We start from the raw sequence: 121,896 nt of genomic DNA, 5'->3' as shown, positions 1-121,896 counted from the left end.
CACAAAAAGCCTTGTGAAAGTAAGGAGTGTGTTTTCAGATCTTTGCACATACCTCCCTGTGGAATATCAGTAGATCGAGTTTTTAATTGGGAAGCTCCTGCCACCTTGTGGCAACTCCTATATATATATATATATATATGTATATATATATTTTAGTGACATGTTACGTGATTAAAAACAAAAGTCACAGGAAAGAACATTCACTTTTCTTAGATCAAAAAAAGAAAAATATAAGGCCTAATACTTTTGTAGGCCAATTGTATAGCTAAACAAACAGAAAGCAGGGAGACCAGACCCGATATTTTGTTTGGTTTGCTTCAGTATTTGGGTGTTATCACTTGTAATACAGTAATTTTGTAATACAGTAATTTCTCATACAGTAATTTTTTTAAATGAGTGTAATTCTGCTCTTTGTAGATCAGCTTACTGCAACTTTTTTTCTGGCAGCCGCTTGCTGCATCTTTCCTTCCAGCACATTGCAGAAATCACTTCTGTGGAAGTACAGTATTTAGCCAGGAGAACCCATGACGATTTTGGTATTTGTGTCACAAGCTGTTGACAGAGGTCGCTGGCAGATACCAGTGTCGTCCTCGTTTGTGTTGTCCCTGTAAGGTGTCTGCCCTCCCTGGGGCTGTAGGAAACTTTCAGCTGCAGCTTTGTGTCCCCTGACTGCGAAGCTCTTGTGACATATTAAGGTGCTTCGTGACAACTCTTCTCTTCTCAGAACTGGGGAAGATAAAACCAGCCTCTGTGGTGAGAAACATTCATCTTCGTCCTCCTTTTTGTTCCTTTTGCACTTGGTAATTAGTGTCGGTGAGAGCAGTTCTGTACGTTTGTATCCCAAGAGGATTTGTCATCAGCTGAACTGCTTGGACTGAGGCCGGTTGAAGTAGGGTCACAAAACCGTGGCAGCTTCGGCCATCCACCAAACCAAGACCAAGTAACAGGCAAAGAGCTTTTTTTATCCACCTGGCTCATAATCTGCTTGGATTCCCCAAGTTTAGGTTAATATTTCTTGTGAAGTCTTATCTGAGAAATATGTTGCAACCATAGTGAATTAAATGGATTAAAGCAACCAACCTCCCACCTTCACCCCCTTCCAAATGTGAATCCACTCCATTTTAGGACCTGAACGTAATACTGAGATCAGTAGAAGAAACAGCTGGAATTTAATTCGCGATAGTTAAGAGTGCCAGTATTGCTATTCTTATGCAAACAGAAATCTTGATACCTTGGGATTTCCTCATCCTAACATGTCATAACAGTTTCTAATTAAAACACTGGTGCCTGGGCTCAAAAGATGCCAACTGGCAGTCTGGGAGATTGCAATCTTTACTTGGAAGGTGCAGTTCAGATACTAACTAAGCAGCATTTGTAATACTGTGTTAACCTGACTTCTCCCTAAGCCATTTCACTGCTGTGAGGTTTTAAAGCCGATCCGCACACAGAAATGTATTCATGCCAAAGGCTGGAGTGCCTGTATGCAGGGAAGATGATGCCGTGAGCTGGTGGAGTACAAGGATTTTGCGGAGAAATCAAATTTCAGTTAAAAATAGCTGCTATAGTAGGCACCTGCGTTTGCAAAGCTCTACTTCCCAGGTGATAGTAACACTGCAGTTAAACCTGTGCTGGTAGCAAAAGCACTAGAACTCTGGGCACCTTAGTGTCAACTACCTGGCTGCAGTCAGTGAAGCTGCTCTGGCACTGCACCGAGTTTTTCTAGTGCGCAAAGTGGTCTCAACACATAATGTCATCTCTCTGTGTCCCGACACAGCTGTGTGACTAAGAGCTGCGGTTAGTTTATACCTTCTCAGCTCGCTCCGAAATACGTCTGAAGGATATAACATGATATAAACAGAGGGACAGCTATTACGGCGGCAGCTGTGTAAATACGTTCTGGACAATAAAGATCGCTCTCAGGATATTTACTAAAAAACAGTCCTGCCAGATGGAGTCTGCAGGAAAGATGTACATCACAAATGCCAAATTTTTGTGGATTATTAAATGCAAACAGCCTTTAAGGCTCATCCAGGGCTACTGGAGTAAAAGAGTAGAGGAAACCTGACTGTGAGCCAGAGGAAGAAGTTGGCCTCTAGCAGCATTAAAAATCAGTTATGTTTTGAATCTTCAAAGAGGTGAGCTGTTAAAAGTCAGAGCAGGAGCTCAGTGGCTCAGCAAAAATTGTTTTTGAACAAACACCTGTTGTGCTTAGTTTTCCTGGAGGCATGTGGAAACACAGTGTTTTAGGCAGAAGTCAGTTCAGAGATAAAATTTAACTTTGCAGGGAGATAAAATTGAGAAAACAAAGAAGTTATTGTGTGGGTTTGTTTGTTTGTTTGTTTTGTGAGCAATGATGGCTATGTGGTTTCACTTACTTTAGAAGAGGATGAGAATTTGCAAAGTTGAGAGTTGGCAAGGAAACATGAGCTAGAACTAGACCGGAGGTGGGAAAATGAATTTAAACCTGTTATTTGCCACCATAAACTAAAGTGGGGAGACAGTTTCCTGTCATAGACACAAAAATGGACCTGGCCTGGCCTGGAATAAGCTTATATATATTGAATAAGCTTATATATATTAAATGTGTATCGTTTCAGGTGCTTCAGTCCACTCAAGTTGATGGTAAGTGTTTATAAGTGAAGTTCATGGATTTAGGGATGTGCAGCAGAATTCCCAGGGATGTGGGGGTTTTGGCTGAAGTTCTCCAAACACTGACAACTCATGGACTGACAGCAAACAAATGTTCTAATTAAGCTGTGACTTGTGCAATGGCTCTGTGGGTATTTTGATTGTGTGAGACTTGTTTGTCTCTCCGCAGAGGAATCCCAAGCAGAAGCATGATGCCCTTTTGCAAGAGAGCTACTGCCCGACTGTACTTTGCCAAAACCTTGAAGGACAATGAAAATGATGATCAGCAACCCTTATTTCTCATGCAGCTCCAGGATGGTGTTTTTGCGTGTATTTCTTTACCTATTTCAAAGTGCTGACTCCACAAAGGCAGGAGGAAACCACTCAAGAGGGTGACCTTTAGCTTTTGAGCATGTCAAAGGCACTGTACATCCTGTTCAAAATCTAGCAAGTTTAGTAACAAGAGGTAGATCTTTATTGGGTTAGATATAGTCAAGGAGGCAACATTAGCTCTGTAGGAAGATGCTTACCTCTACGGCTTGTCTTCTGCAAGTTCAGATCTAAAAGACTCTTCTTAGAGCAGATCAGCAAAAGGACGAGGGCGACAGTCAGAGGTTGCAGCAAGGCAGATTCTAGTTGGATATATGGGGGGGAAAAAAAAGCTCACGATGTGAGTGAGCAAGTGCTGGAACAGGAGCCCGGAGAGCCTGTGTAATCCCTTTTCTTGGAGACATGGTAACCTCCACTGGGCAAGGGCCTGAGCAACCTGATCTGACTTTGCAGTTAGCTCCCCATGGACCAGGGTGGCCAGATTAGAGGAAATCCCTCCAGAAATCCCTTCCAAACTCAATTAGTCAGTGATGATGAGCACCTGTTTCTAAAACAATATAAGCAGAGTGATGGTCTGGTGTTAGTGAACGGTTGGGCGCTGGACTGCACAGGCAGCCTGCCACAAGAGGGAGCGGATGCTGGACGCGCAGCACTGCACGCCCCGGGCGCATGGGCCCCCAGGCGGGCAGCCACAGACGGAAAGCTCTCGCAGACCTTATCCCCGCGCAAGGGGCAACCACCGCCTTGCTGCCAAGTGTGCAGCCCGCGACGTCTGAGCTGAGGAAACGCAGACCATTCCTTCAGCGCTGCTCTGATGCCAGGCGGATCCGGTGCCAGGCTCGAGCCATTGCATCCAACACAGTGGAACGTGGATTTTGTCTCTGCTGCATTTTCCTAACAAGGTAACCTGCTCCAAAGAGCCTTAAGGTAAACAAGAAAAAGCTGCAAGTCTTGTGTCAACTTTCACTTCTCAACTCTGCTCAGTCAGCATGAAAAAACCTGTCTGGGTTTCCTATTTTATGTTCAGTGCTGTTGAAAAGGGGGTGCCTAGAATACCACGTACCTTGCCGTTTCTGAGTGACAGGGTACTTGAGTGTCTTTCTTACCTAACCAGTTTTAAAGGTAAATGAGTTTTCTTGTTGTAGTATAAAGAATATTTTGCATATTTCCTAACAGCAGGAAACCTAGAAGGTAATTTTATTCTCTGTATTTGGGTCTTAGTGACTTTGCATTAATGTTAAGTAGGAAATTCTTGTAGCTACCAAGAACAGCATTTCTGTACAAATACACAGAGCTTAGATAATGTGTAGATGAGGATCTGTTCTGGCAGCAGTTGCTTGATGTTGCTGAGCATGTAGACATGCTTCCTGCTTAAAATCTTCCTGAATATCACTATGCACTTAATATTGATTTGGGAGAGAAAAAAAAAAAAAAGAGAGAAAATATTTGGATCAAAATTTACAACTTGCAACAGCTTTATGCAGCACTGGAACAGAGTCTCTGGGTGAACTAGATTTGCTGCTTTCTCATTAAGCATTTTGAACTGATGCAAGGTTTTTGGAATGGTAGCTATACTACACTGTACAGCAGAGTACATAATAATTTATGAGATCTCAGTGCTCCCTTCAGGAGTCATTTTGTCAGGGTCTGGCAGAGTGCATCTAGACAGAGGTTGCAGCTCTGGGCTGTGAGCCTGGCAAAGGCTGCGCTCCCACCTTGGAAGCATTTCAAGAGCGGTTGTGTTTTCAGCAGTCAGTGTTGCTCAAAATCTTTCATTCAGGTGCCGTGATCAGAAGAAATTAGAAAGAAGTGCTTTCTGTCTCTTCGCTTTGAAAAAAGGTGAGCAGCAGGAAAACCCAAAACTCGGAGTATGTTTGAAAACGCTCTCCTCTTAAAGCTGTGCGCTGCCACCTCTCCCATGAGTTTGTACTCGCGTGCGCCGCTCAGTGCAGTCGTGCGGGAGCGGCAGGCGGCCTCGCCGTGGCACGAGTATCCCTGTGGGCTGCCCCATGCTGAAGCAAGGTTTGTTGTCTCCTATGAGAGCATTATGTCCACATGCCACATTTGTTACGGTAAACTCAACCATTAATGCTCATCCTCTTGGCATTTATCACTGTTTTGTAGCATCATTTTTGAAGGCAGCCTCTGAACAATTCCAGAATATCAGCACTAAGTGGGCAAAACCCCGCCAAAAAGGATGAGCCTGTTGGGAGCAGGGGCTGGAGGGGACGTGGCTTGCACAGACCCTGGCACAGAGAGGGGCACCGGGACAGGGGTGCAGGTTGAACGGGGGGCAGCAGCGCAGGCTGGGGACCGTGGCAGGGCAGTTTGGAGGGGGAACGCCAGGATGCCTGTGTGCAGTGCAGCGGGGTGCGTACGGCCAGGGCGGCTCACGGAGGGGAAGCTGCTCGAGTCTGCACGTGCTGTTCAGAGGCTTCTGGTTTGCCTTCCAGGAAAGCGGCCCTGTGAGGCTTGAGGAAGAGGAGATCTGCGTGTTATCGAAGGAGCCAGCTGAGCCCTCGGGTTACACACTCCCAGCTAGCTGCTCTGCCAAGGTCAGCACTTCTAAGCTGGAGGTGGTTTGGCCTGATAATGTGTGGTCTGACACAGTGCTATTGAAGTAGTTGTCAGGCTCTTTTGGTCTGTTTTGTGTTTAGGAAATTATGCCGTAAAGTGTATCTGTCTTGAAGTTACAAGAATTTCAGAGACTTAAGATTTCTGAGAAAATAGTTCTCATCAGTGGTCATTAGGTTATAAGACACATAGCATTAGTGAGAGCTCCCATTTAATTCATAATTACTGGATTCAGTAGTCTGAATTTGTCAAAAAGCCTTAAAAAGCTGCAGACAGAAAAAAACAACAGTGAAGGAAAGAATGGGAACCTGACTGGAAAGAAATTCAGTAACTGTTGGTTTTTTTTAAGGGAAGTTTTGAGCAATCTTTCTCGACTGGCAATATGATGTTATGTTACATATAAAAAATTTGCTGTCTACGTGCATGGTGGACAGCATGTGAAACATCCAAGGATGCACAGGGCAAAACCTAAGACTGAATTTACAAATAAAGAAGTACTATTACTGTCCTTAAAGGGTTCCTCTTTCCCAGGAACTTTGCGACGAGCTATCACGCTTGTTGCTTTTTCTTTTTCCCTTGAGATCCTGAAACACCTTCCATCCTTGACTGTATTTACTCTCCTTTATTCCTTCCTCAAGCAATGGGCTTACCAGCACCCTGGTTTCTCATTGCTCTGTGGCACTTGGGGTCACCCCCCTGTTTCACCCCCGTGCGCAGCGGAGCTGCAGCTGGGGCGCGCTGGGAGCGTCCCCGTCCCCGTTAGCATTACCAGGGAGGGCACTGAGCAGCAGCAGCAGCACATCGGGGAAGGGATCGCACGCTGGAAATTCCCAGTTGTAATACTCGTATCGGGACAGCACTAAGGAGGTCTCTAAGCAGGGTAGCAGGTAAGCATAACATGATTTGGAGTGGTAGTGGTGGAAGGAATTTCAAACAAAAAAATTGAGGGAAAGACTTTGACAAGGTGAATTTCAAAGAGATCAGCATATTAAAAAAATATTAAAAAATTCTTGGTATGCTGCATGTGTCTTTGCTCCTAATCTTTTTATTTAAAAGCTGGCATCCTAATTTAGGCAGTAAGGAGAACTAACATTTTTGCTAGAAATCGGCAAGGAAATCAGAGTGCTGACTTCACAGTTCACGGCATGCGGACAAAGCTGAGCCTACAGGATGTCCTGGGATTTAAGCAAGGCTGTAAGATGTGTAATGGAAAGCAAGGCAAACTGCAGAGTAAAGGTTCACCTTCATGCCAGATAAAGCAAACATCTCTTTCTGGGCTCCAGAGAGGAAGTTTTCACCTGGGGTCCTGCTCAGCCTGAGCTGTCCATGCTGTTGCAGCTCAGCTGCTACCTCGCTCTAAGGCAGCTGCCTCGGAGCTGCCCTAGTGCTACCTCCAGGAGCTCCCAGCGTGACTGGATTGTGCAGGGGAAGAACCTTGCTCGTTTTTCAGGAGGTGTTTCTCTCCTGAGCTCTGAACTCTATTTTATTGCACTTTATGTATTTGATCGAGCACAGTAATTCAATGTGCTTGGGTATTAATGTCAAGGCTGTCATGAGGTATTTTAGTAAAGAATGAGATGGAAAATAAGGATCAAAAGGGATGAAAGGAATGTTGTTCCTAACTGGGATTTGATGCATTTAAATAGCCGCAGCTGTTTACTGAATTTTTTGCACTGAGGTCTGACCCGCCTGCTGGGAAGGAAAAGAGAAGCCTGGCAGCTTGTCTGTATTTCCAAAGATGGTAAATGACAGAAGCATGCTGAAAAGCTTTCCTTTCTTTCTGTGGAACTTTCCACTGAAAGGTGTCTGTCTAAAAAGAGCCGCCCCCCTTCCTCCAGCCCCTCCTCGCTGCATCCTTATGTGGCAGATCTGGTCTTCCAGCTTCACTGCAGCTCCCTTCTCCGTGACGTAGGAACCCTCAAAATGCAACGCACACTCTCTCCATGCTCGTGTTTTATTGATAGTAACTTCCTGGCTGTTCACGAAGAGCCTGAAGAATGTAAACCAATGGCTGAAGCAAAACAGCGTGAGTAGCAAAGCTGCATTTCTGCAGTCCGAGTCTCCAAAGACTCGCTCTGCGCCCAGCCCAGATCTCCAGGGGCTTAATTTAGTACTTGTTGGCCTGTGAGCCGGTGGCTTTTCTAGGCCTGGTGCCCCCAGACCGCTGGGCCTGCGCTGTGGGCAGAGGAGTGCCTGGACTGGAAGTGAGTCCCGTTCTGAGCGGGAGGTGCGAAGGCTGGTCTGGAAAGAAGCATTTCCGCTCTGAGAAGCGGAAAGCGGAGGAAACAGCAGTGCGTTGCGCACCTCCCTGACCTCTTTCCCTGTGTGTTGCAAGCCTGTGATGTTGTGTGTAGCTGGAGCAGGGCTGCAAGTCGGAAGAGAGTTTTCTCTTTGTGCTCGTGGTCCCCTGTAACGTTACCCCCGTTTCTCCGGGACGTTTGCAGAGCTTTGGCTGCAGAGCCTGCCGCGGAGTGGGAGAGACGTTTTACTTGATACCCCCACTGCACTGTACTATCCAACTTTCTGCACCAGCTTAATTAAAATAAATCAATTGTAAGCAAACCATTGCAGTTTTAAATGCATAGAGGACTTTGATACGATTCTGCTTATCTTCTATTTTTGGAGAGTACCCTGTTGCATGAATGGATTTTATTGAATGCAAGTAAGAGAAGAAAACCAAATGCAAGGTCAAAGTAGTGCAGCAGGGCTCATGGTTTGAACCTGGATTTCAGTGTATCTAGATGTAATGTGTGGCCTGATGAAGTCTCTATATCTTTGTATCTGGATGAAAATTGAGGCAGCGCATAATCTATAACTATTCAGTTTCTCTGAGTAGAAGTAAGAACAGAGGTCAGCTTGTTCAGAAGTGGCACATCTCAGCTGCTTCCAAGGACAATTCAAATAGTTTTGCTGCTAAAGGCCACATTAAAAAAAAAAAGATAGAAAATGACTGTCCTATTATTTTCTTCCATATATACAAATATAAAGCTATGGCAATGAATAAAAGCAGAAAAATCTTCCTTGCAACCAGTTAATGTGGGAAGAACACAGGAGGATCACTTGATTATCGTGCAGGCATCAGAGGAAAAAATTATTTCCTCCACCAGGTATGGTACGAATCCTAGATAAACCAAACTGTTGCCACAGAGTAAATAAACTCTGGCGAGGGCACGTTGCTTGAGAATGTCATCCTGGACTTGCAAGGCCTTTCCCTTATTCCAGCCCCAGTAGCTGGGGCTGAAGGAAACTGTTCCCGTGAGAAAACCCAGATGCGTAGACTTAGGCTGTAAACTGATTCCTGTACTGTCCTGAGGGCCTAGCCAAAAAATGCCTTTATTTTGTACATATGAGAAAAAACTCGATGGAGTCGATCCTCTTTGTGGTGTTTGTTAATGAACGGGAAGATGCACCGTTACGCATCCTCACAGGGACGAGGCACTTCCGCAGAGCTTTCCTGTACGTGGCGTTAGGCCTCTTCCCCTCGCGGGTACCCTCTGTGCCGCTCCTTAGGTTATGGGCACCTCGTTGAAAATATTAAGGGGCGAGGGGTGCTTCCTCTTTAGTTAGCGCCACGGTTCCCCCGTATCGTGTTTACACTGGATCTTCGCTTGTGCCTGCGTGCTGCCCTGTTTATTCGGCTGTCCTCGGGACCGCTTCAGAGCTGACTTTAACCCCGCTTCTCCATCTACGCTTTCTTTTGCGTAAGGTTGTATATTGCCGCTGTTCGGAAGTGCTTCCCGCCAGGCGGTCCCGCAAGGTAACGCTGTCCCAGGTCTTGGGAAACGGGAGAGGCTGGAGCCAACTTTTCAAAAGAGGAACCTTAGGAATTTTTGTCAAAGTAAAAGGATTTGTTAGAACAGCAGTTTGCACCTTTGTAAAGCCAAGATGCAGGGTCATTGTTGATTTCATTTTTACTTGTAAGCCTTTATTTTCTCTCTAAATCAAAATAATACATGTGAAAAATGCATTTTTATTTTAAAAGTCTTAATTACACAGCTTGCTTTAACTTATACTAGCTTATTATTAAAATAAAATTCCTTTAAAAACATATTTACATTCCATCAGACACAGACAGGGCAAATAAGCCAGTTAACTTTTCCTTTGATTTATGCTCTGCATCTTGTAGGCAACCGGAAAACAGTGCGATACCTAGGCTGGAAATACACGTTTATTAAGAACATGGCTTTCACTGTGCTGCTTTTTGGTGTCCTGGTTCCAGACCTACTCTTATTTCAGTTTAGATTTTTATAATCAAAATGGTCTAGTACGAGGAGGGAAAGGGGTTTTGAGCAGGATGCCGTCAGCAGGTAATCTGCTCAGCGTGACTTGAAATCACTTCCAATGCTGCCGTTTTATGTGGATCTCCCTTGAGATATCTGTGCCTTTATTCAAGAATATGCTGCTTTGGAAAGGAATCCGTTTCCTGGGAATGTGTTCCTGCCTCCTGCTGTTTTGGAAGACTCGCATAAAGGCAAGGGAAACATGTAGGCGAGCTGGATCTCTGTTGCTTTGTAATTTTGTTGCATCTTGGATAGTTGCTATTTTATTTTAACCTCTGGAGGCAAGGAATTAATGAAAACAACTTCCTATATTAATAAAAACACACAACCTTTTGTGCTGCCAGAAGAAAGTTTATGAACATAAACTTCATTGTCTCAGAGTGGAAAGCAAAGGAAATGTCGGCGTTATTTTTCTTTTTTTATAATCTTTTGGAAAAAAAATGAGCATTGACTGTGCACTATTAAAATTCCAGACCTTATCCTCTGGACTTCTTCCATTATGATAAAAAGGGTTTCACAGGGTCCCTGCCTCTAAATTTGGGTGTCACTAGAAGGACCAAGGAGATGCCTGCTCCTCGGCTTTGTAGGTCACTCTGCCAGGAGCTGTGAGTGTGGAATATATATTTTCAGCTCTTGGCGGAATTTGTTTCCTTTACACAGAACAGGAAGTATTTCTAAAGTGTTTGTAGCAATGCTTTGTGACTGACACCCAAAAGACACACAGACTTGCACAAGTTTGAGTACTATATCGAAAAAAAAAAAAAGGTTGAAAGAGTACTGGGTGCTTTAATTACTCCTTAAGTTATTGTCATACCCATTTTTGTCATGGAAATAAAGTGACACTTTCAAATTTGGCACATCTTGCCCTTACTATCACGTGGAAAAAATGTTAAATCTTTGTACTCTGCAATACTCTGAGGTGCCGTGTGTTTTGGCAATACAGGGTTTACTCGGGAGGAGAAGCTGATTTTTAGAATTTCTCAAAACCAGTTTCACTGTTCAGTGCAGTGGAAGGTTTCCCAAATAGCGGGAACAAATCAACTGATGTGGCTCTGATGGAGAGCGCTTCCCGGTCGCAGTGATCTGGCCGCAGAGCTGCTTCGGGGAGGTGGGAGCACAGGGTCTGCCAGACCGGCTCTGCTGGCTGTGGGGGTGGGATGGTTTCCTCCGTGGGCAGCTGCAGCGTTTACCAGGTGGCTAAAGGTGCAAAAACTTGCAGTTTGGGGTTCAACAATAACCAGAAGTCTTAAAGACCACCCCCCCCCCAACTCTTGGAGAATGCAGCTGTCTTACTGTTTCCCCTGCTACCTTCCCCTTCTGTTCATTATTCTCTTTTTCTTTAGAATTTCACTCCAGGCTGACCAGAAAGAGAGGTGTTTTTACTCTGCCTAAACTAGTAAGTCCACCACCTCTGCAGATGGGAAATGTTGCTGTTTCATTGTCATCAGTGAATAATTGTAGCATCTCTTTGCTTTAGCAACGTGCATGCAGAAATGAAGAGAAATCCGACACAGCTGTTCCTGTGGCTGTTGGTGTTCCTCTCCGATGTTGTGCCATTCAGCAATGAGAAATCACTGAGAGAGCGAGCTATTGAGCTGATGCAAGATACGCGTGTCATCGACGGGTATGTAAAATGTCTTGTGTTCAAATAAACCCTCTCAGGGAACCTTGATAAGTGAGGAGGAGATAGTAAAATGTGTTTGCATGAGTAGAGAGGTAAGGAGTATGCAGCACGTAGCAATCAGTTATTGTTGCAGTGATTTATGTCTCTAGGAATTTCAGCTCAGAGGGTGCTTACTATAGGGTCAGGTTATTCTAAATGAACTTGCAATTTTCTGATTGGATTCCACCACCTACGTATTTTTTTCCTTTACACAACATCCTTGTCCCCTTCCCATAATTTAACGGCATCTTTCATTAGCCACGACTCCTGCGCACAGCTGGGAGTAAGGCACCATAACTTGAAGGGGCACCCATACAACTCGAAGGAGCAATGGTTGTGCTGAGTGTATTCTGACCTGGCACACGATGCCGTACCACAAGTACTTGCTTCTAAGGAGTGTGGCTGCTGATTTCAGCTCTGCTGTTCCTTCAGAAAGGATGGGGAGGAAAATAGGTATAGAAACACATCAGCTGCAAAACTGGGAAAGGAAAAAAATGTTTTTGCTGCCCTAATTAGTGAGTGCTTTAAGGAATAAAACTTGTTTGGGAAAGGAGGGAGTCTTTTAAGCATATGTTACTGCAAGTATTACTGGCAATTACCGGCTTAAGGGACTAAGCTAAGAAAGGGAAGGTTGAGAAATTAAGTTTGGGTTAGAAGGGGAAGAACTTGCCTATCACAAGCCCTTTTTGATTGCTATTCTAGCCACAATGACTTTGTGCTGCGGCTGAGAATGTTTTACCAAAATAGACTCAGTAAAGTCAACTTAAGGGAACTCAACAGGACCCACACAAACCTTAAGAAACTTCAGGCGGGCTATGTGGGAGCTCAGGTACGTACCGCTGCCACCACGAGACTGTCTGAGAAGGCGTTTTTGCACTTGCCCCCTCCCTCCTCAGTCACAGAAGTACTCTGGGCTTTGGGTTTTGGCTCTTTATGTTGAGAGAGAAAAAACAAAACGAAACTGAAGAGCAGCAGACACTTTTCATAACGTTTGTGTTTGAAACGTCTGTGCTTTAGAATCCAGGTACTCTTAACCAAAACAGTGGCATTTGTTTTGTGACAAATGAATTAAAGTACGCTTACACCTATTTTGCTGGGTGTACTGTGGAGTAGTTGAGTGCATCAAAAGGCCTTAATCATGCTTAGGGTGGAGGCTCTTGCCTTGAAGTTGTAACTCTTCCTTTTGGGGGGAAAAATTGTAGTGGCAACTCCCTTGCAAAGTGTAGGAAATGAAATGCTTTTCATTGCTGTGGTCTGTGCTTGTGAGCTTGTTATTAGCAATTGGATGTTTCCAAGTTGGAGCCCAGGTTACCTAGTTCACTTGTCAATGTCTCTTGCAGTTTTGGTCAGTGTATGTTCTTTGCAGCGCTCAGAACAAGGATGCTGTACGCCTGACCTTAGAGCAAATTGATGTTGTCAAGAGGATGTGTAACAGCTACAAAGAACTTGAACTTGTGACGACTTCCCAAGGTGATGCTCTTTTTTCATAATAGAAAATTTTTTAAAAATGAAATTGCAGGAGGTATGTGCAAAAGACAGAGAACTGCAAGCAGGCAAGTTATCCCGGTCTTAACAGTAACTGTTTATTCACTGAAGCACAATAACCGACTCTGTGCGCAGTCCCAGCAGTCAGAAGATAATTTGCCATATGAGCGTGCTCTGAGATGAAGTACATGTTGCATAAAGATGTTAGTATTATTGCTTGTGATTTTCAATAACGATTGTTGCTCAGTAGAGCTGGTTTCTTACCTATCTTGAAATTACTTTGCAGTTATCTTTCTCTGACGTTTCCAGGCATCTTGGACAGTAGGAAGATTGCGTGCTTGATTGGAGTCGAAGGTGGCCACTCCATCGACAGCAGTCTGGCAACACTGCGGATGTATTATGACCTGGGCGTTCGCTACTTGACTTTAACACATTCCTGTAATACGCCGTGGTAACCAGTGTGCATGTGTTTGTGTAACTGTCTAGTGCAAAGCGGTGCCACTTCCAAAATGGGGCAAAAATGGATTCAGAGGGAGGGGTCTCCTGTGGCAGACTTCGTCTGAACCACCTCGATAACCATAGGTTTTCTCGGTAACCCAGCTTGCTGCGGGGCAAGGGGGAGACTTACTGTGACAATTTGGGAACTTTAAAATTTTGTTAACAAGAGAAATATGGGGAAATTGCCATCCCCTTTTCTTTACTAGAAGAGCTGCCTAGGGCAAAGCAGGCAGAAAAAGGACTAAAAACGCGTATGATGTAGATTAGAGGGTAAATGAGAGATGTGAGAGCTCAGCAGTCAGCAGCCAAGACTGTCCTCTCTGGCCAGCTCAAAAAGCACGTGTCCCCTGTGCAGCTACCAGAGGGGCGCTCGGTTCCCGTGGCCCAGCGACAGCACCTGCTCCTTCCTGCTTGGCAGACTTCCCCCTTGTACTGCCGGGGGGAAAAGGGAAGCGTGTGCAGAGAGCGCTGATTTCTGGCTGACAGGAGATTGTGATTCAGTGTATCTGTGTCTTCTGACAAAGGTTTGTTTAATGGGAAGATTTCTGATGAGCTTCTCTTTGCTTGTGATGTGTTGCTTCATAAATGTGCAGCAGTCCTGAACCTGAAGGAATAACTTCTAGAAGACAGTTAGGAACATAAAGTGCACTGCGCAAATAAGATGCGTATTACGTAGCTCGTTATCTCTAAATCTGCCTATGTGACATCAAGGTGATCATTTCTGTTGTGTGTGGCATAAGAAATGTCAGCTGCTGATATTGCAGTCTCCAGAATGATGTGATGTTTCTCCTACCTCGCTCCCCTTTTTAAGGTCTGAATCGTCGTCTAAAGGAATGCATAGCTTTTATCCTAATGTTGCTGGTCTGACTGCATTTGGCCAAGTAAGAACTTCTTTTGAATGACAATCAAAGCAATCTCTTATGCAACTAACAACTTCTGGCCTTATCTTTTCAAAAAGCAACTTGTCATTAAAAATTAATTACAGGAAATTTTTGCTACTTAGGAGAGGGTGAGAGCTCAAGCAAGCCAAATTCCTCGTGATGTTCCTAAGGGTAATGGAAGCATTAGATTTAATTACATCAATTGTTCTAATACAGATCAGATGTATGAATTCATCTGTGGGAGTATGGGGATTTGAATAAAAATCTGAAGGATTAGGTTTGGAGTACTTATATCCTGATAAAATGCAGATGGACGGAGCTTTCTAAATCTTGAGCATGTGGTGGTGTGCTACTCAATTGTGAGTGAAGAAGCTACTATTAAATTAATAGGCAAATAGACACCCATACAGGCATAGCATGTTTACAACTAGCTGACAGCTGCAGAATCTATTTATCTGGTTTCATACATCAGCTAAACGGTTTCCTTTAAAGAAACGTAATACTGATACTGTTGCTCGTAAATCTGTTCTAGGAAGTGGTAAAGGAGATGAATCGCCTGGGTATGCTGATAGATTTATCTCATACTTCACATTCCACAGCAAAAGCTGCACTACGTATCTCAAAAGCACCAGTAATTTTCAGCCATTCTTCGGCTTTTGCTGTTTGTAACCACGCAAGAAATGTTCCTGATGATATCCTCCAGCAACTGGTGAGTGATGTCTGAGGGTGGTGGTTTTTTTTTTTTTTTTTTTTAAGGCAACTTTTGCCTGGCCTGTGATGTTATATTCACCTGTGGATGATGGATAGATGGAGCTGGCGCACAATCCACATAAGATGCTTGTGCAGAAAGCCTGAGTGGCCATTCATTGCCTCTCCCTTTCTCTCTTTCAGAAAAGGAACAAGGGAATTATCATGGTGACTTTCAATGCAGATGTACTGGCCTGTGGCAGAAAAGTTGTTAATGTTTCTACCCTGGCAGGTTTGAAGTTAATATACTGCAGTTCTTATGGGTGGATTCTATGAATTTCTTGGCATCTGAGTCATGTTTCAGATTGAGGAAATTATGCTGCTTGCTTATTCCCTATCCCACCTTACCCCAGCTCTGGGTCTTTCTGGAGCTTACATTCATTAAACCATAACAAGAGGTACAAGATATTAATACGTAGCTGGAGGAACTGATGCTCCCGAAGGGAGTCAAGAATCATTAACCCCAGAGTAGTTGTTACTTTCTGGAAAATGCCCTAAACCTTTGTAGTTAAGAGTGGAAAACCTTGGTATATAATGGGTAACATAAAATCTATTTGTGTATGTGGGATATTTGCTGGGAATTAATGTACTGTGATGCTCATGTCTCTTTCCTCATTAACATCTCACCAGTGTAGCTGTTACTTTGAAGACTGTTACCTGGGGTACATAGCAACAATTAACCTCCAGTTAAGCACCAGTAAATATCAAGAATACATCAACTGCATTATTACCTTTTAACTTGTTTTATCAGGATGTCTTTAGACTGTTTTTTGAATTTGATTATGAATCCATGATTAAGAACATTAGCCTAGCACCAATGTGTCTGAACAGAATTATTTTATTACTGTATGCCTAGATGATGTTTTGGTTTCTTTGATCTTTTCTTTTAGATCATTTTGACCACATAAAGAAAATCGCAGGTCCGGAATCGATAGGAATTGGTAGTGACTACGATGGAGTGGAACAGTAAGTAAAACCATATGTGCACTAATATTTGCTTCTTAAATTATGAGGGTTTTGATTCCTTTTGGGGAAAAAGAAGGCAGACTGAAAGAGCTGTAGCACGCTATCCTGTGATGACAACTAAAACAAGTTTTATAAAAGACAGCTCGAGCATTTCTTGTTAGAACTGTATGCAGGTGTGCTCCAAGTGTGGAAACTAGTCCTGATGTCCTGCGAGCTCTGCAAGTGTGTGCTTTAGGCAGGGCTTTGTGCATATGAAAAGGGTGACGGAGAGTGCCTTCTTCCAGAAGTCAATGATGAATGATAGAAAAGCTGCCTCAGCCCTTAGAAGGTAAATGTGTTAGCTCAGTGGTGCTCCAAAGGTCAGTCTTCCACTGGTTCTTTGCAGTGGGGAAGCCTGAAGTGCTTTGGGCCCGCGAGAGCGCTCCTGCTCCTTGGGCTTGGGCTGCTGCCTTTGGCACCCGCTCGAGGGAAGCAGAGCACGGCTGACTGCCCGGTCTCTGCGATGTGACCTCCCGCTTGCTCACTCCTTGGGGATGCGGTGAGATGGGCTAATGATATGTTGCAGCACAGGAAACAAATGCAGGTTGGGTGGCATGTGCCAGCATAACTCTAAAAAAATTTTTTTTCTTTCTGTTGAATCTTCAGCTCCTCCATCTATTTGCTGAGGTCAGACACATTCGGGTATGAAAGTCACGCTCAGATTCACATCTGTAAAGTAGGATGACCACGAAATAATTTTCTCCCATGAGTTTAGCTAATCTTAGCTCTGAAATTATAATCTCCAAATAAACCATAGTTTATAACAGAAGGAGACGTTTTATTCTGTGCATTTTCACAAAGAGCACCAGTTTAATTGATGGTGGAGTTGTTAAGGTCATAACTAAACCCTAGAAAATAATCGCACAGATTGCTTGAGATATGATTATGACAGCAGACTCCCCAGAAGAAAAGAATAACAGAAAACATAAGTGGTTTTGAAACAAAGCCGAGGACTCAAGGAAATACAACTTAAAACAGTTAAATGCAGGTTTGGCAGCTCCTTACTTCCAGTTTCCCTTTATTCTGAAAAGAATTAGCACAAGGCATGCAATCAGTTTTGCTTATTGTAATTTCTTCAGTGGAGGTTTCTGAGTAGTTTTCATTGCCTAAACTACTGCATTCAAAGCAACGTTATTGCTCTAATTTTATTTTGTTTGGAAAAAAGACTCTAACCAACAGAATACAAAAAATTGCCTGCAATTCTTTACTGCATTGTGCTTCTGTAGGTTCCCTTTTGTTCGCAGCTACATGGGTGGAATGCACTAACTCCGTCTGTAATACAGTTGTTTCTTCTTACTTTAAAGGCCAGATGTAAGGGAGACTTATTGCCTACATGAGTTTTTTGCTTTTGCTTTTTTTTTCTTTAATATCCTTCATGCTGTTTTCCTGCCTGCACATAAGTGCTGCTTCATTCCAGAATATACAGTTTAGTACTTCTAACAACATCCTCCATGTAGAAAAAAACTCACATTGTGTCTCAGTCCTGCTTCTGATTATGTCAGTTGGAGTTGTCTTTTTTTTTTTTTTTTGATTTCTCAGATAAAAAATTGAGTCCCTAGTGACCTCATTCCTAAAGTGAATTTGTGTGAAACAATCATTAAAAGAAAAAATCTTTCTCTACATTTTTCAGTGATTTGTGTTGAATGTTCTTGTGTGACTCTTGTCAACAGCTTCCCTGAGGGACTGGAAGATGTTTCCAAATACCCCTCTTTGATTGGGGAACTTCTTAGAAGAGGATGGAATGAAACCGAACTGAAAGGGGTCTTAAGGGAAAACTTCCTCCGTGTCTTCAGGGAAGTGGAAAAGGTAAGATTAAAAACTAAACTGAAACCTGATTCCTGCTAAGGGGGAGAGAGGAACTGTCAGTGCCTTGCCATTTTGCTCAATGAGAGAGTTACGAGGGAATGTAAGCACTTAATGTAATAATTCCAAATACTGCAACCAAGATTGCAAAAGAGCGTTATCAGAATAAAGTAAAGTGAGAGAGAGTGGACAGAGCTCTGCGGGGCTTTTTTTTCCCTCTGTGGTAATCTGCTAAGTACACGTTTTTGGCTTCTAAATGGAATCACTTGACGGCGTGGAGAGGTGCGGACAGACCCGCGTCACAAGAGCGGCTCCGGCTTTGCGTGCTGGCGCGGTAAGGAATGCTGACTCCTGCAAGTCAGTTGAATTACTGTCATGGGACCGGGCTGGGGTCCAAAGGCATGACTAGATCACAATGAGCTGTAGACCTGAATGACAGAAGCTCGTGCAGGGAGGAGGGCAGGAAGGAGACTGTATGAGAGCGAGGACTCCCTAGATGATAACTTTTTCCAAAAGCCCAGCTTGAAACTTGCCAGCTGCTTACCTCCTTCTGTTTCTCTTTACAGGGATAAGTAAGTAGATATTATACTTGGAGCTTTATAGACAATACATATTTCACAGTGATCTTTTTTTTTCCATTTGCCTTTTCGGGGTATGTTAGATGAACAGAAATCAGGGAATTTTCTTCTGTTCCAGTTATTCTGCCTTATGCTGATTTGTATGTGCAGCAGACTGACATTATGAGAGGCTGAAAATTATCACACTCATCCATCTATGAGATCTAGCAGTTTTCTTCCTTCTAAATTAGACACGGTTTCAGGCTCTGTCTTAAGACTGAGCTGACTTCAGGGAAGAATGCTCTTGAGTTTATTTAAGGCTTTCCAGTTAATGCATCACATGTACCAGGAGCCAAGATAAAGAACAGCCAGACCTGTGACTCTTGGTATAATGTATGTGTAATGAATTCTGGGAAATGGTTTGTAGAAATGTAAACATCAGGATAATGATGCTGCTTTCCTCACATTCAAATGTGTTTCTGCAATACAGTTTGAGCTGGTTCATTTGAAGTAGCGCTGAATTTGCTAGCTGCATGAAACTTCTTGCTGTTGTGCTAGTCTGATTTTTCAGGGCCATCCTTTTGAATTGTTCTAGGTGCGGGACAGTGGACTAATGGATGTAGGCGAGAGAGAAATCCCCCAAGAAGAAGTGCAAAATTCCTGTCGCCTAGACCTAAATAATTATCGACTTCAGACAGTCGCGTCCTTTGGATTTCCTTCTGTGGTGCAATCTTTCAGTCTAACACTTGTAATCATAACATATGTAATATTGTATTATGAATCATAAGATCTCTCGAGTCAAGAGAGAGATAAATGGAGTAACCTGCAATGCAACTAGTTATCTTATTGGGGTGTTGTTAATGTAAGGCTATGCTAAAATTTTGATATAATTTCTATAAATTCATCTGCATACCTGAAAGTTAATGTAGATTTTAAATGTTATGGCAAAAGCATTTGGAATTTGAAGTGACAGGTTCTATGTCATCTTGGCAAAACCAGAACCAACAGATGAAAATTATTCACATCTAATGAATAAATCCTCTAATACGTGACACATGTTTTTGGTACCCATCTTGTGGTACTTGATATAAACACTGGGGTTCAGAAATACCTATCAGCAGTTCCACATGGGAACTAGAGGATGGGATTCAGACAGCTATGCTAGGATGCTTTCAGTAATATTTCTGGTTAAATGCATACAACTTTCATCAGTTAGTGGCTTGGTGAAGAAGACCTCTGTAGATGTAGAAGAGCTTTTTTTTTTTTTTTTTAAAGATGAGAAACTGGGTGGTATGGATAGGTGAATTCAGATGTCATGCCTACCACTAGCATTAGGGATCCATCCTGCAGTATTAAACTCTTACGTTCGAGCCCTGACCAGGACGTAAGGGCAACTAAGGTACCGGAGAGTAACTGAAGGGAGGAGGTCGGTGTCATGTATTCAGGTAGGGGTGAGCAGGCAGAGCTGTAGATGCTCTTCTGTAATTTGGGGGATGCTGTTTGTTGCATGTCCATAAAGTTGAGAAACAGGAGTGAGGCAGACCAAAACAGAAATTATAGCTATTCAGAGGGTGAGATCTTGGTCTGATATTTTTACTGCAGTCAGAACAGCAAAAGAGTGTTTAAATTAAATTTTATTAAAATGTTCTTCAGCTTTTTGGAAATCTTCACATTTTAAGCAATGTTCCTGAAATAGACTTATCAATAGCAGTTTTTATTAATATTACAGCCAGCTAAGATCAGAGCATTGCCAAAGTATTAAAAAGCCTGATATTAATTTTTTTTATTATTTATCTTCTGCTGCTTCAGCCTTTGGAACATGCTTCTTTCAAATTCACAATGTATGTGAGGCTAGAAGCTACTTTTTAATAGAAAAGCATATATTGTGACAGGCCTATTTTTAGTAGGCTCATGTGACTTAAAACTGAAATTTTAATTAAAATAACATGAGATTCATGCTGAAACTGCAAGATGGCATCACTAAATCTTTGTGGAGTTATTTCCCGGTGGTTGCTGGTAAATGCCTTCTTTTTTGTTATATAATAATATTTGCTTTTTTTGGTGATTTACTGATGTGATATCTGCACAATTTAGCTAGTATAGTATCAAGCAAAGTCTTGTAATTGGGCTATGGACAGTATTTGTAAACACACCAAGTATTTACCAACTGAAAGTCAATGCTCAACATGAATAGATTGGGAATAGCAAGTCAGCTGTTCTCCAGAGTCACTTAAGGCTGTTCCTGCCATCTGTTGTTGCCTATGTACAATTAGGGTTGCTGGATGAAGACCATGCTCCTTTTATTGCTTCAAAATGAAGCTTCATTTAACTCTCCTGATAAGGTGGTCTCTTTGATAAGAATATTCAGAATATTCTTGAATCACTTACTGAAGTCTTTAGAAATCATGTTGAATAATCTAGTGCATACAAGCCATATTTTTAAGTACAGTTCCTCAAAAAATATTGAGCCTGGTTATGTATATACAGGTTGGAATTACTGCACTGACTTAGATGTCTTGCCTTCCTTGATACTGCTTAACTAGCATCAGAACTTGTTTTTAAGGCACATAATACTGGAATGATGATGAATTCAACAGGACAAATACGTACTTCTCATCAGTACTTTTGCTAATAACTTTGTAAGCTGTTGGGAAACTGCCCTCCATCATCTCTCTGCACAGAACCAGTACTGCAATAGTAAGTTCATTGCACACTTGAAATGCAAGATGTTTGTTTAGTCTGTGCAGCTTTTTTCCTTCTGCCATGTTGTCACTTCCCTGCCCCCTAATTTCTACCTTTTGTCCAAACAGCAGCAAGGATTCAAAATATATTCCTCTTCTTGAAGATACGGGTAATAATTTTTATGACTTTGATTTCACCATTCTATAGATACTTGAAGCTTATTTCCTTGTTTTAGTTATAGTATATGGCACTTATTTGTTTGACTGCTTTCTGTAAAGAGTAACTTGTATCCTTGTGGCAAAACATACACATGAAACTTAAATAAAAAATTCTTTAAACTCAGCTAGATATTGGTGTAATCTGGCAAAACATGATAATGTTCAGAACTGCAGAAAACCCCCAAAATAACATGCAACTCTGCTGCCTGAGGAAGACCAGCGTCTTCCCCTGTGAGGCCGTGGAGTGTGCTCCACGCTGGAATGCAGCTTTGCCATGGGAGGCAGGAAAAAGTCAGGTAGCTTTTACCCTGGAGTCTCCTGGATATGAGCAGTGGGCCTCATCTTCACTTGGCTGCAGCCCAACCTGTAGAGAAGTCTGAGCACACGCACCTATGGAAAGGCAACACAGATCACTCAAGTCACTGTAGCGAGAACGTGCTGATGGTGCTTCCCACAGCACACCACTCAGCCAAGCAGGTCAAGTCATAGAGAAGAGGGTTTATGGGGATCTAGATAGGTTGTCTACCCCAAGGTAGGCGAGCCTCTGCTTCACAGCGTTTCTGACAGATCTGTGAAGGTCTAGAAGGTCACTTTTTCTACTACTAGCTACAACGTTTGTTCAGAAAACTTCAAATAAGCTTGCGTGAGACCAACAGCAAGGTGCAATATCATCAAGCAAAATATGGAATCTTGTGCATCTTGCAAAGACTGTGCACGTGGTATCTAGCCTATATGCAGTTAGTTTTTCTTAAGTGCTCAAAATTGCACAGCTCTAACTTGAAACATGGTAGAAAGGCATCTTATTAGAAGTGCATTTCAAAAGTAAAATGATGTTGGACATGGCTGTGACTGCTGTCAGAAAAACTGCAGTGGCCTTTTGGTCTGAGTGCTAGTGTCACAGTCCTACTGACAGCACCTTGTAGTAGTAGTCACAACACTGCATTTTCCAACAGCTCAAGCAGAAAATGGTTGCATTCCAATTTTTATCCCCCAACGGAGAGGATGATTCAGCCAGGGATTTAATGCCTTTGCCATGCACCAATTAATAAGAGCAATTTGCATTGGTAATTTGAAAGGGATGCTAGCTAAACTGACAGATTCTATTACAGCTGGTGGTATCAGTGAAGTATCAGATATAATTAAGATAGCATCTTTGTAAAGGGCTTTGTTAGTTGCCAAATGGAAAAACGCAACTCATTATTTACTCTGTCTAAATAATGAGCTGTGGTAATGTGCGTTCTGAAAATAGTTATTACTGTTTCTGTAAAGTGCAAATTGATGTACCCTGAAGTATTTTAGGCTGGTTTTGTAAATAAGAGCCAAACTTCAAGGTTTCTTTAAAAATCCAAAGCTCATGCTTTCACATGCATGATATGCACAGCAAAAAAAACTACAGACAAAATACTGATGCAAACTATTGATTTGACTCTAAAGGACTGACGCCAGAGCCCTTCCCCCCCAGTGCTATCCCTTTTCAAAATAGTGGGCTGCAATGTCTACAAAAAGAGAGAACTGCGATTCTCAGTTGTCTCATTTGGTAAGTGGTGGTGCTAGAAACCATTCCTAAAAAGCCTACTGCTGTTTTTAGGTATACAACTCATCTGTTATGTAAAGTTTGAGTAGTTCTAGTTCATGCATCTAAATTCTGCTGTGTGTGACTTGTTTGGGCTCTGGAAGGGCAGTTGCATGTTTTACCTGGGATATGGAGTACTGAAGTGTGTTGGTATTTAACATTTGCATTCCTTCTTGTCTGCCATTGAGCTACTCAAGTAATATACCATTATATTTCTGTGTTTCAAGGTCAGCAAACATCATATATGAAGTCTAGCCACCTGTATAAGTCTATTCATTTCTGTTCAATTTAAAACATAGCTTTAGTAGGCATCTGCACTGTGGGATCAGCTTTGAAAAGCTGTGTATCATTTCATCTCTGTCCTCTTCTGGAGTAGGGTGCAGTGCCATAGCAGCTTATGCCAGCAGAAACTCTGGCTGCTCCTTGGCTGCATGTCATCTTCCCCAACCCTTGTGACAGCACTGGTGTTTGTGTAACTGGTTCAGGGAGCTGGTCTGGCTGAAAACTGAAAAGCATTCCTCCCTCAAGTAACTGGTTTTCTGCTATTGGCTCGGTGTCCGGGTTCACCATGCCGTGCAAATGCATGTTGGTGGAGGAGAGGAGCAGGAAAGCACAGCAAGACTGTGGCAACTGAGACTGTGCTTTCCTCCATTCCCTATGAAAAGCAGTAGCTCCTCTGTTGATCCTTCTCTGGATTCACATGTATGGAGATGATCAATTTGCTTCAAATTCTGAAAATGAAATGTCTAAATGACTGCACATGAATTACAAGAGAGGATTTTCTCACCAATAGTGGCTTTTATTTGCACTTAAGACTTGTTGGATTCAGTTCACAGACCCGGAGCAGTGTGCTAGCTGATCTTTGACTTCTGTTCAGAACAAGCTGTGATGCTGGATAACCCACCCTGAGAATTTTGGAAGGCTTGAGTCAATGCTTCAAGAAACAGATGTTTTTCTCTGGTCTTGATTAGTATCTTGATCTCTTACCTACAAACCTAACATTTACATAAAACAGCTCCAGATGGTGGGTGTTTAGTGCTCCTACTAACTTTCAGGTTTTGTTGGTGGTGTGTTTTTTTTTTCTTTTTTCTTTTTGAAACCAGAGAAAGGTAAAAGCTTTTTCATATATATTTATGATGTTGCTAAGATCATTGGGTACGTTTTACCAGAGAAAACCCCAAATCTGTAGAAATGGGAACCGTTCTTGTCCCAGTTCTGTATTTAATGAATGCCCAGGATCACCAGTGACTGAGCTGGAATTTCTCAATCACTTGGCCTTGTATTACTCGATAAGCTGTTCAGACTGTTTCACTTCCTACCAACTCTTTCCCCATCTTCTACACTGTTTGAGAAACTACTACAAGTTGTGAAGGTTTTTTTTCCATGCAAAGAAAAATAAACAACTGACCCCTTTCCATGCGCTATTTCCCTAAAGCTATGACCTCAGAGCAAATACTAGCCTTGGTTCAGCTACTTCTATCATGAAACAGTCTGTAACTGGGGAAGCCAACAAATTGTTAAAAATGCAAAGCAAACAAAGTGCAGCATTTAGCTTACATCACAGAAATGAAATGCTGCTGCTTCTAATTGAGGCTCGAGCCTTAACTATCAAAACTTAAGTGAGAGGGCACTTGGATTTTACTCTATTTCTGTTGTTTCTCTCCAAATGGCTTTGTAAACTTCACTGGAAAGATTTTCCCTCCTACTTAACGGGTAGATGTTTTTCTTTGGAAGTCCTTTCTCAGAAGCTGGTCTCACTATTTCCATAAAGCATTTATTCATCTGTGGAATCTATGGTTCTGCAATGAAGAAAAAACATGGAACCCAGGGAGCAAGAATTCAAGTTCCTCTGGGGGTTTTGCCAAGAAACAAAAAGATGAAAAGAGCCCAGATCAAAACTGCAGGTAATACAAGTTTTGTCAGACAAACCAAATGAAGGTCCCTTTAGTCTGGAATACAAGCATTTGCAAAAGAGTTTAATACAGCTTTGAAAAGTCCATTTGGATTAATTTTCCAGAGTATCCTCCTGCAGATAAGCTCTGAACATCTAAAGAACCTATTTATGCCTATGCTCAGTTTCTTCTGAGTCCTTTGTTAAAAATTGAATGGATCATGACAAATCTATCAATGCTAAAATTTAAAATAAACTGAAAATTGATCATTAAAAGAAAAAAAAAAGAAACCCAACGAGTAGTATTTTCCCAGCATCTTAATTTTACTTTGAAAATTGCTGCAATATTTAGCAAGTTTAGTGGAGAAAACTTTGATCCAGTTTTTACCTGAGTTTACAGTGTGAATTAAAAGGAAAAAAACAACAAAAACAAAACCCTAAAGACTTGGTAATTTTTCCAGGCCTAAAGATGAAATTAATCTGTCTTTTGTAAAATATGACTATTTCACATATCAAATTCAGCTATGACTGTTTTTACAAGTTAACTGAGGGGGAGGAAGTTAATTGAAGTAAATAAATCCAGAAGATGAGTGGCACCATAGTGTCCTCTTGTGGTCTTTCAATGTCTAAGATCTGATATGTTTTCTAGGAGAACAAGAGCAAAACTTTCAGTGGCAGTTAACATACCAGCTCTTGTACAAATACAATGTGAGCTTTCTTTGCCTTAATTTCCTCATTAATGGCATATGGAGGACTGCATATTGCATCTCACATAAGCTCTGATTACTCTGTCCCTGGTTCTTTACACATGGACGTAGATATTGCGGTCCTCTCAGAAGCACCTCCTTCAGTAACTGTGACTTGCTAAGTGAAAATGATGTGAATCTTCATTAGTGAGAAACCTTTGCAGCCTGGTCTCCAGTCTCTGGCCTGCTTTGTTCATAATGCTGGTAGGATCCTTGGATGTGGGGAGGCAGGAATGTGCTGAAGAGGGAAGTTCACTGTGGTGAAATCCTGGCTGTGAACCTGCAGGAATTCTGCCAAGCCGCATGTCCAGGGAAGTTGTGATTTGGCAGTGGCATCTTTCGTTTTGTTAGTTTTTCTGATGGTTGCCTCTGGGCTATTTGTCACCCAGGTTCCATCTGAGCGGAAAACATCTTTTAAAACAACAGTAGTTATGGATCCACTGTCCTGCTTATCCCAGTTCTTCTCTGCACGTGCAATGGGGGCCTCTGGCTCCCCTGCGATAACCCTTTGATTTTTCAGTGCAAACACTATGGTATCCCGTGTAGGGTACTTCAAGTTTGTAGCAGAGCGGAAGTATTTGTGAGATTTAAATATCTGTATTTATATATATATTTTTAAATGTTGGCTTTAAAACTCGCAAGTATTTAATCCTTTCAGGTATCAGGCCTTCATGCCTAACTGCATGGGAGATGCCTGAGCAAGATTTCAGTTTCCCGGACTCTTCTGCCTGCCTTGAAAGCAGCTGCACTCCCGGCCTGCGGTGGAGCCCAGAACTGGCTCGCAGGGACACCCGCATGCAGCTGGGCCCCCAGCAGTGAGGGTGGCTGCACGCTCACCAGTAGCACCTTTGTTGCCAAGTTCTCCGCCCTGGGTTTGCGTGCGCTGTCTCCAAAGGTGACACCACAGCTGCCCGTGAGCCTAGGCTACGTGACCGTGCTGATGCAGCGCTCGGGGTGCAGACGAGGGTGCAGGGCGCTGCAGTTCTCGGGCTGCGAGGTGCTGCAGGCACCAGCCTCCAGGCAGTGTTGCGGCAGCCCTTACCCTGCAGGCAGGGGCAGCACAGATGGATTTTGTGTAGGCACCTGGTAATTACACCCTGGCCCCTCACCGCCACTCAAGGTCCCAGTCCAGGCCAGTAAGGACATGCCCAGGCACAGCAGGGCAGAGGAGCCACCCCTGAGCTGAAAATGCAGCTGAAATTTTGCATTCATGACCCTGCCTGCTCTTACATCTGCCCCTGATAGAAGCAGAGGGTTCCAAAAAGCCATGAAATTACCCCATGTGCTCTGCTGTTACAAGGGACCTTCCTCCGCAAACAGCTCAGGAACGGATTACTGCTCAAAGGTCAATGGAGACTTCTTACCATTTTCCAAGTTCCTGGGTTCATAACCATTTCAATAGTTTATAAAGCTTTTCTGCTACATTAGATATATGCTTCCTATAAATCTGAAAACTTCTCCTCTAACCCACTACCCCATTTCTGTTCTAATTGGAATATATTTTTTTCTGGGCCGCTACCCTGCTACTGACTTGGTCATCTAGGATGTCTAAGAAATACTTTTCATGTAATGTAGTTGAGAAATTTCCCATTTCTTCAAGCGATTTCAATCATAGTTTCATAGTTTGTCCCACTGATAAAGAAAGAGAAGCATTACGCTGGTCTGTATTATCAGAGAGATACAATATGACTATTATCTAAAGCACCTGAATGGAGGTATTCCACTCAAGGAATGGCATGTATTTTGGATAAACACAGTTATGGATGTTCTCTCTCAGGCTTCTAGACCTGTGCATCCTGTGCACGTAGCTCTAAGCATGCCACGTGCTCTGCCTGGGGACATAGCAGTAGAGTTGGTAATGACAGCAGGAACTGGGCAGGTTAGTGCACCGAGAAGGCATTTCAAAGCTTTATTTAGAGGAAGTTCATTTAAATTTTCTACAAAGTTTTCTATGGTATCATGTTATTGTAAAGCAATCCAAGCAATGTTAGTGCCATACAATTTTATAGATGAATTTTAAATTTTTTTATCATCTGAATTGTAATTTTATGACACATTTGTTTTCTAAAGATTATATTTTTTGCACATGATTTTCTTAGCTAGAAAATATAAATGATTTCATTTAAACTTAGGCTTCTTCCCATTAAATTCAGGAGGAAGGGAAGATAAGAAAAGCTGTACTCAAAGACAGTTTCAGATGCTGGGTCTTCTTACCCCTAGACAAATGACAAATCATTTTAATTGAAAAGAAGATGAAACAGTTACTTTTTGCTGTTGGATTAAATTTAACATCAGATATTGCAAGACCATAGGCTAAGTTAGCCATAAACAATACTCTAGAGCTCATTTAGAAGGGCCTTCCAATGCACGTACTATACCCCTTGGGAGGGCTGATGCAGGCTGTTGCCTTTGCTATACTCTTAAAAGCAATTACTAATGCTGATGTTAATTTAATGTTCGCTTCCTCCTAGGAAGATAATACAAGGAGCGCACAAGGATCTGTGAATTCCTGTCTGTCAGGGACTGGATAAGACGCCTCGCCTCGTAAGTCAACTCCGGTGGGGTGTGCAACCACTATCTCATGCTGGGCTGTAAAAGCCAAGCTGTTTTTTTTATTGTTCGAGTGTTGTCACCTGTAATAAAAAGTGTTCAAGGCAAACTTGACCTCGCTTGCCTGTCCTGAGGATTTACACTAGGCCCTTCAGCAGTTTACGGACTACCATTTCAGAAGGCTCTGAGTTTCTCATATAACCTGCTTTGCTTTGAATTGAATGGCATAGGTGTTAACCGCCGAAGCATACCGTTCGGCTGGAAGCTTAAGCCTGCTTAAATTGGTTCACAAATATGTAGTGGCTTACTATATAGGAACTGGACCGGGTCTTTGCTTTGCAGATAACAAACATAATTTAAAAAGCAGTTCCTGATGGTGTACCAGAGAGGAAATGATCGTATATTTGCTGATCTTCAGGCTGTTGACTTCACCGATATTGTTAATGTATACTAAATTAACAAAACTCAGGCCTTTCCTCATCTAATAAGGCTTGATTCTGCTAGGCCGGCCTTAATGTCTCTCCTAGTGAAACTATTAGCCTTTCTTTCTGAGAAGAGCAATTTTCCTCTCTCTTTGGAAAAAAAGGAAAATAATATATTCTCTGTGCTCTTTCTTTTGTTTTCATTGACCAGTCTGTACCCATGTGAAACTGTAATCCCAAATTCCACTTAGCTTTGTAGCAAACAGGTAATTTCCATCCCCGTTATTTAATGAGAGATAACAGACAATGTTGTCTGATGTAAATGGCTTCTAGATCATCTGGTCTCATTCCTGTCTTCTGTCAGACAACTCTTAAGCTTTTGATGGTCACTCATATCATTTGTAAGTAATAATCAGTATTCATATTCAGGAAAAAAAAAAAGTCAAACATCATCCAGGTTGAAATTTCAGTTCTCTTACGACACAGATGCTAAACAACGAAGTTGATATGGGCAGGTAACTTCTTACCTCCAAATGTGGACTGGCCGCAAACTAGTAAAAGCCATTGTCTTTAGATAAAACAAGTATTTTTGCTTCAATAAACTTGAATAGTTTCCTAGAGCCAAATTCCCTCCTTGGACTTTTAGATAAAGTTCCCATTCTAAATAGGGGAGTTGCTGGTATATGTGCATGACTCGATTCTTTCTTTTTCTTTTCTTTTTTTTTTTTTCTCACAGGGTAGAATTTCAGAGCCATTGAATTCAAGATACTAAACCACCTTGCGGTGGCCTAGATGCATTTTTTGGTGTCTAAAGAAAGACAGCTCCTTGCCAGACCTGCTTTCAAAAGCTAGATGAGAAAGAAGTGCTTAGTTTAATTCTTCCTCCAAAATATGCATGACTCCAAAATATTAACTCTTGAAATGTAGTAGTTATAATCCCTGTCCCTTTTTTCTATGACACCTACTTAGATCAGATACTTTCACTCAAAATTTTATAAAGTGGAAAACAAGAAGACAAAAGGTTAAGTGTGAACTAACTTGCTTAGTAGCAATTTCTCATCCTGCCCTTCTTCTATAGAAAATTCTGCTTTGTCCCCTACCAATTAATATTTAAATTTCCTGTTTTCTTGGTGGCCGCTGTCCTGCTGATTATATCAGACTTACTAGGAACACAAACAAGACGTAATTAAACCTCAGAGGGTCAAAAAGAAAATGCTACTTTTTGGTCAACTGTTCCCCTTTCCTCTAGAGCAACTAATATTGCAGGAGACAAGACTGTGGTCTAAGTGGAGCACTAGCATGTTGTCAATCTGCCAAGATCAATGCTTCTAAAATTATCAGAAATACTTTCTAAATTCTCAGAATTGGGCTAACACACCCACAGAAATTGCTGGTAAAACTCTACAGACCTCAGTGGGATCATATTTATGGAAGTGCTAATTTTAGGGCTACTGGGAAAAAAATCACACCCCTGGTCTTCAAGATACTGTAAGTTTTGAAGAGAGGAAAGTACATGTTTCTCCCCTAAAAATGGTGAGCCTGTAATTGAGATACCCACAGCCAAATGAAGAAACACGGTTGTCTTCCTTAATGGAGCTAAGAGACATAAGTATAATGTAGATTATATAAAAACACAGAAGTCTTAGAAGTCCTTCCACCTGTCTGGTCAATATTAAGGGGTGTAATTGTTCTGGCTTTCCCCAGAGGTGGTCTATCAGCAAGTCTGTGTTAAGTGAACTGAGGGACCTGTATCCCCCTTGGCTGCAGTCACTCCACAGCATGGATCCTTGTTGTGTACTTCAAAATCCAACTAATTAAAAGTGGACTTATTACTCAGTTCTTGTGAACAAAGAGTTCTCCTTCCTGGCTGTCTCTCTGTTGCTCATTGCACATTTCTCTATCTCAGTGACCTGAAGACTGCTTTGTCAAAAAGCAGAACAAATTCAGAAAGCTAAGAATAAGGTTTTTCTGGGCACAGGAAATGTCGAAATAGAATTTTATCCTCCTCCTCTGCTCTGAGGTTTATATTCTCCCATAGACTTCTGGGGGATTTCAATACTGTCTAATAGCAGTGTTAGAAAATTACGTTACTCCTGTAGAAAACTTACATCAGCACTGGATCTAGTACTGTACACAGATTTCTTGAGTAAGGCGTATTTTTAGTCAAAAAATCTACAAATAAGTTGGAGCTGTTACTCCATAGTAAAAGACACAACCTGTTGTCTTAAGCTTTTTCTCTGATGATTACTTAATATACTAAAAAGATCCTTTTACTTTCAAGGTTAGCTTTCAGACAGGGACAGTAAGTAGTGTTATTGACTATTAATTCATCTTTAAACTCCATGTGAAGGCGACCATATACAAAACGAAGGCTTAGATACCCAGCTGGCCCAGGATTTTTCAGATGCGAAGGCGAAACTGGATTTTTCTCCCCGGGGCTAGGAGGTTAAGAGGCAGTCACGCTCTGGGCTTGTGGCTCCGGCCGCCGCCGAGGCGGCTGCTGGGCCTGGCGCAGCCTCCGCTACGGGCCGCGGCCGGCAGCCACGGCCACCCCAGCTCGCGGCCTGCCCGCCCTGGCAGCCTGCTTCGCCTGGGCTAGAAATACCCTTGGCTCTAGCTAAATTTCAGGTTTCCGAGTGCTACGTTTTCGGCCCTGCTGCTTCCGCGCGTTTCGCACAGCCGCGTTTCCTGTTTTGCTTGGACGGCTCGGCCTGCCATGTTATTTCGGGGAGTTTCAGGCGGCCGGAGAAGAGAAGCAGCACGGGGTGAGGAGCCACCACAAACACAGGAAACGGGGCCAGCTGTGGTATCTGAAGTTAACGTTAATTCGTTTAAAAATAAACCCGCTCTGGGGCTGGCAGTGTGTCTTGAATCAGTTTGTTGCTGGTCACCGGAACCACGGTTCGCTCTTGTGGGGGAGCCACCAGCGGTGCTCGCCGACACCCCCCCGTTTGGCTTCCAAAGCTTCACAGGACCCTCCGCTATTGTGTTTTCCCCGCGTCTCAGCACCGGAGCCCTCCCTCCTGCCGCTAAAGCCTCGCACCCCCCGAGCAGGCCGCCCGGCGCCCCGGGCAGCGGGCCGCAGGAAATGGCGGCGGGCGGCGGCGGGCGCTGAGGGGGCGCGCGAGGGCGAGGCGGGGCGGCGCCCTCAGGGCCGCGCCGGGGGCGCCGCAGAGCCGCTGCTCAGCGGCGGAGGGAAATTTCCGCCCCGAGGCAGGACAACAGCGTCGGCGAGGGAGGGCGGCGGGGGGCCGCCCCGCCCCGCCCCACCCCACCGCGCCGCCGGCATGAGCGAGGCGGGAAGGCTCCCGCCGCCGCCGCCCCGCGCCGCCCCGCAGCCTCCGGCCCCTGCCGCGCGCCCCCGCCGCTGAGCGCCCCCCGCGCGGCCCTCGCTGCGGGGCGGCCCGGCGCCGTCCCGCCCGCCCGCCCGGCGGCCCCCGCCGCCGCTTCCTCGCTGCGCCGCCGCGGCGCTCGGAGGGGAATGGGTGGAGTTGAGGAGCGCGGTTTCCTGAGAGGAAGTGACCACACGGGGCAGGAATGCGCCGCCGGCTCCGCGCCGCATCCCGCCTGCCTCGCCGCGGTGCCGCGGGCCGCCCTCGCCGCGCCGCCAGCCATGCCGCACTTCACCGTGGTGCCGGTGGAGGACAAGCCCCGCGCCGACTACGACAGCGTGGAGGGGCTCAGCTGGGTGGACTACCGCGAGCCGGCCGCGCCGCCCGCCGCCGCCGACCCCTACGACTCCGTCAGCTCCGACGGTGAGCGAGCGCCGGGGGGCGGCTGCGGCAGCGCCCGCCGCGGCCACGGCGACGGCGACGGCCGCGGGGCGGCGGGCGAGCGGGCGGCGGGGCCGTTGTGTCGCCCGGGGCTCCCGCCGAGGCGCAGGCACCGAGCGGCCCCGGGCTCCCGGCCGGCACCGGCGTCGCCGCCCCGCGCGGGGCGCCGCTTCTCGAGGCGGAAGAGGCCGCGCGGCGGCGTCCGGGCGCCTGAGCTGCCCCTCGGCCCGGAGAGGCCGGTAACGGGGAATTCGGTGAAAGGAGCCAGCGCTCGGGCGGCCGCTCACTTCTTCCTGCTTATGTAACCCTGAAAACCGCCTCTGCCCAGCCAAACCGCCGCCCGGGCCCGGGGCGCGGCGCCGCGGCGCGTACCCGCGCGGCGCGTTGGGGTCGCGTCCACCACCGTTGTGTCGGGCATCGCCGCCTTTGGTTAGCGGCTAGTTTGTTCCAGTTGCAGAAGAGGATCACGTCCGTGGGAGGGGATTTGGGGTGGCGAGAGTCGTTTTCTTAATCAGGCAGCTAGTGTCGGTGCTCGGCCTGCCGTGGTGTTTCGCTGAGGCTTCTAGGTGTAAATCCGTCTAAATGGAACGGGTGTTTGCGGTGACTGGAGGAAGGAGGCTTAAACTGGGAGAGCAAACTGTTATTTTTTTTTTCCTGCCTTGGTTGTGTTTAGTACTGTATCCTTCAGGAAAAGGACTGTGTCGTGCACACGGCAGATGAATCTGACTCGCTCTTGGTGAATCATGGGTGATTCCCAGCAATAAGAGAGAAGTCAGTAAGTACCCGAGTTCCTCGCCCGGCAGTCACACTTCGCAGAAGCTTTACGACATTATGAGATGCACAACAGTCCCTAAAGGGAGCCAGCTCTCCTCAGGCCTGGGCTTGAGGAAGAAAAAAGGGTCACTTTGCTGAGTGGGATACGGAATTGTCGTGGCACCAAGGTCTGGTTCGTGGCTTGACGCCCTGTTCAGTTCTCGATGAAGCTGTACCTCAGTTTCCAATAGGTAGATTTTTTCTTTTTACTCAGTTTTCAAAGGACATTTAGGTTTCAATTTCTGTTAGTAAATGGCTTACGTAAGCCTAATGTCCCCTGTATCAATTCTTTCAAGTTCTAGCGTGGCCATTTTGGAATGATGAAACGTGATTTCTTTTCCCAACATGTCTGTTATCACAGAATTAATTTGAGGCTCTATCCCTAAAGGCTATGCAAGGCCTTGGCTTTTTTTCATAAAAAGCTATGTTTTAACCTCAGGTTACCCAACATACAATTAATATATATGACAGTAATGCAAATAGGTGGTTTCCACCCATCTCAGCAGGTTGAAGTGGAGACTTGGCAGAGTACTTCCTCCATTAGCTGGCTTTGGCCATTGGTTAGTAAGTGTGACTTCTGGAAGCTACTGCCGTGGTTACTGAAGGAAGGTCAACTCAAATTGCCTGTCGTTTGGATATTCAGCTCCCCGTCCTGGTCTGTCAGTAGCTGACAAGCTGTGGTCTTGTCAGTGCTGCTATTCAAACTTGCACAAGAACTGTGCTGCTGGAAATTAGCTGAGTCCCTTTATTTTTAAACTGATAAATATCTCGTAACATCTCTATTAATGTATGGTTGTTAAGCTCTGTTTCTGTTTGAACTGTAACTGCCTACTATTTTTTAATTTACTTTCAGAGTAATTAAGTGTTGTTTCATATCCTCAGGGCATGCGTATAAAGATATATTGCTTTGGTTACCTGTACTGACAAGCGTGCTCTTCCCCACCAGCCTTCTCTGTCTCCTGCTAGGTTTCATGGGTCTGCGGCTCTGTGGAGGGGAATCCGAACCCCCTGGTGCTATTCCTCTGCTTCTTGGCGCCTCCTTCCACATCCTGTGCAGAGTCCAGGAGACTCGCCCACGCGGGCAGCATTAAGAATGTGACGTGGTGGAGACGGGAAGCTCCTGCTGAAGACAGAGTGTCACAGCTGTGTAGCACTGGCTGGAGCCTGTGGGCTGGAGGGGAGAAAATGGCTCTCCAGAGCCTTCTGTGGCAGCTGATTTTGGGGCTTGTGGAGGGATTTGTTGGTGGTGGTGGGACCCTGGTTCTGGGTAAGGTAACTCTGAAATGAGTGCAGTGCTCCACAGTTTTAGTTTGTGGCCCTATCGGAGTACGTACTGTTCACGCTGGCGCTGTGTGAATGCACACAGGGCTGCCTGAACTGTACGTGCTCATCGTCTGATCTCTCTGTGTGATCAAGTAATGCCACTGTAGTCAGTATGGGAGATTGGCTACTGGAGTTATTCTTCTGAATCTTCTCCAGGAAAGTGTTTATTTTAGCAGCTTGCTAGTAAGAACCTCATTTGAAGAATTCTTGGGTTTGCTCATTCTGAGTGGAGATGGGTTAAAGCGACTGAGTAATGATATGGTCCTTCAACTATGTGGTTTATCATAGTAATATAACTCTGTCTATAACTGTCTATAATAGCAGGTGGAGCAAGGGCTTTGTTGTTTCAGTGCTCCTTGCACTGTCTCTCAAGCTGTTGCTTATGGTTCTGGTGGATTCTAATTTCCCTCTGACCTTTTCACCCCAACCTTTATTTGTGACAACATGGTCTTGTTTTTGAATGCTTTTTTTCTGTGTTCTGCCTTATTTGGGATACCAAGTGATGAGGCCTCATCTAAACACTGTGGAGATGAGGACATTCTGTGATAGAATTTGCCAACCATTTGCATGAGAATACATTAGTTGATGTGTAATAATTTAGGCTTCACAGATAGCTCCAGTGCTTGCTTGTGAATAAGATCAGCCTTTTTCGGCTAAGCAGGTTCTACCTACTGCCACTGCTTATAATAGTTTTTGACATCTTCCATTTAGAAAAAGAAGCATGAAGAATTATCCATGATCGTATGATAAACATGTGAGCCCTGCTTTATGGATCGGTAGGGATGAGAAATGTGCATTTGGCATCTCTTCTGTCTTTGAAATAATGCCAGCATGTTAGGTTGGGTACACAGGATAAGAAGAAGGAAAGTGGGGTCTGAATAGTGTTTAGAAAAACAGAAAAGCTTTGCTTTTATAAGGATTTCGGCTCCACAGAGATCTTGGACCCTGGTGACTGAAGCGCAGCAATGTCATGCGTCCTGTGGGAAATTATTTATCTTCCTGTGACTTTCGTTTGTGGAAGTGAGACGCTAATCAGCTTGGTGTCACTAACTGACTTTGGTCAGCTGCCACCCTTGGTTTTTGCCAATGAATTGCTCTGCTTATGTTCCTGTTATCACATGGCTTTCCTTCAGCCCCCAGTTCTCTGACTAGGCTTGAGACCTTTCTCTCATGATTACAGTCTGTATTAGTACCTACAGTGTCCTTGTGCAGCAATAGATTATGGTGGTGAGTTGCAATAAGCTGTTTTCAAACTGGAGGAGACTGGTAATGGAAGTTCTGGTGTGACAGCAGCATATTTTTACTTTAATCTTCTTCCCAATTCCCTGTTTTTTAATACAGGGTGACTTACTAGAAAAAGTTTTAAGTTGCTCATAAGACTTGAAATATAGCTCACCAAATATGTCTGAAAATACTTTTAATGAAGATGCATGAATCATTCAAAAAAATTCCTTTATAAAGCACTTAATTCTTATATGTAGGTGTTTTGGCAAAGTCCAGAGACAAGATAAAATTAGTCATATCATGAATTAGATACCACAGCTAAAAAAGTGACAGAAATATATGTCCAAATATATTTTAGGTTGTTTAAAATTCAAGTAGGAACTCCTGCTAGCAGCAATATGGGTAAAAAGCACTGTTACAGTAGTCACAGCAGGGTATTTTTGCCTAACCTCTGTAGAACGTGCGTCTTCGTTCAGCCTTCTCCATGGTGCCTTAAAGCTGTAGAAGGAAGTTGCGCAAGAGGGTCTGGGAAGCAGTCGGGGAGTCCAGGCAGAAGCTCTGAGCTGCCTGGGAGGAAACTAACAGAGCAGAAGTACACTGCTACCCTAATGTCACTGGACTGTCTCTTCCAGTGATTGTGTACTACTGACTTGTTGAAAATAGTACGGAAGCTGTATCTTCTTCACTTCAGTCGTTTTGATGAGCAAGGTGTTCTATTGCATCAAGCTTGGCATCTCCGTTTTCCCTCTCTGTAAAGTTTACTGTGTAACTTTGGTTTTAGAGGTGTCCCGTGAGTGCTGAATGTATATCAGTATTTGTTTCATAAACAAAATTGTGAGGTACTTTGATCTGAGTTATTCCCTTCCGCTATAAATGTAATTAGGATACACAGAAATGGTTATCATTGGAAATGCAGATCTTGAAAGGGGTCTTAACAGCATGGTCATCTTTGTTTTCTCTTCTGTTTGTGTAGCCTGCGATTAGCAAAGCACTGATAGCACTGCTAAGCTCCAGAATACCTTTTTCAACAATACAGGTGCATAGATAAGTGGACTCTTGCTGCAGATAAGGGAAGATAAGAGTGTGGTATGTGAAAAATGAGAGTGGAGAAGTGCTTTGTGACTTGACTGGTTGCATATGACACTTGGGTAGGTGATGGTATATACTTTCTTCCTGAAGGTTCACACAACCTGGAAGCAAGAATTTCCCTGAGACCTGGAGAGTAAGAACTTTATTTTAGTGAGTTTCAAGAGTGCCTCAAGTTTCTAGAGGTTTTTTAGTAGCATGCGGTTTTGTCAGGTTTAATTCATCTATAAAAATGCTTGCTTTGATAAAAGAGTTCATAAGTGTTTCTTCTACTAAGCATGTCTCTCATATGTCTTCTAACTTGTGCAGTGATTAAGATGGAACTGGTGAGGCTGCAGCTGTCCGGCACCAAGGGCATCTCAGTGCCAGCTGCTGGGCGGCCAGGAGATGACTTAGCTAAATATAGAAAAACATGGGCCTTTTTGTGGGTTCTCTGGTATTTCAGTTATTTGGAAAAGCTCTGGGAAGCATCTTTCTGATATGTCTAAGCGAATTAAAAGCAACTCCTGTAAGTGTATGTGGGTGGGTCTGTATGTGGCAAAAAAACTAAAAATACACACACACAAAAAAACCCCTATGCCAGTCTTGTGTAGCTGCTGTTTTTTTGTGCTTAGGAGAACACCTGTGTTAGAAGGCTAAGCAATTGCACATGAAAAGACATCGATTTTCTATCTAATTATACCTGCAAGTGCATGCTGCTTTTGGTTTGCTGAGCACCACTTTCAAACTTCAGTCACCAGTAAGAATTTTTTACATGCTAAAACTGTATCTTTTATTCCATCTCTGCACTTTTCTAAAGGAATTCAAATCAATTATTAGGTTTCTTATCTTGTGTTTGTGGTACGTCTCTCTCTTGTATATAAAATTGGTTTGTGTTTGTTTTATTCTGTTCTCCCTTGCAAGTTTCTTCAGTGTTTCACTTCCTTAATGGAAATAGTGATGCTTCCTTTCTTCCTTCTGCTGCAGCAAAATAAAAAAAAACCGCGTGGTTGCATGCTCTTCAATGTAAAGCTTAAACTTGGCAATTGCTATGAAGTTCCACGTAAAATGGGGATTAAGATACTCTGCAGCTTCATTGGCTAGAAAATGTAGCCAAGCATGATAAATGCCACTAGCTAAAGAAGAACAAAAAACTTGAAGAAAATCATACTTAGTGCTCGTTGCTTTCTTCTTAAGTGCATGTTACAGAATGGGGGACATCCGGTGCCACACAGAGAGAAAAGCTGAATTTGGTAAGTTTTCCCTTCCCCTCCAAGAAAAAGTTAAAAGTTTACACTTATTCTTGACTGTGATGTAACAGAGAATTTAATATGCAGACTGATTTATGTTATAGAAAAATGGCTATCATCGCCAATCTGTGGGAGCAAGATTTATTTGATCAACGGTCTTTTTTCTTTAACTCCTTGGTTCAAAGTTATAAAATACTTTGCTAAGTGACATGGACTAGGGAGAAAAAATACACAGTCTTAAGACATGGTCTAAAGCCTATTGGAATTATGTTTTTAGGAATATTTCCACTGTCTTCAGTAACCTTTGCACCAGGTCCTTCACAGGTAAACTTTGTATTTCTTATTGTACTAAGCTGACCTTCATTTTGACAGATCAGAAAATTTCAGTATTTTTTTTTTCTATTTGATTTAGTAAAACCTTTTTCTTAGTTACTACGTTTCAACACACATTTGTTTAAATAATGCCAAGTGATCCCTTAGCACCGAGTAGTATTGAGGGCTGCCATTAGTTCTGTGTTTTCTTACAGTTGAGCACCTTTGGAGGATTTCTTTCAGGATACTTGGATTTTGTCACTCATGGAGAACTATGCCTCTTTCACAGTGGCTGCTGTAGTGAATGGAAGCAAACAATATCTCCTTTTCAAGCAAGCAAAGGAACAGAATGCCACACAAAAGTTACTAGTCTTTTTGCAAAGTCAAATACTTGAGGATATAGTCAATATGTTTTTGCTTTAAACATAAAAAGTCTACATGACCAGGAAAAATACAGATTTTATAATGTGTGTATGGTAGGTTTCTCTTGAGATTTTGGATGGGGTGGCTTCTTGTATGCTGTTATGTGGTGTTTCCTTCTATTATCCTCCGCACGCCTGTTGGGGGTTATTTTGTAAGCTCTAAATATTGCCTATTTGTCCTGAGTGTGCGCTCTTATTTTAAACACTGTTTCCAGAGTCTCAAACTGTCACTTCTGTACCATTTAAAAAAAGGTTACTGGAGTTAAGGAGGTAGCATTCCTGCGGATAGGTTGTGTGTTAGGGATTTAGTTTTTGTAGTACATCTTAGGTTTGGACTGGAAAAGATGACTGTTTCTTTCCAGCAGCCTAATTCATGTCTGAGCAACAGAGGTATAGGTTAGGACAGTGCTGGGAGCCCATTTTTTCAAAATATTTGATGTTATTAAAAATACTTGGAATTTTTTTTTAATTGTCTTTTGATCTTCATTCTCTGTAGGACAGAGAGGTGGGGTTTGATGTGCGGAATAAAAGGCTAATTGCCCCCAAAAGCTTTGACTCAATTAGCTTATGGATGAATGGGGAAGGTTGATCGCTTGACAGAACTGCCAAGTTAGCTATGCCTTGCTCACCGGAGGCAGCCTCAGACTTGTCGGAAATGTAAGTGAAATGGCATTTGTTTTGCAGGGGGGAAGACCGGAGGCCGGCGCTCCCGGTTGGCCCCGCGCAGGCTGGGTCCGAGTGGTGGGCTGGCGGCCAGGGCAGGGTGCGGGAGGAGACTGCTGCTGCAGCCGTGGGGCAGCCGTCATTGGGGGCCCGCTGCCGCCTTTGCGTTGGCGGTCACGGTGCTCTGCGCAGAGACAGGGGAGCTGGTTTGTTTGTCTCTTTGTTGTAGGGGATGACTTAGCAGCGTTTCGAATGTTATTCAGGTGCCAAGTTTGCCCAGCATCCCCTGGAAGTTTGTTCCACAGGTCCATCCCCTTGAATCTGGAAAACCTAATTCTCCTGACCAGCGTGACCTGCAATGTCCTAGAAGCCCCAGTGTTTCATTGATTGACATGTGGTCTGTCATATAACTAGGATGCAATCCACTGATTACTTCAAAAATTAGAATCAAATCCATAAGCTAATGTTGGAAGCTGGCTCAAAGGGAACTGTGACAGAGATTGTATAACAAGATCCTGGGAGAGGAGAGGTGACGCAGGCTGAAGTGTTTACGACAGAGGCATGTTGTGCTCTCTATAGGTCATCTCTGCTTCAGGTTCATATGGCTGAAAAAGAGTGTATGTTTTCTGTGCAATTTAATCACCATCCTTCATTTTGATCTCCTAGCAATACTCGGCAATTTTTTTTAATATATATATATTTTATGAGCGGTTATTTAGAACATCATTCAGTCATTACAGAGATCTCCCTATTATGAAACAAGTTAGACCATCCAGCCTTCTGCCCTTCACTTCCATTTTAAAGGGAAATAAGATCCTTACAGTGCGCCCGTAGAAGCTGCCCATTTGCTGAGTTAGGGTAACTGTTGAGGAGGGCAGGCTTGTTGAGACTTGCTCTTGCATACTTTAAATTGCTGATTGCTGCAGTAAAACACAAATTTTATGCCCTGGAGTATAACTGATTTTCATAAAACTATCTATAGCAACTCTACTTTGTGTTATGACCCTGTGCGTACTCCCAACCTGAGCAGCCCTGGGCTTAGTTAATGTGTGCGAAGTCCACTTCTGGATTTCCAGGTGCCAGGTCAGATCTGAGTCAGCACTTAGAGCAATTCAAGAAGATAGTGTAGCTGCTGCTGTCTCTGAAGGAAGACAGCACGTTTCGGTTTCTACTCTACTTTTTACCTTTTGTAATCAGGAGCTTTGCCCTCCTGATCCAATTGTAAATAAAGTAACTGACATCACTTTCACTTCTCTTGCTATCCTATATACCTTGTATCCAGAGTTGATGGAGAGGACAAAGGTAGAGGTTCTCTACTGAGTTCTGTAGGTCTGATTTAAGAACTTACTGCTCCCACGTATTTTCTGTTTTTCTTCCGCAAAGGTTATTACTTAGTGCTTTGTTTGTGGTTGTTTACAATATGAAGTGTTGAGCAGCAATACTAGTTTAAAGTACTCCTGTCCTCCGCCCACCTGGATCTCTTCCCATCCCTTCTCTTGACTCATGAGTTGTGTTCCACCTCCTGGTGCTGTGACATGCTCTCCAAGGCATAGTTGTTTCTAGAGCATCACAAACCAACCCTTGCCAAGCTTATCCAAATGCAATTCTTGCATAGATGTAACTTATATCAAGGCTGCTTTGCCCAAATGGAAACAAACTGTCCGCTTTTGATGTTACCATATGTTCCAGAGGATGCAGTGGCAACATCATGGATTAATTTCAGGGAAATCAGAGCCAGACATGATGTAGAAATATAGCTGATCTATATTTGCTACATCCCAATACTGTGTAACCAGACAGTGGGATGATTATCTACCTTATTTTAAGATGCCCTCCTTTAGTGTATATTCAGGGAGCTTTATAGCTGTAACTCAGTTCAACACAGAGAATAATCTAGTTGTGATGCTTTGCCCTTGACCTTTTTGAAGATACTGTATTCTAGATGTTGTGGTACAAGTATATGCTTAGCAGGGTTAAGCTCACTGTTTTATGTCCCTGAGTTTCCAGTGACTTGCATTCTATTGCATATGTTTGATTTAATTTCTGACCGTTGGAGCAGATGACAAGTGATCTAATGTTGCCCACTCCCCGATGAATAATTCCCCTGAGCCAACGTGATGTTCTCATTTTGCTGTGATGATCATGCACAATGAACTTCTTGTAAAGTGATAATAAAAGCCATTGTGGCCTTTCCAGGTATCTAGCTTTGTCTTGGTCTATGGTATATGTTGCACACTGTGCAATAGTTTCTGCCATTTTAGAGGACCTCTGAGGTCTTTCTAAAAATGTGTGCGTGAATATATGTATATGTGTTTTTCAAGTAGTGCAGTTTGTTGTTCACTGTATGTACAATGTTAGAGCACCCTCCACCCACTAAAATTTTGAGTATGGATGGAGTGACCTCCTTTGCTTGGAGAATTCTCTGATTAGCCCTGTCTTTTCCAGCACTCTCTCTTTAAATATTATGTCCTGGATGACTGTGAGTCTTGGATGTTTGTAGGACTCCATGCTGAAGGGTTGGATCTTCATCCTTAGATCATGTCCAAGCTTAGCTCTTTTTCTTTCTCTTACCCCCCCCCCCTTAACTTAAGATAAAAATCTCTCACACGCTCTGTTTTTACATGGAATGAAGTACTCCTCGAATGTGTGAAAAACCTGACATTTAGTGCTCTTTATACAATTTAATTGAAAACTAATGAAACATTCAGGGCTTATAAGATGCAATCAGTAAAAAAAGATGCCTTTCCACTGTCTTACAGGAATAGATAGTAATTGTCCATTATGTACATTTTATAGTATGTATTACATTGAAAATAAATAGGTGAAAATTCTCAGAGTAACTAAACCATTTTTAGTTATGTCTGGAGATACTTGGCAATCTGACCCATATCTCCTCTACTGTTCTACTTGTTTTCTGCAGGGAGCTTTTTGAGCTGGTTAATGCCCAGGCTTCATGATCGTTGTTCCCAGCTGCTTGTTCTCACTGTGTCCTTGCGCCCGCACGGCTGTTTCTCTGGCTGAGCGGCGAGCTGGACAAAGGAGCGGATCTGTCTGAAAAACAATTATTTTCTTGTTATTCTATCGTCATTCTTATTGTGCAGCCATGGTCAGTGGAGTGGGTACCAGACTGAAAACATTTTCCTGAATTTGATATCAGAGAGAGCGAATTAAATATCACATACAACACTGTATGCTGGTCTCATAGGTGTGTGTTGTGTCTCAGAGAAAATGAGAACATTCTTCTGCAAGTTAAGAGGCCTTATCCGAGATGGGGAAAATGTTAAAATGCTTCTTCCTGTATTTTGATACAGGGTGTGCTGTATCTGAGATGCCCTCATGCGTGTGAGGGGACTGAGTTTCAGGAAAGATAGTCATGAGGAATGATTTGGAGTCATTCCACATGAAAGAACCTCTGAAGTGGATTACAGTGAAGTACAAAGGTTGTTTTTATAGTATGCTTTTTTCAGCTGACAATGCTGAGCAATTTTGTGAAAGCTCTTAAGCAATGTGAGTTCCTAAATCCAGTTTCTCAAAAGTCACTTGGCTTTTTAAATCACACAGGCATTCTTGGTGATTGCATCTACTGTATGTTGTAGATGTTCTCAGTGTGGTGCTGGAGGTATCCAGAGTACATTGTTATGAATGAGTAGAATGGAGAGTGTTCTGGTAATTATGTACTACTTAAAATCATTAAGTTCATATCTACTTCTTTATCTCGTATAACCCTTCATTTCGTCATACTGATGCTTTTTGTGATCTTTCATATGATTCATCCATTAGTGGGTAATGGTAGTAGTAATTATTGAAGATGGAAAGAAAGACATCACTGTTTTCACTTTGAAGCGGGGGTGCCTGGAGGGTCAGTGTCGCACAGCTACACTTCTCATGGCATTGGCAAGTTGAAAACGCTGTTGATTCACACTTGGCAAGTGGCAGGTTTGTGGCACATACTCTTCCAAATAGGTGTGCAAGCAACTGGCAGTCTGCCTCTTAGCTGTGGCTGGGTCTGGATTTCACAGGTAACATTTTCAGTAAGATCCTGACACGTATGTATTTTGTTGCTGTTGAAAGGATTATAGTGTCAGGATTACATCAATGTCGGTTTAGCTTTCTGTAAGAAACTGTTTTGCCTCCTGAGAGAGAGAGCGAGTCCCATTCAGCATTGCAACCAGCAGTCAGTTTGTCAGAGGCAGCAGAAAAAATTTATTTTGGGAGTACGGTATTATTAAACTTGCCTGATCCTCAGGACTTCACAGAGAAGGCATTTACTAAAGCATGTACTAAGAGCAGAAAGAAGAATAATGGTAAACAAAACTACTGAAATTGGCAAAGAATTATTGCTAAAGGGTAAGTACTTCGTGCGGATATTAATAACCACAAAGGTTTAGAGTGTTTTGAAGGTACCTTTGTATCTTAACTGAAGAAGAAAATCCTGGGACTTTCTGAAACACAGAATTATTAAATTGTTAAATCCTTTGAGTTTTGTAGTATCAGTCAACTTGATTGGTAAAACTGTTCTGTAGTCTAATTTTGCAGAGTACAGTAAAACTCTGATTGCAACTGCAGACATGTTTATGGAGGGAGAAATCACAAGATCTGTGCCTTAATTGTGCACTCAGTTCCATGCTCTGGTACTGCCCGATTGCTGCCTAGGTGGTTGTCTGGGACAGCTTTGGCCTTTTCTTTCATGTAAAACACAAACAAATGCAGTCTTCTGAATTCGGAACTGTTTCAGAGGAATTAATGTCATGTTACCGACAGTATAGCTTTTCACATATTTTTGTAAAACTGTGTGTTGTACATCTTTAGCAGATACCAAAGCTGTTTCTGGTTATAAATACATACATGTTATCTGCGGTGTACTGTGTAATGAATTTTAAATGGTCCACCTTTACTTGCTTGGAAAGTCCAGTAAACACAGAATTTTAATGACAGTGGTGATTTGCAGTGAAGTAAATATTGTTAGCTATTAATCTTAAAACTGTGAATGAACACATTATATTCTTAAAATACCTGTGGGCGTCAATAGGTTTGGCCTTAAGCTGCAGTGGCTGACGGAAGCACGTGTCTGCATCTGGCATGTGAGAGTTCAGTGTCGTCAGTGCAACCAATAGAGCTTGAGCCCTTGTTTAAAATACAGAGCATCTCTTTGCTGCCTGAAAGCGGCCAGGTAAAGATCACAGCTCTGCCCTTTCAACTCTACTCTTCTCTCCTCTCACACAGCCTTGCTGTTGCGTGAGTTGTTATCTAGCACAGCGTTGTCCTCTGCTTTCATAAAATATAGGGTCGACCTGGAATATATGGCTCATCCTTTCTTCCCCCTTATTTTCTCCTTGGCGTGTCTCCAAGGTGTTAGATGAACTGTAGCTAACAGTTTTCTGTTCGTTATTGCACTACCAATGGAGATATCCGGGTTCTTGAACTGCTAGGAAAAGGTCAAGAAACTTGTTTAGGGTTTTATCATCTTCAATGATGCTTTGTTTTGCAGGCAGCTTTGCTGCTGTTGGAAGATGAGAAGAAAGGTACCTGAACATAGCACAGCCTTTTGAGGGGAAACAAAGTTTATATTATGGTACAAGTATTCAGAGGAGTGATTGTATCATTGTTAGCATCTGGAAATTGCTTGTGAAGAACCGTGTTAAGACAGTTCCTTTTTATTAAAAAAAAAAAAAAGTAATGAAAATGGACACGGGAAGCTTTTACTATTAGGACTTTATCCTTAAGCCTGTGAACAAATGTCTTCACGAAAATCATTTAGTGGCTAATAAAATTATTTAGTAATGCAAGAAACAAAACTGTAAAATAATTCTACCTGAATTCTGTGTGCGGCTATCCCATTGCTCCTGTAACTTTTCCTGCTGTAGAATATCTATCTTGAGTCTATGCTTTTGCTTTCAGGTCTTAAAAGCACAGGAACAGTAAGTCTAGCAAATTTGTTATGTCTCCTGGGCAAAAATTCAAACTGAATTCTGCCGTAATTATCAGTTGTATAGGAATTTCCAGAAGATTTGGCTCTTGAAAATTTGCAGAAGTGTAAGGAGGTTATCCAAACGGAACTAACTCCCCCAAAGAGAGATCCATTTTGCATACCTTAAGCCATCTATCAATTATGTTTTGTTTAAGTTAGGCTCTCTTCAGAGAGAATTTGCAGCATGCCAAGATGCCTGTGCAGGAGAGGCACTCCAGGGATCAGCTAATTGGGCCGTCTCTTTCTGACTGCAGAGTGAGCCTGCGTGATTAGCTGAGCGTAAATGCCTGCTGTTTAGATAGATGAAATTAGGTTAAAGGAATCCGACACCAAGCGCTTGGGTAGCCAGGCTAATTTCTATTCTGAAATTTCAGTTTTATTTATAGGAAGAATATTGAAAATATGAACTATGGTTTATTATTATTTTTTTTTAATGAAAAAGTCTGAGATGTTCCCTGTGCATGAAAATTTCTCAGTTTATATCCCTAGGTACCACAGGCTTTGTGACTAGTGATGCATATAAAATAGGCATAGTAAAATTCTGTCTGAATGACAGAATGAAGTGGTGGTATGTGCTATGTAGCCTGTTTCATTACAAAAATATTTTTACTATGGTGTATGCCAAGGAGTCTGTACATGCACAATATAATTAAAAATAAGTTAATAGCTCTTCTACTGCTCCAGAAATTAAATCATGTTGAAGGGAGGAGTATTGGGCTTTCTTCTGAGTTTCTGACTTGCTAGTAATTCACTGCTTTTTTTTTGTCAGTCATAAAGATGTAAATAAACCAATAGATTTCTTTCTTTCTCAAGCCTGGCTTTTCAGTTCAGCTCTTTAGTCACACTAAAATTCTTTGAAGAAATTCAGCTCCTCAGTTGAGATGCAGCTCTTGAAATTTCAAGTAGAGAGAATTATGGCAGCTCTGCATGCCGTCATCACAGGTCGTAACAGCATGTGCAGCTTTGTCCAGCCCTGCAAAGCACGTCTGCTAGTCTGGGCATTCCTCTCGAGATGCCGTGAATGGGGGTGTGACGGGAGCGTGATGTGTGTGCCTCTACCGACTTCTGTTTAATTAGCACAGATACGTGTCTGTGAAAGTGAGGTGGCACACGTTTGTAATCGCAGTACAGCCCTCCTGGGAATTTTTTTGTTTTTTTGTATTAGGTCTTACCACAGCTTGATTAGCATTGCCATTTCTTCACTGCTCATGTTATCTGTGCTGGCTAGACTAAAGTTAGTCAGACTATATCCATCTGTGCCTCCAGCCTGCCTTGACTTGTTGGGTTGGTGGAGCCTCTGTAAGAACTAGGCGAGTGTCTTTGAGTTAGTCATGTCCAAATGGAAAGATCTGAAGGTGTTTTAAGATGTATCAATTTCTACTTATTTAACTGAGCGTGATGAAGCAGGGGAGTGGTAACTTCTTTCTGAGGAAGTTCAGAAATTGAAAACAGCGGAGAAGACAACCTTGACAGGTTAAGTCACGCAGCCTGCTCGTCCTGCCAGCTTGTTACAATGGGTAATTATTCTCTTACGAGCCTGGCTGAGCAGACCTTATCACTGGGAAGCTTCTGTGTCTGTCTTTATGGTAGTCTCACTGTGCCTAATTGTTCAGTTTTAATTTATCCTTAGTTATCTGTCTTTGTTATAGTTACTTTGATACATATGTTTTGTCTGTACATCTCTCTAAATTCCTGTTTTTATCCCCCACTTCTTAAAGAAAACACAGCAGCTAGCACAGAAGACTTGTGCGTGGAGTGCTCTAGCAATGAAACCGGCTCTAACCTAATTCCATTCCAGAAGTAAAGCAGTAATGTGAATACTGTTCTCCATCTTCCTCTTCTTTTTTTTTTTTTTTCTTAAATAAGAACAACAAACTTTTTGGAAAAGAACAGAAAAAAGTCCACAGACCATCTGGTACAGTTTTGCTGCAGGGTTTTCTCTTGACAACAAAATAAAAATTAGGCAAATTTGGGACAACTAATTATTGCTTTTGTTCTCTCCTGTGGACTTGTTTGCACATGAGGGAGTGTGCATGCATAGGATTTTTAGGTTTTATTGTATGGATCATCTTTGTTTTATAGAACCCAGGTGATCCACAGGGTGAAAAACCTTGTTTTAGAGACCTGTATGCATACCTGAGTAGGGGGAAGCTCTAAGAAGCTCAGTAAACTGTGATGGAGATGTTTAGATAAACTGCGTAATTGCAGTGATGGCTGCAGACAGAATTATCTGCTTTGGAAGTGAACTGGCAGCATTCAGAGGTAAAATGCCTTAATTATTGAAAGATAATGAAGACCAAGAAGCAGTGAAACAAGTAACCTACTTGGCATATAGCTTCTCTGTCTCAAAAATCAAGATTAATTAGGGACTCAGGCAAAATAAATTATTCTCTGTTGCAGAGTTTATAGCTTTTTCTTTAAGAAATGTTCCTTGCAAAACAGTCTTGCATCATGAAAACTAACATCACATAGCTACTGTCCAAGACTGAAGACTTGATAACTAAGCATGTCCCATGATGGTGCTTGCCCAGGAGATTTCATGCCTCAGGATGTAAGTGGTCCTCATATGAAGCTGAGGCGAGAGTTCCCCTCAGTAGCTTTCCTAGCTTGCCTCCACGCTGTTCCAAAACTCATGGAGATGACAAGCTCTTCACATGCAAGTACGTCTCTTTGAAGGCTCATTTATGTTGCTCCTTGTCAGAAGGAATATGCTGGACTAATATTTTATTTCAGTATGTATTGTATTCTCTGCTGCAGTAAATGGTATTCTGTTTCGGAAAATGGTCAAAGTACATTTGTGATTCTTGTTTTGTGGGGGAGATGGAGCCATCTTGCATAGGTTTTACTTGTGAAGTTGGAAACAGGTGCAAATAGAGAAAATGAGATGAGCGCCTTGCTGTTGTGGTTTAGGGCATGTCTGAAAACTGCAGATTACACAGAACATGCAACTGCGGGGAAGGTGATTTTTGGCTATCATGTAATTGGTTGCATTTAACTTAGGGCTGTAGTACTCGAACACCCTCTCTGCAGCACCCAGATCTGCACTGGTGAAGTTAAAATAGGATGTCCTGGTAATGAACTTGAATATAAACTTCTTTGCTTACTGTTGTAAGTGTGCAGCATTAAAAGGTTAAATGTGACAAGTCGTTGGATCAGTAGGATCGCGGAGTTTGAAAGCTCACTTAGATTTTTCATTGTGCACAGTAATTCATAATCTCTGTGCACTTTCAGGATGATAGAGCTAGTGCTCTGAATGTGGAGAAAAGCCAGCTGTATTTCTCTGTCATCTTCTCTTTTTCGTAGAAAGAAAAAGATGCCCTAACAACCGCAGAAACAATATTCTGATTCCAGTCACTAGTCCTACTGATTTTCCCCTGCAGTTAGCTTTACTTGGACTTCCTGGGTGTGGGAAGATGTATTGAGCAAGCAGACCAAGGAGTCAAATTCAGAGTGGAAGGCCAATGAGAAGGATCTGGGTGATGCTGAAAAATGGCAAATGGAGGATGAGAGGAACTGGACGCTCTTTTTGAGCAATTGTGGAAAATTTACTGGAGCTAAAATGAAGATGCATCTGAAAATTAGTGCTGATTAAACTTGAATATTCATCTTAAAGCACTGGTCTTTGTGTCAGGCTCAGAGAGTAGGTATGAAGTAATTTTTTTTTTTTTTTTAACTAAGGAAAGCCTATACTGAGAATGGTAATGAGAGGTTTAGAGTTTTGAAGAGAGCAAAGCAATTGTTACCCTCTTTTAAAAAACCTGAGATCGAACATGTGAGCTATATTGACAACAGTGTGATTTTTGCATTAAAAAGAGGTTCTGTAAGCATTGCAAATAAAGGAGCGGCCCTTATACTTTTTTGAGGTAGTGTTAAGCTGCATTTACAAGATGCTGATGAAAGAACAAGGAAAACTGTCAGCAAAGAAATGATTTAAAAACGACTGATTTCCCCCCCTCCCCAAACATTGAGTCCACTGAAGTTAGTATGGGAGCAAAGTTGGTTGTGACCTTATTGTATATGATAAGTGTAATAATGAGAAATTATGTGCAGATCAAAGTCTTGAAGAATGAAGTGGGCAGTATCTCTGTCGTCATCATTCGCTGCTGGAGACTTTCAGACATAATAAATGCAGCAAGCGAGTGGTTCTTGCAATTGTGCTCAGTGAATATTTGCCTTTGAAGTTGATAAGCATTTTATTTTGATGGCCTGTTGCTACGCCTACTGATTTTTCTTTTTTTGTTCTTTTTTGTTTAGTCTTGTAAAATTCTATAGTACACAGCAATGTGAAGATCTCTTAAGTGTAGGTGGGGGTCAGCAAACGAGCGCAGTAGTGTGAGGCACCTGCTAATTAGTAATGTGGTGCTAATAGTCCGAGTTGCCAGAAATGTAATAGACCAACACAACTGATGGCTCTCTATAAATATTTTTGGTCAGCTAAGTGTTTACTTCCAGAAGCTTAAAAACACCTTTATCTTTTGTGGATGTCTTTTCCAACAGTTTTGCTCAAAGTGACTATGAGCAGTTTCCAGCAAATAGTGCTTCTTTCCATGCCCCCCTTCCCTTAGTGAGGCTGTCACTGAACTTGGTCATTGCTTTTTGCTTGTAGCAATTGCTTTTGTAGCAGCACAGTATGTGTGCTGGAGGAGGAGTCCTCTGTTTGCCTGTTAGGTTCATTTTGTACGTTAATTCAGATTTCAAAATGCGGATGTACTTTCACCTAAATGATGTAAAAATAATTTGGCATAACCTTGTTCAATTGATTACCTTAATCTTTGAAAATATACACCAAAAAATCCAGCTCTTTAATTACTTGCTTTTTCTTATGTATTCAGTCTACAGTACTTCCTTAACTTGCAGTATTTTCCTTTGAGCAAGTTTTCCTTTCATTTTCAGTTTCTTCAGTGGATACTTCTTTTGTAAATAGAAATAAGAGTATTCCTTGGATTGACTTTCTTTTTGGGAGATGCTCTTGGAAACCTGTTTAGTTCATTTTGGCTGAATGAGCAGGGAGGGCAGAGTTCTAGGCAAAAGAAAAGAGTTTTGTTTGTCATTCAGACTTTAACGGGAGCCGCAGCTCAGAGGCCTGAATACTGGAATCAATTTCATCTCTCTATTGTGGAGACCATTTTGTACTTCAGTGCCCTTATATATTTTTTAGTGTTGCTGTTTACTATGAAAAGCTCTATTGATCTACTAGGTTATCTTGTGTGCGGTGTGTGTTTGTTTTTTTTTTTCTTTAAATTTTCATTGTTCTTTGTGCTGTTACTGTACTTGATGTTAGGCTCAATGAAGAGAAAAGACATCATAAGGATGCATGTTTTGATGTCTAGAACATTGTGGACATAGTAAAAGAATAACACTTTTGGGGTAATATTTACAAATGCTGTAACTTGAAAGAATCTAGTCTTTGAATTGTTTGGTCTTACTAGATCTGCCTAATCTGTTGGGATGTATTGCTCAAAAGTTGCTTTTAAAACTAGTAGTGATTTCCAAGTGCAAAAGAACTGTCTCTTGACTTGTCAGTTCTATACAAGAAATAGTTGTAAGAGGAAACTTTAGAAAATAAAGACACTGATGGCATCACAACTGTGACCTGCTTGTAAATTGTACTTATTTTAATGAAAAGGGAGGACTAGAAATAGCAATAAATCTATGCTGACAGTAGCAGCAGAGACTGAATGTGCTATCGTGCTGAAACTGATATTCTTGCATAACTTTACATGCTAAAAAGAAACATTCAATTGAATAAACAAATGTATTCCCTTTTTTTTTTTTTTGGCAAGGTTACAAGGTTTTCTTGGGATTTTGATCTTTCTACACTCATGGAAACCTGCTTCTGCTTTCTTTGCAGGTCATGGCAACCATAAAGAAAACAGTCCTTTCCTCAACAATTTGGAAGCTGGCAAGGGAGGTGATTACTATGACAAAAATCTGGCCTTGTTTGAGGTAATTTCTAACTGTTTTTCAGACTTCTGATGTGAATGTCCTTGATCTTCAAAGCTGGGAGGGATTGAGTGTATAGTGTTTATCATTCAACGGAAGATGGAGTATTGCAAAGATCCAGGTGGTGGGTCAGTTCCTGACTGTCGCTGCATGGGAATCTGGTACCTAAAGGCCGCTGGTGTGTTTATAGATATGTCCACAATGTACCAAAGTATTTAAATAGTGAAGCTGTGGCACTGCGGGCTAATCAGTGTGGAAAACTAGCATGGGTTAATTTATCATGTTGAGAAGGTCCATCCTATTCTGTAGGACAGTGCCTGAATTCAGGTACCTGAATTAGCTTGGGTATCCTGCATCACAACTGCAGCATATCAATAATACAGATTCTGCCCGAATGCTTTCCTATGGGTGTATGTCTGTTGTCTGAGGTACCGGTGGGCTGGGATGGCCTGTGTGATGGAAAAAGCCCAAATAGAAGTGCTTGGGAGTGTGAGGCAGAGAGAGGTGATTTATTTCCCGTGGGAGTAAGGAGCTCCAGACTCATATGCAGGAGGCCAGCTGGACTCACACAGAGTCCAGCAGAATCCTTCTTCTCTTCCTCACCTCGCTGACTGTGTGCTTTGGCAGTGCATTAAGCACAAATATCTCATGGTGCACTAAGACCAAGTTTCTAAAAAGAGTTTCCAGAACCTGGAGCACTGGGGAGCGGTGCAGAGTCTTTGCATGGCTCTGCAGCTGCTTTCCAGCTGAGCTGCTTAGTTACAGCTTGACAGCAATCTCTGCAGCTTGTGCCTGATGTTTCCCATTCTGGGAACTCGGTGCAGGGGAACCAGAGCTGGTTCTGCACCCGGCCAAGGTGGCCCCAGCAGAGTTCTGCTATGTGACATGGAGCCTGAAGCAGTGTAGCTAACCTGCTACTAGATAGCTCCCCCTGGAAGTCCTACAGCCATGTTTGCATGGCAGTGTGCTTGAGCTAGAAGATTATGAAGCACACTGCCAGCTCAGGTATCTCTTCCCTCCAAGGCATGGCAAATCTGTGACCAGGGTAAACTCGCTCGCAGGTAATGGCCAGTTGGCCGTATTGTGGAATTTGTGGCTTTCGCTAGTCATGCACCACTAGTCATGCACTCTTCCATAAACAGTAACAGTTCCGCACCATGACTGTAGGCTGTTTTCGTGGTACTAAAGAGGCAGAGGAGCAGGTAGCATCCCAAGTGCCATGCTGCTCAGTTGAATGGAAGCACATGTTATTTCAAACACTTTCTGGAAGATATTAGAATCAGAGTTTTAAACATGGGAACTGCAGGTTCCATAGATAAGATCTGAGGAAAGAAGGGAAAAAGGATCAATGTGTAGACGCTTCTGAGCCAAGAGATTTTTCTGGAATGAAAACAGCAGCATTGTGCTGACCTTGTCCTCGTCTAACAACAGCTGCCCACTACTACTGTTCCCCAGCTCGTGGCATCCATTTATCCATTTGGGGTCACTTCTGCATCGTGTACAATGGCACATAATCCTACTGATCCTCCCAGAAACAGTTGCTAATGATATATGGAGATATGATCAAACTCCAGACAGTGAAATCCCTCTTAATTGGCTTTTATTTCCTGTGTAGAAAGTTGTTTCTTTCTGCCATGCATTACTTATTGTCCAGTTTGACATGTAAGACATTTTAATTTCAGAGAGAAAGGGGAAGGGAATGGCTTTGTTCTGATTTTGTTTCTTTGCAGATTAGCTATTTCTCTGTTTTGTTTTGTTTTGTTTGAGGAAAATATTTGTTTGCAAGAGGAAGCCATAGATTTGTCCTTGAAATTACTTTCAGAAGCAGAGGCTGGATGGGAAGAAAGTAAAGATAGAGGATGTAAGGCCTCCATGCACACAACTTCCAGGATTTTTATCTAGACCCATGTGAATTAGATTATGCAGTTTGAAAATTGTAATAACATGATCAGAATACAGGCATGCCTACAATGACGGAACTTTGATCACTAAATCTAACTTATTTGGAAACTTGACCCTTATAAAAAATGTATCTATTGATGTAAGCTGACATTAGAGATACATGCAAGATACAGGTTGCTCGTTTTCCTACAGTCCCAAAGCTCAGCGTTCTTTTTTTATTGTTGTACTTCATGCTTTGCAGCACATGAGGAGAAGAGTGCTTACAGGCTTGTTACCGTAGGCCTTCCTGTCAGAGTTGCCCTTCTTTCAGAAAACAACATCATCTGATCAGTGGTTCAGGCGCAACAAAATACTCTTTCCATTGCTGACTTTCCTTGTGTGTTTCCCAGCAGCCACAGCCATGAGCCATGTCAAGGAAGTGACCCCAGCCACTTTTCATAAATGCTGTAACTTGCAGAAGTTGACTAGTTGTCTTCCTTCACAGGAAGAACTGGATATACGACCAAAAGTGTCATCTCTGCTTGGCAAGTTGGTCAACTACACAAATCTTACTCAAGGTGTTAAGGAACATGAAGAAGCGGAAAGTACTGATGGTTCAAAGAAGAAAGTATCAAAAGTAAGTAAAGAGTCTCTCAATGGCTGGCTAATGAATGGGATGGTTACATATGTGATTTTGGAGAGCTAGAGAAATGCCAAAGAAATTGCTCAGTGGTAGGTAGTCTGATACTGTCAGAAAATTAGAGTTGAGGTAGTGATTAAGCACTGTGAGCTCCAGTGCAGTTGCATAGACCTGGAATGCATTTAGGTAAGTAGGTTAGACTTCTAGCAGTGAATCAAAAATTTAAAAAAAGAGCTGTTAAACAATTTTCCTAGTGCTCTTTTAGGTGCCCAGTAATATTTGAGACATCTATACAAGCCTAGTAGAAGTGACACGGGATTTGCAGGAGACAACACTCTTCTAGAGTGGTGGGTGGAGGTCAGATGGGTCACCCTGGTGCAGCTAAACTGTCACTCTGCTGTTAGGCATGCAGGCAACTGAATTCCACCCTGAAGAATCTGCATTTAGATGGTTCATCCATTTGGGGCAGTCTTGTAATAACTAGGTAGAAGGTGAGGATTGATTGTTGGTAGTTCGATTTCTATCGGGAGATCATGTTCTGACTGTTCTTTTTAGGCTCTGCAAGTACTTCAACTAGTGCTAAAACTTCAAGTGGCAAGGTTGCATTTTATGGCATTTACAGGCCTGTCAGTTTGCTTGCAAATTTTGTCAAAAGAAAGTTTTCCAATAAACTATGACAGCGCTTGGATCCTACTGTTTATAGTACTACCCTGTCAAGAAATTTGGAGCCGTTTCAGAAAGAGATGGAAGTGATAATGCTGAAAACCAGCACACTGTTCTCCAGGAGAGTGTGTGCTACCCCCTGCTGAACGCTGGGTCCCAGTGCCCTTACTTGCCCCCCGCTTCCTTTCTCTGCATGTTTTTACACTGATGTTAACAAAGTTATTTAATCAACATGAAGCTTAAAATTCAGTTTTAGCTGAGACTACAGGTACTAAAGTGCCGCAATATTATAGTTAATACGATGTCATTGCAAGACTAAGTGAAGGTTGTCTGGGTGCTGTAACTGTGCATTTTGGTACTTTAAGCTTATATTTAAAAAGTAATTTAAACTTTATCTGTGAATTTCTTTTGTGTGATACTTGGCATGCTAATAGCTGGGTCTGTGCAAAGTTTTTACCTTCACACTGCTAATAGGAAATCTCAGCTGCATCTCTGTTTTAACATGCTTTTGGTGGGAATAATTATTGTCAGGCATCAGCTGATGTTACTTATTTCCCTGCTTAAAAAAATTTGGGGAGAATTTGGTGATGGGTCTGTACTGTAATGTTGGGTAAAACGGGCTTCAGTAAGAAAAAAATGTTGCAGATAATAGGAAACTGAGAAGTTATTTTAAATCCCTGGTAGAATAGTATATGAAGTTTGTTATTATTACTGTATCTAGGTATGATATGTGTTAACATTCATGTAGCTTGGAAAGATATTGCTGTAAAACGGACCAATTTTCCACTGTCCTCTTTAAAGCTATGCTGCTATGGCCAAATACACCTTGGGCTCAATATGTGGGTTGTTGTGAATTATGTTTTAATACGTGTCTCTAATGTGTGTTTGGAGGCTTCTCAGATGTTTTTACAGCATGGATTGAATAACCATTCCAGAAGTGCCAATACCATCCTGTGATGTCTCAGTATTTTCTGTGTAAGCACTGCAGTTCCTGTAGTGAGTCTTTGCCTAGCTCGTCTGTCTCTGAGATAATTACATCAGTTGTAATATCGTAGCTGTAGTCTGAATTCCTTCTCCCCCTCCTGACATAAGCACTATGAAGTTTCTAAACAGCTTGTAGAATACAAGAAAGTCAAATATTAATTTGGCTGATAATTATAACATCAGTAAAAATGGAGAAAATTCATGAACAGAAGCTGTACAATGACATGGATTGAAAACATTCAGCCCCTGTACAAATGTGATTCTTCTACAGATTTTAAGAACTCAAAACATGTTTTTATCATCTTTGAAGTATAAATTGATGCACTGCTGATGCCTTATCCTGACCATTCGAGCATTAGCACAGAAGCATGAGTATCGGCCCCTGGCACAACGGCATGTTCTGTTTTTTAGTGCCAGCATTGTTAACAGACTCATTGCTGAGCCTTATACCAGGTGCACTCAGCAAATACATACCCAGGTGGCATGACAAAAAGTAAGCTACTTGTCCTAATACATCAGTTACTTGACTTGACATCTTATAGACAAAAACTGGAGTAAGGAAGGATAAGCTGACTCTAGGCTTGATATCCAAAATTAATTGAAGAAAACAATCCTTTCAGTAAGTGAATATATAATCATCTGTCTGAGGAGGGAACACAGATCTCCTGGTGAATTCCCCTTTGAGACCTAGACCTTAAAAAGATCATATCTATTAAAAAAAAAACAAAAAAGGCAATTGTGTGCATATGAAGTGTTCAAATCTGTGAAGGGTAGGTATGGGGGAAAAAATGAGATCATTCTTCCAAATTTTAAGCTTAAATTAGTAGAGAATGAGGTGCTTTAGCTTGTAGAGATCATTGTTGTCTATACTTTCATTTTAAATTCACGAGGCCAAAAGAGACTTGGAAATTTTTGCAAGCTCCGGAAAATGCATTACATGACTATTCCCTTCCCCATCTCTTAGAATAATTGTTGCACAGTTTGTGAAAGGTTAAAATAAAGATCAGGACAATTTTAGTGCAAAACAGTTCAGTGTAAGTGTATTGCTCTTTTTCAACATTCCTGTTAAATATTTTTGATAGTAGCATGCTGTGTTACATATGCATCAGATAAAATTAACTCTACTCCATGTAATAAGGTAGAGATTTAGGTTGCTTCCTATGTTTTGCAAATACTGTATTGTATTACAGCATTTAATAGTCACAGTGCTATAAAAATATCCCCACCTCATGACGGAAATTAGATTAACTATTTTAGTTCATGTATCTTTAATAAGGCACTTCATTTCTGTGCTGCCGTCTGTCCTCCTGCTCCAGCCCAGCCCCAAGAGCTGTCAATACCGATCCATTTCCCTGAGCCCTGCGGCCAAGTGCTTTGATAACCCATCACACTGGCACAAAGGAAACAGTGTCCTTCAGAGTCAAATCAATATTTGTATCAATTATGCATCTGCAGCTGATAAAAGTGAGTGCCACACATGCGGAAACGTCATCTGCATCATTGAAATTGAGACTGTTGTAGAGATTTTCTGTCCCTTGTCAGTTGATCTATAACAGTGTTCATCAAAATGTATTTGTATTTTATTTCCTTTGTGCAACATGGATTGTTTAAATTTTTTCGTTTGGTAGCTGTTGAGACTGGACACAATACCTCCCGTATTTGAGACTGCATTCTGGTGAGACCAGAGCACTGGTTTAGCATCGCTTACTGCAGTGGAATCTGCTAATTATAAGATGCTTTCAAGAAGGGTCAAGTCGTTGCAAATCACTGGTATTAAATATTTCTGTGAACAAGCTGGTGCAAGTAGTATTCGTGCATCATTTCTTTATTGGCAGTATTTTTTTATTCCACAGGGTAAGAAAATGCAGAGCAAACTTTTACGCCTGCGGTGCCCTTAGCAGTACTGTGGCTTGGGTTGTGTCCACTAGCAGACACTTTACGCCTCTCCTAGGCTGTTCTGCTCTGCAGTTGTCTCATAGCTGCGGCTGAAGTCAGCTTGTAACTTGATGCACCTAAGAGACTACTTCAGAGGGAGGGGGAGAAGGGGCCGAACGATAGAGCAAAGCTGCCGAAGATGAGAGCAGAAGATGAGAAAGAACTAAGCTAAGATGAATCCTTGTGCAGAGGAACTAGGTATTGGGAGACCTGTAATGGGCAGGCCTATAACCTACCTGTTTTTGTAGTGGTCGGGGTGCTGTCAACAGTGTGTGCAACAACCGTTCCACCCGCTTCCGCCACGCAGGAGCAATAGGCTGGGCTCCCTCCTTCTCCCAGGGCCGGTTCTGACCAGCTCTTAGGGAGACCTTTGCCTCAGAGACATCTACACATCTGTGAATTCAGCTGATGCTGGCTGCTGGGTTCAGAGATGCTGTGAGGGGGGCGACTGACAGATAGATGATAAAATTACATAGAATGCCTCTTTATGAAATGAGGCTACAAATACGTTAATGTGACAACGGGAAGCCCTTATACGAGGCACCTTCTGCTGCCTGGTGCCTGGCACCCTTATTTAGCCTTTTCTCAGCTGTTAATGTTTATGCAGTTGAAGACCCAAGCTGAATCAGAAGAAGATGCCCGAATCAAAAATATCTAAGCCTCTCCTCCTTGAGGAGGTAGGCAAACGGTGAAGAACATCCTGAGAGGATCCTCTTCCCCTGCCGCGTTGGGACAATTCATTTCCAAATCCTTACCTTGTTCTCATCAGGGTACTGATGCACCAAGTGATATTTCAGTTAGTATTAGAAGATATTTCTTCTTTCTTCTTCATACATAATCTTGTCAAAGCAGGAGATACTGATCATGATAATTCTACAGGACAGTAATTTTTATAAAAATGGTAGGTGAAGTTTTAGGGGGGTTTGTACACTGGCATTGGAGCAGCCGAGTAACTCGTAACGCAGTTGTCTGGCCTCATTCTGCTAAGCCAGGCCCGCTGCAAACTGTCAGCAAGTGCTTCTGTTGCCCCTTTGGCTTCAGGAAGCTTACGCAAGTTGCAGTGTTTTTGTGGGAAAGTGCAGATGATCTGAATTAGCTTTAGTCACACAAGGAGTTCAAAATTGACATTAAAAAAAAATCCAGTCAGCAGTTGCCCAGCGTTTCTAACCAAGAACTGTTCAGCTCATGTCCTTAGATGTAGTTCTCTTTCAGCTAAGGCGAGGCAAGTTGCTAATGCGGGTGAAGAAATTTTGCATTTAAACGTATGATTGAAAGTTGAAGCACTAAGTTCTTAAGGTGCTTGTTTTGACCTGTTGAAATTATAATGATCTGATTTTCTAGGATTCTGCTTTGTGTAAAGAAACGTACTCTTGCCTTACCTTCGCTTCTCTACCTTTTTCCTTAGAGAAGATAAGGCCAGAACAAAGTTTTTGTCAGCCATTTTATCAGTTTAAGAGTAATATGCTTGTCTTAAAATACCACTGCTTTTGATTTGATGGCTAATTAGTCTGTAATGGTGTGTGTTGCCTATTTAATTTTGCATTTAGTTAATGCTGTGTGGAGTCATCTCTTGAACAAGTCTTGTCACCTGCCTTAAATGATCTTGCTGCTTAGGTGATTGTTCACGGGCTTCCTTAAATGCTGTCTGTCTGGAATATGTTTTAGAATTCAGATTTATTTATGGAAAGAAGTGTGAAAAGGAATGAGCCTTTGACAAATTGCACTGTCTGTTCCCCCTATGTTTCAGCATTCTGTATAAATGCAAAAGAAAACCTCAGACAACAGAAGCTGTGAAATGTCTTGGCAGAAAACCAGTGAAATTTGGCACTCTGAGTTGCTGCCGGTGCTGAGTGTGCCAATACAGGGAATGCTACTATGTTCCTTGAAATGAAACCCTTATCAATGGCACTTCAATATCGTCATTGGGATCTGACAATAACTCTTCGGGCAAGGGAGAATTCTAAGATATTATATTGAATGTTGGTAATGTGCAGTTCCCATGGCACTTTAACTAACTTGTATTTTCTCAGAAACTGTCAAAAGTAGTTCACAATCTGATGCTAACATTATGTGAACATAAATAAGGTAGGATCGTTAGTTCTGCACAAAATGGGAGAAATGCACTATACGTTACTCCAGATGGCTTCCAAATCTTTTGTATTTATAACATTACGAAAGTATATTTTGCATGAAACTAATTTGTAAACTCTGGGGAATAGGGTAGGATCTGCCTTACTCTGTTAATGCTGCTGTATTTTTATTTTATTTTATTTTTTCAGTCACCCAGCATGGGCACCCTGATGGGGGTGTATTTACCATGCATGCAGAATATCTTTGGGGTTATTCTCTTCCTTCGGCTGACTTGGATGGTGGGAATGGCAGGAGTTCTTCAGTCCTTCCTGATCGTCTTGTTATGCTGCTGCTGTGTGAGTACATAGTCAAAGCAATGCACGTGATGTAACCTTTGTGAGACTCTCAGAAAATTGGGAGAGGCTGCACTTTACACGCGTGCATAACCAAAGGCCAGATTTATGCTAGATGCTTCTGCTATGCCTGTAAGCATAAGATTTTTTTTATGGTAGTAATTTGAAACTGGCAAACTATAACTAGTGTAGATATAGTCTTAAAAATGGTGTTTGCTCAGCAAACAGCTGTTTTCTGAGCCCGTCCCAGGTCATCGCTGCCTGCTGGGCTGCCCGTAGTTGGAATTTCAGCTCTGCAGACAGTGACACCTGCACTCGTTATCACGCTTGTCTGCAGAGACCTGTTATTTGACCTGATAAAGCAGCAATTGTCTCTCAGGCAAAAGTTTCAACAGCTTAATGATTACGTTCCTGTTACTGTTGTTTTCTTTCCAGAAGATGATCTGTCAAGGCAGAATAAGTAGAAATACTGGCAGCTTTGCTCTAACAAGAAATAAGTTACATTTTAAAAAATGTTGACACAATTATTTCCTTTTCCTTGTTTACCCCAGACTATGCTGACAACCATATCAATGAGTGCCATTGCAACGAATGGTGTTGTTCCAGGTAAATGTAATTAACGAACTTTTCATTTGTGGAAAAATAGTTGCTATAAGCTATTAACATGGCTTTATTCCTCGGAAATTTGCTTAAGCCAGGATACAAAGCCTGGATTCATATTTTATCTCTGGTTAATATCACTTAAGCTAAAGATTCATTTATTTGGCTTTTAGGTACCGCTCTGCTAACAAAAAGATATTTTAATTGAAGCCCTAAAAAAGCAGATGCACAATGTATAATTTTGTTGTATACTTGCTGTGAGTATTTTAAAATTTATGACATTAAGAAATGACTATTTTACTTCCACTTTTCTTGTTTCCTAGCTGGTGGCTCCTATTTCATGATATCGAGGTCATTAGGCCCAGAGTTTGGTGGAGCTGTAGGGCTGTGCTTTTATTTGGGAACAACATTTGCAGGAGCGATGTATATCCTCGGTGCCATTGAGATTTTATTGGTGAGTAGTACTGTAGTAGTACTGCTTTTAAGAGAACTAACATATGAAAAGTACTGCAGAATTCTTGTCTCATAGTCATATATGTATTCAAAGGTGGAGACCAGGTCTACACATTCTTGGTGCCCAGTGCTGCCCTCTAAAAGTCGCACGCTTTGTGGGTATCCAGAATGGAAGCTTCCTTGAAAATCTATATGGAAGTATGACTTAATCAAAGAAACGTGCTCATAATTGGTAAAGCTGGCTCAGTTGTGCTGTTGAAATAGAATGGCCCTTTGGGGTTGGACCAGATGATCTCCAGAGGTCCCTTCCAACCCCCACTGTTCTGTGATTCTTTTATCCCAGACTTTTTTCTATAAACTGCAGATTTCTGGTGAAGAGCATGTAGCAAATTGGAAAGTGGCTTACATTTCTGGTATAAATAAAGATCATTACAGTAATTTAGACAGAGTTCTGTTGCTGTGTTCCTTCAGCTTGCTTTCTTCTTCTTTCAGACATATATTGTGCCACAAGCAGCCATTTTTCATCCTTCTGGTGCCCATGATGCCTCCAGTGCTATGCTAAACAATATGAGGGTGTATGGAACTGTATTCCTCCTCTTAATGGCAGTAGTGGTTTTTGTAGGCGTGAAATACGTTAACAAATTTGCTTCCCTCTTCTTGGCCTGCGTAGTAATATCCATACTGTCCATTTATGCTGGAGCTATCAAGTCCATCTTTGATCCACCTGAATTTCCGTGAGTAATCTTTCTGCATGGGGGTATGTATAACTTTGCCTACCGTTCAATGGGAGACTATAGAGGGGTTCAGTGTCGCTGTATATAGTTTTCTGTATGCAGAGCCCATGGAATAGAAGTTCTTCGGCTAAAATAAACACGCTGTTACATTCTTTAACTGTGTTGGTGAGAGGAAGCCTCCTGGTGAGGATACCAGGTTGATGGAGGCTGACATTTCTCTGCCTCCCACAAGGACAATCCCCTGTCTTAGGCCAGGGCTGTTCAGTTCACGTTTAGCTAGATCTTTGCTGGGTTATTTACTGCAGTGCTCTCAGCAGGAAGCAGTGTGGCTGCTCTGCTTCCCCAGGCCGGTCAGACATGGTGTGCTGCCTTCGTGGTTGGAAACTGCGGCAGTGTGGTGCAGCTGCTTGCTGAGAAACGGGGGCTCTCAGGAGCGCGGGAGGCGCGATGCGCGGGGCCTTGCCAAAGCCCCGGCAAAACTTGCTTCTGGTCTGAACGCAAACGAGGCTGCGGCATGAGTCGCTTTGCTCTGAACACAACATGTGTCTCTTGACACAGCAAGAGTTAAATGTGGAATACAGTGTATTAAACGCCAAGCTGGAGTAGAAATAATATAGAAGCATGTGTTTTAACAGAAATGCAAGCAGTGTTTCCTGATCCTGTTGACAAGTGATGAATGGAAATAGGGTAGTCGAGCCTGTGTAACTACTCACATCTCAAGACGCTGTAAGAATAACTAAGTAGTCACAGCCCTCAAGTGCTCACTTTAGATATTTAGGGTCCAACAATTATAATGTTTTACAACAATGGCAGATTTACAGTAGTGAAAATAAGTGTCTCTACCTTGCCCTTGTTATCTCTTAGATTGTTCTTGAATGTTTCTCCCTATCTTTCTTTAGGCTGTATTCCTCTTTCTTTTGCTGCAGAAAGCAGATACAGTACTGATTTTTAATTCTAGAGGGGAAGGCTAGACTGAAGCTACAGTTTACAGGCCTGTGAACCCTGCAGAAAGCCCTGTCCCTGCCATTTTCTTGGCTTTAATGCTTGATGAGACCTGTGAATCAATTTTTTTAAACCCATTAAAATGACAGAAAATAATTATATTTTTATATATATAAAATTTTTATATTTTTTTTTTCCTGGAGAAGTTTTCTGACGCTTGAAGTTAGATCTGGTGTCCGAGTGCCGGGGCTGGCTCAAAGGAAGTGAGGGAATGCAGAACTGAGAGTGGAGGATGGGAAGAGATTGGAAAGAGCAGGTGAATGAACTCCTTAGTGACAGTGAGCAGTTGTGTTGTAGCGCCATGTCTCGGGCAACCATACTTGTAGAGTGTGGATTAAAAATCTTCAGTCTTGGAATAAAACATATTTGTGGTTTGGTGACACTCACAGGCAGAGGAGGATTTTACCCGATTATAGAACTACAGACAGGCTTAGCAATGATGCACTGTGTCTTCTGACAAGAACCTTGTTTGTTTTGGTTGAAATGTATGTTCCTAATTCTGAAGATTAAGTGCTGCTATACAGAAACTGGGGTAACACTATTCTAAATAAATATATCGAGAGAAACTTAACACTTTTTAATCATTGGAATGTTGTTAATATTTGATTCTCCTCCCTTCTAATAGTTCTGTTTAAATGAGAGCAAAAATGTTGCATAATCATTGATACTCAATTCATTAAACTATACTGATTTTGCTTTTTTATACCTCTCCCAAAATTGTTGGAAAAGTGGCTTTTATACTTCTGACTTTTAGAGGAAGGAGTTATACAGTCCTTGTTCTACTACTAGCATCTGCCTGAAGCTGAGAATTGATGGAGCAGGCTAGAGCCACTTGAAGTTAAAATGATATAAAGGGAGAACGATGGGGAGGGGGGGATTTCATTTCCAGGTGCCACCTAATAGCAGTAACTATTTAGGTGTTCTTTATGTTTCCCTTCCAGGATTTGCATGCTGGGCAACAGGACTTTGTCAAGAGATCAGTTTGATGTTTGTGCCAAAACTATAGTTAAGGATAACATTACTGTTGCATCTAAGCTTTGGAAGCTGTTCTGCCTCAATACAAACTTAACCACCAACTGTGATGAATATTTCCTACTCAACAATGTGTCAGAGATAGCAGGGATTCCAGGAGCTGCTAGTGGCATTTTAAAAGGTATGATAGAAAATTACCTCGCCTTAAAAGAGGAGACATGCAGAGTAGTTGAAGTGGGTTGAACTGTTCCATGCTGGTTGGTAAAAGAGGGACTAAATGAATGTAATTACAGTGAAGAAAATTTTCTTTAATGAGGAAAACCAAGTGTTATAATCCTTAAAAGAGTAGATGGCATTTACCTCCTGATACATACTTGTGTGTTGTAAAATTGATTAAATTCGCCTTGTATATCTCATAATTTCAGTAGAAAGTCAATTATAATTGAGCAATACATGACAAAGTTGATATCACTTTTCAGAGCTCTATTAACCTGTCTGAACTGGAGAGTCATAGTCTATGTCCTGAAGGATAAGAGCATGTGTATAAAAATGTCTCCTCCTTTGCTTGTTCCTGAATCTAATATCATTGAAACGTGTTCATTGGCAGTTGCTGTGTGCAGGTGCTGAGTGTTTAAAGTTCCCATTTTCACAGGAGCCATTAGTCTGGCTTCTAAAACGGACTCAGCGTTTATTTGTGAAATTTCAAAGAATATATTCATATGCCAACCATATAATTCTCTAATTCTTTGACTGTCTAAAAACAGATTAGTTTTTATCCACAAATCTGGTCAGTATTGCTACTTTGGGTTCTCCAAATCACTACGTGTGGGTATGGTGGTTCATTAGAAATGGTTAATGTATTTCTTGGGGTTAAAATAAGTGTGAAATTAAAAGAATGTTACCTTTGGTAATATTAAAGCATAAAAGGTAAATATGCTTAACCTCCTGTAGGCTATTCATACAAGTTTACTATTTTTGTTACAGATTCTCTTGAAAACATGAAGTAGAAATTTTCTTTCATGTAACTTGTATATGTCTAGTTTGTGTTGATCACTGAATTGCATTTGTAATCTTCAGTCATAGTCCCATTATGAGAACAGGTTTGAACTGAAACATGCTTTTCTTTTCTGTGGTGTGTTAATAACCTTAAGACAACTTATGGAGCAATTATTTGGAGAAAGGAGAGATACTGGAGAAAGCACATCACCCATCCGTTGATGCAGCAGGTCAGAAGAACAATCTTCATTTGTACGTGCTTTCAGATATAGCTACTTCGTTCATGGTGCTGGTTGGCATCTTCTTCCCTTCTGTGACCGGTGAGAATATTGGGCAAAAAAGGGCATCTTGGGTCTCTGAGCTTTCTTTGCTCCTTTGATCTTACATCCAAAATGTATTTTCAGGCATCATGGCTGGTTCAAACAGATCAGGGGACCTCAAAGATGCACAGAAATCCATTCCCATTGGAACAATTCTTGCCATTGTCACCACATCACTAGTCTGTATCCTTTTAAAATTAGCAGAGTCCTAGCACATCGTGTCTCAGATGAGTGACTGTGTATCCGATCCATGGAACTGCTTTCAGCTGACGAAATTGTCAGTGCAAATGGAGACAGTGGTTGAGCTGAAAGCATCTGAATTGTTGCCTTGTTTTGTTCTGTTCTTTTGCATTTCAGTTGCTTTTCTTTGCTACACGCTGGTCTATGGCTTCTCAGACTGGTCGAGTAAAAGTAGTGGGGTTTTTTGTTTTGTTTTTTTAGGATGTAGTGGACCATTAAGATGAGGGAATGTCTGAAATGTGGAGATCATAAATTTCCGTTTCTTAAACAAATAGGCCTTTTAGTTGAGTGACATCAAGCAGTATGTGCTTTCTTGAACGTCTTAAAGTAAGAAAAACCAGAGTTAGACTAATTTAGTATAGCCGTCTGGATGTTCCCTAAGCGCTCCTTGGATTTCACCAGTGTAGGGTGTGGGGTTTTGTTGTTTGTGTGTGTTTTGTGTGGGTGTGGTGGGGTGTTGTTTTTTTGTTTTGTTTTGTTTTAAACACATCTGATTTAATGTTACTTCATGGTTCTTAGACGCATCCCCGGCTAGCGTGCGTGGAAGTTTTACAAACACTGTGCTCAGGAGCAGGTTCCAGGTATTCACCGTAGCTGTGAAAGATTTGTTCCCAGCCTGTTTGCCCTGAGACTGGAGTGCTGAATTTGCAGAGTATGAGGGTGTTCGTGATACCCAGTTTCTAGGTGCCGAGTGTGTGTTTGCAGGAACAACCTCTGTCCCAGCTGTAAATGCCAGGTTTCACGTGTGATTAAACTCTTGAGGCCGTAGGTCCATGGGAGCTTTGCTTAGGAAAGGCTGCCCTTTTTCTCTCTTCTATCCTGCTTTGGTCTTTGGACTTCATCAAGCTCTTGATGCCCTAAACTACAGTTTATTGAGGTCGGAAATTTAAAAAAAAGTGGGGAGGCAATTAATATAGGCAAGGGCTTTGGGATCTCTTTGTAAGAGCTACTGAAAAAGTTCCACCTGAAGGGTGGCTGGCCGAGATGGTGCCTGTCCTGGAACTTCTGCTGTTTTAAGCCGTGATTTTTGCCAAACCTTGCCAAGCTGTAACTTGGGCTCCTGGCTCGCTTGCCCCAGCTCCTTAGGAGCACAGCCTTTTCCAGGTGCTGCTTCTGGAACTGGCCCTGTACCGAATACTCTGTGTTTCCCCTGAACGTTATAGATATTAAAACAGTTTCAGACATCACCTCCAGCCCTCTGCTACAAACAATTTTTTTCAGTTCAAAATTTTTTTCTTGCTGGTTAACTTTATACCTAGATATTAACACGCCACCCAGTGGAAAGTTCACACCATAATTTTTAGAAGCCATCAGTGTTTCCCCTTTTATTACTCCTTGTATTTTACAATTACATTTTAGAGACAGAAGGTAGAGTTTAGGATTGATACATCCATGTAAACTTAAATCACAAGGTCAAAAACTTACTGGAATGACAGACCAAAAGACCTGAAATATTTTGTATTGCCCAGTGCGGAAGTAGTCCAGCTTAATAACAAAGCCATATTCAAAGACCTACTGATGATCTGGATGACGTGGTTTGCTATCCATTCAAAACATCTTTGGATGAAGGAGAAGGGGACGGATATTTTAATATGAATTTTTGTTTTATCTTAATAGCAGATTAAATTGCTGTTTACATGTAAGATTATTTCCTTTAAAGTTATCTCCTTTATCCTACTTTTTAAAATTAGCTTTTTAAAAAATTGAATCTTAGAACAGTAACTGTTTATCATTTTTAATATTAAAAGGTATGCATGAGCACTGAGACATTAATTTACTCGGCAACTTTATCAAGTATTTATAAGAGATGCTGCTGTGCAAATGTCATAGGGCAGAGGCATGCATTGAACTTCTCACAATGTTTTCTGTGGTTATTTACATCTGCCCTGTTTAAATAAATCCTACTTCCTTAGCACACTCTGTACTCAAGACTTCAGTTGTGTATTATTATTTGGAGCCTGCATAGAAGGTGTCGTCCTGAGAGATAAGTAAGTAACCATTAAGTTTTACTGCTTTAACATTTTCCTTTCTTTTTGCAGGGAGGGTATGTTCTTTTGCATCTTTTTATTTTGTTTTATTTTTTTTTGCTTCTGGGTGCCTTTTGGTAAAGGATGTTTTGGGAATCTCCTTCTATTTGGTTTAATGTTTTGTAGCCTGGCTCCCTCAGATTTTAAATCCTATGTCTTAATTTTTTTAAACCTATTTCACCTCATTGCCTGTTTTGCCAGGGATATTCTGTTCAAAGATCAGATCCCCAAAACGGGATCCCCCCAAATAAACTATGGATTTTATTTTTTATAGAGGAAACATGTAATATAGCAAAAATCTTCTTTATTTTTCCTGCTGTTTTCTTTCTTTTTTTTTTTTTTTACTCTGTCCTCTTTTTAGCTCCTGGGTTTTGGCAAAATTATTCTTTAGAAATTTTTTCTTTATTTCTTTATTTTCTTACAAATTGAGTTTACAAACTTTTCTGGATTCATCACCTACTGAGAAACTTATTACTGATTTTTGTAAAGTACTGATGATATCAATGATATTTTGCTGAATAGCTTAAATAGTTTCAGCCTATGGTATGTTAGCAGATAGCTTGCATTACTCTGCCTTTATTTATTTTATTTATTTATTTATTTTTAACCACTTGCTGACCATGGTCCCCTAAGTCAAGGGCCAGTATAACATATATTCCCTGACCTATTGCAAAGGAAAATCTTAAAGGATAGGTGGCTAGCCCACACTTGTGTCTGTACACGTTAGGAGGAGCTATTTCCTCATAACACTTGTAATCATTTTCTTGCATGCAAATCAAACTACGAAACCCAGCCAGAGATTCATAACAGGATAAAATTGGTATTTGGTTATCTCTGCCTTCGGATTATTAATTCTCAAACACTTCAGTCTATAAATCCAATAACAGTGTTCCGAAGTGCTAGATTTTACAAGTGCGTTTTCTGAAATCTCCCCTCATGACGATAGTCTTTTTCCAGTGGAGAAGCAGGGAAGTGCTTGTGAATAAAACTCTATCTGGAAAAAAAGCAGAAGCAGCCCACACCCTTCTGTAGGAGTGTCTGATACTGGATTGTGGCCATTTACCACATGCCAAAAAGGCTTAAAGCAAAAAATCCAGAGAACATCACTGGTTGGGTATTTCAAACAAGGAACTTTTTTTTTTGTTTTAAGAACTGCATCTTACAAGCTGAAAGTAGGAAATAATACTCTGTTAATAAAGCAAGAGTTTTGGAATAAATAGTCAAAAGAAAGGGTTCAAATTGCTAAAGTCAGGCTACAGACACTTCCTATCTGTGTACTGGGAGTAACTGAGATAGTTTGCTGATTCCTGTGTTTCCCGTTCAAGAAAATAACATCTCCAAACCGACCCAGAAAACCAAACGTGATAATCAAAATGCTCCTTGAAACACGAATGTGTCGCCGTTCTTCCCGCAGGTACGGTGACGCAGTGAACAAGAACCTGGTGGTGGGCACCCTCTCCTGGCCCTCGCCGTGGGTCATCGTGATAGGCTCCTTCTTCTCCACCTGCGGGGCAGGTTTGCAGAGCCTTACTGGGGCCCCCCGGCTGCTGCAAGCCATAGCGAAGGACAACATTATTCCTTTCCTCTGGGTTTGTACATGTTAGAGAATGGCATTCTGTGCGTAGCAACTCTCCAACGATTTGACTTGATATTCTTAGAAATCAGATTTATTTTTCCCAGTTTGCCTAACACTTAAATGAAGATGATCTTGATTTTTTTTTTAATTTTAATGCTTTGTTTTCTTTTATTAAAAACTAGGAAAAATTTTAAAGGAGTTTGAATAGACATATGGTAATTTTATGAAGAAATCTAACATCTAATTCAGTGAAGCAGAGAAAGCCATTAGAATTATTTGGCTCCTTGCTCTAGAGAAAAAGTATGTAGGCAAATTACTGCTGTTTTTTGAACATAATTTTTGTTGTTGTTGTTATAACGTCATGAAATACTTGGCAAGCATGCTTTATGTTTAATGACGAAAGCTGAAATATTTCTATTTGTTCAGGTTTTTGGCCATGGCAAAGCAAATGGTGAACCAACCTGGGCTCTTCTGTTAACGGCGTTAATTGCTGAGCTGGGAATCCTTATTGCTTCACTTGACATGGTGGCTCCGATTCTCTCAATGTAAGAGGGGCAGTTGCTATAAAATAAATATGATATGCTTTTAGGTCTTGCTAATCTGATTGCTTTTCGGAACCATATCTTAAACCAGTAAAGCATATTGCTGGAACCTAAGTTCCACTTTTATTTCTATGAATTCTCTGACATCTGGCTTTACACATACTCCAGAGCAGAAACAAGCTGATTTATGTTGTGAACAAATTTATTTTTGCTATTTCTGGATTATTATTTTCTTTGGGAAAATGTTATTTTTAACATAACATTGTGAAAGATGAGGGTAATGCTGCAGAGAGAGATCTAGCTAGGTCCAATTAAAATACTTTTCCAACTACTTTGCACTGATAGTTCAGGCTAATAAAAAATTGGGGGGTAGGCACATGACAAGGCAGATGAATTTTAGCTGTAGGTCATGCATGTGATTGTAATATGTGCCAAAGTGTATAAATGGGTATGCTGAAGGGTGTGTTTTTTTCCTTCTCCCTCATCTCTAGGTTTTTCTTGATGTGTTACCTTTTTGTTAATCTAGCATGTGCAGTGCAAACACTTCTTAGAACTCCAAACTGGCGGCCCCGATTTAAATACTATCACTGGTAAGCACGTGGCTGGTGCGCTCTACGCCTAGTCTGTGATCTGTGAGGTGGGTTTTGGAAGAACCCTCTCCATGAGGGTGATGGGCATGCTCTGTTTTTCTGGATATGTGTCCTAGACAAAGGGACAACAATGTAATATTTATCGTCGACCAGAACCAAGATACTTGATGGGATGAGAGTTTCGTTCCCCCAACAGGATGTTAGAATTTGGGGGGGGGGGAGGGGGGAAGCAAGAAAAAATTGACTTGTTCTTAACTTTTTCTCCCCCACTACTCACTAATATCCTTGTTTTTTTGTTTTAGGGCCCTGTCATTTCTAGGCATGAGTATTTGCCTGGCATTGATGTTCATTTCATCTTGGTATTATGCCCTGGTAGCTATGCTTATTGCGGGCATGATATACAAGTACATTGAATATCAAGGGTAAGTATTAAGTGGCTAGAAGAGGACAGGAAGGAGATTGGGTCTATTTTTTATAACTTATCTTTAGCCTTCATGTTAAGAGAAGGAATGGGCGCTGTCTAGAGACATGAATTGGAGACTCTCTCTTGTTAGTACTTTTGTCATTGTTTTGTTGTGTCAGTGCAGAACAAAAGCCCCTGAAATCTTAGGGCCGTGCTTTGTTAGGCCTCTAAAGGTGTTCTGTGAAACTCCCACATCGCAGGAAAGAAACTATGGCTGGCGACTGTGTTTCTGCTGTCTATCACGCACCATTACTTCAGGCCCAGAACACCTGAAGGCAGCCACCTTTTAATCCAGTTTATCTGGTGCAAAGGTTTGTCCTTGAGAAAGGACAGTCCTTGGTGGGGATGACGGGGGGAAAGGTCCTTGAAAAGCTGAATCCTTGGTTAGGCTGCCTGAGATAGCTAATATCCTATGGGGTCAGGCTGGGCGTGTGGCTGTATGACTTTATTTTATTAAATCATGTACTGAAAGGCCTGGTGTGTGTTTAGGCTTGGGAAACCTCATCTGTAGTGGAGTATTGGTTACAAATGAAACGCAGAAAGCTGGTGTTGTCATACATCAGATATTTGCATTTTGCTCATGTGGTGCGTAGCATGTGATGCATACTTATACATACATGTGATACACACATGCGTATACATCTGATAAATGGTATGCATAACATTATAAGGTAATGATTTCTCTAACATAGCTGTAAGTGTGCAATTAAATGCAACTGTATGTTGGCTAAATTGTGTGTCCTTCACAGTGCGGAGAAGGAGTGGGGTGATGGTATCCGGGGTCTTTCACTCAGTGCAGCAAGATACGCCTTACTCAGACTGGAGGAGGGCCCTCCGCACACAAAGAACTGGAGGTACTCGTTTTAGTCTAGTAAAACGCAATCAGTCGTGATTATCTACTTACATGCAAGGAATTGAACTGAATGGCAAAGGGGATGTTTTTGGTCTATGTGAATGAATTGAAATGCCCAGAATGTAAAACCCAATGCGCCTGTATAAGCTGTCCTGGCACTAACCTAGCCCTACCGTGTGGGCCCTGTATGGGCAGACTTTTCTTACGCTTTGGATCCTTAATCAGACTCTGGTGAGCTCAGAAGTGAAACCTGAGGAAACTACAGAGACCTGTGAGTACAGAGGCCCAGAGACCCAGGCAATTTGCCTGGGGTGCATGAAGAAGTCACTGCTCTCATTCTAGGCTTAAAAACTGGAATAGTAGCCAACATTTCTCCCTCTCACCTTGTGCGTTGAAGCCAAACTATGTGGGCAAGAACACTCTTCTCTGTTACGGGTTGCGCAGCTCTCCTCTTAGGCTCTGAACAAGAGTAGCAGAAGTCTGCCTTAAATAAGAGTTCTATATATTCTTATACGTGCCTAATCATAGCTTAAGAGAGAAAATGCTTAACTGATTTGTAGTGGTACCTTAAGGGACAGAAGGCAGGTGGGATCTGTATGTTTAGATAAAATGTTCATATTTCCCTAATATTTGGAACAAATATCCAAATAGATCTGGAGGGAGAGGCTTATTGCATGAATACAGTGTGTGCTCTAGTTGTACTTAACAGAGCCTTGAAAATGAAATGTAAATAAGACACTAATGCAAGTCTCTTAAGCTAAGTACATGAAAGGGTTTTAGTACTGTCAAAATGGTACAGCAGAAGAATTCCCTCACTGTTTCAAATCTGCCTTGAGTCAAGAGGAATAAAGTTAATATTAATTAGAACTCTCCTAAATGTGTGAGTTATAGAAAGACCATACTGCATTGTTGCTGGTGTCAGAGTTAATATTCAAGCACAACTGGCATAACAGTTTGTTAAAAGTGTTTTTGTAAAACGTCAATAAAGATTACATTCCCATTTTTACTTTCTCTAGGCCTCAGTTGCTGGTGCTTCTGAAACTCGATGAAGATTTACATGTAAAATACCCTAGACTGTTGACATTTGCATCCCAGCTGAAAGCTGGCAAAGGTTTGACTATCATAGGATCAGTGATCCAGGGGAATTTCTTGGAGACTTATGGAGAAGCCCAGGCTGCTGAGCAGGTCAGTGTTTTAAACATAAATTATAGTGTTTTAGACAAATTCCTGAAGGAAAAAGAGGGGTGAGTGGAGAGATAACTGAAAAATTTCATGATCATACATGGAAAAAGATACATCAGTAAGACTTCCATCAAATACAGGATTACTTGAGTAGTCCCACACCTGTTCAGTAAGGAGTTTGCAAACATGTTACATTCCTGAAGCCACAAACAGACAAATGAAAGACCAGTGCTTGCAACTTGTATAAAAAGCCTTACTGCATAAAACCGTCTTGATTTATAAAAAATAGTCACTCCTTGAGTTTATGTACGTTGATTAATGGAGAAAAGAGGATATGTAGTTTTCTGAACCTAAGAATTGTTTCTTGATATGAACTTAGCAAATTTGCTGTGTTCTTTCTTTCAGTGTCATGATAAATTTATCATGAAAAACACGAAGGGATAGCCTTGAAAATTTGTTAATGTATCATTTCATCTTCCCTGCTGCATAAACATGACACCATAGCCCTGTTTACCTCTGTTTAGTTATACCATGTCATTGTTTTTTTCCCCAGAAACTTTTTGTAGAGGAACATCATTACAAATGGAGATCTACTTCATAGGCCTATGGGTTGAGTTTGTTTTTTTGCTTTTAAACAAAGTATGGTATTATTGATAGATGTGGGGTTTTGCTGCTTATGTATGTAAAATGAGTATAATAAAACAGCATGTTATACATGGGAATCTGAAACAGGAAATCCAAGTGAAACTAATTAACCTCAGATTAATAAAAAGTGGTTGTTCTAGGATTAGAAAGTGAAATAGCAACAGATCTTCCTAACAATTACTGTTCTTACAAATAAGGGACTATAGCACAAACCGAAAAAAGCTATCTTAATTTGTTAGAAATAATTATGCTTGAAAAGGAACTATATATGTTTTAAACAAGTATTATATACAGCTAGTGGGCATTTTCTCTTCTGTTTAAGGAAAGTAGGGGAGCAGAACTTTGCCTTAAAATGCTTTTCATCTGTGCACGTGTGAAGCAGGAATTTACACTGTAATCAAATGATGCAGAAAAACTTGGTTGTGAGGTTTTTCCTTGTCTGTCTTCCAGACTATTAAGAATATGATGGACATTGAGAAGGTGAAAGGATTTTGTCAAGTAGTTGTAGCCAATAAAGTTCGAGAAGGAATTGCCCACTTGATTCAGTCCTGTGGACTAGGTGGCATGAAACACAATACCGTGGTTTTGGGATGGCCATATGGCTGGAGGCAAAGTGAAGATCCAAGGTCATGGAAAACATTTATAGGTTAGTTTTGAAGGTTCTGTGTGATCAAACATTCTTCACCAAGGTGTTTATTACATACACAGCACACGCTGTGCGTTTTAACAGAATCTCTGTGAAATCCGTTTTGTTTTCTACTATTTGTGGTTTCTTCTGTTGATCATGAACTTATTCTCTAGTTAACAAAGCTAAGCCTTAGAAAATAAATGCAATCAGATAAATTTGTGCCATTGCTAGTGTTTTTAAATAAATCTAGTAATCTAGAGCCTTTACACTTCTGTTACAAAACGAGTAAATACAGCAATTAAAGCAAGCTTCATAGGGGAAAGAAAATATCTCTTATGATACCAGCTGATGTGGTTGAGGACAGAGGGGAGAGATATAGCTATGCTTTCAGGCAAAGCAACCAGCAAATCCTGTTACCAGTAGATGATTTCTCACAAAACTTCTCTGTTTGAAATATCACTTTTCCTAGATAAGGAAACCCATGAAAGGTTTTTTTCAAAGATCAATGTAGGAGCTAAAACTCATCTCTCTGTAATGAATGCTTAAAAAATGATGGACTTGAGACATACTGGTTTTTATGGCAAACTCTAATTTCTTTCCTTTATAACCTCTGTCTTTTCACAGGTGCTAAATTATCCACCTCTCTATTGTTGGAGCTAACACTCTCCTTGCATTCCCCTCCTCCCTCCAAGGCCTCAGATGGTCCAACTATTTAATGCAGTCAAATTAGAACTGAGCAGATGCTTTCTCCTTGTACATGGCTTTGAAGATACTGCTTTTATTTCAAACCTGAAGTAGGGCTTGTATTCCTGAAAGTCTGTTTTATCCTAACTATGTCACTTGGTCTGACCTTTCTGTACAAGCCTTGCTGTACTCGCTTTTCTTTATATAAGTGATGACTTTTATGGTTTGCTGGCATTTGCTTAGTGAGTAACTCTTCTACCGTAGATCACCCTTGCAGCATTGGAGGTAACTGTTTGTTCTTATTTTTGGCAGGTACTGTTCGTTGCACGACTGCAGCTCATTTGGCCCTATTGGTTCCCAAAAACGTGTCTTTCTACCCTAGTAACCATGAGCGTTACAATGAAGGCAACATTGATGTGTGGTGGATTGTGCATGATGGAGGCATGTTGATGTTGCTTCCTTTTCTACTCAAACAGCACAAAGTAAGTAAGGAGCTAGAAAAAGTATATTTGTTATTACCTACTTCTGTGTGCATCAGCGTGAAGAGACACGGCCCAGTAGCAGAACCAATGTTGATAAAGAGTGGGTTGTATTGGTAAGGTTCTGTTTTGCAGAGCAAAATGTTATTGGCTCCAGTGTACTAAGAGCTTATGTTTCCTCACCAGGTTTGGAGAAAATGCAAAATGAGAATTTTTACTGTAGCCCAGATGGATGACAACAGCATACAGATGAAGAAGGACTTGGCTACTTTCCTCTATCAACTCCGAATAGAGGCAGAGGTAGAAGTGGTAGAAATGGTAAGGGATTGAGCCAGTTTTTCACTTTATGATGCAAATGGTGGTGTTTGCTTATGGCTTGATTATGAGAGCAATATTCTTCTTATTTCTGCAGCACAATAGTGATATCTCAGCATATACTTATGAGCGAACTCTTATGATGGAGCAGAGATCTCAGATGCTGAGGCAAATGAGGCTGACAAAAACAGAGAGGGAAAGGGAGGTATGTCATTTGTGGTTGACTGCTGTGGACTGCTGAGGTAGATGAAACAAAATGCCTTCCTGCTAGTGTTTTATATAGCTGCTGCTTGAACTTGACTCCTGTGTTCTAAAGCTGTAAGAAATACTTTTAGTGTAGCTTTTCGGTTTTTTAGTTGTTGTGTCCAAAAATTGCATATAGTTACTGAAAAGCCTGGCTGCACTTGCAAAGCCATACTAGAAATGTTTGGGGGAAAACGATGGCGGTATGTAAGCTGCGGGAACGATCTGTGTGTTCCCCTTGGCAGTGTAAATGATGCTCAGGGACCTGAGGATGACCCTTTTTCGACCTTGTTTTTGGTTTATATGGAATATTCGGTGTTTGTCTCAACTATAGTATATCCTGTTTTCCTACTGCAAATTTCATTCCAGTTTAGCTATGAAAGGTGCAGCCCTTAGCTATGAAAGGTGCAGGCTATATCTTATTTTTGTGCATGTGTCCGTCAAACTTTTTTGTTGTCAATTTTGGGTTAGACTTGCCTCTTGTTTCAGACAGTCTCCTGATGAGAGACGGACTGTCTCTTTCTCCTAGTATAGATTCAGCCTCTGTTAGTCCAAATTCTGCAGGGCTCACGCCCATCAAAACAGTTTGAACTCAGTTTGGTATGTAAGATTACTGTCTAGGCCAGATGTTTGATATCTGAGCTGCCCTAGATGCTATATTGACTGTAAAAAATGAAGGATACAATGGAACAAAAAGTCTTCCATTGCTTAAAAGGAACCAGAGAAGGTAAAATAAAGTCTCCGCATTCACCTTGTCATTCCTGTGCTCTTTAGGCTCAGCTGGTAAAGGATAGACACTCAATAGCACGTCTGGAGAGCTTGTACTCAGATGAAGAAGATGAGGCAGACCCAGTTCCCGAGAACATTCAGATGACCTGGACAAAGGAAAAATGTGACTCTGAGAAGCGGAACCGAAGCAGTGCTGTGGGAACCTTTAGAGATCTGATCAGCATTAAGCCGTGAGTCTTGTCAGAGTCAACACCTTGCGCCTCCTAAAAGTCTAGTTGTGCTGTGCTTTTATTATCTTTTTTCCCGCCTAATCCTTGGTTTAGGATTGCACAGTATGCCTGAGACCTGACTACTGAAAGGACAGCAGTTAGCCTCTTGAGAAATTGCTAACCAATTAAGTGTAACACAAATGCCTCAGTATTTATACTTAGTATAGTCAAAATCTAAACTGGAGCTGTTAAGTCATATTATAACCCTCCTCCTGTCTCCCCAAAACCTCAACAAAACACATGTTTGAAAAAGAAAATTTCACTGATCTAATAGGAAGTGCGGATGTCTAATGCCGCAAGGAAGAGCTGGTGGCATCTGTTAGAAGTGGAGATGGTGGTGAATGACTGGGAATGGAATATGTGTGTGTGAGAAAATCATCGAAGACAGATTCGCTGTTGTAGGAGCACTGACATGTGACAGCAGCCTTAGTATTACCATGTGTGAGTCCCTCAAATAGCTGGAAGTGAAGCGCTCTATGTGGCTTTGTATTAAAAGGCACAAATCTCCTGTGACCTCTTTGATGTATTACATCTTGCATCAAGAGCCCACTCACCGTCAGCTTTGCGTACTTGGCAAAGTTCCAGATTGCTTATTACTTCTAAATCAGGGAATTCCAGTCTCTCTTAGGACGAATCATACATAGTTTATATACTGTAGAAATTCTGCTGAATTTGGTGTTAACTACCTGTACTTTTTCCTCTTCCATGCTTTCAGAGAGTGGGAAAACTTGTAAGTTTGTTATTTAACTTAGAAGTACATTAAGATGGTTGAGAGGGAAGATTTCATTTTCTCAACTAAAAGCTGGAAAATTATATATAACTATGGAAGAACAGAAAAGGAGTCAGAGTTGAACAGAATCTTAGCAATGCTTTTGAAGGGAGCAGGATTAGCCACTTAAGCTAAGTATCGTTATAAATAACATGCAACAAAACTACAAGAGTTATCCTGACAAGAACCAAATCAGGAAAGAAAACAATTACAAGTTTGAGCCTATTTTCTCAAGCAGAATATGGCATAAGATTTGGAAACATTCTTCATTTAGAGAAGCTCTAATTCTACAACACTGCTATGATGTTGTTTCTGGACACCAAGCAAACCGCTTTCTTATAGCCTACATCTTCAGATAACTGTGGAGATGCCAATTTTAAAGGTCACTTTGGAGAATGCCAAACCGTCAGTTTTCAATTACTTTTCCAAAACTATACATAGTTTATAACAGTTCATTGTTTCTGGTGCTGTTTTCTTCCTCACTTCCTGTAAACATAATCTGGCCTCTGTGTTGTCCCTGGCTTTCTGATGCTGACGTGGTAAAGACAGGAGATGTTCTTGCTCTAAAAAAAAAAAAAAGAAATAACAGAGAGGTAATCGAAGTGGATAAACTGTGGTGTTAGTATAAGAAATATTAATCGTACCATTGCATCTTCTATTTTCTGTATATATAGACTATTTATTTGCAAACCTAAAATCAGAAACCTAAGTTCAGAAAAGAAGCAAAGTTACTTTAACTTATAATACGTAAAGCTGAATCAACAAAACTACAGATTCATATTCAACTCGGTTCTCTTAATACCTGTTTTTAATATATTAAAATAAAGAAAATAAGTGGAAAATCCTCAAAGCTGCAAAGGGAGAATATATTCTGCCTTTGAGTCTATTTCTGTTTTGCTTTTCCTTTTAAATTACCAAAATAATGATTGATTTCCTGTAGCAAGGAAACATTCCCTGGCCCAAAATCCCCCTAGGATACGTTCCAGTTCTGTTCCTGCATGAATTGATGTTATTTTGTGATGATGGCTTCTGAATAATTAATCCTGTATCTCTTTTAGCCTGGTTTCCTAAGGAACAGAGGCTTATGAGACCATGCTGTATCTATTCCCTTCTCTCCCATAACTTTTCAACCAAGTGGCTACTCAAATTTGAAAGCATGATTGAGATTTCGAAGATGCTCAGATCTTATGTGTTTTCTCTTGCAAATAGTCAGCCAGACAGAGAGGCTGATGAGTGCCTGACTGAAGGAAAGGTTAAAATCCTTACTAAATACCAGAAAAGACCCATAAGCAGGCGTGCTTCCCACTGTTTGTAGGCTGCATTCCAACCTGCCAATCCACAGAAAATCGAACTTTCTCTGGAGATGTCAGCTGCTGTTCAACACAAAACAAGTGCACTTGTGAAAAGTCTGGGCCAAGCGCAATGCTGCCAGTTTCCTGCTCAGTTCTGAGGGTCTCGGAGAGTTTTCTGGTACTGAGTCCTGAGATGCACGGTCGGTGCTGCCGTGGGAGTAAGGGGATCCAGAGAGGCCTGCCCGAAGTGAAGGCTCTGCAGCCACAAATGTCCCTGGTCAGAGAGCATGCACTCTTGTGCAAATGGGTTTTAACTTCTTGTGCAAGACTGTATGATCTGTATAAAATGCCCTCCTTGAAGGCTATTTTAACTTTGAAATCTGAAGACCTGACTCCAGGACGGAATAGCAGTAGCTGAAGAACTATACAAGAAATCTCTTTTGTGTCTTTATTATATTACTGTATGTTGAGTTGACATTTAACAGAGTATTTAGGAGATTTAAGGTTTGCTTTGAATGACTTCTTAATCATTCAGTTTTCAGAGGCTGGAGGCATGTTTTTTCTGAACAGTAAATCTGAATGTGATTCTTCAACAGGAACCAGTCTAATGTCCGAAGGATGCACACAGCAGTGAAGCTAAATGAAGTTATTGTAAATAGGTCCCATGATGCCAGACTTGTTCTCCTCAACATGCCTGGTCCTCCAAAGAATACTGATGGTGATGAAAACTGTATCCTTTAAGGGAAGGCCTGGTCCACATACAAGATCTTTCTTCAATCTGTGCGCTTGCAGTTATTTTACTAGAAATGTTGTCAAGCTGCAATATGTGACAAACTGTCCACTGAGTGGAGGGTACTGGCCTGTGGCTCATGTACAGTAACTGCTTAAAGTAAAATGTGCCACTGGTTGCTCTGGAAGCCTTGGAAGTATGAAGTCAGTCTTGTCTGAATTCTTACTGAATTCAGTTTAATTTATCCATGACCTTGGTAAGTCTCAGGCTTTGGCAACAATGACACAATTCATTTGTGAGTATTCTGCCATTACAGAAAACGCTAAACAATTTGACAACCTTTAACATCTTCCAGGGCAGGAGTGAAGGCTGATTCTGAAAGGAATATAGACATTGCCATACTAAATACAGCATCATTTAAAGGTTGGTCACCTGCTTCCAGGAGTGCAATTCACAATGCTGACTGCAGCAATTCTCAACAGTGGATGCAGGAGACACGCAGGGAAGCATTCACAGCAGTCAGCGTGCTGGGCCGGGGAATGTCTGAACTCGAGCGAGCAGGAAGTCCTGAAGGAGAGGGCATTTCTCATGCACGTGCTCACCCATCAGAATTGGGAGCTTTGCTCCAAGTATGATGCTCTAGTAAGACTAGAAGTCCAACCTACAGTATTTAGGCACTTGCACCATGTCTAAGTAAAGCCAGAGCTGAGGGTGTGATCTGGTGAGCCAGCTGGCATGGCAGTTCTCTGTCCACAGCTGCTTTTCAGCCTTGGTTTGTACCGTTAAACTAGCAAGCCTTGCATTAACCTGTGCCAAAAAACATTACCTAAGTCATGGGCCTTAAATCACAGACCAAATGATTGCGTTTCCCCCTAAATCTGGGAGGAGGTGGTAGTGGTAACAGCTGTTAGACGACAGCCAACTGGCCAAAGAAGGGGCCAGAACACTCCTCTTCAGCACGGGGGGAACTGCAGCTACTACAGCCCAGGGAGCTTTGCAAACTCCCGGCTAGGGGTGACGTTGGGTGAGGATACTTGCTCCTTGCCTTCCCTGAAGAGGCTGGGCCACTGTGACTGAAAAACATGCAAAATTCATGAAGAGCAGCTGGGAGAGAGTTTAACTGTGTAACCTCGTGTTCAGATCGCTCATTTGGAAGAGCGAGAGAGTGCCGCTTCCAAGCTAACCTACACAGTTCACTTTTAGCCATTGGATTCCTTCCCTGCCTCTTCCTCCCCAAACCTGAGAAGTTTCTCACACATTTGGGGTAATATGTTCCTACTCTTCTCTCCCCCTTATGCCTTTGTGGTGAAACCAGTTCCTATTGAATAGGAGCAACATGTGAAAGTAAGTTAGACTGGAGTTTATATATGGCTAAGACTGAACTGTGTACTAATGCATTTTGCCAAGCTGCTGGCAAGTAGGTTTTGTAACTGCATCCGAGTCTACATAAAAGCACTAATTCCTCTTTTAAATAGTCAGTCAGAGGCCTAATATTTTATATAAAATGGGAAAAAGTTTGAGTCACCTAGGGATTTTAAGTGTATTGAAGTGAACTTAGTAATATTAAAATCTGTAAATAAAATGAGAAGTTTGATACATTTATAAGCAACTCTCATCAGCCCTGTACCACTACTATCTATTAAATTTGTATTTATATCTGTTTACACAGATGACTAGAGGATGTTTCAAATTTAGTCAAGCAGTACATTTTAAACTCATCTCTCATTCAGCCTCTTCTAGTGAGATATTTCACAATATAAACTCTTAAAAATGTTTTCAACCACAAATAGTGTATCTTAGTAGCTGGGAAAAAAAAATTAACCAGACTTTTCAAAATTTGCATATAGAAAAATTCCTTCTCTCCCGAGTTGCAGTAAATACACACTAGGAAATGTTTTGGTGGTTTTTGGTGGAGGTGGGTTAGGTGCCTACAGCATTCTGCATGTACTGTTTTATTACTGTTCTGTAAGGCAGGCTAATCACTATGTATTTTGGTTTTAACATTACTTTTGTCCTTGACTTTACTGAAACAGATATGGAGTTTCTTGAAGTCTTGACTGAGGGTTTGGAGAGAGTATTACTTGTTAGAGGAGGTGGCCGAGAAGTCATCACCATTTACTCCTGATTCAGTACGAGCTTCTAACACTTCTTCTTGGTGATAAAGGACATTCCAGTTTTAAATGGAGAAGAAAAAAAGGTTTTTTTGCCTAACTTTCTCCTCACCCAGTCCTATTCATTGTCTTTCCATCTGCAACACACACATCTTTGAGACTGCAGTATTGTTACACCATCCAATTAGCAACACAAGTTAATTGTGAATCTGCCACATTATTCAGTTTCTGCTTTGGTATTCTGGCATTTGTGCATGTAGTTTTAACACTAAACCTATTTTTAGACAACACTGCTATGTGCAGTATTTTTAGTAACTGTATGTAAAGTTAGGACATGAAAGTCAGTTACTGTAAAAAGATTTTAAAAGCTTTTTATATTAGGTTTGGGGGATAGAATTACATTATATAGCAGCTAGTTTCTGCTGAAGTTCAGCTATAAAGCATTTTCTAAAAAAGCACACTAAATTGTAAGAGAGGACTGAAAAAACTTTGTTTTTCTGGGTTTATTTCCAGAACTAAACTCTCAGTATTGGATTAAGAATTTATACTTTTAATACATTTATGGATAGAGATTTAAATAAATTATGTTGATATAGTTGAAATTATGTATGTAGCTTGCTACAAACTGTGTTGCTTCTGAGACTTGAGGTTCTGTGAGGCCAGATCCCTATTTATTTTTGTATTTATTTGTCAGACATATTGGATACGCAGATGCAGGAATACAGAGATTTCATAAGAAATTTTGAATCATCAGTGGATTGGAGGACCAGTCCTGTGCAGTTCTTCCATGCTTTAAATTTCTTGCAGACCATCCATCAAAGTACACTGAGCATGCTGGAGTCCAGTGTGTAGAGCCAGGCGCTATGCTGCACACACAGCGATGGGATTGCACTTGCACAAGAACAGGGGACCTGCTGCTTCACTGTATGTTTTATGTGCGTAGAGGAAAAAGAAGAAAAGAAGACCTTTTATTAACCAATAAGTCTCTGGAGATTTTATCAAGCCCATTGAGCTGTACTTTATGTACAGAACATTCGTATTTTTTCAATAAAATGTTGCATACACTTTGAACCTATTCTCTGCTCTGTGTGCTGTAGTGCATTACCTAGGAATACAGTATCTGTCGATCGGTGTGCAGAATTACCGTGATCTGACTGCAGTGTGTTGGCGCAGGCAGATCCACTCTGTGCTCGCCCAAATGGCGCAAGTGCTGCACTACGGAGGTGCCAGCTCGGGCCTGAAAGCAGCCCAGTGTTGCACCTAAGTAAGGCGAAGTTCCTGGGTCTTAAGCTACTACTGTATTTAATAGTCAAGAGTCACTCCGTCTGTACATAGCGGCAGACCATGAAACACACAAACTGCAACCCCCTCCAGATTTTGGGCTGTCTGGAAAAGCGGTAATCCCCCATAATGGATAATTCTTAGCAGTGTGTAAGTGTATAGCAATCATGATAGTTAACACTTACTCACAAGCATTCTTTTATAGGAGTAGTATTGTTTATGAAGTCTTTTTATTTCTCAGTCTTCTGTAGGTCCAACTATGAGAAATTACTTCCTTTACCATATGTAAATGTCTAATACAAACATGCTGAGAAATATATACACTTATTACTTATGAAATGTTATGCATTTGGGTGACACAGCTCCACCTCTCAGAAGGATTTCAGTGCCATCTACTGCCTGACTAAGTAACCTGTTGGGGGCTCTATTATGTTTTGAACATCAGCATTAGTGAACATCCTTATAGATACATTAGACTGGGTTTCCAGAGGTTATTCTGTGCAATGTAGATAAAATAATAATTCAGCAACACTGTGTGGCAATTTAGGATTTAGTAGGCTCCAATTATGCAAGATATCTCTATATATAGTGGGTTCATAATAAGTTCCCCTAAGACTTAGTTTACATCAAAGTGCAGAGTCTGAGGATGCATGTCAATGAAAACTGGAACTAGCATAGAACAAGTGGAATAAGAAAAATACTGAAGGTAATTTCTAGTTGAATTATCTTCTGTGAGTGTAACTGAATGGTTATCCTACATTCCTGTTGCTACTCTGGAGGGTTTTTTTGTACAGAAATTAGAACATTGCAATTAAAGTACAACAAGGCTAAGCTGATACCATCTGCCTATAGGTGAATACACATATATATTAGAATTACATCAAAAACTATATAGTTTTTAATGAGTTATTAAAAAAATCTTCCTGTAGAAGAAAGACGTCACTTTTTTTGCTTTAGTCCTCATCTCCAGAAAACTCAGAACCCCCCAAAATGTAACTTTTTATGCGGAGCATTATGTTGCTCTTCTCTTGTAGCTTAGCCTTCACAGCGTTAAAATGTTCTGCAAAATATATTTTGCTTTGGACACTAAAATCCACAAGAGGGCACTACGATGCCTCATTTGGTGGTTCCTTAGGCTTGAAGAAATACCACAGCAGTTTTCCAGATTATTTGTAAATTAATGTTGAGTGGTAATTTTTCATGTTACTCATCTAAACAGTACTACTTTGAATTCTAGATGCACTGATAGGAATTGAAATGTGATAAATTAAAAAATTTCCATTTAAACAATACATCCTCCTCCTCGTCCCCATTTCTCATTTTCTCCCCTGCGTCAGCTGTAATAATGTTTGCTTCTTCAGTAGTTCCCTTGGGGAAGAAAAAAAATGCCTCGTGCTGTGCTCTGGAGGTCAAAAGTTCTCATTCCAGTCAGGAGTAATTATCCTCCTGCACAGTCGCTGGCCCAGGTTTGTAGGCAGATCCTGCCAATACCAAGTGCTGTTTTCCCCTGGTGAGAGGTACCACATCATTCTGGATTTGCCATGTCAGACAGCAGCAGTCAGAACTACAGTGTAGTCTAGCAGGTGATGTATTTTTTGAAGAAAATTTCCCCTAATAGTCGCATTCCCTATTGCAGGCACAGCAAGCTCCTTGGACACAACGCGCCCTGCCACTGGGCAACAGACTAAACTGGATCCTGTGGTTTGCAACGTCTGGCCAAAATAATTGTCTCTCCACCCTGAAAACAACGCAAAAGGCAGGCCTCTCTCTGTCCCGCCAAGGGCCCTAAGGGCCTGCCTCTCGCACTAGCTGGCAAGGGAGCCTGCCGCCCGGGCAGGTACTCTTAGTCCCGGCAGGCCTGCTGGTGTGCGTGGCTTCTCTGAGCTCCTGAAGCAAGCCTGTCCTAGGGCTTCAAGGAGTGCTGGAGAGCCAGTACGCTTAGTGTGTGTGATGGGCTGATCCGAGCTGAGAGAGGGGTGGAAGGGTGATCAAACAGGACACTCCGCAAAGTAAAAGGATCCCGGGCTAATGCTGAGTGGCAACTGGAGATGCCCCTAACTCAGCTGCTGCACAGGGCTTTGGCTGAGGTTGTCCCTTTAGTTCTCTATGCCATCTCGTGTGACTCCTAAGATAGAGGTCAGTACTTGATGCCATGTAGGGAAAAAGTTTGAGGCAATCCAGCTAGCAATGGGCTGTTATTCACTGGCAGCATCAATAATAGACAGATGTCACTACTGAACTAGAAATGTGGCAAAATGTGTCCATCACCTGTAGAGATGGCATCACTAATGGGTTAATGGGTCTGAACCTTTTAGAGGTCTGTGTCATGCAAATATGCCAGGGAGTCTATGATGTTAAAAGACATGTACTAGGGAGAGGATGGGACTGTATGCTGCATAAATCTCATGGGTACACAGGATCCATTATTAAAGTAAAACAAAAATTGATTCAGCTATCCAAATTAAACTTTTTTTTACAGAAATGCTGGAAGAGGAAAATACCAGATGGGCTACATCAGCCCATCGACAGCATTTTAATGGATAAATATCCAATGCTTAGATACTTTTCACCCACTTCCTTTCACCTAACCCAGGAGGTGTCTATGTTTCTACTGCCAGATATGCATATAACCATTTTTCTTGCCCAAGGTTCTTCTCACAGATGCAGGGAATTTCATGAACAGTTTTGAATTGGCATAACTTGTCACTGCTACTGAAAGGCAGTCCTGCCTGCTCTCTCCTGCTTGTTCTTGTCTCAGGCATTCTACTGCTGCCCACTTTGCGCTGGCGCAAGCACTCATGTGGCCATGCAATGATCCAGAGCAGATGACTGGGCACTTTCAGAAGCCAAGTTAGTTTTAGCTAGATCAGATTAATGACTGGGCTCACCCTGCAGCCACACAAAGATGGCAGCAATACAAAGGACTGAGAGGGGGACAATGGGACCATGCCTTTTGGCAGCATGTTATGTTGGTTTAAACTCCTGATTAAACTGCAGTGTTGGATGCAAGATAAAAGTTAAATGTCTGGCAAGACCAGGCCTCATAAAAATGATGCTTTTAAGCATTTTCTTCTTCTGGACCTTCTGCAGGAGGTCCAGGGCAGTGAAACTGAGTGGAGATAAGTTCTTCTTCCAACCTGACCCAAGTGCTTAAATTTCAGAAAGTGATGCTTTAAAAAAGCTCTTCCCTTTAGCAAACTGAAACACAAAAGCTGAGGTGAACCCCTTTTACCAAATGCTGTTTTTCATACTTAGTGCAAGAACATCTCTGTCTATTGTGCAGACTGGCTTACGCTGCACCACAGGGTGCCTGTGGTGTGTGATGTCAATGCCAAGAAGTGTGTTTCCTTGCTGACAACCTAGCCCATTCCTTGGTGTTTCAACAACAAGCAGAAGCAGCAGCCAGCAGAGCATAAGAATGAAAAATAATGAGAAGAAAGTACAGAAACCAAAGTCAAGAACTTTCTGAACAGATCTTGATTATTTGCTCCTCAGTTTCTCATAATCTGTTTGTGGGAGTTAATTTTTGGCTGTATCTTTCAGTTATCAGTTACTAATTCTTCTACAGGTGATCCACTCTCAATCTCCAAGCAACAGTAAGGATTGTAAGAATTACAGCTTAAAATTGAGAGGCACAAATCCTAAATTCAAGACTTGGTACACGTAGGAAGTCACACGAATTTAGTACTTTGCAAAAGCTGTTGTCCTCTTTATGTAGCTGAATACATAGGATTTTGTTGTTACACATTTTATCTGAAACAATTTCCTAAGTGTAACAGTGAATCTGGGTTCCGCTTTTAAATTTACAGCTATGATTAAATACCTTGATTTGGTTTCTATTAGATAAAAAACAGCAGTTAAAAAGGAATTAATTGTTGAGGCTTTAAAAAAAAAAGAAATTCACCACAGAAACATTAAAGATCTAAATGGAATATGTAAATAGTTCTCATCAAAATAAGCTGGCTACACTCAGAATTGAATGTATTTTTAGCTGGCTCCTTTCATGTCCTTCACCAGAGTCCATACAAGCTGTTCCCACAATATAACTCTTTGTGGCTTATCTGCGCTTTTCTCTTTCAAGGACAAGTACAATTAGCTTCCTCAGAGGCCAGCTGTGCTGGGGTGAAGCATGGCCCTGTTTTTTGTTTATGGACTTTAAACTAGCACAACTTTTGTCTTGTCAGAGTGGCTTCAGCTCTGTTTTTCATTAGTGTGTTTAGCTGTGCTCCATTCATTACAATTTTCAACAACTTGCCTGCATTTATGGAGATATTTCTCACCTCAGAAGAGCTTACTGAAGTGGCCAGGAGGCCAGCCAACTGAAATGGACACACTGAAAATAAAAAGCGGGTGAGCTTTCCATTTCCTCCTGCCTCCAGCCTGTCTCTTAGGTGGGCTCAGCTTAATTCCTATTCCCTGTTTTTCACACACTCTAAATCTAAAACTGTGTAGGATCCTGCCTGTGTCCAAAGCTGAGCAGTCATATCGTTCCCAGAGTGGTGCACCATTTCTGCAACGTATTGTTTTCTTAGATTTTAAGAACAATTCCTTTTAGATTTAAACAGGCATGTTTTACTCCTTGTGCTTGGGGACAGAACATGCCATCTAATTTTTTTCTTTCTGGGAGCTGTTATTTCAGCAATGAATGGAAACTGGCATAAAATACACTTAATTGAGAAAAACAGTATTGGGGGAGCTCAGCATCTGCAAAATCACCTCATACACATTGAGAATACATGCTGAAAATATATAATATTTTCTTGAACGAGTGTGATTGTGGCTACATTCCAATACAGCTAAATCTGATTCTGGTATTTGCATCTTCTGCCATCTCATGCCTACCATTCCTTTTGCCTTCCTAGCCAGACTGCACATTGGGTACAATGGCAGCACAGAATAACAGCTTTGGAAAAAGCAGGTTATTTCTGTAACATTTAGAGATCCTTTTTCACTTTGAAGACTCCTTGACGCCACGGATGTAAACTTACATGCAAAATCAGAGAGATTAATTTATACTCTAACCTTTGTTCTGAAGAACATGTCAGTTTTGTAACGTCCATGAATAAATATTGCTGCTGTTGAAAACTGCGGAGGACAGATCCAAGTACTCAAAATGTGGCCCATGACTGAAAGGTTACTATTTCTTGGGGGGTGGGGGGAAGGATAGGAACGTGAAAGGAGAATACCAATTCATAAGTTTTAGCCCACATACCCTCTAGGTTACAGATTTATATCCCCATACTTCCTCCTCCCCTTTACCTCTTCTCTAACAACAGGAGTGGTGCTCATTTTCCTGCCACCCTCACTTTGCATGAGGTTAGAGCAGAAATTACAGTAGATGTGAGGAAGAGATGCTCTTTACCTGTTATTTCTGGCCTACACAGAAGCAGCAAGTCAGAGAAAACTCATCGGGAGGCTGAAGTTAGAGGTAGTTATATTTCTGTGTGAATTTGCCTCTGCAATTGAAATCTGGAAAGAAAAAAAAATCCTGTTAGAATTCACAGTGCTTGTTTAATCGGACATTTGTGATTAAGCCAAGAGTTTACTCTAGATGTACATGTGGGATGCCCTTTTTCATATTGCAATTCAGTGCTGTTAGGGTTACAAAATGAATAAATTTTTGCGTGTGATTCTATACTTAATACAGCACAATGTGCCAACATTTTATCGAGTTACATCTAGTGTTGCAAGCTAGTTAAAGAGAAGTGGCTCTTAGTGCAGGGTCTGCAAGAAGGAAAAAGTCACTCCTGTAATCTCTTCAAAGCCTAACACGATTAAGAGACTGACCCTTTTCACACCAGGCTTAAGTATCACAATCTAATTAGAATCTCATTACTAACCATGTTTCAACAATAAAATCCTGGGTACTACAACTTGCTTGACAGTATTTTTAGGAAAACTCAATAATGTCTTTAAATTGAGAAAAAAATAGCAGATTTTCTAAGAAGCAGGGAAGGCAACTTAGAAAACAAAATTTTTAAAATCAATAGTCCAATGGATAAAAGGTTTAGAGGAAAAAGTCTTCGTATTTTGGAAAAGCTGACCTTTTCTTGATGCTAACATTTCTTTTAATTTAAGGTGTATCTCAGATACCAAAATTGGCCAAGAAATTGATCTCAGCTTTGTAACTGAAGAATTAAGACTTGCCTCCACCCCAGATGTCCAAGTGGTCTTATTTATTGGCATCATCAAAGAAAGCTGTGCCAAAAATCCATAGTGACTCCAAACCAGTTGCATTAGGTGACATCCATAAATTTCTGGAAGCCTGCAGACCTCACAGAGGCTGCTGAAGTTCCAAGGAAACAAGAGACAGATGTCATTGCACTAGTCTGGGCCTATTTTTCAATCTGATTTTGGGTTTTAAAATGAACGCTTGAAGTGAGAAATCAGAAATTACTCTAAATGTGAGATGGTGTGTCTGAGTCACTACATTAAATTGGTATTTGGATGCAAATTTTGCTGCCTGAAGGCATCTTCACAGGTTATTCATGTACCACAAATAAAGTTAAAGAGAAACCTGAACTAGGGCCACACACCTCTGATTAGCTAAAGGAAGAAACTAGAGATTTTCTTGTGTTCCACTCCCCTTCTTCAGAATTACATTTCAAACTCTGATTTACTAGCACAAACTCATTCTTCATACCGTTTGTTTTACTACCCAAACCAAACATACAGTAACAATATAAAAATCCAGCTTCTAGTTCAGTCAGCAGGAATGTGTCACATGGTCCTGTGTTTAAATACTCATTATTTTCAAAAGTATAGTTAAAATATGCTAGGTTTAATGTATTCATTATTGCTGTGCCAGGAATGTGAAACAAAACTGATCTCCATCATGGCCTGATGGACCATCTACATCCTCAGGGAAAAGCAGATATTTCTCATCTCTGCTCTCAACAAAAAAGGTCTCTGACTCCAAACATGCGCTGCAATGGCCACTCTCAGTACCTGAACTGAAGGAGGTGAAGGACCCTTTCTCTGCAGCCAGGATCAGCAGTGAGGAAAACCCACATGCTTTTATTTTTTGCTATTTTTTCTAATAAATGTTAAACATGGTATGAATGGACACAACTTCCATTAATGTCACTGGAAAGTCTTTCCATATCTCTAGCATTTTCTTCAGCCATTTCCAAAAGCCTTCTAAATTCTAAAAGAAAATAATAATATGTGTTATAATGTCCTCAATATACTGACTTCATGACTCTCAGGATATGCAGTAGGAATGGGAACCTTGGGAATTCATATAATTTCTTGTTCACAACTAGAATTATGCAATTAACTGTTGCTTATTTTCCCCCATCTCAAAATGCGTTATTTACTTGCTCACTGGCCACTCCATAATCTTTCATATTTGAACAACTGCTTTCAGGAGAAAGTTTGTTTTCCATGAACTGATACATTCCTAACAAAAGATCACTTAACCAGAATTTGCCATGTGCTCAGCATATCAATTTGACCAAACATGAGAGATAGTCAGTAGTGGCCTGTTTGCCTGGATGCCACAGTTAGGCCTATTGCACTATTTAGCTCATTTCTGCCCTGCCTGTTGCACAGAACACTGTTCCAGTATCTGCTCTGATAATGTTAAGAGAATGGCTCTCTTTCTTTCTCTCTGTTACAGTCAAATAACTTTCCAGTACATCTGTTCCTCTCAGTAAATGGCTGATGTTTCTCTACTGCACTTTTTCCCTCTTTGGGCCTTCAGCATCTCAGATGTTTCTTTTTTCCCCAAGATTCAGAGGCCATGCCTCTTTATGGTAACAGGTGATTCTTCATCTCATGCTGCTGTTGAGCCACAAAAACTATTCATACACCCTTCCACTGTTCCCACTGGTTCCACTTTTTCCATGATAATCACTCACAGAGCATTGGCACCAGCTCTATCTTGCCCTCATTTTGCTGAATCAGTAAGTTAGTGGATCAAAGAAGCAAAATTGTGTGCTGCTATCTTGCTCTACTCTTCCCTCTCCAGTACTTTCCCCATATTGTGTGTGTTTACACTCTTTCTAAGAAACCTTGAAGCTCACAGTCTAGCCTCCAGGTTTTCCTTGGCACACTAGCCCACTTTTCATGCTTTGGACCATGAGAGCAACCCAACCCACCGCTAGGTTACTGTTGGTGATCTGTAAAAGAGTTCTGAATACCCAGACAAAATACCTGTGGGCATCACGTGTAATGCAGCATTCCTGGGGCTCAGGGAATAGCTGCTGAAAAAGTGAACTAATAGGAGCAAACAAGCTGTGTGCATTGAGCTATAGTAGCCTCAGTTTTTTATCTGTCTCCCAGTCAACAAAATAGGGTATTATAATCTGGTATTTCTTTCACCAGCGTTAACAAAGAAACAAGGCAGTGACCTGAAGAACGTCTAAAATCCCTACGCACCTCCTTGACCACAAATTGGTATTACTGAGCCATGCTCCCACCTGTAGGTGTGTTCACACCTTTAATGATAATTAGCTATTTGGGGTTCCTACAGGCCAGTACTGACTGCCATTCATGTCTGCAGCTTTCCTAATGAATATTAATACCACTTGTGGAAGAAAGAATCTTCTTTTCTCTAGGACATAACTCTGTTCTTGGAGTTTCTGACTAGCATCACTACAGGTAGGCAATTTTGACTTGGTTAAAATGGGATCTTGTAGATGCCAGAACATTCACCTTGCCAGGTTCTTGGCAACAGCATAGTGAACCTAGAGCTGTATGCTGGCTGTGTCTGTCTGAGGTCACTTTGCTTATCTTTCATCGCTTTGTCTCTTTGGAAGTACTAGTTGTGGTCTGAGGCTTATAAAGAGGTACTTGCATTACTGTTCCTTAAGAAAGCAAACTCTACTTCTCACTGTATTAGCTTCTCTGATTCTTGGAGTGTTTGCAATTAGTACTACCTGGGATTTTAATTAGTTGCTCTCAGACACTGAGCAGTCCTAAGCTCTGCTGTAAATATTTGTTATTAAGGATTTTAAGCTATTTATGGTTCAGAACTCTGTCTGCATGGGAATTCTGCAAGATTACAGCTCTTGCTCAACAAATTTGTGAGAGGCATTTTATGTAATACATGTGGTGCCTGTGACTAAAGATGTTCCTTTAAGGTGTTTGTTTACAGGGTAAACAAATTGCCTTGCTCATCTTCCTTGCCCTGTTCATGTGCATACCTGCGTTACTGACTGTTGATAGCTCCTGTAGTGCTGCCCAGGCATTAGAATGCTGCTTTCAGTGATAGGATAAGTGTAGCTTCTCAAAACCATGTGCCTTGGAATAAAGGTGCCATAACAAGCAACAGAAATGCAGCTGGTATCAGTTGTTTGCTGGTTATCAGAAGCCAGAAGAGGATTATTGATAGAACAACTGGGAGGCCTTACAAGATGTCCTGTATCTAAAAAAAAACAATCCAGGGCCTGCTAGATGGCTAAGTTAACAACAGAAAACTGACCCTTGTGTGAGGGCTTGAAGAGCTAAGAAAGAAACATCATTGAGAAACAATGTCTTACGGACAATACCGATGCTGACAAACCAGTGCCTTACTACGGCCTTATTTTTTACTGCCAATCTAAGGGAGGTATGAGGCTTTCTTCTACAAAAAGCAGGCCGTAGCTTAGGTAACAGGATTCTAATGTGTCACTGTAACTTTGAGGAAATCTCAAGAGTTCTCTTACCTGAATCCAAAGAAGCAAAGCTGTTACTGATCTGTGTAGGATTTGGCACAACCAGGAGGACTCTGCTCAAGTAAACTTGTGTTCCCACAGTCACCAAAGGGCTCAATCCTTGGAGGAGCAGGCATATAAAATAGTATGAAGGCCAAAGTAGGAGAGAACCTAGTGAGGAGAATCAAAGATGAGGTCTTACAAATGATCCACAAATAACTGGAATAAAGGGTGACCTGTTGCTACTATGTGCTGTTGTAGGTTATTGGAATTGCCAATTCTAAATCTTGTTTTGGGTAAAAAAACCTGTGCTTGTCTATGGGGAAACTACTGTGCCTTACCTCAGGGAATAGTCAGAATGAGGTGGTCAATAAATATTACTCAGATGTCTACGTCGTGGGATGGAAAAGAAGAAATTGTGATACCTTGCAGTGAGCAGTTGACCAAATGCCTTTTAATTCAGAAATTCATTCTGAAACCATTTTTACTGAGTATTAACCTTAATATTTCTTGGGTCACAGGATGGGGAGGAAGGATGGGGGGGGAAAAGAAGTAGCAATTCTCATGTGCTCTGTGAGAGCTTGCTTGTAAGACTACACCCTTAGGTTAACCACCAACAAGCAGTGTACCACACTTAGTGTCTGTGAAATGGGCCCATACAGAACAGGTAAAACTGCCAGTTCAGAGGGATCTCATGTTATCTTCAACCCTACATGTGCTATTGTACAGCAAGCCCTTATTCTGAGCCACTTAAAGTGTAAGAATGGAACTTGTGTTCAGTCTTAATGCATGTCTCATGAATAGCCTATTGCAAGAGAGATGTTAAGTCTTAAAAGTGTCAATGAGACTTACTGGTTATTGTCAACAAAAAAAACCCCACCCCACCTACCCTCCCTAATTTAGCATTCCCAAACTCTTAAACTACTTTCAAGCAAGGAGAGAATACACTGCTGATTAGACCTCTTCAGCAGCATTGCTCCAGAAGTTTGAGACTGTGCTCCTTTATGGGTCTTTCTGAACAAATGAGATCTGTACCAATAGGCTTAGAGACTGATTAAATGTCAGGACTTTTCAGATGTGGTGACATTATCTCAAAAAAACCTCAGAAGATGTAGGAACTAGGCTATGAGAACAAATGCCTGCAACAATTCTCTCCCATCTGTTGCTGGCAGACTGTGCTTCTACTAACACAATATCCTTGAGTGTGGACAGAGTCTCCTTTCTGGAGCTTACACTGGGGACCATGAATCTGACTAGTCAAGAACTTGCATTCTGTAATAGAAATAAGGTACAACTACTTAGCAAAAATACCAGCCTGCAGTAGTGGCCTTGAAGTTGTGCTAAAGATGACCTTTAGGAAATCTAAGGTTTGCCTACACTGTTGTATACAGCTTGGAAGAGTGAAGAGAGGAGCTAATGTCTGTCTTCCCACTGAAAAATATTAGAGATGGTCTGGTCTTGGCTAAACTTGCTTTAAAATGCTCTGTTTCTAGAATTGGACCTCATTTGATAACCATTATAGGTTGTCACCTCTTATGACTGCAGCTTATATCTTGCGTACACTTATACCTGGAGCCTGCCTTGCTTTCCATATTCCCCACCCTGATGCGTGTACTAGTTGTACAAGGGGGAGTGTATGATTCCTTTTGCTGTTGCCTACTTTTAAAATAGCTGCTAGGGCTTGTCTCTCTTTTCCATGAGAGGAAGTCAGCAAGCCATGAAAAGTAGTTGTTGCTCTGGAAAAAGCAATTCAGCTAGAACTGCCTCTGTGTTTAGTCCTCTGCATTTCTGTGCCCTACAACCATGAGCTATTGCAGTAGTTCTTCATGTGACTAGAATTAAACAGCAAGGGTTGCAAACAGCCTGGGGAAAGCTCCTGCCCAGCTCCTTTTCCATGAACAGAGTACGAGAAGATGTTTTTCCCAGTATGCCATGATGATCTCCAAGCTGTGTTCCTCAGCTTCTCCATCTGCCCTATAATGCAGGCAAGGATACACAAATACAAATGGCTCAAATGCAGAGCTTGTATTAAGGTTTTTTGGTTGCCCTGTGAAAGATGTGGCAAGCAAATAGCTAGTTGGTTGTTAGAGCTTAGAGAAGCAATTCCTATGCAGGCAATATGCTACTGGTACACAAGCCACTTCAGAGTGGTGTGAAGATTGTCACAGAGCTAGGAGCTACCAGCAATGGTGCCCTCTGTCACTGCTGCTGCTCTTGGCTGTACTTCAAAAAACAAACCCCACCACCCCCAAAGAAATCTGGGCATCCTCTAGCATAGGCTAATCTAGATATAAATTGCTACAGTGGCTCTCTTGTTCCTGGAATATTTTATTCTTCTGGATACTTTGAATATAAGTATTCTTCTAGCAGGACAGCTGTAGGAAAAGTAGTATGTATGATTCAAGTAGTATGTAGGTTTAGAAACCTTGCTGCAATCCAAGCAATAGAAAAAGCTTACAGCTGAACAGGAAGAATAATGAATTGAAGGTGGAGCTGGTACAGTTCAAACCAGCAGGATTCTGGCTTCTTTACACTTGAGTGGTAATTTTACCCCTGCCAAAAATACATGTTTGTGATATATTTAGTAGTGTAAGAACCATAATCAGAGCTGGCTGAGAGACAGAATTTCCATCTTATGCAAAAAAACTTTAGTTTCTAAAACAAACAAACAAAAAAAACAACCCCCCCCAACCCAACAACAAAAAAACCTCCCTGACCTGAATGGAGACAAAGTAAAAAATGCACTTTTTTGTATGATAACACTTGCAGATTAAGATAGACAGGCTGCCTCTTGAATGAAGTAAATGCTACAGCATGCTTGTTTGCTTATCTGATTGGGCTTCTGTTACCCTGTTCTGGAGGCCTGTATGTGGCAGGTTATGTGAGCTGTTGGAGAATAAAGTAGATCTTTGCAGAAAGTTTCTACGTGGAGTTTTTATTGCACAGAATCATCATTTTCTGACAGCCATTGTATCGGAGAACAAATGATTTTTTTTCTGTCTAGGTGCTTTCATCAAGAAAGATGTCAAAGCACTTGCTGGAGTTGTATGGAAGAAGTGTAGAAATGTTGCTGAAATGCTAGTACCCATATGACTGATGGCAACAAGCTCTACTCCTGATGCACTGAATGTCTGTTATTAAATTGGGACAACTTGTACCATTTCCATGAAAGTTGCAAAATGAATAATCTACAGATGTGAAGCAACCTAAGCAAGAGAGAAGCTACCATACCAAAAGTTCTGTCTGTATAAAATTTTTGTTGTTTTCTGCCCCCTCCCTGCCCAACCTCTCCAGCAGAGATGTCCTGTGAGCTGGTGGTAACTCTTGTTTGGGAAGAATGTACTGCCGACAACCTGTATTGCTGAAAAATTGAATTAGGGATACAATTAACTTGATTGAAATTAAAGGTATTAAATCTAAGAGCAAATAAAGGAGGCAAGCTCTACCCTACCCTCTGCTCAAGCAGCCTACCCATTATTAATTATTTTAGCCCAATTACTGAGATACAGAGTCTATTGACAGTGAACTGCAGTCAGAATTTGGTTGGCAAGGGAGTACACTACCACTGGGTGGGAACAACTGTCAGTTATGTTGAATCCTTACACTGCTTTGAATTAATAGCAGTTTTGTGGAGTGGGGGTAAAGAGGATTGCATTTCTTTATAGTTTTTGTACAGTTTATTTTTGTCTCATTAAATTTGTTTTGGGTCAGAAGAATGTTTTTTCTCAATGAGGGGGATGAGGTATGCTGAAATTCGTGCTGTGAACTTGGATTTATAAACTAATTACGGGGAATGTTCCTGACTGTACTAGGAAATCAAGATTTATGTCAGATGTTCTAAAATTACCCACATCTTTGATCAAGTAGGAGGCAGCACTAAACAAACTTTTTTCCCCAGTACTAAGTTGCATCCAGGAAGCTTGTGGGTTTTTAAATGCTTTGAGTGTCCATACTAGCTTCCATTTCTTCCTGAACTCCCATTTGGGATGGGAATTTGGAGTTTTCAGAGATTCAGAAGGGACAGTGTCTACTCAAGGCTACTGCCACTGATGAAGGCCAGGTAGTCACTGCAGCAGTGTGACTTTCTAAAAGATATGGAACCAATTAGACCTGTGAGTTGTTGTGCACCTGAGATCTCATATATTCTGGAGACCTAGCACAGCAGGTGATAACATCCCTTGAAGGATGTCCATGGGGAGAACAATTAAATTTAGTTCTGTTTTCCTAGAGTCCTCCTGCCTGCTGTTTATTGCCTGCTGATTCCCTTGTAGCAAAGACAACTGATTTTTGCTGTAGATAATAATAAACTATTATAGCTGATTTGACAGTCTCAAAGTGGTATTGTGAGATTCTTTCAGCTGTGGTAGGGAAGCTCACATATGGAGAAGCTGTGACAACTACAAGTAGCTTTTATAAGGTTAATAGGTTTTTTTTTCAGTAATACTTTAGGGTGAAGAAAGGAAGTGGGTGTGAGGGAAAGAAGGAGGAATATGTTATGACAGACAACTAAAAATGGTGAAATCTGTCATGCAGTAAAGAACCTATCCCCAAAATATGCTTGCCCTACCCTCTTCTCCAAATATCAAAATATTCCCAGGAGTACCTTGTATAAACTGCAGTGACTTTTGTTCATGCTTAGCCCCTCTGTGATGTTCAGTTAATGGTACCATTACCTGTCCAAGATCGTGATCTTATACTAATTTTAGTGCTAATGCGATTACTGAAGAAATAGGATTAGATAAAGCAGTATTCTCATTCCCTGCCACTAGGAATTTTTTGCCACAAAGGACAGTGGAAAATTCTAGGAGGACACTGGCAGGACAAAATCCAGAACAGTCACTGAAGTCTGAAGAATTCCTCTTGGAATGAGGCTCACAGAATGAGGCTTTACATCCAGTGCATGTGTATGTGTTTTCACTGATAACCCATATTGTTTTATATTTTCATTATTGGCAAAATATCCTATTTCTCATCCTGACAACAGTCTTTGTTTCACCTGGAAGACCTCTTGCCTCATGCTTGGGAATGCACTGTGAATAGCCTCAGTACTCAACTGCAGAGATAAAAATGATGACAACTGGTTCATATACTGAGTTTAGGGCAGCCTACTGACCTGCCCAAAAGTAGGGAAATTGCAGCTGACAACAGGATTGAACTAAATTCAATTCTGTGGATGTTAGAAAACAGGATGCATTCCTTTCAAACTTGAGCTCCACCTTGCAAATACCTAGGGTTTTTTTTGCCTAGCTACTAAGATCCGAGGGCTATTTCAAAAACTCTTCTCAAGCCTTCTAATTTCCAGCATAAATTTATTCTCAGTTTGTATCCATTTTTCTTGTGACAAAACTGTCCTTTAGCTTAAATAAATCTTCACCCTTACTAGTGTTTTTGTTCCCGATAATATTTACAAAAGACAAGTGTCCCATTGTTCAGCTGGCTTTTTTTGACTGGCAGGGGCAAGGTCTGTAGAGGAGAGCTTATGGTCTGTATCAGTTTATGAAGAAAACTAACAATGAAGGGAATACTGACTTTGCTGAGATTCCTAACAATAATACTACTGGCAACAGAAGAGTGATCTACTTTCTAGTACCAGATCTAGGAGAGTGAAGATAGTGACCCTCTACTTTCCCCTGGAGTAACAGATTTTGGCCCTAGCAGGATGGCCTGCTGGCTCAAAGCTGAGAGGGCAGAGGGGGGGAAAATACAATGTTTCCTCATTCTTCTGAAGAGAAAACATTCCATCTAAATCATTCTCTCAATGGACTGAGGTGTGAATGGGATCAGAGAAAACAGTTCATACAGATGATAGGACAGGATGACTTAAGTCCAATTTTCTGTGAATGCTAGCAAACAGTGTATGCTCTCTGTGCATTTTCCTACACAAGAAGTAGGGTGTCAGGAAAGTGGTAGGCCTTTCTAAGAGTTTTGAGGCTTTTGACTCCCTACAATAACAGGACTTTTTGGCCTCTTCAAAAGCCAGGGTTGTTGCATGATGCAGTGTTCTGGATATCCTCCCCCTTCCAAAGACGCTCATGTTTTTCCCTGCACAGGCTTTTCTGTTCTCTAAGTACTACTGATGAGTCTTGATCTCCTAAAAGTAAGGAGGAGCCTGCTGGTTACCTTTCTGCCTAACAGATGGAACTGGAGAGCAGTCTGCCCTTATCTTCTAGTATCTTCAGCTGACAGCTGTTGCTTAGAGATGTATTTTCATTTATCTTCCTGTCATCTGAGTTATCAGAAAAAGCAAGTAAAGACCATGTGATCATGTGGCCAACCTGTAGCTCCCAAGGCTGCCTGAGCAGTGGAGGGAATACCTGTTTGACAAACATACCATGGGGGGGAGAGCAGCTGAACTCTACACTGCAGAAAGGGTTTTTCTCACATGTCTTATGACTTCTTGTGTGTCCAGGATCACAAGAAATATTTGCTAGATCTACTTGACATAACTCTGAAGGGAAGCTAAATGAAGGACAGAAAATCACTTTTTCCTACAACAGACCCTACCATTTGACAGCGTGGTGATCAGCAGCCCTTTGCTTGACAAATCCAAACATCTGTTTCGTAATCTAGTCCTATGTTAGACCATACTCAACACTAAGGAAGCAAAAGGTGACAACTACTAGCTAAATTGTCAAGTTCTAGCTTGTCTTAAAAAAGGAAGCCTACAATAAATAAGCCTCAAAATTGCTCTTCCAACAGTGAGCAGAGTCCTGCAGTATGCAACTGCTGTAACTTCATTCCCTTCAGCTGAAACCAACATGATTCAAGGCACAGGGAGGAATCCACTCTATTACAAAAGTAGACTCGAGCTTTTCAACATGTTTGACAGCCTACAAGAAAAGAAGGAGCTATAATATATATTCTGCTATTGCTTGGCATTAGTTTCTCTCACAATCTCTTATTCTCTCTGCTCATGCCACAGTGAGCTAAGGTGCCTTGAATTTCTATTTTAGCCTGATACGCAGTAGGTATCATCAATCAGACGTAAATTCTAACTGACTCAAAACAGTAACAACTACATCTACTGTATAAGACTTTCCAGCAATCAAAAAACTTTAATATACAGTATCAAGACTAATAAAAATGGTAAGCCATGTACTCTTGAGTGGGGGTGCATGACTGTAGACCATGCCTAGAGTACTCACCTAGTTTCTGGTCCCTACTATACAGACAGCTAAGGCATTTCACATTGAGCTAGGCAAAAGCAAAATTGTTTCATATTTTGACAACATAGCAACAAGCTGTCAGATCGGAAGCCACTTTCAGAAAGTGAGAGCTCAACAAATAAGGCTTTTCTTTGTTTAACTTGAATTTGGGCATAACTTGTTTGAGCAAGTATATACCTTCATGTCTTTAATAGGATTATCTGTGTACTATATGTGGGTGTTAAATGGTAGTCTTAGAGTACTAGGCCTGTGTTCTTCAGTCAGCTCCAACGGCTTGCATGTAATTGCAGCTCTGCTGGCTGCAAACTTTCCTAAAAAGTTTGTCTAAAGAGTAACCATACTAGAAGGTATTTGTGTAGTAATCAAGATAACCTTGCTTTCCTGTGTAGGGTTCACTCTTTGAGGCCATGCTTTGTGATATTTGAGCATAAAATATACTTTGAGACTAGACACAAAGCAAGTAGCAAGTGCAAAGTTCACCTTAGTTCTAATTATTTTCAAAAAAAGACATAATAGGCAATTTTCCAATCTATACTATAACAGAATAGGTTTTAGTCTGATGTGCTTATGACTCACAATTAGTAAAAACAATGTTTTTTCAAAAAAAAAGTATAAGTAGTATTTTATAGTGTGTAAACTACTCCAGAAACCTTGTAAAAACACTAAACACTGGGGGGGGGGGGAGGGGGGAGACACACACTAAATCCAATTTTGCTGATATTTGGGCAGAAGGAGCTTTCCAAGTGAGACAACTGGGTTAACGCTACTGATGAAATCGCAGTCCTAAGAAGTGACTATTTCTCATCTTGTCCTCAGCTCTAAACCCTACATAGCAGAGACTTACAGCTGAAACCTAAAGCAGGCTGTAGGCATTAAAGAGAATATGGAGGTAACCTCTGCTGCCTTTCAGCCGGTTTTCCTGCATCCTGGTAAATGACACATGCTAGAGGCATGTTACCTGGGGATTTAAATGGATGACAGCTATTGGCATCTAGTTACTCACAGCAATTGGTTAGGCAGGAACACTTTGGAAAGCCAACACTGAATATTAGACCTTGGATCTCTTATTTCTCATGTCCTGTTTTCTTCATCCCCTACCTCTTGCTCTTTACAGTTGTGGTAGGAGGGGGGATGCAGATGGATCTATATAAAGATCCATAAAAATGCCTAGAACACCAGAACTGCAGTTTTCATCATGACACCTGTGAGCCCCCATGAGAAGCATTCTTCTAAGGCGAGTAGTTATGGAGGACGGGGAAAGCACTGCTATGTCACCTGACCCGAAGTGCACTTAACGGTAGCTGTCACTGAACTGTATATAAACAGATTTTACTGCAGCCTTTCTGCTACAAATGAGGAATGAAGGGATAGTGTTGAGCACCCTACCTTGTCCTCAAGGCTGTTGCGGATCTGTTTGCTAGGTGACTGCTTGTGTCTCAGCAAGTTTGGGATCTGATTTTTTTTTGTTTGTTTGTTTTTGGTCAGCTTCTGTGAGCTCAGGTTTAGTGCACGAGCCGCTGCTGCAACAGGCCGTTATTCCAGCCAAAAGGGCGTTTGGGTGACGCGAGCTGCCGTTAAGGCCAGGGAGGGAGCGCCGCGGGGCAGGCGGCGGCGGAGGGGCGCCTCGCCTGGGCAGCGGGGCGGCGGGGAGGCGGCAGCGAGGCGGCGGGGACCGCTGGGCGCCGCCTGCCGCGCGTTTCCAGCTCCCCCTCGCGGGGCGCCGTCACGGGCCGGGCGCGAGGCGCAGCGCGCCGGGGCCTCGCCCTCCCCGCCCCCGGGGCCCGGGCGAGCCTCGCGGCCGCCCACCGCTCGCAGCCCGCGCCGAGGGCGCCGACGGCCGCGGGCCGCCGCCGAGCAGCGCCGCGCGCAGGCGGCGGGCGAGGGCGGGCGCCGCCCTCTGGAGAGCTGCGCGGGAGCGGGGCGGCGGCCGCCTCCTGCCCCTTCCCGCTGCCGGCGGCGGGGCCCTGGGGCCGTCTCCGTGGAGCCGCTCGGGGGGTCCCGCCAGCCGGCCCCCGGGCTCCCCTCCCGGCCGCGCAGCCGCGGTTCACCTTCTGCCGACTGCGGGGGAGCCGCGCGGCGCGAAGGCGGCGGCAGCGTCGCGAGGCGCCGCGCGGCCGTTGGGTCCGTTGGCTCCTCTCAGGTGTCTCGGCAGGCGCGGGGGCTTGCCCAGCCGGCGGTGCTTGCGTCCTACGCAGCAAAAACAGGCTGTTGGGCCGGCTCCGTGGCTGCCAGGACGCGGGATAACGAGGGAAGGGCGTTGGGCTGCTGGTAGGGCGCCTCGGCCGGCCCCGGTGGCCCCAGAGTGGCCCGGGAGAGAGCCTGTTTCGTGGCTGTGCTGGGAAAGAGGATCGGCGTTGCGGGCTCCCTCCGTGTAGCTGGAAGGGCGCCCCCGGAGAGAAACGGAACAATATGCCCTCGGCTTCAAAATGCGGTAAATACGCCTTCGCTGCAGGCGACAGCTCGTTTTCCCCTTGGTTCCCATAGATGAGGTGTTACGCTGCTGGGGAAAACATAACCAGTTTGTGATTGCAACACCTCACAGAGTACCCCTCCTTTTCCTCGCTTAATAATTTCAGCTATAGCTGATGTAGCTTCTCAATCTGCTGTTTTTTGTAAGGGGCAGATAAGTTGCTGAGTCTAATTGCTGTGGTGCGGCTTGTCTGTATCATTGCATTAAACACTGGAGCAAAAAATAGGTATACTATCATGGTAGAAAAGCTTCAGAAATAGTTTGTCACGATAATTCGTTCAGGTGTTTGTCATAGTCATCTCATCTGCTATTGAGCAGGCATTTTGAGGGGTAAATTTCAAACAGCAGTAAAGATAAGTTTTTGATGTTTTAATGGAGGGGTTTTCTTTGTTATTAACAAAGAACAGACGTGTGTGTGCACTGGTACTTTTGGCAGTTGGAGATCTGAAGCAAAACGTAAGACAAAAACAATTTATCCAAAGCTAGGGCCTACACTATTTTGGGGTTTGTGAAAGTGGAGGCTTATCGTTGAAATCCAAACTCTTACACGTAGCCCTGAGCAAGTATCTAGTAATATATTTGGTCATAAACTGGGCCTGACTCAATCATCCGTCAATTTTAGCTGGAAAATTCCTTGAGTGTATAAAACTTGGTTTGTATTTTATGACTCCTTCAATTTTTTTCCATTGCAATGAGCCAAGAGCCTTTTATTTTTGAGAGAAACTGAATAGCTCCCATTTTTTCTTATCCCACTTCCACCCATAGAAAAAGCACGTTATTTCTTTCAAATTAGTAAATCATATGTAGTTTGCACCACCTTTAATAGAGATGTAAATTGGGATTAGGACCTGGGTTAGCAAACTTTGGTCAGTTATGCTCAGAATTCAATTGCTGCTGTCTGCAGATGACTGTGCCCTAAATACTACACTACAGTCTGTGCAGTCTTGGTTCATTTGAAGTTTCACAAAAGGGCAAGAACCCAAGATGCCCCTGTTCTCGCCTGTGAAATCTGTGGTAGGAATTTATCCTTCTGTTGCTTTTTGAAGAATGAGAAAGAACAGCAAGGTTTTTTTGTTTGTTTGTTTGTTTTCCTGATCTACTTAATGGGCAAAGTCCTGCATACTGATGCAGGAGCAAATATCCTTGATGGCCTTGTCCCAAGCCTGATCTTCTCTGAAGAAGCAGATGGCATCATACTGGCAATGGCCTATTTCTCAGCTCTAGATGCAGATTTATAACTGTTTATTGAAAACATAAATACTTTCTGGTGAACTCTATTTGTCATCTAATCTCATGATGGAGAACAATCTACAGCATCTGATTTTTGTTGCAGTGTAGTACTCTATACAAAGCAGTATGTTGGCTGACAAATGTCATGTTAATTTTATATCTCTATTTGTGATTTCTTCTCAAAACAAAGCTTAAACTTAGTTATGGGAGCTTTGTAGTGATTACTCTCTTTGCTTGGAGATGTCTGTGCTCAAAAAATCACCTGATCTGCAATTCTCTTCTTGCATATTGGGTTATTAAAAGGAAGTAAAATCTAAGTTGTCTTTTTTCCCCCATTTGATTTTATTTAATCCCCAGCACTTCTAAGAGCAGGCGTTTGGTAGTTCTGTGCAGTGTGTAGTACACCTTCCTGCAGATCTGTATGTTTGTTTACTGAAGCACTCTTTTTCTTAAAGCATGCTATGCTAATGTAGTATCTTGGTCTTCTCTACTGAACAGTAGGTGGTGGAAAGATCAGTATATCTGAAACACTCTTTTTGTTAGTAGTGCTGGTGTAAGGAAGGATGCTTTGTTAGCTCTTCAGCCTCACCTGTGAGCTCCTGAGTTGTTTGCCTTACCTGCTTCATCTGAAGTTCTCTTCAACAGCGAGTGCAATATTTTGTGGTGAATTGCTTTCACCAGCATCTTTCTTCCAGATTGATTGTGTTCTGGATACCTCCAAAAGTTTTCTAACTCTAGCTGATAGAACTGGAACAAGAAAGCTTAGAATGGTGAGATATTTGTTTTGTAGGTGTACTTTTAGTGGGTTGATACGGTTTTCTCCCATACATTTGATTTCAGTTCATGAGAAAATGAATTAAACTTGTATTTGAAATTGTTGTCTTTTTATGTAGGATATTGTCCCCTAAAAATGAGACTTCTAATGGCTTTTTCTTATTTCTTCTAGTTTTACTGCTCAGACCATGATGCTGTTACCCTGAGGTAGATTATCAGACTCCTGAAGGAACAACCTGTGACCCAGTGGAACTGGAATTTGCCAAAATGAGCATGTCATCAAGGTAAGCTTAAAACACATAGTCCAGTAAAACACCTGCAGCCTAGGCTGTAGAAAGAAAGTCCTAAGGGCAGCATGGATTTAAATTTTTTTTTGAGTATTTTTTGCTGCCACTGTGTTTAGGTCCTGCTGGGAGAGACTGGCTTGTTTTATGAGTGTAATAACAGTAGGTTGTCAGTTATGTCACTTGTTACAAAACGGTGCATTTTCTGAACCCACTGTCTCTGAGCTTTTCTGGCGTATTAGTAGTTCTCCTGAAATCCTAGCTACCTGTCTATGAAGTCTCTGGCTATTAAGTCGTCTTGACTTCGGTTTGAAGCATTTATTTCATTGCCTTGAGAAAACTACATAGGGAGTCACTTCTGTTACAGTCTCAATGCTTATTTTCTTGACTGATTGAGTAGCTTTTTAATCTGGATCTAAAAAGTTTTAAGTATAGCATTATCATTCTGCCAGTATTATGGTTTATAGAAAAGCCACTTGTAAGGACATTACTTAACTGCAAAATCTAAAGGGGGTAAAAAGTACAAGAAGTAACAAAACAATGTATGTTTTGCTTGCTTTTAGTAAGTGTAAATATTTATCATCATTAAGAAGAGAGAACATCAGAGCTGTGCCAAACACAACAGATAATTGTTTTCAGTTCCGAAGGAAGCATCTGGTCTTAAACAGGAGAGTAGCAAGCGTACTACCTTTATGATAATGTGCAGATATACACTCGCCCATATTGTGGAGAATATCAGCAGATGACTGCTTCCTGCTATTTTTCAGCTGTGCTCTTGGTTGTGTGACACTGTAGTTTTATATGCTTTCAGTGCAAGAAAATGCTGGTTTTACTGCCTTGAGAATTGGTTTTATGCTCAGTAATTACTTGGCAGTTTTGAATCTGTTTCCATTCCAAATCTGGTAGAGTGGTTTGAAGCTGACCTGCTGTAGTTGTCTGCTTCAGATGCTTTGTGTTAAGCAGCATAACTATTCCTCTGTCCTATTTGTTCTGCAGCCTAAATTGTTCACTGCTCACCTCTTGAGTTTTGAAATATTTAGCAATGTCTTTTGATGCATATGTCTCACAGAAATATATATTTTTTTATTTAGCAAGAAAAGTCAAAGTCAGTGTTTTAAACCCTTTAGGGATTGAAAAATGAGAATAGAAAGCAATATGTGAAAGAAATGGATGAAAGGGATTAGAAGGAAGACACAACAGATTTTGTATTTGTAAATGTGTGCTGTTTTACTAGTTTGCTTGGAAAATGTGAATGCAGAATACAGAACTGACACATGAAGCAAGCTGTTGGTCCAACCAGTCCAATGGGAGAAACTCCATAACTAGACATCAGACTGGTCGATTTCTGACCTCAACTTTCCCTGCTAAAGTTGTGCTATGAAGCAGAAAGATTTATGTGACTTCTGGGCTTCCCCTAACTGATATGACTGAAGATCGTTTCATTATCCTTGTATACCCACATTTTGTGTGCCAGCTTTCAGTGACATTCTCTAACCTTCTGGCTGGTCAAACCTAAAGAATGTAACTGAATAAACCATTAAATACATTAAGGTCATGGAGGCAAAGCAAAACATTTTCTTTGAAATAAGCTCTTTTGTAGCTAGCAATGAAATTTCCTAGAATGTTTATGTGCTGCCTTCATTTTTTTGATACATGTAGTAGCAGCTGTGGAAAAGCTGATCTGTGTACAATAGGAATCTTAAGTAAAGTTAACCCTTTTGCAGTCTTTCTAAAAGCAAATTACTGACATATGTAGAAGGAAAAATGTCATGTACTTGGTTAAATAGTGCTTGTCTGGTAGTTATTATGACTTGGAAGTGGAATTACCTTAGCGTATATTACCAGTTAGGCACTTCATGCATTTCTTTGGGAAAATGTGGCAGTTGAAGAATAGGTGTGGCTAGAATGCACCATAGCTAGACACAGAAAAGGAGAATAACATATCCCATTATATCTCAAAGAGAAATTTCAACCAAATTAAAATCAGGAAGAGCAGCAGCAGCAAACTGACTTACTTAAAAACTGAAACCTCCTTCTGAGTAAGTAAATGTGTAAATAAAAGTAGACCAAAATGATAATGGTGCTGTAGATGGGGAGTGTTTTGAGTGGGGGCAGAGCTGACCTTGGGTGACAGGCTTTGTCAAACCTTAGTTTATGGAAGAGCACAGAAAAAGGAAGGGTTTAGAAGACTGGAAAAAGAGGATTGTCTTTGTGATTTTTAATGTGAGAAGGTTACAGGGTATTAGGAAGAGTTTGGGAACAGAAACTTTGTTGCCACCCTGGCTGGAAAAGGAGCAATAAAAGAATTGCAAGTGTGAAGTTGGTAGGACTGTTAGTATCCCTGTAAGAGCTTGTATTATTAAAGAATTATGTAGTTACAGAAGCATAATAGAAATGAATTGTGACTCCCTTGCCAAGGAATGTAAAGTGAGACAAAGAAGTGCTTTTTTAATAAATGATTCCAAAATACCCAGCAGTACAATTTTCGCTGTGGACATGGGAGACATTCAAGTCTCTGCTCTTCCAGATTTGGAAAAAGAAGAGGAAGAATCTATAAAATGAGTGCCCTACTGCTGGGCTGTAGATGCTGAGCTGGTTTTGGCTTCTTTCATAATTCTGCTGTCTTATAAAATTTCCTTTGAAAGTTTTAATTTTTTGTTTGGATGCAGTAATGTTGAAACCACAGCATTTTTTTGTCTGGTGGAATTCTTGTTTTCTGGCCAGGCCTCATCAAACAAAACTTAGAAGTTTGAAAATGTTCTAACTTTTTTCCTTTTTTACTACGTTTCATTCTAGTGCTCAGTTTCTCTTCTAGATTGTATCCAGATTTGGGAATCCATAGCTCTGAAACACTGTAAGGGAGGTTGGGAGGCTTCTTTTCTTTCTTCTTTCCCCACCCCTGCCCCAACTTGTGAGATATTGTAAAGCTCATGAAAATGCCTGCTCTTCAGAGATTTCTAGTCACTGTTCAGATGAGCAGCCCAAAGTTCAAGCTTATATGTTACGTCAGATCCAGACCTTTGAAGCTCATCTTAACAAATTGAGAGCTGAACTGATTTTGCCATCGAAAGTTTCACCTTTTTTCTTTTTAATAGCATTAGTGGATGTTTGAAGTCATCAAATCTTATTTCCTGCTATATTATATGCTATCTACCTGTTTCACTGTATACTGGGTGCTATATTCGTGCCTTTTCTGCCTCAGAGGGGGAACCCCCCCCCCACTTGATAATAAAAATGTGGTTGATTAATCTTTCTTCTTTTCATCCAGCATCTCATTGGGTAAGATAATAGTACTATTTCCCTGGACTCAAAAATGTACTCATGAAGCTGCCTTGATAGAGAATCTTGTAAAATTTGAAAATGCCTTATAGGTGTTTTACTGTCAGTAGCTGCAATTTCTCTAACTTTTTAAAGTAAAACTACACTGATTGGTTGAAATAAACTTGAAACAAGGTCTTTTCTCTGTCAATGGAAAAATGTAGATTTATTTCAGGTCATTGGGTTGGGAGAAAGGAAATTGGCCACTTTGGTATAGTCACATGATGAAGTTTCAGTGTATTTTGGTATTCAGTTGCTTGAAATCAAACCAGTCCCTTAGCACTCACTTATTTGGTGTCACCTGTAATTTATTTTTTTCCTTTCAAGGAAAAGAATGAAATTGGAGAACATGTTGGGCACAATCCAGCATGATCTCGGATCCTCTAGGGAGGAAGTATTATCACAGACAGTGGTAAAGAGGTCAATCATTACTGAAATGTAGAATCAGAATGCTTTATGGACAATCTGGCTTGTGGAGACATGCGAGACCAGTGCTTGTAAAAATCAAATCCTACTCTTCTCTCATCTGTTGGTTTACATCTAGAGTCTCTCACTTCTCCAAACTGTTCACAGTTCTGTGAGAGCAAGGCAATGATGTGTTAGTTTTGAAGAAAGATAAAAAAAGGCCCATAAAAAAAAGGTGCAACTGTCATGCAGAACCATTAAACATTAAAATCATTAAACAGTATGATGGAGTCTCCATCATACTTATTCCATAGCTGAAGATAATTCATGCTGATTGATAAGTTGCTTAGTATGCTCTAAAGGAAAAATGAACAACCAAAAGTGAATGCATTAAAGCTGTGATATCAGATATGACCATTCGTGGATGAAGGCTTTGAGCTTGCAGGTGACAGCTGCTGTATTGAGCTGTAGTGTGTTTCCTCATTTGGCTGGTGTGTTGGCACCTCTCCTTGTCACTGTAAGCTGGGAAGAGTGGGATAAGCTGTATTCTCCTATGCAGTTGTGTGGTGCAGTTGGCCTGAGGATTGAGTGAAGAGAGGAAGCAGGAAAGAACAGGTAGAAGAGAGTGTAGAAGAAAATGGTATGCACCTGGGAGAAGAGGACAAAGTAGGGCTTTGTGTTAATTGGGATACGTGCTCAGTGGGGGTGATGGTGAAGCTCAAGACTTACTACTCAAAGAACCTCTCTTGGGCAAAGCATTTTCTCCAACTGCTAGACCTAACCTTTGTTTCATTTGGTACTCACCAAATTTCTTTGTTACTCTGTTCTGACAACAAACAAGCTTGTGGCCCTGGAATTATGTCAATGGGCCTTTCTATTTAGTTAATTTGACTTTTTGTATCTTTTAACATTTGCTATTGACATTTTTAATGGAATTATAATGAAGAACTTTCACTCAATTTGAATAGTTGAGCTCACAGTCAGCCTTCATGCATCAGTTATGATAGAACAACCCCGATAAGCTCCTTTCAAAGATTAAGGTATGGGTCTTAACTTTTTTTTATGTACCATCGAAAACTTATGTTAAGTAGTTAGTCTGTGGTGTGTTTTGCTATCCTTGGTGCTTTAAAGTTATTTCCAAAGTGATGGAATTAATTCAAAGTATCACAGAAGCATCTTGTGATGGTTTGGAGCAGTTTTCATACATTCCTGTTCTGCTGATGTGGTAATTTCAAGTTTAGGAAACTAGCAAAAGAAGTACAGTTGTAACCCCCCCTCCCAGCAGGATGCACGTTCCCACCCCTGCATTTGACCACTGGCTTAGTTTTCCATTGAGGTGGTATTTCTGGGAACACCCTTGAAGCTAGATCACTAAAATGATCAGTGTTGAATAAAAATTTAATTTTTGGAGAGCTATGTGTCCTTGTTCATCAGCAAGGTGTATAAAATCAAACAATAACAAACCTCATCAGGCTTACAATTGTGAATCACTCTGGGGTAGTATGAATCTGCAGAGGATGCTTGAGCAATGGCCTGCAAGCTAGCTTCCACAGAAATAAAGAATCCTGAAATGTGGTCTAGATTCCCCACTGTGTACTGAAAGAGATGCTTTCAGTATTGTTTTTTCTTTGTTTGTTTTAAGGCACTGAACAAGTTCATCCTTATTCTGACTGCAACTGTAGCCTCAAAGGAGCTTTAGTTGTAATACTTTGTTTAGCTCACAGTCTGTGAAACTCATTGCTATAAGGTGTAGAAGTTTGATTTAGAGATAGGTGTTTATCTGAATTGCAGTATGCTCATAGACACTTGCGTTAGGTGGATATGAGAAGATACAAACCCTCTTAGGTAGGGTGAAAAGAAACTAGATGACGGAAGTTAGTGGGAAGGAGCTAATCCCGTAACTGCCTATGCAAGGTTTCCTGTGATTTTTGCTGTTGGTCATACAGCTGGGGTATACTGAACTAGGAGGAATGCTGGTATGTTTTGCTACAGTGTTATTTTTCAGATATTGATAGTTTTCCTTTTGTGTATTTGCCATTTTGGGCTACTGTGCATTGATCTATTGCACCACTCACCATTCTGGTCAGTCTGTCTGCTTTTCACTTTGAAGGCAGTTTGTTTTCTATTGGTATGAATTCCTTTCCCATACCTTCTCTGCCCTCTCTCCTCACACAGTATCAGTACTGTTTGTTGGCGCTTTAATAGATTATCTAATATTGATCACCATCCAGCTAAAGAGGGGGTGTTTCTTTAAATGTCTCCCGAACTTTAAATGATCTTCTAAGGTTTTCTTTTAATTGTTCATTTCAAGTTCACAACTGGACTTAGAGAAATGACAGTTACTTAGAAATGACATTATTAAAAGCAATAAATCAGACAATTATTTAATCTCAGTAGGACTATATTTTACTCCTTAAATATCAAAGGTTTATGTTTCAAGTTGCTGATGGATTTTGGCTGCAGACTGAACTGTAGCTGCTATGGAAAATTCCAGGAAAAGTTGTAAAATGATGAGTGAAAAATGTCAAGGGTAATATTTTTTTAATGTGATTTCATTCATACGTTTATATCCAAGAATGTTTCTTTAGACCATTTGGGAGTTGTGCTGTTGAGTCATGTTAGCCCTTTACTCTTTCGCATTTGCTCCATTTTGTTTGTACTTCCCAAATCTTTTTTTTCCCATTTTCTTTTACCCTGCTGGTTTGTTCTTCTTGGCTTTATTTTTAATTAGTTAAACATAAGTGGCCTTTGACATAGCAAAGATTATGAAAGCAGTGGGACATTGGTTACTGCTTTGAAAAAATAAGACAAATATTTTTTTGTTTGTTCTCCTTTGTCTATTAGCTCTCTCCTGGGGTTGTGTTGTCAGTGAGTGAAGTTAAACGGCCGCTTGAAGTGGGGGGCATACTGGAGTTTTCTTAGGATCTTAGTTTTCTGTGTATTAGGGTAGTGGCTAGAGGCCCTAAAAAATCTTAGTTCTATTGTGCTGTGCAAAGCCAAAAATGCATAACAGCAGCCTCTAAAGCTTACAGCATGCAGCATTATGACAGACCAGAGCTGGCAGGGAGATGAAATACTTGATTTTATGTATGCAGATCAACAACCAAAGACTTGGGGCCAGCATCCAATCATATTTAAGATCTTTTGAAAATCTGCCTTCCTTACAGTCTCCTGGAAATCTGACCTTTTATAGTCATTTCAAGGTCACAGAGGGAGACGGTGGCATGAGGTCTGAACTTGTTTCCCAGCTCTGCCAGTCCAACACTAAGCTTGAGAATATACCCTTTCCACTCACTTCAAACCTTGTTATAGCTGGTACCAAAGGTGATCAGACTGTGCATATTTGGTCTCCATTTGAGATTTCTTTTGTTGTATTTCATTTGAAACTACAGCCTTTCATGATAACCAGAGGTGGAAGAGATTTGGACTAATGAGTTGATTCTGATGCAAATGGGTAATACAGCTCCCTGAATAATGAAGACATACTGTCCCTTGCCTGACTTAAACCAAAAGTTGTAATTGAGATTCTAGTGGTGAAAGTAAAATTTTGTCGAAAGGAACATGCAAAATAATCACAGAATACGACCATCTGCATGTGCGTTTCTTTTCAATGAGAACCAGTTAGCATCAAAGAAGTTGCAGGACATTTTCTAACAGTTTTTATTAAAGGATATACCATCTATACTTCTGCTACCTTCCTAGAGAATGTTGTTTGGGAATTAGCACTTGCCACCTGGGACAAGTAGCAGTAGTTAAGTGCCTTGTGACTTGCATAACCAGATCTTTTGACGTCTGTCTGCTGAAACCAAACATGTCTCAGTTTCTGGTGACCAGAAAGACTGGTTTTCCTTATTCTGTCTGCAGATCCCCTCTGCTTTGAGAGAAACTGAAATAAGTGAATAATCGAGCTCTTAAATTTCCATATTTTTCCTTCTAATGTAGCTCTGTTGTGTTGCTGCCCTATTTTGTTAGAAGCCTCTCTATTAAGTGCTGTTATTAAGTGCTACTTCTCTGCCCCAAGCTCTGTGAAACTGCTCAGAAAGACAGTGGTGGCTTCATGTCCTGCATGGGATTGTTTGGGAATCACTTCTCTCTGCAACTTCAGAAGTCGGAGAAGGAGCCTTTTGCTGGAGCACACCATTGCTTGAGACATGCCATTGGCATCCTGTCTCAATGGAAAGGCAAAGCAGGAAGAATGGCTGCGTGCTCAGGAAACTTCTTTGATAGTGGTGAACCCAAATTCCTGGCTCCTTTGGTGCTGGAGAATAGCACAAAAGCTGCCATGTAGAGCTAAAAATTATGACCGATTTCTCTATCTTGTTCCTCTTAAAAATTTTGGGGGAGAGATAGGAGGAGAGGACTTAATTAGCTTGAGCCTTTGGCTTTGTCTTTTGTGAGAAATACTTTTTGCCTGAAATAGAGATCAGCAACCTATTTTAAAAGGCTTTTAGGCAATGCTTTGGGGCCTTCCGCAATTTGAGTAGAATGCAGTTTGATTTACAAAATACTGGGTATAAGCTTGTGCCCCAGAAAATGACAGGGTTCGCATGCTGTATGTGTGGAAGCATACACAAAACACAGCGGATGTCTAAACTGAGCTTTTCAAAAATGGTCACCAAAGCATGCTAATCTTTTTTTATACTTGATCACAGCAGTCATACATGCAAATGTTGTGGCCTCTGTTCTCTGGATCTCCAAAGATTGGATTTCTGTTTTGGGGAAGGCCTTAAAATGCAAATGATCCAATAAATCTTCAGGTTCCTGCAGCTGGTCTGCAACTCAGATTCGAAAAGAAGCAAATGGTCTGTTTCCCTGGTAAAAGCCTAGGTGTTGCTGAAACATGGACTAAAGCAGAGCACCCTGTGTGTTCATGTTCAACTCTGTGGAAATATTTATATTTTCATAAAACACCCTCTGAAAGAAGATTGATAATGGAAGCACTGACTGAACTGTAACTAAGCCACTACAAACAGTTTCCCCATTGCAGGAGCAGTGTTCTTGAGAAATGTCAACCTTTAAACAGTTTATATAATTATAGAATATAAAGCCCCACACTTTGAAGATTACACTGATCAGAGCTAAAAACAAAGGAAATGTCAGTCTGAAATATCTGTTTTTTAGCAGTGGCAAACTACAATCACTGACACGTTTTTATTTTTCAAGGTGTTCTAAGTTATTTGACAATGAGAGCTATGACTACTATAAACAAAGATTCAGGGATAACAAGCTTCTTTAGCAGTCCTTTTCATTCCAAAACCTTCATCCAACTTGGATACCTGTGTTTCGGCATTTGCATGATGGAGATAGGTCGAGTTTTTTTGTTTTGTTTTTGTTTTTGCTTCTGGTTTACAGCTAGGGGCGGGAGAAAAGTGCCACTTTATCATACAGAAATGTTAGAGGAGGCCCCTAGTTAGTCTCTCTGTAGGAAAATACGGTGAGTTTTTGCCCTAAATCTGTATCAGTCACGAGAGAAAAGGTGGATGAGACTTCTGACTCAGGGAAGGAGTAAAAAAAAATGTTGCTGAGAACAGTGTCTTATCTGACTTTGAACTTACTTGGCAAGCAGGAAGAAAAGAGACACAAAGCAGAATTGGAGCCCAGAAAGGAAAATTGTAGACTATGTATAATACCATTTTAATTCAAGCTTCAAAATTCAGTGTTTCTGCTGATAGTATTTTATTAATTGCTTAAGTAAGTTAACTCTGAGATGATCAGGGATGCAATTTTTGGTCTATATGTGGCTCTGTGGAAGCATGAGGTGTGAGCATCACTTGTAGCAGTGTAGTAAAGCTACTGTGATGCAATATCTATACTTTCTTCTCATGATAGCTGTGGCATATGTTGGAATCCCTTTTTGAATAGTTCGATGCTCTGCAGATCCTATAATGTTCTTCTGTACTGAGGGAAGTAAGTTTGTACAGTTAGCTAGTTTTTGATGCCCAAATATGTATCTGCTTGTAATTTAAAAATGCACATGGTACATTTGCATGCTTTACCATCCAATCTTACCCTGTTGCAGTTTTATCCATTGTTATCAGGAAATCCTTCTCTGCACCTAAAACATAACCTGGCCCTTATTTGTTTGTTTTTGAACTGTATTTTCTCCACTGTTCTCTAGCCTAGTTTTGTTATGGTCTGAGTTTGTTAAAGGCAATAAAAATGTCAGTTTTGGGGGCAGAAGCCCACAAAGGGGTTATAAATACTGTTTAGAGTTTTTAATTAAACATTACAGAAATGAAGCTAAAGATGAGGGGGAAGTTATCAGAACTTGGTGACTTGGTAGAGCAAGTGTTTAAGCTGTACTAGAGAGGGAATGCAGTCTATAGTATTTACCTATCACCTAACTTCACACCAAGGCACTGCTGCTGAGAATGACTTAAAGCTGGTCATCTAATAGCATTCATCATTCTTGGAAATATCACTTACAGGGTGGTTAGTTACAGTGTAGGAATGGGGGAAAGTAAGAACCTGATGTAGAGGATTAATGTTAAACGGGAAAAATCCTCCAGTGGCTCAGTTCCTTCACATACAAAACTATGTGTTTTTAAAGATAAGCAAAAATCCCTACTTTTGCCTAATGTTCTAGGTAGTTTGATCAGTTGTTGTCTTTGGAGTCCATGGAACGGAAGCTTCTTGGACTCTGTTACCTGGCATGCCTTCAAGGAAGGCTGCTTGTGCAGAATGGTTCTCAGGATTGGATCCTGTATGAAGATGAGGATTAATTTGTATACTATTTTCAAGAGCTGTGTGTTAGCATTTCCTAAATCACTCAATCCAAACTTCAGATGGAGGTTTTCAAGCATGGTCAGTATTGTCCTGTTTCTCCTGTTGAAATGAATTGAATGACAGCAAAGGCTGAGTCTGTGATGAGTGCTTTTGAAAATATTGCTGCACTGTGGAGTTGGTGGTGGCAAGGCTGCTACTCACTCTGCCTTAGGAACACACAACTGTAGTTCCCCACATTACAAATACTCTCTAGAGAGAAGGAAGGTGAGTGAGGACACTGTTATAAATGGCACCAGAAGGGCTTTGCCTTAATTCTGTCTGGCTACCACAGAAGGGAAAATGAAATAATCTAGGATATGTTTGACTTCAATTGTACATAATGCTGTCTTGAATGAACTGATGAAAATTAAACAAATCCCACAAACATGAAGTTAAAAAAAAAAAAAAGGATAGTGCCTTTTAAATGGTAAAGGGCTTCTGCTGTAATGTTGCTAAATATTGACATTTTAAATAGCAACTAGTTTCAGCATTAACCATAGAATTCTGACATTTTAATAGTGATCATTGGAACTTTTGTTTGATTTAAATGCTCCACTTAAATTTTTTTAACAAATTGTTGGCAGTCTGGTCATCTTTGAAAAGTGGCAGCCTCTTCTGGGACTACAACTACGGGGGAAACAGAGCTCTTAATTTTGATGGCTACAGTCAGTGAAATAAGGTCAGCCATATAAAGATGGGTGCTTGTTTCCTACTGCTGGCATTTGCATTTTGCTCTTGGCAGGAAGAAAAACTCAGCAACAGGTGAAGTGTTTTGTTTTTTTCTGAAAATGTGTATTAAAACTTCTCTTTAGTGGTCAAATGTAGTAGGCTGGAGCTTGGGAGACCTCATTCCTCCCTGAATTTGCCTTATTGGGTGGCTTTTGCAAATCCCTTCCCTCTTTGTGCCTTAATTTCCAGGGTTTAAAAAATTGAGTGGTAACGATCTTTTTAAAAAAAAAAGCATGTTGAGATTGGTGTTTTGAAGAAACTAGTTTTTACTATATTTGTAGAGACTATAGAAGCTTCTCAAACTATTTTAGAAGATGACAGCTGTGGTTTCCCTATAGAGAACTCCATCCATGCTCAATTATTCAGTGTTTTATGACCAATAATGAAGAGCTTAAAATAAAAGAAAAAACTTTAAATATAGTATTGAACATAAATGACGCTGAACTACCACTTCTGCCAGGAAGATGCTGGGAAAATCAGCACAGCTGTAGAAGTAATTCATTCAGTGCCACTTACTTCTGGCTAACTGCTAGTTTTACCATTGTTTCACATATTCTTCTAACCCAGTTCCTGCAGTGTATTTAAATCTTAAGGGCACCTGAGTGCCCATTTTAGCCCCACAAAATAAAACGTCTACTGTAAGAATCCATATCCCAAAGTTTCATATCATCTACACCATATGCGTGGTGAAAGGAATTACTGTCCCCAGTTTTCATATGGGGAAGTGAAGTAAAATTTAAGTGAATGCCTTTTGGCTGAAGAAAACTGCACATTTTCTTGCCATTGATAGCAACATTGTAGCTTGCCAAAGTATACTTATTCTATATGAAATTTTGCTGGGTTGCAGCTTTGCAGAATGAGGAATTCCAGTAAATGTATATTTTGGTTGTGTCTATTCTTGACTTTCTTCATAAAAGAGACAGCATAAGCTATTATTGCTATTTGCAAAATCCCTTTGTGCCCCCGTACCATAGTGTTGAACTGAAAAGAGATTACCTACCAGGTTTTAATCCAAAAACTGAGGATTGCAACTGAATAAAAGCTAAGATAATGCCAACTATGAATTTTTTTTAAGTTTATATAGCAATGTCAATTTCCTGTTCAGTAAATTACTGTTTTTACTTAAAGATCAGCAGCATAGAAATAAGGTATGAAAACGTTATTGGATTCCATTTACAACATCCTTGACTTATTTGCACCTAGCATTTTAGGTTTTTTGTTTCTTAAACGTGATTTTTAATGTGGCATGGAGATTTTATTTTCTTAGGATTTAGAGTTTTTTTTCAGTGCCTGCTGAGGCTGTGGGAGTCTTTCTGATGGTGACACTGCCAAATTGACTGATTTGCTTCACTTAAGTAGAATGTGTGGTAGGGATCTTCTGGCTTCTGAGCCTTCAGGGAAGAGTCTAAAGTTCTCTAACTGTGCTCAACTGATTGTTTATATTGGATCTTACCATTTTTCAGTCTTCGGAAGGGAAGGAAAGGCAATCTCCCATGAAATTAAAATTGAGATTTTTTTTTCTTTGAGATGAACACTATTTAATAAAAGGCTTGTATGAGCCATTTCCAATTCAGTGAACTAAAGAATTTATAATGTTTTATATTCTCCAGTGTATTGTTTTGTTGCATATCTTATGTTTTGCACTAGAAACTTGAATTAAAAGATGTGTGAATGGTGGAAATGGTGTTTCAATTTTACTGCATGAATGTTAACAAATGGTAGGAAACAGTGAAACCAGCGGTGGACTGTCTGTTTTCCTGTTCAGTTTCAACAGAAGCAGGTTTAAACCAAAATGTCTAACTCCTTGGAATTAAGGAAATCTAAATTTATTCAGTGCAATGTGACTCTCATACAGTCTCATCTCTTCTGCAGCTCCTACATGGACGAGCAGGTAAGGAAAACAAAAGGCAAATACTTCTGTAAACTGGATTAGGCAAAGGAGCATCACCCATTTGGCTTGGGGTCTTTGTTTCTTTACTTTTCCACCCCTAGGGCTAAAGCCTCTACTGAAGCCAAATGTATCGTCTGTGGCAGAATGCTTAATGAAATTAATGATTTCAGAGGCTTTTGTCTCTGCAAAACAGTAACTGCAGTGCTGGGGAGGAAGGAGTATACCTGAACATAGTACCATGTGCAAGATCCATGACAGTTACTCCTGAATCTTTTCCTTCTCCTAGTCAAATACAGGCAGCCATGGTAATGGCTGAAGAATGATCCAGCCTGTGCCATGAAGGAAAGTGAGTGTTCTTAGCTTTGGGTGCAGAGTCTGAAAGTGGACAGGGGTCTCAGGGACCATGGCTTGCTTGAGAATTCATGTGACAATCAGAAACAACCCCTGAAAGGAGCCAGGTCAGTCAGTGGGAGAGATTTGGCATCAGAGAAGCACTAGTTGAGAGAATTTTAGAAATAGAAATTTTGAGAGATGCTCTAGGAAAAAGCCAGACAGCAGGTCCTGAGTTTCAAGAGGTAACTACAGGTTCTACCAGGAATCATAAGGAAAACAGACCAGAGTATCAAAACTGTGTTGTGGGAATGATCCCTGGCACATCCTAAACTCCAAACCATGCCTGAGCAATGTCTGAGATGATGCTACTTGACCAAGCCAAAACTGTGCCCCACTAAAAGTTCAGCAATGTGGAAGATCATGTGCCAGTGCTAGGGATTATTCCTAGAGCTTGTTTAGTCCACAAGGCTGAACTATTTTATCAAAGAAAACTGAAAGAGTCTGAAATACTGCTAATTTGCTAATGCTAGTACTGTTCAATATATTGTCCAGCGTTTGGGCCCACCCAGTTGCATCATTGCTTTAAAAAAGAGGGGAAAAAAAAAAAAAAGGTCTTTGAGCAGCTCTGACCTTATTTTTGAACAATGTCATCTGATTTGATGCAGATGCTTTATCAAGAGGTCCTTGTGATAGAGATATATCTATCAAATTATGACTGTGCTGATGTATGTGTGGATGGTGTTGCTGTGATTTCACATGTTCCAGGGCAGCCTGTTGTCCTGCATCAGAGACAGCTGTTTTGCTCAGGAAAGGTGTTTGTCCTGGTGAAGGATGGTCCCTGAGAGCCGTCAAAGCTGCAGTGTGAGCCTTGATTGTCTTTCAGGTACGGCTCATTCTTAGGAAACTCTTTTTTTCTCCAGGGAGGCCTGCAAAAGAAAGTAGAGGTTAAAATGACTAGTAGATCTGAAGCTTTTCACTTGCAGCACATCTTAACTGAAACACCTACTTAAAGTAGTGTTGCCACATGTCAAGGATTTTCAGTGAAGAGGGGAAAAGTTTGGCTGGCTTGAAATTCTCTTAAGCCTAGGTGAAGTGATCTGAGTAGAATATCTCAGCCGAGATATTCTGCTCAGTTCAATCTCAGTAGAATATCTCAACACTGTTTTTCAAAGATGTGTAACCCTTCATTGCTTTGAGTTACACTTTGTGGTTGAGATTTCTTTGTGAAGATGGCATTTCTTGCTTTCTGCTGTATAGCCTCTGAAAAGGGCTTGGGTAGGAGGTCTAGTGTGTTTTCACTTCAGGTAGAAGAATGAAGGATGTGTATATGGTTCACTGCTTCTCTGGTTTTTGTGTTTGAGGGAGGGCAGGTGTGTTTCAAACTTAAAAATTTTTGGATTGGGAGACCTTTGGCCTGGCATCCCATGGAAGTTGGTTAGTGATCAAGTCCACTAATAGACTCTAGCTGCCTGTAGAGGAGCAATCTGTGTCTGTTATAGTTGTATTTATGGAAAAGGACCCAGAAAAACAGGATGCCAGGGCTTTAAACCATTTTATGTTCCAGTATGAGTGGGATATAGAAGCAGAACCAGACTTGCTTCTTTGGGCTCTGAGATGACAAGGGACCTAAGCATATGAATAGAAACACTGATGTCGGGATGAAACTGATTTGAATATATGTAATGATTACATGAAACTGCTATAATAGAAATGCATTTTATTGATAGTAGGAAATTAATTTTGCTTTCTGTAATGTATTGAAGGTATGTCAAAACTTCCTTAGGCAGGTCTAACTGTATTATCCTGCTCAGGAAGTAGGCTATTACAGCGAACCATTTATGTGGATGACTCAGGTTGCCTCATGAAATGCTGCTTGTGGAGTTGTGTGCAGAAAACAAAGGAGTGGGGACAGGCAGCTGAAGCATGCTGGACCACACAGCAAGAAGTTGGACTCTGAATAGTGAATTGCTGCTCTGTGCAAGTAGAAAATGGATAACCATTCATGTGTGTCAGGAGGACAGTAGGAGAGAAGAGCAAGAAAGTTTTAATTGCTTTAATGAGGTATTCCCCTGACTTCGGGATTTGTTGTCTACAATGAAAGAATTTATTGAAAGCCAGTTTGGTGTTTTATTTCTAACTTTCCTGTTCTGCTAAAGTAACTGCATTCAAATTTTCAATCAATTTATTAAAAGTGTACTTGCAATTTTTGTTCATGAGAGATTCAGATGTCTGTTCTCTATTCCACACCCAAGTATAATTTCAGTTGGTGTTAATGAGATACATGCACACATTTAGGGACACGGTGCCTCATATATAATTTATATGTTATTAAGAGACACTAGATGAAAAGCTATTGTCTCTGATGTCCCAGCCCTGATAATATTTTACAGCAGCATTTACCAAACTTCAATCCATAGATTGGTCATGTTTTGCTAGCCTTCTTTATTTAATCTGCTAAGTTACATGATGAGTTTAAAATCCTTTGACTTGGGAAAGTGTTTTTGCTGTCGTTTGGACAGGAAGCTGTGCTGTTACAGATGGACATGTAACTGGAAACCATTACCAGTTACATGACCATATAAAAAAGTATATATTATGAAGATTATGTATGTCCGTATATTTGAGACTCCCTGCTATATAAAGTTTAGCATGAAATGTCTTCCAGTGTATGGTGACCAAAATCTGTGTTCAAATATATGAAGTTTGCCATTGACTTAATTGGGATGAAAATTTTGCTGGAAAAATATGATCTTGCCAGAATCATCATCCAGGGACAGAGGCTACAGAGAAGATGAATCTCTGTGGATGTTGTGATAGGAAATCCTGGAACATTCATGTGTACTAAAGAGATGGGCAAAACAGAAGGATATATATGTAATAGTATATGGATAGACAACAGAGGAAAAAGGTAGTGGAGAGACCTGAATAGGAAAACAAAATGATCACAGCAGTGGGCAAATAGTTGGGATTCCTGAATAATATAGAGGGTGAAGCAGTAGAGGAGCATGGGGGGTGACTGTTGATATTTGGCCTTCCAGATGATGTGCGCACTCAAATACAAAAACTAAAAGCAAGCCACCCCTTTCCGAGAGTGGAATCGGTGGAAGGGATCAGGAGCAAATCTTCTTGACATCTGTCCTCTAATTACTTTGGAAGAGAAGGTGAGCTGGGTTTGCACTCTCCCTCTCTTTCTATACAATAATAAGCATCATGGTCCCTGCCTCTAAATCTGAAATACTCTTAAAAATCTGCAGAGATCCCAACATTTTGGAGCCATGTCATTCTTTTAGTTTTGTTTGGAGCTGTACATTACTGCTCATAGGATCCCTGAAGTGAAAGCTGTGTGTCTTTGTGTATCTTTCTGGCAAACCCAATTAGTCTGCCTTTCTCAAAGGGAAGGGGGGGAGAAAAAAAGCCTGCAGAATGCCTTCTGCACAGACTGCAGGGAGCAGAGGAGCTAGCAAAGACACTCATGCATGAGAGAGGGGCTCTTTGGTGTGTGTAGACTGTCATGGGAGGAAGGTCATTCAGGCCTATTTCTTCCACAGAAGAGCCGTAACAGTAAATCTCTGCTTTATGCTGTGTCCCTCTTGACCCTACTATCCCTCACCTTTCCAAGCTGTTTGTAACCCAGCACAGCAGTGCTACGCTGTAAGTGTGGCTGTTCTCAAGTTATAAGGGGAGCATATAAGGTCATAGATGAAGGAGAAAAGTAACTTGTACAGAACACACTTCTACACAGACTGATTGTGCTGTGTCAGTAGGCCTTGAAATGCTGCTGGAGATGCTGTGGTGCCTGCAGGTTTTCTCAGCAGCTTTAGTCTTCTGTCATGGAAAGATTAATGCTGTGAGACACTTAACATAAGGGTATAAGCTGACCTCATATGCCCTATGATGACTTTTGGAACTGGTAGATAAGGTTATTCTCCAGCTTTTTTTTGCCAAGCTATTATCTTCCTGTGGGATCCTGTAAATAGTGTCATGATTTCTCAGTGATGCATAGGGGCTAAAAAGATGTCCTTTTATGGCAATCTCTTAGATGTTATACAGTTTTCAGTAAGGAGTTAATGTTGAAAGATTATTGTTATTGCTACAATGGATCACACAGGTCCATTTAGTTTTTTGTCTTTAGTTATAAAATCCAGAAGGAGAGCAAAGAACTTGAAACAAAGTTCCTGACAATAGGTGTCCTAGCAGTGACAGGAAAGAGGGAGTGTCGGCCTGTCCTTCAAGCTGGAAAGAAATGAACACAGCAGCTGTAATATTGTCCATATTCACATTTTCAGAAATACTGATCCAGACAACCCCCCTCCCCCATGGCAAAGCTCAGGAGCTTTGGATGTTCATCCTTGA

The 121,896-nt window shown here is 41.3% G+C and overlaps 2 protein-coding genes across 16 annotated transcripts; both read left to right on the top strand.

The window, feature by feature from the left end:
- The first annotated feature begins 3,616 nt into the window (after positions 1-3,616).
- LOC106483191 (dipeptidase 2-like) lies at positions 3,617-30,369 on the top strand. Of its 11 annotated transcripts, none has more exons than XM_067302609.1 (15): positions 3,822-3,860; positions 4,739-4,797; positions 5,412-5,513; positions 11,156-11,208; positions 11,290-11,436; positions 12,178-12,304; positions 12,816-12,945; positions 13,270-13,411; positions 14,270-14,339; positions 14,872-15,048; positions 15,231-15,318; positions 15,977-16,052; positions 16,698-16,733; positions 17,762-17,897; positions 19,047-21,475. In XM_067302609.1, the coding sequence occupies exons 5-15, from the start codon at positions 11,306-11,308 to the stop codon at positions 19,236-19,238; spliced, it is 1,305 nt and encodes a 434-aa protein (XP_067158710.1). In that variant the 5' UTR covers positions 3,822-3,860; positions 4,739-4,797; positions 5,412-5,513; positions 11,156-11,208; positions 11,290-11,305; the 3' UTR covers positions 19,239-21,475. The 11 variants fall into 11 exon arrangements, 10 of the variants coding, with proteins under 10 accessions (XP_067158708.1, XP_067158707.1, XP_067158706.1 ...); XM_067302610.1 differs by having other exon boundaries at positions 3,827-3,885; XR_010885300.1 differs by lacking the exons at positions 4,739-4,797; positions 5,412-5,513; positions 11,156-11,208 and having other exon boundaries at positions 3,617-3,860; positions 19,047-21,148; positions 21,262-21,475.
- A 1,645-nt stretch (positions 30,370-32,014) lies between these two features.
- On the top strand, positions 32,015-82,330 carry SLC12A4 (solute carrier family 12 member 4). 5 transcript variants are annotated; one of them, XR_010885298.1, is made up of 25 exons: positions 32,015-32,288; positions 51,198-51,292; positions 53,676-53,807; positions 59,672-59,818; positions 60,367-60,421; positions 60,739-60,869; positions 61,361-61,602; positions 63,546-63,757; positions 64,728-64,892; positions 64,977-65,075; positions 67,063-67,120; positions 68,574-68,748; positions 69,162-69,280; positions 69,769-69,867; positions 70,170-70,289; positions 71,080-71,184; positions 72,200-72,368; positions 73,461-73,656; positions 74,635-74,804; positions 74,988-75,119; positions 75,214-75,321; positions 76,134-76,318; positions 79,015-79,148; positions 81,182-81,345; positions 82,067-82,330. XR_010885298.1 is itself a non-coding variant. In XM_067302602.1 (25 exons), exons 1-24 carry the CDS (start codon positions 32,015-32,017, stop codon positions 81,271-81,273), a joined length of 3,414 nt encoding a protein of 1,137 aa, XP_067158703.1. In that variant the 3' UTR covers positions 81,274-81,277; positions 82,067-82,330. The 5 variants fall into 5 exon arrangements, 2 of the variants coding, with proteins under 2 accessions (XP_067158703.1, XP_067158702.1); XR_010885297.1 differs by having other exon boundaries at positions 81,954-82,330; XM_067302602.1 differs by having other exon boundaries at positions 81,182-81,277.
- Positions 82,331-121,896: the final 39,566 nt, after the last annotated feature.

The sequence above is a fragment of the Apteryx mantelli genome, chromosome 10, assembly GCF_036417845.1.
Source record: "Apteryx mantelli isolate bAptMan1 chromosome 10, bAptMan1.hap1, whole genome shotgun sequence".
In the NCBI taxonomy this organism is placed as follows: domain Eukaryota; kingdom Metazoa; phylum Chordata; class Aves; order Apterygiformes; family Apterygidae; genus Apteryx; species Apteryx mantelli.
Note: the sequence above shows the minus strand (reverse complement) of the source record. Positions and strands in the feature narration are given on the sequence as shown.

Excerpts from the sequence above, each read along its gene's own strand:
- LOC106483191 (XM_067302603.1), top strand. The coding sequence starts at position 3,628 with ATGGGCCCCCAGGCGGGCAGCCACAGACGGAAAGCTCTCGCAGACCTT. Across the intron at positions 13,412-14,269 it reads CATTCCTGTAATACGCCGTG|GTCTGAATCGTCGTCTAAAG; the intron begins GTAACCAGTGTG and ends CCCCTTTTTAAG. Across the intron at positions 15,049-15,230 it reads ATGATATCCTCCAGCAACTG|AAAAGGAACAAGGGAATTAT; the intron begins GTGAGTGATGTC and ends TCTCTCTTTCAG.
- SLC12A4 (XM_067302602.1), top strand. The coding sequence starts at position 32,015 with ATGGGTGGAGTTGAGGAGCGCGGTTTCCTGAGAGGAAGTGACCACACG. Across the intron at positions 53,808-59,671 it reads CAAAGAAGAAAGTATCAAAA|TCACCCAGCATGGGCACCCT; the intron begins GTAAGTAAAGAG and ends TTATTTTTTCAG. Across the intron at positions 76,319-79,014 it reads GATCTGATCAGCATTAAGCC|GAACCAGTCTAATGTCCGAA; the intron begins GTGAGTCTTGTC and ends ATTCTTCAACAG.